Source organism: Cricetulus griseus, chromosome 5 (assembly GCF_003668045.3).
Source record: "Cricetulus griseus strain 17A/GY chromosome 5, alternate assembly CriGri-PICRH-1.0, whole genome shotgun sequence".
Lineage (NCBI taxonomy): Eukaryota > Metazoa > Chordata > Mammalia > Rodentia > Cricetidae > Cricetulus > Cricetulus griseus.
Window position 1 is genome coordinate 130,878,651 of NC_048598.1, and position 128,432 is coordinate 131,007,082.

The following is a 128,432-nucleotide window of genomic DNA, read 5'->3' on the forward strand; positions in this document are numbered from 1 at the left end:
GACATTAAGAGAACATACAGATTAAAAGAAACAACTGTTGACTGCTGATGTGGAGAAAATCTTAGTGGTCTGGATAAAAAAAAAGTTACAGTCTGTTCAATTCTATCAAGGATGAGAGAGGTAATGAAGTTACAGAAGCAAAGTTTGAAGCTTGAATAGGGTGGTTCATGAAGTTTAAAGAAAGAAGCTGTTTTGTAACATTACATGGCAAGGGAAAACTGCAAGGACTAATACATCAGCTATAGGGAGTAACCTGGAAGATCTAGTTAAGATATTGAAGGTGGTCACACTCAACAGCCCATTTTAAGTTTAGAAGTAGAGCCTGGAGATGTGAGCAAATTGCTTTAATCCCATGGTAAAACTTCAATGATGAGGAGCTGCATTTTAGGAATAAGCAAGAGGAAGTAATTTTCTAAGACAGGACCTGCTTCCTGGAAAAGATGCTAATGTGTTACAATGACAACAGAGGATTTAGAATATGTAAGTGTGCTTGGTAGAGTAGTAGCTAAGTTTGAAAGTGAAAGACCCCCGCCCTTAGCTTTTTCTTTTAAGTTTGCCTCCTCCTCCGGTCGGCAGCTGGTGGAGCGCGCGGGGAATACATCCTCCCCTGCACTCCCCGACCCTTGATCCCCACAGCTTCCGGCTCTCACTTCCCCGGCCCCCGCCGGATCGCTCCGTCCCAAGGTCAGCCATCTGGACGCGGCAGAAGATAAAGGCCATTTCGCCTGACTACTACTGTGCCTTTTTCCCCTATAAAAGGACCCCCCTTCCGGGGCTCGGGGCTTGGCCTAACAGAAGCTAAGCCCCCGGGTATGCGCCCCACCAATAAAGCCTCTTGCTTTTGCATCCAAAGTTCGTGGTTTCGCTGATTCCTGGGTGCGGGTCTCCTTCTACGAAAGTACCTCTTCGCGAGTCTTTCAAAAGAATCAACTCCAATTCTGGAAGAAGTTCTACTGTGATTAAAATGTTATCAAATAGCATCACATGAAACCTTTTGTGAAAGGAATAAGTCAGTGCAGAAAACATTGTTGTCTTAAGAAATTGCCCCAGCCACTCCAAGCTTTAGTAGCCATCACTCTGAACCAATCAGTAGTCATCGCCGTTGAGATAATCTACTAACAGAGATAACTCTGATGGTTATTAGCAATTTATTATCAATAAAATATTTTACATTTTATTTTAATTTTAATTATGTGCTTATGAGCATGGATTTTTGCATATGAGTTTAGGCTCCTGCTAAGGTCAGAGGAGGGTTTTGTATCCCCTAGACTTACAGGCCTTTGTCAACTGTCCAGTGTGGGTACTAATTGTGAGGAACTAGTTGGGAGGAACTAAACCCAGATCCTCTAAAACAGCAGCAAGCACTCTTAACTGCTCAGTCATCTCTCTAGTCCCCCAATGAAATATTTTGCAATTAAGATATGTATTTTGCTTTTAGATACAATGCTATTATACACTTAATAAGCTATAATATAATCAGATAAAACTTTTATATCTATTGAGAAACTGAAAATGCTGTAACTCTGTTTTGACATTTGATTTACTGAAGTGGGCCATGTAGTGTAAAAGGGCCAGCCAAAGAAATACACCCTGACCCTGAAATCAGAGTCAGTGAAGGAACACACCCTAACCCTGAAACCAAAGAAACACACCCTAACCCTGAAACTAGAGCCAGTAAAAGAAACACACCCTGACCCTGAAAACTAAGCCAAAGTTTAAAAAGGGACAGTGGGGTGGGGGGTGGGGGGCGATGACAACACACTTTGGCCCTGAAGCCAAAGCTAAAGAAAGGCACTCTGTTGCTAACCTACTCAGCACTAAGCCAACCAATCCCTGAGCAGGAAAACAAACCAATCCCTGAGCACATAATCAACCAATCCTTGAGCACAAAATCCAGCCAATCTCTGAGCTTGTCCAAACTCAGGGATTGAAATCTGACCAATTTCCACCCTGAAAATCTTCAGCCTGCAAAAACTCTGTCCCTAAGAACCCCTATTTAAGCCCTGTGCCCATGCAGTTGGGAGCTGCCCTTTTCCAGCCTGGCAGAGGCAGCCACTCTCCCTGGATTCTTCCCTTGCAATGAATCTCTTGAATGCGTTTTGGGAGGGGAGTGGAGCAGGGCAGAGAAGCAATGGACCTCTCCGCTGGGAGGAGTGGAGCAGACAACAGCTTCCCCGAGAAGCAGCAAACTGCTACATTTCTGTGGGGGTTTCTCCCTTAGCAGAGTGAAGCAAAGAAGTAACAATTTTTCTCAGATGGGAGAAACAACAGATGACATCTCTGCTGGGAAACTCTTTTAGTGAGCACTGAGCTAGCTATACAGGCTGTCTTAGAGAGGAGCAGGTTTGCTACATCCTGCAGGGAGACCATCCCCTACCCGAACACAGCTACAGGTATAGCCTGACTTCCCGACAGCTAGATCACCTTTCTCTTCAGAGCTACAACACTTGCAGGCCAAAACTAAACACGAAGTATGTACAAGTTACGCTTTATATGTGTAATCTTATCTTTATTATATATATTTTTTTCATGAGTAGATTTATAGCTGCATTCTTAGGTTTGGAGAATGGCCATTACTGAAACGTGTTACTAAAATACTTGTTTTGTTAATAAAGGAAAAGTTCTTATGCTCCAACTATCTCCTAAAAGCATTTGCTAATTGTTTTTAGGGCAGCATTCATTTCAGATCCAGGAATCTTTACTTAAGACCCACTATTATTGTTAAAAATTTACCTATACCTTCAACATCCACTTCCCTGATTCTCCGACCTTATTTCAAGTTCTGGACACAACACATTCCAGGTTACCAATTGGGAGTCCTCAATATAGCTCCTAAGAGATTTAACATTCATCTCAACTGACTCATCATACATGGAAACTCTGAAGCCAAGTTGTTGGTGTAAGGGTACTTGTGTTCTCTTGTGTGGATGATATTCTACCAATTTTATACATTTGACACTCCTAAGTGGCTTGAGAACTGACTTATTTGGATCTTAACACAAAAATAAAAAATTATAAATGAAAATTATTTTTTTTCCTGTGGCTCTGGGCTTTTAGAACTTTGTGGAATCAAAATTTTGTGATAATACCAAAAAATAAATCAAGATTTACTATAACAAGATAAAACATTTCTAGATGTAAATTGTAGTTCACTGAAAGCATGTGGAAGAAAATTGTGAGGTAGAATAGATGTACAGGTTAAAGGCACAGTTTGCATATAGTCTTCGCAGTGTGAGAGATTATAAAGTGATAGAGTCCTGATCTACCCACAAGGCTTCCTCTTTGTTGGAGCAGACAAGCTCCATCGTCCCTAGTCAGAGTACCAAGTTAAGTATATTTGAAATTGTAGTCACTGCTAAGAAGTCCTAGGACAATGTGGTTAAGAGGAGACACTACAGAGTCAGGGAGCCCAGATCAAAGCTCTGACAGCACCACTCATTGGTCATGTGATTTGGAAGTTGCTTCATTTCTTTGGTTCACAGTCTCCATGTCTTATAAAATAGAGACAATAGGTAATTTAACCCACAGAGGGTTAAGCAGATTGAGTTAACGGTTTAGCACAGTAACTGGTAAAATTTAAGTACTTATTAAGGGTCAACTCCTGTGGGGTTTTGTTCTATTTTTTTAAAGAAAGAGTCTTTAAAATACTCTTTATTCTCAGGAGTACTCACTGTGACCCAACTAGAATTAACCTGTGGTTGTTGCTGAAATAACTGCTGCTGACACTCGTGCTATTGTTTTTCCAATCTCCCTAAATATTGCACTGTCTTACATTAAACTTAGTAGTATTTGGTACAAAGCTGTTAGCTACTATTTGTGGATGCAGTAGCCATCCAATGGTTATTAAGTAATGGTTCTTACTTACCAGGAATCACACTGATTCTTGTAGCTAAAAAAGTCAAACAAAACAAAATGATTCTCAAAGGACTTACAAAATGTATCTTGGGAGATGAACAAGGACATGATAGTTACAGGGATACAGAAGTAGGACACGAAATGTTCTGAGAAAAATAAAGGGTGGCTGTAGTCCAGTTATAAAAGGCAAGTTAAATTAGTGGAATGAAGATGTGACAAAGGATATATTCCAGGTAATGCTTCGTTCTTAATAATAGTAAGCCACTTAATAATAGAGGTAAGTGCTTTTTATGTTCTTCATTTAATGATAAACCCATGAGGTGTCTGTTGTTGATCTGATTTCAAATACTAGAGTCTGAATTTCAGAAAAGTCAAACGAAAGGGGTCTGGAATTGAGCCCATGTCTGTATGGGCTTCGTGATTCATCTATTTTTTTTATTACCTTGCTGATTCATATGAAACAAACAGAGGATGAGTAATATGGAACAGCTGCATCAGCCAAAAAAATTCATAGTCACCCGTGTACAGGGTACAGGTTTTGTGTGATGGTATAATGGCAATGCCTATTTTCAGTTCATACCTAAGTGGTATAGGGTATGGGAAATAATGCAGAGCTGCAGAACCATGCAGAGGTTATGAAGGGCATTAGGAAACTGAGCTTCCGAGGCACAACCGGGTAGAATGGTGAATGATTAGGTTGGGTAGGAATAAGGAGACTCAAGAAGAGAGAGTGTGTCCTTTTTGGGGGGATACCTTGCTCAGCCTAGATTTAGAAGGGAGAGCCTTGGTCCTGCCTCAAAGGGACATGCCAGACTTCACTGACTCCCCATGGGAAGACTTACCCTCTCGAGGAGAGGATAGGGTGGGATGGAGGAAGGTGGGAAGAGCAGGAAGAGGAAGTGGGAACTGGGATTGTTATGTAAAATGAGAAAAGATTGTTTTAAAATGAAAAAAATCAAGTTCAGAGAGAGAGAGAGAGAGAGAGAGAGAGAGAGAGAGAGAGAGAGAGAGACTTAAGATGGGCCCAGACTTGAAGCTCAGTCTCCACACCAAGTCTGAAGTAACATAAAGCACACAAGTAAATAACTAAATACAGAAATAAAGAGGAGCCATCTTGAGAAGAAAGGTAACAAAATAAATATGAGATGTTTCTGAAAGGCTTGTGGGATATCTAGGTACATAAAAGTAGCTAGAAATACAGAAAAAGTAGTTGAAATCATTAGACTGTGAATGATTGCTAAAGTTTAGGTGAAAAGGTAGCCAAGGAAGAAAAACATCAGAAAAAGGAAGTGACAGTGTGACAATTTGTTGGTTCGTTGGAATTTACTTGACCTCTTTATATCACAGATCATGATATGATCGTTTGTTTTGGGGACAGGTTTTTACCTATTTTACCATCTGATCCCAACTTCCTATGTGGCTAAAGATGACCTTGAACTTATCTTCTCGTTCTACCTCCTGAGTCTGGGTTACAGGCATGCACCACCACACCCACTTAATAGGGTGCTAGGGACCAAGTCCAGATCTTTGTGCATGTCAGGTAAACACTTGACCAACTGACCTATACCTCTGATACACATACTTTTAAAATGATCATGTGATAAGTAGAATTTTGTATTGTCTCATCATGTTGACAGGCATGTGTGTTGTGTGACTCAAATATGAGGATGTCAAATGATAGGAGGTTAACAAGAATTTCATAATGAAACATCTTTCAAAATAAAATATTTCGTGTCCCTCAAACACACATATGACTATAAAATAAACAATGACTAAGATAATTGAACAAGTTAACTAACCAATTGACTTACTTGGTTTTAAGTTTTCTTGTAAGATATATTTTATTGTTCTGAAATTTTTACAGTAATTCTTGATGGGGAGTGTTACAGGGCTAAAAAACATAGTTTTTAGATTTTTGTTATCAAGAATTCAAAAATTTTCCCAGGGTTGGTGGTGAATGATTTTAATCCCAGTACTCAGGAGGTTGAGGCAGGCAGATCTCTGTGAGTTTGAAAACTTTTTTGTCTTTAGAGACTTCTACATCAGCCAGGACTCATAGTGAGACATTTTTATTTTAAAGGAATTGAGAAACTTCTTGGATAGTTCTTACAATCCACTGTCATTTGCCATCAATCACTTTTTCTTTAGGCGGTTGCTGATATTGTTCTTGGTTTTATGACAGGCTATGGTTCAGATGGTCTTGAGGTCCCAGCAGTCTTCCAGTGTCAGCCTCCCAGGTGACAGGGTTACCAGTGTGAGCCACACATCCAGCTTAATTTTTTTAAAGGGTATTTATTATTTTGAACTATCATTACTGGAAATTTGAGGGATATAGTTGTGCAGAAAGAGAACATAGAACTATTTGTGTACTGAAAGCAATTAGTTGTTTATTTAAGTTTTACTGTGCAGCTTTAACTGGCCTGGAATTCACTATGTAGCTTGGCCTCACACTCACAGAGACCCATTGGCCTCTGCCTCGTGCATGTTGGAATTTAAAGTTGTGTGTCACCACACCTGGTCAGTGTTGTTTCCCTTTAGTGTACATTTCATAGAAAAATGTAAAGGTATGTTCACTGGACATTCATATTTTAAAGGTATATTATTTCTGTAAATATCTGCCTTGGTGATACATTATTTGTGGTTTAATAAAGCCACTGGAGATCAAAATGCAAAGCTAGCCATAGCCATAGAGCCAGGCAATGATGATACACACCTTGAATCCCAGCAGCCATACTAGCTAGCCATAGAGGCCAGTTGGTGGTAGTACACACCTTTAATCCCAGGACTCAGGAGACAAAGGCAGATAGATCTCCATGAGTCCAAGACCACCCTGGGCTACATGAGAGTGAATCAGAGCTCACACCTTTAACCCCAGGCTCTGAGAGGTATAAAAGAAAGAGGCAAAGGGTCTCATGTGAGAGTTAGTCTCCAGTTATGTTAAGGAGAGCATAGCAGTCTGGGATTGCAGTCTGAGGTTTGGTGGAAAGCATTGTACTCTGAGGATTTGTGGCGATAGGATCACCCGTTTCGGCTAAGGTAGAGGTAAGAGCTAGTGGCTGGTAACCCCAATATCTGTCTCTGGGCTTTTATTATTCATGCTACAATATACACATTTGTAATTTATGTCTGTACCATCTGAATTACAAAGATAGCAATCTATTTTGTCATCTATAATTGAGTTGCTTATGCAGACTTCAGTTTTTACCCCAAAATCAGAGATTGAGATTGTATCAGAGACATCAGCATCTTCTGTTGTCAGGGATATCAAGGATGTAATGCCTGGCTATTAATATTAATTTCTAAAGTTAGAGTTACAGTAACTTGAAGTAGCTATCCTTTCCTTGGTATCTGCCTTCTAAATTCTGATTATAAATGTGCTAGCCATTAGAGTCCTGTAAACATTATCTTCCCTTTTCTCTAAGATTAATTTGCACTTGCCTAGAAGAGCCCACATTAGTGTGAACTACTCCCTGTAGTTTACGTGGTGATGATGTCTTCAGGATACTGTAAACATTAGAAATTAGAGACCTTTCATATAGATATTTAGAGGAAGCGAAACCACACTTAGCAAAGAATTTTTATACATAAAATATAAATTGTGCAGAGTCATCTGACAACAGTGATCTGTGCGCCGGATCCGAGTTCCACGGCGGGATCCGACACTCAGAGGCCTGGTGGCAGTTTTTCATTCATCTGCTGGCCCAGCCCAGCAGGACCCAACACACCTGAGTGCTGCCGAGGCCCTGGTAACAGTGACACCTCCATCCAAGAGAAGAGGACAGACATCAGAGTATTGGATCTGTTTGCATCTACCAGAAGAGAACCTTGATCTCATACCTACCAGGAGAGCAAGAAACTCCTGCTACACCCACCAGAAGAAAGGATGAGAAGAGGGCAAGGTAAAAGAACATTCAACAACAGAAAAATCAATACCACACCACGGGAGACTAGGAACCATCACCAGCAAGACCTCAACATCACAATGCTGATGAACCAGAAGAGAATGACCTTAGAAACAATTTCATGAAAATGATAGAGGAACTCAAAGAGGACATGAGAAAATCCCTTAAAGAAATGGAAGAAAAAACAAACCAAAAAAAATACAAGATATCAACAAATCTCTCAAGGAAACAGTTCAAGACATAAAAACTGAAATACAGACAATAAAGAGAGCAAAATCTGAGGGAATGCTGGAAATAGAAAAGCTGGATAAACGATCAGGAACTACAGACAGAAGCATAACCAACAGAATACAAGAGATGGAAGGGAGAATCTCAGGAATTGAAGACACACTAGGAGAAATAGACTCATCAACCAAAGAAAATCTTAAGTCCAACAAATCCCTAACACAAAATATCCAGGAAGTATGGGATACTGTGAAAAGACCAAACCTAAGAATAATAGGTATAGAAAAAGGTGAAGAACTCAAAGGGGCAGAAAACATATTCAAGAAAATCATAGAAGAAAACTTTCCCAACCTAAAGAAAGACATACCAATGAAAATACAAGAAGCCTACAGAACACCAAATAGACTGAACCAAATAAAAAGAGGTCTCCTCGACACATAATAATCAAAACACCAAACATACAGAATAAAGAGAAAGTATTAAGAGCAGCAAAGGAACAAAGGTCAAGTAACTTATACAGGCAAACCTATCAGAATTACACCTGACTTTTCCATGGAAACTCTGAAAGCCAGAAGGTCCTGGATAGATATTCTACCTACACTAAGAGACCATGGATGCCAGCTGAGACTACTATACCCAGCAAAGCTTTCAATCAATATAGATGGAGAAAACAAGATATTCCATGAAAAAACCAGATTCAAACAATACATATCCACCAATCCAGCCCTACAGAAAGTTCTGGAAGGAAAACTGCAATCCAAGGAAATTAACTACAAACAGAAAAATATAGGCAATCGACAATCCCACTTTACCAACAGCCAAAAGGAAAAAGGGATAGACTCCCACATATAATTTCACCACCATCACCAAATCAAAAACAAATAAGAATGAACAATCAATGGTCATTAATATCCCTCAACATTAATGGTCTTAACTCGCCTATAAAAAGACACAGATTAACAGAATGGATAAGAAGACAGAATCCATCCTTCTGCTGCACACAAGAAACACACCTCAACTTCAAAGACAGACAGTACCTAAGACTTAAAGGTTGGGGGAAGATTTTCCAATCAAATGGACCCGAGAAACAAGAGGGGAAGCCATCCTAATATCCAACAAATTGGACTTTAAACCAAAATCAATCAAAAGAGATGAAGGAGGTCACTTCCTACTCATCACAGGAGAAATCCATCAGGATGAAGTCTCAATTCTGAACATTTATGCCCCTAATACAAAGGCATCCATGTTTGTAAAAGAAACATTACTAAAACTCAAATCACACATAAAACCGCACACACTTATAGTGGGAGACTTCAACACCCCACTCTAACTATTGCACAGGGACACCAGACAGAAACTTAAAAAAGAAACAAAGGAACTAATAGAAGTTATGGCACAATTGTACTTAACAGATATCTATAGAACATTCCATCCATATACAAAACAATTTACCTTCTTCTCAGCACCACATGGAACCTTCTCTAAAATCAACCACATACTTGGCAACATAACAAACCTCAACAGGTACAAGAAAATTTCAATAACCCCCTATATCTTATCAGAGCACCATGCATTAAAGTTAGAATTCAACAACAACATGAATTATAGAAAACCTACAAATTCATGGAAATTAAGTAACACCCAATTGCACAATTCCTGGATCGAGGAAGAAATAAAAAGAAATTAAAGATTTCCTAGTATTCAATGAGAATACAGACACAACATACCCAAACCTGTGGGACACTTTGAAAGCAGTGCTAAGAGGAAAGTTCATAGCGCTAAGTGCACAAATGAAGAAACAGGAGAATAATCACATTAGAGAATTAACAACACAACTGAAAGCTTTAGAACACAAAGAAGCTAATACACCCCGGAGGAGCAGACACCAGGAAATAATCAAATTGAGGGCTGAAATCAATAAAATGGAAACTAGGAGACCAATACAAATAATCAATATAATGAAGAGTTGGTTCTTTGAGAAAATCAACAAGATAAACAAACCTGTATCCAAACTGACCAAACAGCAGAGAGTGAACATGCAAATCAACAAAATCAGGAATGAAAAGGGGGACATAACAACAGACACAGGAAATCCAGAGAATCATCAGCTCATACTTAGAAAAACCTATATTCCTCAAAATTTGAAAATCTAAAGGAAATGGACAATTTTCTGGACAGATTTCACTTTCCAAAATTAAATCAAGAACAGATAAGCAGTTTAAATAGACCTATAACCCCTAATGAAATTGAAGCAGTCATTAGAAGTCTCACAACCTAAAAAAGCCCAGGACCAGATGGCTTAAAGGCAGAATTCTACCAGAAATTCAAAGTACAGCTAATACCAATTCTCCTCAAAATATTCCACACAATAGAAGCAGAAAGGTCATTACCAAACTCTTTTTACGAGGCCACAATAACCTTGATATCCAAGCCACACAAAGACACAACTAAGAAAGAGAACTACAGACCAATATCCGTCATGAACATTGATGCAAAAATTCTCAATAAAATACTGTCAAATCAAATCCAAGAACACATCAGAGAAATCATCCACCATGATCAAGTAGGCTTCATCCCAGGGATGCAAGGATGGTTCAACATACGAAAATCCATCAATGTAATCCACCATATAAACAGACTGAGGAAAAAAAACACACACACACACACACATGATCATCTCACTAGATGCCGAAAAAGCCTTTGACAAAATCCAACACCCCTTCATGATAAAGGTCTTAGAGAACTCAGGGATAACAGGAACATACCTCAACATAATAAAAGCAATATACAGCAAGCGGACAGTCAACATCAAATTAAATGGAGAGAATCTCAATGCAATTCCTCTAAAATCAGGAACAAGATAAGGCTTTCCACTCTCTCCATACCTCTTCAATATTGTCCTTGAAGTTCTAGCTAGAGCAATAAGACAACAAAAGGAGATCAGGGAATACAAATCAGAAAGGAAGAAGTCAAACTCTCACTTTTTGCAGATGACATGATAGTCTACAGAAGTGACCTGAAAAACTCTACCAGTGAACTCCTACAGCTGATAAACCCTTCAGCAAAGTGGCAGGATACAAAAAAATCTGTAGCCCTACTATATACCAATGACACATTGGTGGAGAAAGAAATCAAAGAAACATCACCCTTTACAATTGCCACAAACAACATAAAATACCTTGGGGTAACACTAACCAAAAAAGTGAAAGACCTGTACCATAAGAATTTTGAGTCTCTAAAGAAAGAAATTAAAGAAGATATCAGAAAATGGAAAGATCTCCCCTGCTCTCAGATAGGTAGGATCAACATAGTAAAAATGGCAATCTTGCTAAATGCAATCTACAGATTCAATACATACCCAACAAAATCTCAATACAATTCTTCACTGATCTTCAGAAAACAATTCTCAACTTTATATGGAGAAACAAAAGACCCAGGATAGCCAAAACAACCCTGTACAATAGAGGAACTTCTGGAGGCATCACCATCCTTGACTTCAAGCTCCATTACAGAGCTATAGTCCTGAAGACAGCTTGTTATTGGCACAAAAATAGACAGGTAGACCAATGAAATACAGCTGAAAACCCTGATATTAACCCACACACCTATAAACACCTGATTTTTGACAAACAATCCAAATATATACACTGGAACAAAGAGAACATCTTCAACAAGTGGTGCTGGCGTAACTGGATGCAAACATGTAGAAGACTACAGATAGACCCAAGCCTTTCTCCCTGCACAAAACTTAAGTCAAAATGCATCAAAGACCTCAACATAAAACCAGCCACACTGAACCTACTAGAAGACAAAGTGGGAAATACCCTTGAATTAATTGGTATAGGAAACCACTTCCTGAACATTAACACCAGTAGCACAGACACTGAGATCAACAATTAATAAATGGGACCTCCTGAAACTGAGAAGGCAAAGGACACAGTCAGCAAGACAAAATGGCAGCCCACAGACTGGGAAAAAATATTCCCCAACTCCACATCTGACAGAGGGCTGATCTCCAAAACATACAAAGAACTCAAGAAGCTAGTCTCCAAAACACCAAACAATCCAATTAAAAAGTGGGGTACAGAACTAAATAGACAATTCTCAATAGAGGAATCTAAAATGGCTGAAAGACACATAAGTGTTCAACATCCTTAGCCATCAGGGAAATGCAAATCAAAACAACTCTGAGATGCCATCTTATTCCTGTCAGAATGGCCAAAATCAAAAACACCAATGACAGTTTATGCTGGAGAGGATGTGGAGAAAGGGGAACACTTCTCCACTGCTGGTGGGAGTGCCAACTTGTACAGCCACTTTGGAAATCAGTATGGCGACTCCTCAAGAAAATGAGAATGAGTCTACCACAAGATCCAGCAATTCCATTCTTAGGCATATACCCAAAAGAAGCACATTCATACAACAAAGCCATCTGTTCAACCATGTTCATAGCAGCACTATTTGTAATAGCCAGAAACTGGAAGCAGTCTAGGTGCCCCTCAACCGAAGAATGGATAGAGAAAATGTGGTACATTTACACAATGGGGTACTACTCAGCAGAAAACAAAAACAAACAAACAAAAAACAATGGAATCTTGAAATTTTCAGGAAAATTCATGGAACTCGAAGAAACCATTCTGAGGGAGGTAACCCAATCACAAAAAGATAAACATGATATGTACTCACTCATATGTGGATTTTAAACATACAGTAAGGGATTACCAGCCTACAATCCACACTGCCAGAGAAACTAGTGAAAAAGGAGGACCCCAAAAGGGACAAACTTTGTCACCTGGAGAAGGGGAAAGGGTCAGGATCCCTTGGGCAAATTGAGAGCATGGGAAGAGGGGGGAGGGAGCTATGAGAATGAGAAGAGGAGGAAGGGTGCAGAGGTCAAGGTTGAGTCAGGTGTAGATTAGAAGAAAGGATATGCAATTGGTAGGGTTTTAGTTGGCGGGGTGGTAGGGGAGGAAGGGAGGGAGAAGGGAACTGGGATTGTCATGTAATTCAATTGTGTTTGTAACTCAAATAAAAAAAAATCCTTAAAAAACAGAAAAAAATATAAATTGTAGGTTAGAGGATCTGTTTTTAAAGTGTAGCTTGGCTGCACAGTGTAGTGTTATGTCAGCAGGCCATGCTCTGAACTCCTTGGAAACTGATGTTATATTGTGATGGGGAATGTCCTTTTGTTTGCTGTGAATATATTCTTTTCTTATTAGTTGATGAATAAATGCTGATTGGACAGTACCCAGGCAGCAAGTATAGTCAGGGCTACCAGACTAGGAGAATTCTGAGAAGAGGAAGGCAGAGAGTGAGTCATAGGAGAAACATCAGGTAGCTACTGGGAAGGTAGGATGTCCAGGCATTCTCCGGTAAGCCAAGATTACATGGAGATACATAGATTAATAGAAATGGGTTAATAATTAAGAGAGAGCTAACCAATGAGAAGCCTGAGCAATAGGCCAGACAGTTTATAATTAATATAAGCCTCTGTGTGTTTATTTGGCACTGAAGGGCAGCAGGACTGGGCTAAACAGAAACTTCTGCCAACAAGCTGCAGGACCCGGTGGGACAGAAACTTCGGTCCACAGTATTGAAAAATGAGAGTAATTCTCATTAGTTTTCAAATGCTGCATATCCAGGTGTTTAACACATATGTAAAATGTGGATATTATTGTATGTACATAGATACATATGTAAAACACTTGCACATATGTAGATATATGTAACATAAAAAGTAAAGTACATGGGAATCTTGTTTTGTTAAATAAAAAATGACTAAGTATTACTGAGAAGTTTTCATATGCAGCTTTTCTTTAGCAATATATGTTAAAATATAACAATTTTAATTAATTTGTGCCAAAGTTTTATTTCATTGGAGTTCCTTTTTAGGATCTTAATCTAAAGAAAAAATCAAAGTACAGAAATGAATATTGGGATAACCACCTTAACTAACTTTCTTATTTATTTGCTGACAGGAAACGTTTACTAAAAACATGTTGAGAGCAAGTATCAACAACGGAGGCAGTCCATGTGCCCTGCAGATGGCCAGGCCCTGGCCTAAATGAAGGTCATGAAGGTCAGCTCACCAACAGCCAGAGCCATACAGGACTCAACTAGCACTACGGGGTCTACAAGGGTTGAAGACTTCTGGGATATCGCAGGGCATGGTAGTCATTACGGTGGTTTGGAGGTGGACTGGTCATACTTGGCCATGCGAGAAAAATGCATACTAGTATCCATGTCTCTCAGCTTTGACCATGGATGAGGAGGCTGTGGCAGATCGTTGCATATCTAACTTCTCCATCTCCAAGGATGACCAGGCACACAGGGTGAACTCCCTTTCCTTCTCAATGAGCTATGTGCTCTGCTCGAACTTCTGCAGCACCAGCTCTGCTCCCTTCTTCCTCATTGTTTTTTGCCTTTGAGTTGATCAGCCAGGTTCAAAATGTTTGTAGAAGCAAAGCCAGATTCTGAGTCAACCATCAGTTCCAAGGCCTTTCTGAACAGATCCAGCTCGTTCTCTGCACAATCGGTGGCCTTTTTGGAAACTGAAGTTGTAACAAGATTCACCAGTGCATAAACGGGTCTCCCGCCGTCTTCAGCATCTCCTTTGTCCCAATATACAAGGACTCTAAGACATTGTTGATACTGCTGCTGAAGTCTTCCAGCTTATCTACAGTAGCATTTAGGTCATGGACCTTGTCATGGTGGTTCTGCAGGCGCCTAACCTCCGGCTCCTCCAGCACACGTAAGTAAGCAGCACTGACGGAGGAAGCACTGATAGATACAACGGATAGATAGACAGACATCCGACATGAAAACTCACTCTTGTGCTGCCCTGTATGTCTGAGGGAGCGCACGTCTGGAAGACACCAGTGGCTTAACTAACTTTTAACATTTATTAATTTCAGCACATTTCCCCAAACGCAGGCTTTTATCTGCCTCATTGACGTGTAGTTTATGAAATCTATAAATTAATTTATCAATTAAAAATTGATTTTTAAACTTAAAAGAACCTTTATTTGATTTAAAGCTAAAAACTAGATATTTGTTTTTATATAGAAACCTGCTTCCTAGTATTTAGTAGAAATTGCATATACAATTAAAGAAGAGCATGTTCAGAAAAAAAATGCATTTATTTAGATGACTGTGTATTAAGAAATAATGGATCATTTTTATTTGCGGCTTTTATATAAAAACCCACCCGTGGACTTATTTAATACCCCTATAAACTTTCTCTGATGGCATCATAATAATGAAAAGAAGAACATTTTAGAAACAAAGTTTCTTTTAAGGGCATATATGCCTTGCTTTAGCACATAAAATAAAAACACTCATTTTTACATATTGGAAATGTCAAATGTCTAATTCAGCCTAGAGGCATATACTCTGAATTTCACAGTTTACTTCCGAGTTAGCTTGTCACTATGTCATTGGTTTTCCCAACTGTACTCGAGGAAAGAATAGGGGGCGGTAAAAACTAATTACATTTCTTCTTCTGAAAATTCTGGTTAATCAAGCCCTTTCTCAATAAATTGTTTAACATGTAATATGTCTTAAAAATGCTTAAATGTGAAGCAAACTCGTCTAGAGGGAGCTTTTATTACCTTTTCTACTGATACACAGGACACAAAGCACTTGCTTCGTGAGTCAGTGAAGAACCTCAGAATGACAGCCTGAGGCTGATTTTCTCCCTCTTTTGGTTATCACCCGTGCTCTATCACTGCCGTTTCCTGCTGAAAAACGGTTTCTTCCATTCATGCCCCAAAGCAGCCCTACCTGGGCCATTTGGTACTCCATCCTCTGCAAGAGCTTCATTGGCTAGACCAGTATTTTCCTTATTTCTTATCAGGCATGAACTAAGTAACAGGCATGGATACTTTATTCAATATTAAAATGATGAAAATTCTAAAAAAACATTATTCTTAATTGAAAAAAAAATTGATTTTCACAAAGCTATGGAGCTCTGAGTTCTAGCAGATTGTCAGCTCTCCAGTCTCCAGGATAACATTCAGAAGTGAGAAGAGATTGGGACACAATGCTGAGTTTCCAGATAACTCTGTTTCTGCTTTTATTATTGTCTTAAATTGATCATATTTATGGGTAGAAATTAAGGCAAATTTATAATGAAAGTAATTTTTTTCTTAAAAAATGCATATGCTTTCTAAATAGTGTAGTAAAATTTAAGAGTGAGCTTTACCTATTGCTATACAGACCAAAACCAAAACATGATTTGTTTATAACTCTGCTAACTTTCTCTGAGACAGTGATTTTTGTCAATATTAGCATTGGGTAATATACCACCTTAGTCAATTAGAATTCATTAAGAACCAACAGTTTAGCCAGTGAGAGATTTTTCTAAGGTCAATTAAATAAAAATGTTAACGCTGGTGTTGTGAATGTTTATCCCTTGTAATAGTGAAGTTATTTTACTTTTAGCCTCCTTTTGATTAAAACCAGTGGTCAAAGATGACAAGGCCCTCAGAAGTAATTCTGAAGATAAAGTGCGGGGGCTGCCCAGGCTGCAATCATGAACAATTAGGAAAAATGTACCAAACACTTCATTTCTTTCTCCAGGCTGCATGGCAAATTGCATTTAACATTTCAGGCTTGTTGCATCTTAAAATAAGGTCTCAGACTAAGCAATTTTCAAGACAACTTCAATCAAGAGACATTGCTTAAATTTTGTTATTGCTATAGAAATGAAAAGAATGATTGCCTGTGTGATTAGCCTTGGGGATTGCTTTGGGAAGAGTTTGACAGTTCCAGTAACATGTCTATTGTTACTTACAATCTGTGTAGAATTGAATACTACATTGACTCTCAAGACAGTTGTATAAGGCTTCCTTTTTATCTGCTAATTTTATTCCACAATTTTAACAGGAGGAGGGAACCACTCATGATTAAAAAAAAATTCCCAGTCAATGAAAAAATAAACATACAGTGGAATAAATTTAATCCAATGCCTCCTACATGCAAAAAAATTGTGCTAAATAGTTTGGCTGACAGGTATGTTCAACTTGAAGAGATTGTGGTTTAATGACTAAAATTTACAAAAAAAAAGAGAAATAAGTTAAGAAAAATGAGCACTTTTGTGTTTTTATGGGTTCTTTGTGTGTGTTTTGTGTATTTATTTTCTTGTGTTAAATTCTAGGTTTCAGAAACTTTGTTTCCTTGAGAGAGAAGGAAGGTGTGGAACTGGATGCATCTGGGAGGAGATGGGGAAGTGGAAACTGGGATCAGAATATACTGCATGAAAATTATTACCAACAACAACAAAAAAGAAATGAAAACCTTAGCACCAACTGCACTGAGTTGTGTTGAATATTGCCTGTACTATCTCACTTGCTATATATAAATAGAGATTAAATTGGACTGATTCTGCCCAACTTGGGAGGTTCATTGCATGCCTATTTATTTTGTGTTTAGCAGGTGATAGATAATTGGTTAGAGGAGTAGTGGTTCACAAACAAATAACAGGACCTCCTGCCATGGGCTCCTCTATTTAGAATGGTGGGATAATACAAATTTATAAAACAACTTTGGAAAGAAATTTAATATTAGCAATGGTCAAAAATGCCTATCTTGTAACTGATTAATGGTTTCCTATGGGAATTATTAAAAGGAAGTATTTATCTATAAATGTGTTTTTTATATATTTATGAGGCCAGAAAATAATTTTAGCAGCTGGGTGGTGGTGGCACACAACTTTAATCCTAGCACTCAGGAGGCAGAATGAGTTTGAGGCCTCTGTGAGTTTGAGGCCAGCCTTGCCTATAGAGCCAGTTCTAGGGCTGCCAGGCTACACAGAGAAACCCTGTTTTAAAAAACAAAACAAAACAAAAACTTTAGAAGCTTGAATGTTGCATCCTTTTATGGTTGAGAAAATTACAGTATTTTTCTAGGTTGAACATAACACACACATTAAAATTATAATTATGGTCAGGTGTGATAGTGCACTCCTTTAATTCCAGCATCTGAGAGGCAGAAGCAGGTTGATTTCTGTGAGTTTAAGGTCAATCTAGTTTACACAGTTAGTTACAGAACACCCAGAGCTACACTAAGACACACACACACACACACACACACACACACACACACACACACACGATGATTATGTTGTCTTTGTAATATCATGGAAATATTTAAATAAATAGCATAAAAACTGTATGCAGCATTCCAATCTGTAAAAATATGCAAATATACAAATGAGAAAAGTTAGAAAAATTTTAACTGACAATTTTGTTAACATCATGATATCTTGATGCCACTTTGAACAATCATTTAATGTCTGTTTTCTAAGCATCACATATTATTTTGATATAGCAAACTATTACAATGTACAACAGTCTTTCTGTGCATTGCTGTGGGAATATAAAGTGATAGAGCTACTGTGTAAAGTATGATGGTTCTTCAAAAAAAAATTAGTTAGAGCTACCATGTGATCTAGCAATTCTACCCTGAATATGTACCTACCAGACCTGAAAACAAGGATTCAAGCAGATATTTGTACCCATATTCCTAGAAAGGTCACTTACACAGCTCAAAGGTAGATGAATTGCTAAACCAAGTGCAGTGTGTACACACAATGGATTCTTAGCCATCTCTAAGGAGGAGGAAATTTGTGATACATACTGCAACAAGAATAAGCCTTAATAATAAGTGTGGCGAAAGAATCCACTCACAAATTTTTTGTACTGGTATTATATAGTTACATTTATATGAAGTATCCATAGTAGTTGGAGCCAAGAAGACAAGAAGTAAAATGACAGATAGCTCCCTTGCCTAGAGGAAAGGAATTTATTTAATGGGGACAAGGTTTGGAGCTTTTCAAGATACAATGATTTTAAAGATGAATGAGAGTGATGATGTTGGAAGTGAACTGATTCCATAAGGAAATTTAAAATGGTAAACTTCATCTACAAAACCAAAATGGCTAAAATGGGACCATATGCTGGCACACACTTACTTGTAATCTTAGCGCTTAGGAAGTAGAGGTGACAGGAGCAGGAGTTCAAGGTCACCCTCCACCTAAAGGTGAGACCTGCCTAGGCTTCTTGACACCCTATCTGAAAATAATACATACACACATACATTATAAACATGTAAATTATGTATAATATGTATCAGAAATGAAAAAAATGTTCTGCATATTTCATTGCAATATTTTTAGAAAGGGATTGAAAGCAGGGTCTTTTTTCTCTGTTGGAAATAAAAGGGGGTCTAGTTTACAAAATGAGAATACAAGAGTACAGTACAATTAAAAAATGAATTCATAGAGCAGCTTGATAAATAATCTTAAATGTTACATTACAATCTATATAAACTGAAATTTGTCTAAAAATCTGAAATTTGTTTAAAAATCTGTTTACTTGAGTATTTAGTATCCCTTTCCTTTCCTTAGTCCATTGGTAGTAGCAGAAAACACAAATGTCAATAGGTAGTAGCAAAGAAGGTAATCGTGAGCCGGGCGTTGGTGGCGCACGCCTTCAATCCCAGCACTCGGGAGGCAGAGGCAGGTGGATCTCTGTGAGTTTGAGGCCAGCCTGGTCTCCAGAGCGAGTGCCAGGACAGCCTCCAAAGCCACACAGACAAACCCCGTCTCGAAAAACCAAAAAAAAAAAAAAAAAAAAAAAAAAAAAAAGTAATCATGAGACTAAAATGAACTTTTGAGTATTCAGTCAAACTTTAGAAGTTAAAGATGCTTGCATGAGAGGTAAGAAAATGGAGGTCCACAGAAGATTATATAAATACATAAAATACACAATTACACACATTTCTTATATAGTTGCTTGTATCTATGGCTCTGCTTTTGGGATGTTATTTTTATATTCTCATAAGTTTGCTTTCTCATCCTTTTATCCTAAAAGAGGTCATATTTTCTTTACTTTGAAAAATAATACATTTTATAAATTTGCTTTACCTCCCTACTACCACATTCTTGTTTTAAACAATATTTTTCAAATTACTCTAATTGAGACACAGAATAAAAGTGATGCTGTCCTTTGTACCCCAGACTGAGGTTAGGCATCACACTGAAAATATTTTTGGTTGCAAATGACAGCAATTTAATTGCCCCAAAGGAACTTACTAGTTATCTAATTGGGAAGTCAAATGGCACATCTAAGATATCATTTGGAGACTCAAATACTACTGTCAATAATTATTTTGTTTCCATTGCTTTATTCTTCAAACAAGCTCTTCTAGTGGCAGACAAATGGCTGCTAGAGACTTGTGTCACAACTTCTGGGTTAGCAATTGTCATGAAGGACACAAACTAAGGAAACCACTCCCTAAGTCTGTATCCCAGCTGCAGGCCGTGTTTCCTGTCCTGTGACTGGTAATCCCAATGTTTACTCACAGAACAGGGCTAGACTTTCAAACAAGAATCTGGAGAAAGAGGCTGGGAAAATTAGGCACAACAAAAGAACAGTTCCACTGTCCACTAAACCAGTGTTTTCTCGATTTATAATGGCAGCTTCTTTATTTAGACTGATTATCACTATTGCTCCTATCCAGTCTGCTGTGCCAGCCAATGGGTTGTACAGCTGTCCTCTTAACATTTGAGTCCCTTTCTTTTGTGGAACTTGCCACCAGGAGACTCTTAGTGGGAAGGCAGGCCACAGGCCCTGTTAGGGAAGTTGGAAAGTCCAAATGCTCCTAAGCACTCTTAAGGTCTTGGGGCTGCCTATGTAGACAGGTTAGGAAGCGTGGGGGCAGAAACAGTTCCAGTTCATTTTGATGGCAGCCAGTACTGCTGGGACCAGGTGCACTCATGCAGTACACACTGCTTCTGGGACAGAAAGCAAGGCGCTGACAGCCTAATTAATGAACAACTTAACCCTGATTGTGTCACTCAGATCTCTGGGGTCTCATTCTAAAAGCCGATTTTTTTTTCCAGTCTTTCTGTTATGAGAGCTATCTAATATGACATACATAAAGTAATTTCTTTTCTTTCAGCCCAAACCACTGGTTGGTATACGGCTAATTCTTAGTAGTTATTTTGAAGAACAATTATTTTCTTCAAGATAGGAATGATGGATGACTTAAGTTATGTTTCATCTTTTTCATGTATTTAACAGCTTCAGATTATTATCTTCAGATAATAGAATTTATTATTTCATGACCCCCCTTTTATGGTGATGTTAAATTTATTAAAGCAGGAAAGCATATCAATACATTTAAGAAACATTTTTCAAAAATATACAACTCCTCTTTCAACTAATTAAAGCCAGTTAATATTAATACTTCCATGTTCTATTATTAATGTGTGACATCTATTTTGATTCCCTGTTTCATATTTGTTTAAGGCACACTTGCATCTTTGCCATGTAAGTTAGCATCTTTATTTATTTTTTGAGTGGAAGAGACTCAGCGTAAGTACAATGATTGTTATAAGGTTGTGAGAGTTCACTATATTTATATGAGATACATTGTTTTTCCCTTATACATTGAAATGCATAGGGACACGCTCATAAAATACCAGGTGTAGACTATGTTCTTTCAAAATTCTAATGGTGGCAGTTCAAATACTATTTTTGTTAATAATGGCTCAATACCTAAAGTGTCCTTCCAAGGTAAATTAACCAGGGAAATGTGCCAATTTTGACTTCATTGTTGAATGGCCGCATTCATTCCTTTTAGACATAGCTCTCCATTTTGCTGTTCTTCAGCACTCTATAGAATTCCAGCTTGCCCTGCTTTTCACCTATCTTTTAACAGTTTAACATAGATGGTTGGATCAAGTCCATTGCTCCAATTGTGTTTAGCGTAAAAAGCTCGGCAGTGCCTCACTCTTCCCATTGTATCTGCTTCCCTGAGTGCTCTGTGCACTGCATCTCACTTGTGCTTTCTGTTTTCTAAACCCATTTGTGCCCACTCTTTCTGCAGACACTTGCTCATCTGGGATCTCAAATTGACTTCTCCCTATTCTGTGTCTTAACTAAAAATGCACCATTAACGCTGATTGTGCTCTCTCAAAGCCCTCCCTACATAAATGGTGAAAGGCTGCGTGAGACTAGGCCACAGTGTTTGCAAATACCTCTTAGCGCCAAGATAAGAGAAATGAGAAATAATTGGAAACTTAAAAGTGCTATCGATATATATATATATATATATATATATATATATATATATATGTGTGTGTGTGTGTGTGTGTTGTATGTGTGTGTGTGTGTGTGTGTGTGTGTGTGTGTGTGTGTGTGTGTCTTTCTTGGTTGTTCATAGAGAGATAAAGTTGTAAAACATTCTGGAGGGAGGAAAGGGAGCACCATGTTACAATTAAAGATGGAACAAAGAGTAAAGCTAAGTCAGTGAAACTATCACAAGTTTATGAAAAAAAACCCCTCATTTTATAGCAAGGAAGATGAAAACAAAAAGCACATAGGTCATGGATATTATCTACAGCATTTAAATGTCTCCGACTTGATTTTTCTTAAAGTATAACTGTTGCGTTGATGATTTATACAATAGCATGATTACTGTTTTTTCTCATTTGAAAACAACTGCTGGTATGGAATAATTTTCCACATTTAGAAACTAATTAGAATCATAAAATTAAAAACTAGAAGAAAATTTAGAAACATGTGTTTACATTTACATAACTGTGAAATCATGTTTTAATACTTGTGAAAATCACATCACACTTGTTGACAGTCTCATGTTTGGTAAAAATGTAATTCATTAAAACATGTATCAGAATGTGTTACCCTGATGTACTTTTCACTCAGGACACAAGGAAATACTGTCCCGATTACAGATGAAGCAGAAAAGAAAGTGTCCTGCCATTCATCTCACTCTTTGCTGTAGATCCCAGCCGTATTCCCAGCCTGAAATCGTCGGAACCATATATGAAACAGGACAATGTTGAGAAACAAGGTTTGTGATGAGTCAAAAGAGCATACAGTTAAGGTAAAGCCCAATAAAACACAGAAGGTAAATAATTTAACTTCAGGTAATTAATACTTTCTAATATATCTCTGTGTTCCTTTGACTAGCTATTCTATTTTTAGGTTACACGTTTTTATAGGCTTTTTTCTATTAAATCATTAATTATAAGGAAATGTCATTACAAAAACAAAATTTTAAAAGTATGTAAGTTGAATCTGAGAGGTACCATTTGAATAGTTTACAAATTGCTAAGTTAAAATTTAAAAATTAATGATATAATGGTATAATTAATATTTTTATAAAATAAAAATGAGTAGAAACAGATTATTTTCAGTAAAATAACTATGAGTTTCTGGCCAATCTAGTTTTAAAAAGCAGCTGTGAACTTAAATAGCAATTAAAAATTGATTTTTCTTAGAAATAGTTTACTGATGAAGGAAAGTATAAAAAGATGAACAAGAAAACTGTTAAGCGCTTCAAGGATGCATGGAATCTTTAGCGGTTTTTACAGAGGAACTTTTTCTGATGACAAGCCAGCTTCTAATCAACAAACAAACTGACTTGATGAGATTCACTTAGTAACCAAAGGAATTTGACCATAGATGCTGCCTCTACTCATAAAGAATTAAGGATAATTTATTTCCTTTTATGTCAGTAATATTTAACTGAAGCTGTAAATAAGATCTGACTTCTTAAAACATTGAATGTTTCTTATAATGTATGGTAGCTTATGGGTAGGAATATTATGCATGTTGCATATATAGGATTACTTAAAAACTAGCCGTTAGTGCCTAGAAACATATATGCAGTGTGCTCCTGCATCATGTATATTTTGGGCGAAAATATTCACAATCAGTTAATAGAAGAATCTAGGGCTATATATTAGAGTAAGTGATAAGATCCTTACTGAACAATTACAATTATAGTTAATTGTCATATGTAGATATCAGAAGGTTGGCTTGCAACCATCTTCTTTCAGTTCAGCATAGTAGGCTCCTACTCTGCCATTAAAATGTGTTAATTTATCACATTCCAAGTTGTTTGTAGGATTGAAAATCAAGTCATAATGCATTTTTTGATTGCATGTAAAATCCATCTATCAAGGTATTTTCTGAGAATAAAGAAATGATACTTGCATTGTAGAAGTTATACTTTTTATCCAAGCCAAATATATTAGATGAGAATGAAATAGTTTATAGTCTTTATGTACATTAGCTATATAGGAAGCTAACACAAAATGTTGGCTAAGTAGCACATAATTATTAATTGTTAATTCATATGTATTTGAAAAAGCAATGAATTTGGAGTTGAAAGATGATCTAGGATTTGATATGCTTTATACTGTCCTTTGTGTAAGCCACATTTTCTTTAAAGAGATAGCACATGCATGCCTATCTAATAAGAGTATTAGAATAAGTTGCTCAAAATGTGTGCCAGGAACAGACGACATCCACAATCACCCCTGTAAAAAGATCACTTACATTCTACGATACTTTGTTTTGTTAAATACTTTGTTTTGGTTTGGTAGGGGATGGAGACAAATCTATTGACTCTGAATAACACATAGCTTAACCTTTTTGACAGACCCAGGGGAGTTGTACATCATGTCAGTGACATCTGTTGTCATGGCAGAAGAAATTATGATCTGCTGCGTCAAATCATGTTCAGAATCACCCCTTATTGTTTTCATCTTAAAGCACCATGATTTACATGAAAAGGCTACTGGAGGCTAGCTATGTGTTCACTGTATTCTGTACAGTGCCTGGCAATGCCTAAACTCACATTTATTATTATTTTTTGTGTCACGATTGAATTATGTATTAAAATTATTTTGTGTTCAATAAGAAATTCAGATGTAATATTTACAAAATATACCCAAATTTCAAAAAATGAACATAAAAATAAAAATACAACATTTATGAAAAATCCATAGGAGAAAAAGAAATCCCAGAATGTTAAATAGATGTGGTATGAATTTTCTGCTTCATATTTCTCTGTCCTTGAACACCCCCCTCCCCCCGTGAAAACCTATTGTTTTTCTAGTGTTTTAAAAAGACACATTTTATTATAAAAGCTTGATACTCATTTCCAATCATAAAAAGAAACAAGGAGCATGGAGGCCTAATTTCATAATAGACACACACTGTCAGACACTGCAATGTCGGAACTGCAGTGCAACTTAGACACCTTCTGGACAGCTTCAGAACTGCATGTTATTCTCTGAACAAAGACTCTGAATGTAACAGCTATTTAAAAACCACACATTAAGAAGTGCAAAATCAATCTGTAATTAGGTTTGAAATTTGACATGTTACATGATTAATTTACTAAAGCCAGTATTTAAAGGATTAAAAAGCATGAAGTTATTGCAAGCACATTGGAATGATAGTTTCCTAAATACCCTTGGAACCGTTTTCAGGTAGATTATAGGGTATGCACAGTCGGATAAAAACACCTTATGTTTATACAAGTAACATCACAATACTCTGAAATTATATTCAATGTAGAGCCAATACTTTGAATATACAGGGTACTTTTTGAATTGTGCAGCCTATTTATATCAAAATAAGACTGGCAACTTAATCATTTTTTTTTTTTCCTGAGACAGGGTCTCTTGTAGCTCAGCAGGCCTCATACTCACTATATAACCAAGGATGACCTTGAACTCCTCACTTTCCTGCCTCTATCCCCTGATAACTGTGAGTCACCATGCCTGATTTATGCCAGGTTGGGGATTGAACCCAGGGCTTTGTGCATGCTAGGTGAGGCAAACACGGACAACTGAGTCACATGCCTAGTCCATTAACCATCAATTGAAAGAACCTTCTTTAACAACCAAAGTCAATCCCATATCTGATTGTTTTGTTCAATTTTAGACAGTATAACAATTTAGCAATATTCTAAATGAAATATAATTATTAAAGGTCAAAACTTAGTTTTGAATGTCTTTTTTTTTTTTTTTTTTTTAGCCTGAAACTGCTTGTAAAATCATATCACTACAGACTCTATTGTTTGAATAGGAAGTAAGACTCCACTGTAACTCTGACATTAGGAACCATAGTGCCCATTGCTGGCTACATTTAGGAACTACATCGAAGCCCACTTTTTTCTCCCCTTTCATAGAATAGCACTGAAAAGTGGCAGAACTCAAGTTGCTCTAGCAGTGGCTATGTTAGGTTTGCTGGTTCCTATTCGATGAGTAACAACTATCTTGCTTCCTATATAAACAATTGTGTCTGTGGTAATATGACTTTACAAGCAATCTTTGGCTAAAAAAGACATGTTCAAACTCAGTTTTGGCCTTTAATAATTAATAAAACTGGTCCGGCGTTGGTGGCACATGCCTTTAATCCCAGCACTCGGGAGGCAGAGGCAGAGGCAGGAGGATCTCTGTGAGTTCGAGGCCAGCCTGGTCTCCAGAGTGAGTGCCAGGATAGGCTCCAAAGCTACACAGAGAAACCCTGTCTCGAAAAACCAAAAATAAATAAAAGTAAAATAATAATAATTATTATTAAAACTCTGTTGAAATGGAGTTAGATGTTATTCTAAGAGAGTCCCTATTCAACAATGAACGTCTTCACAGGACAGGCCATAATGAGAGTTCATAACTAACTTCTTTGAATACCAGAAGCAAACATTTGGATTTTTAGAATTTGTTTCATGTCCTATCACTTTTATCTTCTCAGATTGTTGTAAACTATAAAAAGTAGCTCATGACTGCCATAGAAATTGAGGTAAGTAATTCCAATAACCATAAAGTTTAAGACCAATGGTATTAAGTCAGATTAATCAAGAAAGGCATCTTCATATGGGACCAATGTGCCTCAGCTATATCAGTAATGCCAGTTTTTTTTTTTTTCTGACTACTGTCCACTAGCTTTTGCATGACTGTTAAAATAAATGTTTGCTGGTTCATGCTCATTTATTTTTTAGGTAGTCACACCCAATTTGATCTTAGAAAGTTACCCCTAGGAATTCTTTAAGAAACAAGGTAGGTATGAACTGCACTGTGCCTGCTTACTGGCTTAATGCTTCAGATAACCGGAGGTGACTGCAGCAAGTGTCTTCTATATTGTATATGCATTTGGTTCCCAAAAGACAATGTGAAGGATATAACTTCATTTCGACTATTTACAAAATTATGTCAGCCTGAAGATTCATCCAAAGGACTGACTACAGCCAGGGAGTTATGGAATGCAGCAAGCTGGAGCTGCAAGAGTGGAATTACAAAGAAGCCGGGGGTGGGGGTGGGGTGGGCGGTTCCTGGAAATTCAGACAGGGAGGTATTGCACAGTGGAGCAGATTCCAAGTAAACACTAAGCGGGGACATACTTAGGGTTGAATTGGGCTTAGAGGTGGGTCAACAGTGGAGACAAGGTAAGGAAATTTTAAAGAAGGTTTGGAATATTTACAAAATTCTCTGCCATCACAATTCCAGAGTGCCAAATTTATTTCCTGCTTAAAATACAAGTGAACCACATCTCACACTCCACGAGTGCATCGAGTCACTGTAAAAATGGTTGCTCTGTTTCTGTTTTCTCACCAGTGAGTACTTCCTAGTTTTGGAACACTGTGTTACCTTAACTGTCACTTTAAACCTTTGAAATTATTATATAAATCTACGAGGTTCTGACAAACCTGAGGTTTCATGTGTGTGGGAAGGAGGTCCTATGCTAAGAGCTTTTTCCAGCAAGCAAAGGAAGCTATAACAGTGTATGTCAATTTTTTATACATGGTTAACAAATTGGGAGGGTTTTTAAATGGAGAAGGGTGATGGAGCTGGTACGTGTGTGCATTTGAAGATGTGAGAAAGGAGGAGAGGGGTTATCCCTCCGAGTTGCCATGATGGTATTTCTGTATAGAAGGAAGCTCTGAGGGTTCTTTTCAGAATGCCTCTATTCTCGTGGGTTTTTTTTTTTTTTTTGGTCTGAATTTATGAATTCAGATAGTTATAAGTTATAAAGTAGTAAAGAGCATTAAGCAGTAAAGTTAGGTTTCCTTTAAGCTATATGAGTTTTAATGATGTGAATTCCAAATTTCAAATAAGAATATAAAATTGGGCTGGGAATGGAGACAAAGCAAGGCAGCAGGACGGAGAGGTTGTGGAAGCAGTCTGTGCTACTTACCGAGAGACTGCTTGAAAAACATACACAAGCCAGGTGGTGGCGGCACACGCCTTTAATCCCAGCACTTGGAAGAGAGAAGCAGGGGGATCTCTGAGTTCTAGACCAGCTTGGTCTACAGAGTGTTCTAGAGAGTTTCAGAACAGCCTGGGCTGTGTAAAGCAACACTGTTTTAAAAACCAAATAACACCACCCCCATGGTGTATGTGGGGGGACTTACAGAACTGCCATATATTGTGAATATTTAGTGCAGCTTAAATTTTCACAAACTAATCAATTTGATTCTCTAAAGGTGTTCAAAGGATGGAGACATCTGGAACTGTGGGCTGTAATAGGAAGTGCACACAGAAAGCAGCCACACTTTTCAAACTACAGGTTTGATCAGGATAATCAGAAAACAGCAGATAGCAGAGTAAGGATTTTTTCAGAAAATCCTAAGGAACTGCTGCATGACAAATCTTAAAGAAGTGTGTGTGTGTGTGTGTGTGTGTGTGTGTGTGTGTGTGTGTGTGTGTGTGTGTGTGAAGTGGAGGTTACAAAGATGAAGCCAGGACTGAACTCATAAGAAAGGGCAGGGGAGAAGAAGACAGTCAGTGCTCCTAAAGATGTCATTATACTCTAAAGGAGACCGAGAACAATTAGACAGGTCAAACTATGTGTATAGTGGAATCTTTTGAACAAAAACATAACAATCATCATTATGATTAAAATCTTACTGTCATAAAGATGTAGACAAATGAAAAATGAGATAAATACCACAGTGATAAATTATGCAGAGTCTAACTAGTGTGTGTGTGTGTGTGTGTGTGTGTGTGTGTGTGTGTGTGTGTGTGTGTGTAACAGGGGTGGGATGGGGTAGGGGTGTGGGTGGTGCATTCCACGATGAGTGTATGGATTTCTAGCTCCACTACGTGGATCCTGGTGACTGAACCTTCAGATCATCAGGGTTGGTTTTACCCGTTGAGCCAGCTCATGAACACATGGTCTCTTTTTTTTTAACAGGCTTTTCTTTAAATATTACAGTCATGTATGGTAATCTCCTACTCTTAATCGGCTCCTAGATAATTTTGTGAACAAAGGAGGAAGTTAAAAGGAATTTTCCAGATTCTCTGTCAGGCAGGAACACTATCCCCAGCTGTTCCAAAACAGTGAGTGAGGATCTGCAGTTAGGGACTAGGCTTCCTCTAAACCCTAATTAAAACGATTATACTAAATGAAGTAGTTTCCATGTGCTATTCTTTTAGTACACTCCATCATTCAAGCCCTGCTTCTCAAACTCTTCCCTCATGCTGGCTTCATGAGTTCCTGATAACCCTGATGAAAATGCACTCTCTTTAGAAGACACTCCGAGACTACAAGATTCTGTTATGTTTTAAATTCTCTGATTTCTGCTTTTAGCACTGGTTTTGGTGGTTGTTCACCATGACATGCAGAAAACGTAAAATTGTGGGAAGAATTCTTGGACAAGGGGATTCTTGTCCATACTGTGAGAGCCGATCAGTCTCAACCCATTCGTAGTTATGTAGAATAAAAAAAAAAATACTATGGTGTTTGAAGTTGGCAGTGACAAAATGTGTAATACCAAGAACACAAATTAAACCGTGTAATTTTAAGTTACATTAGAAGTCAAATGAGATTGCTGCTTCAAGTGAGGTTTTTAAATTTTTTTTATTGTTGCTGCTGTTGTTGTTTGTTTGTTTTTACATTCTCTCTGAAACTCTTTGTAAAAATACCTTCAACTTCAGGCGTTAAGGCGAAGTCAGGTCCCAAGAAATGGCTAAATCCAGCAGGCAGAATAACATTTGTTATTTTAATGGGAGAGGCTTTCATGTGGCAGAATGATCCACCGTCCGAAGGAGAGCTGGTAACAGGAACGAACTACATAATAAGACAAAACAGTTTAGAACATCTTAACGCTGAGGCTGTGGTAAATAGACTTCCTTAACACAAGACCCTTATAAAGTACTTTTACATGCTTGCCTAAGCTCATAATTGGTACCTCTGAGTACCAGCAGAGCCCAGCAGGCACTGGGTTAATGTCCCTTAAAATCTTGTGGTCTGTTTTTTTCAGACTACCTTGTACTCATCACCAGGAGCCAGGGCCTGATGGCCCATCCTACCTCCAAAGCTCTTAGCAGGGAAGAGCAAAAGCAAAACTATGAACAGGAGAACATGTTTCTTTTGTCATTGTTCTTTTTCTTTCTTCAGGTATTTATTTTTCCTCTGTGTGTATGAGTGTCTTGCTTGCTTGCATGTATGTATGCACACCACATGAATGCTGGTACCAGCAGAGGTCAGAAGAAAGTGTTGGACCTTTTGGAAACAGCCAAGGGTAAGCCACCATGTGAGTGGTGGGAATGGAACTGCTTTGTGTATAAATGTACGCCTGCTCCATTTTCATCAGGACTATGAGCCTGTTTAAGGATATGAACTCTGAACATATATATATATATATATATATATATATATATATATATATATATATGACTTATTTAGAGATACTGGCCATTGCTATTTCTGTAAAATAACCAACTTGACTTCAGCAAGCAATACCAAGAACACAGCTCTGAGTGGGCACCAAGGTGCTTTAACTAATGCTGTTCAGTCCTGGGTGGCCCAACAGCTCATTTATGGGAGCTTCTTTCTGTCACGAATATGGCATGTTGTCAATTCTCCTATTAAAGTCAAAAGGAGCTACATTTGATAGCATTCACTAAGTAAATACTATGATTTACAAACCACATATGCTTAAACATTCAAGTCAAAATGTACATGATATAATGTTAATTTACAGTAATCTATAATAAAAAGAAAAGTGTAAATAGCATAGTTACCGTATTTTTCTTTGCTTGTAGTTCAGAGAAATGAAACTCAGCCTTTGCCCTATCATCTGCATTTATAGGAATTCCATCCAACATCTGTAAATTAGGCAGGCGGAATATGAGCACGTGGCGATGTACCATTTTTCTACAAATCTAAAGAAAGGTAAAAATAATAGTTTATTTTCCAGATACATTTCATTAAAAAATTAACCTTCAAAAGAAGGCAGTTTGGGAAAGGACACAAAGATGACACATAACAGCTACTTTACAGTCTTAGGCCTAATCCCAGCACTTGGAAAGCAGAAGACCTGGATCTCTGATTTTGAAGCCAGCCTGGTCCACATAGTGAGTTCCAGGACAGTCAGGGCTGCACAGAGAAACCTTGTCTTAAAACAAAACAAAACAAAACAAAACCAGCCAGCCAACCATCCAAACAAACAAACAAACAATATTAGGTGCTTTAGGCCGAAACTTTTTCATGGAAGATTTCTCAATCTTTTGTGATGTCCAATGAAAATAGAAAATATTTTTAAATGAAGTTTACTGTCAAGAGGTTTAGTCTTTCTTCTTTGCTTCTTCCTTCCTTTTCTTTTTCTTCCCCTTTCCCATTATTCCCTTCCTCTTGTCTTTCCCCACCCTCTCCAGGTATCACAGACTGGTTTGAACTAACAGTCCTCTTGTGTCAGTGTCCCAGATGCTGGAGTCACAGGTGTGTGTCACCACACTCAGACTAGCATCCCTCTTAAGTCCATAGCATTGCCCATCAGCTAGAGGAAATCTCAGCTCACAGATAGAACTCTATGAAAGTTCATTTATAAATAATTCGTTTATGTAAGATTTTCCAAATTCCATTAAATTAAATGGAATTAAATTCCATTTAATTCAACATTTTCTTTTCTCCTCCTCCTCCTCCTTCTCCTCCTCCTCCTTCTCCTCTTCCTCCTCCTCCTCTTCCTCCTCCTCCTCCTCCTCCTCCTCCTCCTCTTCTTCTTCTTTTTTTTTGAGACAGGGTTTCTCTGTGTAGCTTTGGAGCCTATCCTGGCACTCGCTTTGGAGACCAGGCTGGCCTCGAACTCACAGAGATCTGCCTGCCTCTGCCTCCCGAGTGCTGGGATTAAAGGCGTGCACCACCAACACCCGGCTAATTCAGCATTTTCTGGTCTGTATGATCAGTCTTTTCAAAGTGTTAACCTGATTTAAAAATATTTGCATATATGCAAAAAGTCTTCAATAGAGTGGTCTGATGGTGTTTACTTTAGAAGGCTCTGCTTGCAAGGATGGCTCTTTCTTGGTGTTTGGCATCCGGACTTGGGAATGTGCTTATCATTCCTTTGATGTTGAGGGCAGTTGACTATGTCTTGATAACTACTAAAAAAAATAGTAGGACTTGTATTCAACCTGTTTACCATCTGTAATTTGGAATTTCCGTTCTTGATTGAGAAAGGGTTGTCCCGCGCGCGCTCTGTATTTCTCGCCAGCAAGAAATCATACATGGGACACTCGGATCCTTCTGCAGGAAAGCTTTAATGCGTCTTGAGAGGAGAGCATAAGCTTACCAGAGCGGAGACCCTGAGCCAAGAATCCCGTCCCCTAATAAAGGCTGGCAGCCGCCGCCTGGGACGTGTCACCCTATGATTGGCTGTAGCTCATCCGGCCATATGACGCCACGGAATAGGCAGAGATCAAGGAATGGAAAATTACCCAGCGCCTGCGCAATAATCTTGTTTACATTTGGTGCCTGCCGGATGCAGGCGCCATCTTGTAATGGAGAATGCAGGGACGGCTCCCTACAGATCCCCCTTTTTTTATTAATTAATGATAAGGCTTTATATTTTTACAAGCAAATAGGTCACCCATATGTTGAGGGATAGAGGCAGAGGTTGTACCTTCCCAATCAAATATTAAGACTGTGTACAAGAGTCGCCATCAGGCTGTTAGCTTGACCCGAAGCGCTCTCAACCTGTCCTCTGCCGTTTTTCTGGGAAAGGGAGATAGGGCAGGCAACCCTTATGCAGGACAACATGCCTCCCAGAGAAGCCTGCATATTGGGCAACTCTCTGTGTGATGCCTTGCTCGACATCCCTCATGGGCTGCTCAAGCCAGGCACTCTACCCTGTGCAATGAGCCTAGGCTCCGGGTGTGCAAGAGCTGTCTGGCCAGCGGCCTATTGCTTAAGCATAGTTAACTAATATCAGTGGAAGCCCCTTGTTCCAAAGCTACAAGCGCTTGGGCGATAACCACCTTGTCTCTCTGAGTCTCTCTGGAACATCTCTGAAATAGTGGTGATCTTGAGGTCCCCTAATATAGAAAATATACAGCACTGTCTGTAATGGCAAAGAACAACAAAGTCTTGGAGATGAATGAACAAGCTGGGCCTGGTGGCTCATGCCTCTCCTAGCACTCTGGAGGTTAAAGCAGGAAGATGGCCACAAATTAGAGACCATCTTGGTTTATATAATAAGTTCCAGAACAAGTCAAAATGAAAACAAAACAAAACAAAAACAAAAACAAAAACAGAAAGGAAAATGAACAAATTGCTTAAACTGAATGTGGGAGGGGCATGCTCAGTAATGGAGAAAGACCTCTAACACATATAACAGCCAAACAAATCACTGACTACCTTCTAGGTTACAAAGCAATTTTTTTAAACACCAAAGAATACAATGCCTGCTTCCTCTAACTAAAATGCTCCCAAACTGGAGGAATATGATGAAGATACAACTAGAAACTAGAAAAAAAGATTCAAAAATGAATAAAAACATATGCACAGCCCTCAATAATTTGCAAATGAAGATGAAGTCTTTTGAGGTGTAGATTTTGAGATAGGAAGATTAGTAAAAGCAATATATAAAAACTTTCAAGACATTGTTAGAACAGTACTTGTGCAACCTACAACTTACTGATTAGAAATATATTGAAAATTAATATTAAGTTAAAATGATTAATATTAAGAAATATGAAAGAAAGAATTTCTTTGAAAAATTTTAAGAAACTAAAAGAAGGAAATGATAAAGAAAAGATGTTGATGAAATAAAAAGCAAACAATGCCCTTGATAAGGAAAAAATACAGTGCTCTAAAGAAGCAAACTCTAACAAGATTTATCAAGAATAGAAGACAAAAGCAAAAACTGACAATCTTAGGCATAGAGAGGTGACAAAAATAGATACAGTGGAGAATTAAGAGGACACCACAAGCAATATATTAAGAGTTTAGATAGAAGAACATCTAGACAAATTGAACTTGCCAAAATGAGCTTCTGAGGAAGTAGAAAATATGATGGGACTTATGGAGGAATCTGAGTAAGCAAGTTAAAGTCGAGCTTATAAAACAATTAGGGTCAAGGTGTTTTAGAGATAAGGTCTAATTACTTTTCAAGGAACCTATGGGTCTTTAAACCAATCCATACACTAGGAATAGAAGGAATGCTCCCAAGTAGGTCTTATATAGCAAAAGACATTATGCCAGACTTAAAGGTATGGTATAAAAAGACAGAATTATAGTTTTTAATCTGGATAGATACAGATATGCTACATTAATTACTATCAGATTGAATGAATCCAGTAAATATAAAACATGAACAAATAATAGTCACACCAAGAATTCAAGGGTAGTTTTACTCTACCAAGTCTGTTAATGCAATTTAGTATATTAGCAAATTTAAAAGGAAACTATATTATCCATCAGTAAAAGCTCAATGTCCATTTGTTATATGAAGCAGCCATTTGAAGCTAGAAAGGCACCTCCTTAAACCATTAAAAGTTAGTTTCCCATAATTCATTGCAAACATCATCTCTAGTAGAGACAACTTGGAAGCATTCTTTTGAAATCATTAAATTACCATCCAGTACTTCTATTCAATACTACACCAGAGGTCTTAATCAGCACACTATGAGAAGTATAGGAAATAAATATATAAAGATTGAAAATACTAGCTATTATTTACAGATAGCATGATAGTATATAGAAAAATTAAAATGTTTTTACAAATCATTAAAACTAACAACAGGGCTTAGCAAGCTGTCTAGACAAAGTACAATGTGAAAAATATCGTAATTTCTTTACTCCTACAACAAATATTTAGAAGAATACAAAAAGAAATTATTTAACACAGCTACAAAAACAATAGAATAAATCTTATCAAAGATAACTCAAGTCTTTAATGAAAAAAACATAAATCTTTTTCTGTGTGGAAATATCCTTTTTGTAATATTTTTAGATTAATTTTTAAAGCATACATAAAAACAAAAATTATACACTTTAATGGGTAGCCTGTGATATAATACCCGTACATTTAGATAAATGTATACTTCATCTAATCAGGTGAGTATATCTTCATTTATCACTTTTATGGAAAAACTTTTAGGTTTTTTTTTTCTTGTCTTTTGAGATATACAGTAACCAGTTTTGTCTCTAGTTACCATCTTATTCAATAGCACACCACAGCTTCTTGCTTCTGTCACCTAAAACCTTCCCTATCTCAAGAAAATTCTAAATTTTGGTTGAAAAGCATAACACCTATTATGCATTTATGAATAGGAAAGACGAACACTGCAAGTTAGTGGGGACTGCTTATGGTCATGTCCTTCTTGGTGGGAGAACCAAACCACTACTGCCTAGCACTGAGGTGGCCACAACCACCTTGCCCCTCTCCACTAGGGCAAGCAAGTACACACATGGCTCCTGTAATCTTTCCTGGAAAGAAGGTTATCACTGGGACAGTGTTTAACTCCTCCAAGAGCTCTTGCAGGGGCATGCCCCGGTAGGTCCTGGCAGGTTCCAGAGCAGCAGCAAGAAGAGTAGGCGAGGGAAGGGGTGAGCCAATCCATGGTGTTGAGATGAGAATCTTGCAGCCTGACTGACTAGCAGCCAGAGTGTTTTTTGTTTTTTTTTTCTTTTTTTGGTTTTTCTAGACAGGGTTTCTCTGTGTAGCTTTGGAGCCTATCCTGGCACTCCCTCTGGAGCCTAGGCTGGCCTCAAACTCACAGAGATCTGCCTGCCTCTGCCTCCTGAGTGCTGGGATTAAAGGTGTGTGGCACCAATGCCCTGCCAGAGTGTTTCTTTATTCGTCCAAAATTCAGTAGGCAGGGATAGATTCATGTTGTTCCAAAGATTATATCAGTTTTGCTTCTGGACATGTGTTTAACTTTTTCTCTTGCACATAAGTCATCATTGATAAACCGTGACAGAAAAAAGTTATCTTTTACATTAATTTTCCTTCAAGTTTAGTTATCCTTGATAGTTACCTTTCATAGTCATTTTTACTCATCAACCCCCATAACCCAATATTAAAGAACTTAAAGGCATATGATAGTCAGTTCTCAGACTGGCAGTTCTTGTGGCTTCAAGGACGCCAGACAGAAAGAAAATCTCCAAGCCAGCCCTGGCAGATTGTCATGTCCCAAGCATTGTATTATTAACTCTTAATAGTCACAGTGCCCAAGAAAAAAATCCTCAGGCCAAAGATGCTGTAGTTATTAATCAATTTCTGGCATAATACAATACAATATTTTATATTTTATATCTGTATAATTTATGTATATGTCTAATCTTGTCATTCTTTTGTTCTTTGGCCATATGACGCCACAGCAGCTCTGCATGAGCTAACTTTTCTAAGAAAGGGAGGTCCTGGCGCCTCATTCTTTTCTCATATTTCCACACCGTTCTTTGTTCATCTTTTTAGAGCAGAGGTAACTTGAGCTAATCTAACTTTGTTGCTGCATATGCCACATAATCTCCCGAGTGTATAGTGGGAAGAAACTTGCAATCTGATCTGTGGTCAACTCCTCTAGCCCACCAAATCTTGTTGATTTTTTTTAAAGCTTATTTTGTTTTGATTGTCTTGTTATTGAGTAAGAACATGGGGTGGATGTTTCAAGAATATCACATAGCCTCATAAAGAGACCTCTGGCTTCTTTATGTGTCTCATAACCTCAAGGCACAAGGAAAATCTTCAAGTAGATAATGAATGGTATATCCCTAAAAGTGGGAGAGGTAGTATGTTCAGGACTTTTCTGGAGAAGATTAGAAACAGTAGTCCTGAGAGATGTCATAAATGATTCGAAATTTCCTATCAATCCAATACCCCCAAATTGTACAACTATTAAAAGTCCCCCAAGTATGCAACATGTGGAGATGAAAACCCACAGTGGCACATGCAGCCCAGTTTCGCTGGATGTCATCTGTGATGACAAGCAGTTGTTCTGGCTTTATGACTTTTGCTGTTCCCATCAGATATGGCTCTGCCAAGCTCTCTCCTCCAACACAGAGAGGTTTCTACCAGGAGTTTCCCGGTCCTTTGCAATCAGATTGAGTACTTCTGTAATCTACCAACATGCCTATTTGGCATTTCCAAGGCAGGCAGGCCTCCAGCCTGACCTGATCACTGCCATCTTATGTCATCACCCCTGCAAGAGTTCCTAAGCAGTCCTGACCCACTTCCCCACAATGCTTCCCAGCACCATAAATTAAACAACAACAACAACAACAACAACAACAACAACAACAACAACAACAAACATTAGAGCAGCATGCGACGCTTTCCATCTGGATCTAGATACCACCACCAACAGGAATGTATCTGACTTCTTTGATATCAGCTTGCAATGAACCCTTTGTGACTCACAGTCTTGCCACCCTTGACATCCTCCTGTGAAACCCTAGACCTGCCTGCCTCATGACTTTTTCAGTCTTACACCTTCTGCTGTCAGCTTTCTGCTGGATTTTCCTGGAATGCTTGGCAGACTAAACATCAGGCCATCTCTCCATTGTCATAATTTTCAGTTTGCTTAGATGTTAAATGGGCATGGGGTGTTATTTAGTGATTCCCTGTAAAGACTCCAATGAGAAAAGTGACAAGTGTCTCCTAGATTAATTTAAAGTAAGTGCAATTCAAATTAAAACAACAACAAGATTTTTCTTTAACTTCATTTGCTTCCTAAAATCTGAGGGAAGTGAAAGGGTAGAGAATAGCCAAGACAGTGAAGAGAGTGAAGGATCTAATGAGAATGAAGAGACGGAAGAGGAGGACAAGGAGACACACTCTCCAAGAATTAAGACAATACAAAAGGTTAGTAATTAGCACAGCATAATATTATTGTCCCAGCAATAGGTAAGTAAGCCAAAGGGTGCAGTGCAGAATGTGAAACACAAATCAAATCCTTACATTTGACAGTAATTGTTTACAGTTCAACCATGTGGAGACAACACTAAGCTCAAACTTGTGTTGGGTTAACTAGCTTGGTATATAGTAGTAGAAAAAGCAAATCACTTTCTCATATCATATAAAAATCACATATGATAATTGGGAAGTTAATAAGTTGTAAAGGTAAATACTCACTGGATTGCCATAGACAGTAAGCTCTCTCAGAGAAGGGATAACATCAAGTTTTTCCAGTTCTGCAATTTCCTAGGAAAAGGCAATAAATGATCACTTGGTTAGTTTACATCACCTAACTACTCTGAAGTAGTTTTAGATTTCAGGTAGTTCCTGTTGGATCATCTGAGTGAATCCAAGTGAAGACCACAGACGCCTATAAGACATACTTGCAAAGATAACACTGCAATGTGGAAGATGAGCCACACAGCAGAACTTGCAAGATAACAGCAAACTTTTCTAGGAAGAGTCACAAGCCACTCTAGAGCTTGGGTGAAAACCTTTATAATAGAAGAATGTATGATATCAGCTCTAAGTCTCATTTGTTAAGCTCACTTACTGTGGCCACACTGTTTCCCATAGAATGCCAGTTTTCCCAACTTGTATCTTTTCTAAATAAAGTTGTGGAAAGCCCACTGCCAGTTTGGCCGGGCTTTCCTCAGACTTGTGTTTGAATGTGGATAAATCAGGTGTATGCTGTTTTTCTCAGTATGTATGTTTCTTATTGCTAAGTTAAAAGAGACATTACTCATGATTTTCTTCTAACTCTGGAAAAAAATTCCATATTATCACAGGAAAGGCTTCACAAACTGTAGCAGATCAAGTCCCAGACAAATATTTGTCAAGTATCTAGTGTCGACCATGTTCCATGTGCTATACTAATACAGATATGGACAAGATGGACACAGGTCCTGCTCACGCAGGAGGAGTGTACAGTTCAGCCTGCTTTTGAAGCCACCTTAGAAGTATGGATAGCAGAAGCAACACTGGTGAAAGTAGGCTTGTAGATCATTCCAAAATGCTGCTACAAACACAAGCTCTGTCAGGTCGAATCAACTCTCATACCCGTATGCTACCTCAGGAGACAGTCTAAGAAGGTCCAGTTTGGTGAAGTACTCTAAAAGCAACAGTTGAATTGTGGGTACATAAACAATGGACTGTCTAAGGAAGACAGGAGTGGAGAGAGCTGAGGTGTTAAAGCCAGGTCAGTAAGACAGATGCGAATGCCAAGGACACAAGGCAGGGTGAAAGGACCAGAGGAAGGCTTCTGCTAAGACTCAGAGACAGCTTAGACTAAGGGCATCAAGGAATAAGTGCAAACTGTGAGGAAGTGTTAGTGAGAACAGATTTAGACTAAACTGAACTAACATCAGAGGGTAGGTGCATATTGTTCAGGTTCTATGTCTAGAAGTGGTGAAAACCCCTTTGCATCAGAGTACAGTACATGCCTTGTGATATCCCTGAGACAAATGATAAACAGCAGTCACAACACTCTGATTGGTGTATTTGGGAGCTTTATGTTCAGATTACAGAGGATTTCAACTACATAAACTTCAAAACGACAATACCCCCAAAGAAAGTTACCTGGATTTTATTATATCCTAGGAAGAGTTTCTCTAGTTTAACCAAAGATTGCAATTTGCCCAGCTCTCGAAGTCTGTTTTCCTCTAGATGAAGGGTCACCAGGGAACTCGGTTTGGCAAAAGCAGTTTCATTAAATGCTCGGATGCGGTTATGGTCGACGACCAGCTCCTGAAGGATGACCAAGTTGTCCAGCCCTTCGACCTGAGTGATCTCATTTCCTAAACAGTTATGACATGCCACATGAACCCAACTTCCAGAATCAAAGTTAATGTATCCACCTTTGTTTGAATATTTATCAAATGGTTTTTAAAACTAAAAAAGAACATACATTTTTATGTCTCCAAATTGTAACAAAACTGATCTTTTCCTAACCTCTAAATGAGCAGTCTTTCCTCCAAAAAACTTTCTTTAGCTTTAGCAATCCAGTTTGTCAATCTGTTAATTCAGTTACAAAATGCTCTTGGACTAGTTTTCCTCTCTTTTTGATATATCTAATTAGTCACTTAATCCTAGTATTTATGCTTTTACAACTGACTTTTAGAATTATCATACCTATGGATACCACTGTGGGCCAGGCCATTATTAGTACATATTAATGCAACTCCATATCAAAACTGTGTTAGAGTTAGACAGACCTGATCACCATAACGCACTGGTGCAAACTTGGGTACATTATTTAGACACATTGAACCTCACTTATTTTTTCCCTACCCCCAGATGTCCAACAACAGGGAAATGGCTAAGAAAATATGATGGATAAATATACAATGTTTTTTTTTTCAGTCACAAAGAAGAACAAGATTATATTCTCTGCAAGAGAATGCATGCAACTGGAGATAATCCCATTAATCAAATCAAGGTAGTCTCAGAAAAACAAACTTCATATATGGAAGTGAAAACTATCTAAGAGAACAAAGGGGACTGATTAATGAGGAACAGAAGGGGGAGGCAAGGGACGCGGGAGAGTACATTCAACATACAATACATATTTGTAAGAGTATATACGATTGCATGAGTACATGCAATTAATTTTAAAAAATGTTCTTTGATAATATGCAGTTAAACTGAATGAAAAACATGTGTAATTATTAAATTTTTGTTGTCAATGATCATTAGAGTAAATGGTGATGCTTATACTGGCTTGTTAAAGCAAGATGATAATCCAGTCAGTTTATAGGATTTATGAACAGCATGTCTACTTACCCTGAAGAAAGAGGAATTTTAAGTTTCTTAGTCTGTTAAGTTGTAGCTGGACTAAGTTACAAATTCCATTGTATCCCAAATGAAGAACCTCTAAGCTTTGCATTATTGGAGCCAAATTTTCATTGCTTATTGAATCTCTGAAACACACAGTTATGTTTGAGGTTATAACTTGATTTGAAAGCAACTCTATCATAAAAGAAGGTCTGAGGTGTATTTACTATAAAGTATAAGTAAGATAAAAATTTGCATGAGCTCTTGATATATGATAGTTAATCAGTGTTTTTATAATAACAATAATAATTTTTTATCTCTTAAAATGCTTATATGGAAAAGAATAAAGTATAGAAAGTCACAATGAAAAGTGAAGCCAATATAATCAGGCAAGAAAAAGAAAAATGTTGTATTCCATTAGAAGTGAAGTTATCTTTATTCTCAAAGACATAATCCCTGTATATATTAAACTCTAACAGACCTACCAAAAAAACCAATTGAGCTAATAAATCACTTCATCAAAGCCATAAGACAAAATAATAAAATGGTCTGAAGCTCCAGTGCCAGTAATAAAAAAAGTAAAAATCAAATTAAGAAAATAATTTTTCTACTTTATACAACAGTGTAAGAGAAAATAAATTCAGAACACTTTAGAATAAATTCCAAAAAAAGAAGCGCAAAATGTATACAAGGATAGTTATACATAACTGAATGAAACCAATGGAGGTATTAGTAAGTAAAAAATTATTTCATGTTTGTGGATTAGACTCTGAATATTATTAAGATGACAATTCTTTCAAATTGATGAGTAGATTAAATATAATCTCCATCAAAAGCTCTTTAGGAGAAAATGAACTGTCTTAAAATTTATAAAGAATTCAAAGAACAGTGAACATCCAAAACAATATTGAAAAAAAATAAGTAAGGTGGCTTACTTTCTTATAATCTACATATTGAAACAGTACACCACAGTGTAGTGAAATTTATTACTGGCCCTTGCAATGACAAGGGATGGATCTCAAAAAGTAAGCTAAGTGAAAGAAACCAGGCACAAAATCCAAGTGGGAGGGCTTGGAGGTGGAGGAGGGGGAGCGGTGGGACAGGGAGTAGGATATGAAAATAGGGGATTGAAGATAACCAAAGTATGTTACACACACGTATGATATGCCATAATGAAACCTATCATTTAGTACAATAAATTAATGCTAATAAAGATGAAAAAAGTCCTTACTATGTAATTCCAATCTTACACAATTCTAGAAAGAGGTAAAATCATAGAAAAAAGAAAGCAGATCAGTAGCTATTGCCAAAGGCTGGGATGTGGGGAAAGGGGACTGCAAAGAAAAACAAGGGTGGTTTGAGGGGCAGTCATTTCACAGTGTGTTTTTAGCCATGGTTATAGGACTGAATACATTTGTCAGAAATCATTAAATAGAACACTGAAGTTAGTAACTTTGTTGTATACAAACTGTACCTCAATAAAGATGGTAAACACAAGGAATATTCTTCATTGGGAAAATGAAAGTATTTTGACTTGGTGATACACACATTTCACATATACATACACACACATCTCTGTCTATCCATCTGTCTGTCTATCTATCTACCTACCTATCTAGCATCCATCCATCCTTTTATAAATGTATACAAAAGCAAGAGATATGTCTTGATCTTCACAAATGACATCTTTCCCATTAATGTTAGAATTGGGGAACAATGACAAAGACATAGTGAACTTTGTTAAGTTTATTTTTGGCATACAGTTGTTAAAATAATTTTTTTGTTTGCTTTTTGTTTTTTGAGACAGGGTTTCTCTGTGTAGCTTTGGAGCCTATCCTGGCACTCGCTCTGGAGACCAGGCTGGTCTCGAAATCAGAGATCCGCCTGTCTCTGCCTCCCGAGTGCTGGGATTAAAGGCGAGCGCCACCAACACCCGGCTTCTTTGGTTGTTGTTAAGTGTGACAATTAAAGAACTTTAAAAAGTACCTATTTAGTTTTGTGGCCCCTTGCTGTCCATAGCCACTTGAAGGCACTTTCTGGTAGAGCAGTTGTCTGTTGCTTAGGTGACTCTGAGGTTTTACTCTAGGCATGATTGATTCAATATGATTATAGTTGAGGCATAAGACCTGCAGAAAGAACATCTTATTAATTAAATGTCAATAACATTAAAACGGCCTGACTAACACTTGGAATAGAGAATATAACTAGTAATATATTATTATGAAAAATAAAATAATTTATTCCAAAGCATTTAGATTTAGCTTGGAATGTGTTTTTAATGATTTTACTTGTTGGAGAATCACTATAAATAAAATATCCAAGATACTAGCCAGCTACCCAACTTTCTCACTCTGTACTCCTGGTTTGTCTAAGCCTGAAACAGATGAAATAATTACTTAGAATATTTTTTGGCTCTGTGCTTAGATGCTTTTAATTGCTGACTGAGTTGAAACAATGAGACTACTCTGAGAACCACCTCATTCCCAACTTTGTTTCATACATGCTCACTAGAGCCATGGCCCCTCATCCTAGCTCCTACTGAGGAGTAAGATCTGTCTGTACGCCAAGGATATAAGGTAGATGGTTAAAAAAATAAAAATGGCTGGGCATTAGTGGTGCATGCCTTTAATCCCAGCACACGGGAGGCAGAGGCAGGCAGATCTCTGTGAGTTTGAGGCCAGCCTGGTCTCCAGAGCGAGTACCAGGATAGGCTCCAAAGCTACACAGAGAAACCCTGTCTCAAAACACAAAAATAAATAAATAAATAAATAAATAAATAAATAAATAAATAAATAAATTGGAAAGTAAGACTAAGAATTTTTTCTTGATTAGTGAAAAACAAAATAAAATACAACTGAAGGAATATTTTCTACACCTTAATAAGAAAATACATTTTAATGTAAAGTGAAGATTAAAACTTGTGCTGAAGTCTTTGAGAGCAAATACAGCTTTGCAGCAACATGCCTTCACGTTGGGCAGGTAGATGAGGCCACTGAAGGAGGTAAGGTTGTTGTTCTGTAGGTTCACATTGCTCACGTTCCTGAAGTGGTCAACTGGAATCAGATCGACAGTCCTGAGTTAGAAAGCAAATACAGTTATTATTTTAAGGGAACAGGGTAAGTTCCTCCACAATGACTCCCAAAGCCAATGGAGAGTCTCACTGGACAAGTTCTATGCAATGTCAAATACTGGAAATAGATGTCCAGCTAAGTGTATATTTTTGTTAGACAGGTGTGAAGAACATGACATAGCACTTGATTATTTTAAAAAATCCCTTACCAATTACCATTAAGTAATTACTGTAGAAGACACTTAACACAGTAAACATTTCCAGTTGAGTTACAGATTACCATCACAGCAGGCTTGATAGCGTAAGTCATAAGATAATCAGGTCCTAAGCTTCCGTGGAAGCATCTGAAGTAGGCTGTTTCCCAAGTGACAAGGAGTGAAGGGCATAGACAGGAAGGAGACAGCAGTAAAGGCTTTGGAACTAGACTTTTCTGAGATCTGGAAAACCATCACAGCATTTGTTTCAACACTCAGTTGAGAATGATGATTGAGGCCTCTGGTCACTGAGAGGCTCTGGAAATCCACATGCCAGACAAGTCTGGAGCCTGAACATAACAATTCCACATTCACGTTCTAACATGCGTCTAAGGATCCCATTAGATTAATAAGGTACAATTAAAAGTGTAAGCAGGGTTTGGTTTTTTTTTTTCTAACTTTGATTTTCATGATTTTCTTTAGATGTAATTATATTTTTGCAATTCCTTTATTTTTTAAGATTTTATTTATTATGTATACAACATTCTGCTTCCATGTATATCTGCACAACAGAAGAGGGCATCTAATCTCATAACGGATGGATGTGAGCCACCATGTGGTTTCTGGGAATTGAACTCAGGACCTCTGGAAGAGCAGCCGGGGCTCTTAACCTCTGAGCCATCTCTCCAGCCCCTTGCAATTCCTTTAAAAACCAACATATGAATAGTGAACCTAACATGAATAGTTTTAAAAGAAATAGAAGAAACAAAAACAGATGGGAAACAAACCCTTGTGGTAACTTTTTAATCATAGTTTCTGATAATAAAAATTATCACATCATTTCAAGGGGTGTCTGAGATAGACTAGGACAATTATGTTTGGAAAGGAGAGTCCAGAATGTGGTAATAATTATACTTGCAATTATAATTACAAATACAATGAAGTGATTGTACCTGATGGATGATGAAGTCCAGTTTAGCTCTTGCATTTGATTAAAGTTGGAGTGTCCTTGTCGTTCGGCAATCATGTCAGATGTAAGTCTACCACCAAACAAATCTTTTGCATTCTCGACCTCTGAAGGTTCCTATGAGGACATTTGGAAAGTGATGAGCTCTCCTACAGACAACCTCTAGTTACAGATGTAAATGACATAGACACAATCCTTAATCATCAGTAGAAACAGTTACTCCACCCACCTACCACACTGGATAGATGAAACACACACACACACACACACACACACACACACACACACACACACACATGAGATGATACCAGGGCCTTAGGAATGACACCTTGATTTTGTGTTTTGACTCATATATGCCTGGCTGGGGTGCTGGGAAGCCAGAAAACAAAAGAAAGCCCATAACCATCCAACTTTCTCTAGTTAGTGGACAAGCAAAGGGGGAGCCTGGTGTAATAATAACTGTGAAGCTTTTAGATAATAATAGGCCTGTTCCATCTAAGCACCAACACGTAAACTTGGCCCCACTACCAAGTGCAGAACAGGCTACTCAGTATTGCTAGACTACAGCAAGACACTCCTCAGCTTTCCTGTGTCCAAGGAGAGACTGAGCCTGCATTCCCTCCCAGCACAGTGCTATACCAGAAACAACCAAACCAAGCCAACTTTCACCACAATGTGTTCTTTACGGTGTGTGTGTGTGTGTGTGTGTGTGTGTGTGTGTGTGTGTGTGTGTGTGTGTGTGTGTGTGTGCTTGGTTGCCACTATTAGCTATCATAACAGGGATCCTGAAGAATATTAATGAGGCATTCCTGTCTCAAACAGCCAGGATGAATCAGTGGAGGTCCATGGACAATTTAACAGGGATTCTCTCCTGGCCACACAGAATCAATGGAGACATGTTGGAAAGCATGAACTCCTACCCTGGCCTTGGCACTGAGGAACTCCACACTTCAGGCTGCATCTCTAACTCCTGCCTAACAGCAACAAAGTGGTGCCCAGCATCTTCCCACTGGTGCATGGTCAGGGGTGGGCTGCTGAGACAGGTCATCTCTGCTCTGCTATGGACCCAAATTGTCCACGGAAACACAGAAAAGCCTCTCAGTATGAAAAGACAACAGATCCTCTAGGATGGCATAGATATGAGTAATTACTGACAATCGGGCCTCAAAAAAATGCCTTGGCAATTATGAAGGCACTTGAATCAAATGAAAATACAAACCATCAGTAAGGAAATAAACACCAACAAAGAGATAGGAGATATGAAACAGAATGCAACCAGTTTTAGTACTGAAAAATAGCATAGCCAAGTACTTAACCCAGGCAGTAATTTTATCAGTTTGTCAGATAAAACTGCTAAGTCATTTTCTTGACATTTAGTTACCCTCCCCTTCTTATATTCCTAACTCGAAAAGACTTCATATTTGAAATGAGAATACATACTCTTCATGCAAAATGATTTTTGCAAGATAGAAATGTATACTAAGATGGGATAAAATGAAATTACAACTACCTAGACAGTTCTTTAGTTCTTCATAGTCTAAGCCTTCCCTTACTTAAAGATAAATAAGTAAAGACCTGTCTAACTTGAAACAATCCATGTAACATCTCTGAGTGCCTGGTAACGCATCACCGCTTTCATCTCTGCCATTCCTGGTCTACTTACATCTCAAACATTCCTAGGGATGTGTTGCCCTTTGCTTCCCATGGTTCCCACTTTTCACTGTTTTCCTTTTTTCTTTTTTGAAGTTTCCTTACTCAGACTTCCTTGCATTCTCCGTTCTCTTTCTTTAGACAGCCTTGTATGTGCTTTCAGTTTAACTATCCACTTTCCTCAAACTATTTCTAAATCTAAAAAAAAAGTGAATGACATTTTTTCATATCCAAATTCAGTCCTATGATTTTTTCAACTACCTGCTTGATATTTCTAGTCAGATAATCTAATGTCTCATAAAATATAGTATGTCTGAAAGTGACCATCTCATCCCCCAAAGCTGCTTTTCTTCTACTCATAGTGCATTATGGGGCCTTTTGTTACAGTGATCTTGGAGAATATCAGGGCTCTCTTTGGGGCTCATTAGGGGAAAGCTATTCCCTCCTGGTCAAAAGTGTGGAATCTACCTCTGGCCTGAGTGGAGACATGACATATGGTTGTTTCCTCTCTTAAGAGTTAATTCACCTGGGCCTGTCAATGACCTTTCCAAGAGATCTGGTCTCAGGCTTATTCACTTGAAGCTGTGCTAAAGAGTTGGAAGAATAATTATCCCCTAATGAGATAATGTGCTTTTCCTTCAGGAAATATCCTCAGTGTAGTTACGACACACCACCCTGTTCATCTTTTAAAGTCTATGAAGCAGAAAAGTTTAACTTTCTCTTTTCCTTTTCTATCACTTTCTTTTGGACACTAACCAAAGCCTAAGAGCGTTTCCTCTGGCATTTAATCCTGCTCTGAAGCTGCCTCCTTTTGCCACATATCTACTTGCTGACCTTCATTGTCACCCTTATTCAAAATACATGGCTCTCTTTCTCTTCTCCCAATCTGCCAAGATTTATAATTTGCTTGCCCTGTTGTTTTCTCTTAAACATTAGTAATATTGACCTTGAGCTTCCTAGTGAGTCTCTTTTAAAATTCTTTTTGGAAGACTAAGAACCCAAAGAGGTAACCCCAACTTCCTCCATGACACTTTTATTGTAGTTGCAAGCTCTGTAGACACCTTTCCGTGTTTGCTGCCCATGAGTGATAGATTCTGTTAATTTCCCATAGTATTTCTCTCAAGTTTTGGATTTCCAGTTTTGGTTGGTTGTTTCTGAGACAGGGACTCTTCATATAGTCCTGGCTGCCCTGAAACTCACTATGTCAACCAGGCTGGTCTCTAGCTCACAGCGATCTGCTTGCCTCTGCCTCTGGAGTGCTAGGACTATAGTTGTGTGCCACCACACCCAGCCAGTTTTCTGAGTAACCTCCTTCTGGTTCAGTTTCTTATTATTTTTCTCCTGTATTATTTCACTAATTTTAAAAAATGTTGTTTTTCCTACTTCCATAAAGACTGCTATTTGATGAAAATTCTTAATATGTGCTTCTGGCTATTCAGAGCATTTCCATCCCCTTCCATTTGAAGTCTTATTCTCCAGCCCATTCTTCATGTTCCATTATTAATTCATAGATTTTTGACATACCCCATTTTACAAAGGACATAAAGCAGCTTATAGGAAACATAATATATAAAAAACAATAAAGGCATAAATAAATAATAATAAAGGCCAAGCCTCAGAACAGCATAAGTTGGAAAAGATAAATCTAGGACTAGGGACAGAGAGAACATAATATCCTATAATGTGTCTATTATTGAATCATAAAATGGCTCCGGGCTTTTGAGATGCTAAAATGAGAAAAGAAATACTTGCAGAATGCCCATCATCAGTGAATACAACAAGACTCCCCCCTGCATTTATTTCTAAAAGTACTTTTTCATGACATCTTTCAAATGAGGGCATGTAACTAAGAGGAGTAAGAGCTCCGACGCATTTAGAGCAAATACAATACTAGTTATGCAAGACTATACATAAAATCCAGCCTTAGTGAAAACCAGTGACCGAATAAGTCCAACATACACAGTTCTGGAGAATTTGAATTTATTAGAATGACTAATGTTTTATTAATGACTGTTTTATTCAGTGAGATCCTGCCTTTTCAGAGTATCTCAGAGTACTAAACCATCAAGGGTTGTCTCTCAATTTTCTAAAATATTTGATGCTTGTTTTTGTTTGACTACAGATAGGTAACATTATACTAACACCTGGCTTCTTCCCACATTTGTTGGGCACTTATCCTGCTACATGGAGCTTGGGAGTCCAGCATGAACTTGCCTGTTAGAGAACCTGGGTCTTCAGATGAGGATTTTGTGTTCATACCTAAGACCTGTGCTCCCCAATTACTGTTTTAAGTACTCCTGTCATGCTATATTTGTTGGTTGAAATATATTTTCCATAATAGTTGGCAATTGTAGTTTCTCCAGGAAATAACAGACATTTCTTAAGCCCAAGGGGGTTATAGCACTCTAGTGAATACTTTTCTTACTCTGCATCACGGAACTGTGCCTTGTCTGTTGCAGTGTTCAGTGAAGATTTAACCCAGGACTTTACACATTACAAAATTACCCAGCACTGAGCTGGGTAATTTTTTTTTTTTTTAGTGTGTGCTTGTGCCATGACATGGGCACATGGAGGTCACTGGGCTTTGCCTTATGTCCACTGCTGAGCACACCAGGCTAGCTGGACCACGAGCTTCTGAGGATTCTTCTGTCTCTACCCCCATCTCACTATGGGAGCATCGGGGTTACAGGTGCAGGTTATGCTGTGTAGCTTTACATGGGATCTGGGGATCCTAGCTCAGTACCTCATGCTTGTGCCATGGGGTCTTTGTCTGATGAGTCCACTCTTCACTTTGAAGGCACAGACTTCACTGTATAGAAAGGAAAGCACCACCTCCTCTCTCAGGCTTATGTTAGACTATTAAGAATTGGCCAGGTGAGAGAACTGTAAAATCCAGATCCCCAAAGAGCTGTGGAGATGTAGATTTTAATGAGCATGGTGAGGTTTAGAGATACCAGAGATAAGGCAATATTCAAGATGCTTATGACCTGTGAGTATGCAGATATGCGCACTGTGGATTAAAAGTTATGATTTACAAAACAACTTACAATTGAAATTCCATCCAAGGCCTTCAGTTCTGGAAGATGAAATATCACAAACAATCGGTAGTTTTCTTGATTCCATATAATAATGTTTCCAAACATGTCTAGAATGACCAAGTTGCATAAACCCTAAATAATAAGGATAGAATCAATTTATGTATATATGCAAATCACTCTCCAGCAACCTATTTTTCCAGGAGCTAGACACCCTTGAATTTTAATATTTGAATTATCTATAATTTCATAGAATTTGAGTGCCTTTAATTATACTTTAAGTACAAGGGTTTCCCTTTAGACCATTAAGAGATGACAGTCTACAACATTTCTGTGGTTCACACTAAATATCATTATCCCTTTTAAGATACTGGCGTTATCACATGGTGCAAAGAACAGGGCAGCCCCTCCCTGTCTACTGTGCTTCAGTGTTTTCCTGGATATGAATGTAAAATATATAAATATATAAATCTGCAGCTTTAACAATTGTAAATCAACCTTTTGGATTAGTTATGTGTATAGATAATTAAATTCTACATATAAAAGTTAAAAAAAGATACTGGTGTTAGCCATATAAACAAACTGAAAAAGAAAAACCACATAATCATCTCACTAGATGCTGAAAAAGCCTTTGACAAAATCCAACATCCCTTCATGATAAAGATCTTGGAGAGAACAGGAATAACAGGAATATATCTAAACATGATAAAAGCAATATACACCAAACCAACAGCCAACATCAAAATAATGGAGAGAAATTCAAAGTGATTCCTCTAAAACCAGGAACAAGACAAGTCTGTCCACTCTCCCCATATCTCTTCAATATTGTACTTGAAGTTCTAGCTAGAGCAATAAGACAAGAAAAGGAGACCAAAGGGATACAAATTGGAAAGGAAGAAGTCAAATTTTTACTGTTTGCAGATGATATGATAGTCTACATAAGTGACCCGAAAAACTCTACCAGGGAACTCCTACAGCTGATAAACACCTTCAGCAAAGTAGCAGGGTACAAAATTAACTAAAAAAAATCAGTAGCCCTACTATATACAGATGATAAATGCAATGAGAAAGAAATCAGAGAAACATCACCCTTCTCGATAACCACAAACAACATAAAATATCTTGGGGTAACACTAACCAAAAAAGCGAAAGACCTGTACAGTAAAAACTTTGAGTCTTTAAAGAAAGAAATTAAAGAAGATACCAGAAAATGGAAAGATCTCCCATGCTCTTGCATAGGTAGGATCAACATAGTAAAAATGGCAATCTTGCCGAAAGCAATCTACAGATTCAATGCAATCCCCATCAAAATTCCAACACAGTTCTTCACAGATATTGAAAGAACAATAAAAACAAAAACCCAGGATAGCCAAAACAACCTTGTACACTAAAGGAACCTCTGGAGGCATCACCATCCCTGACCTCAAGCTCTGTTACAGAGACATAGTCCTGAAAACAGCTTGGTATTGGCACAAAAATAGACAGATAGACCAATGGAATCGAATTGGAAACCCTGATATTAACCCACACACCAAAGAACACCTGATTTTTGGCAAAGAAGCTAAATCTAACCAATGGAAAACAGAAAGCATCTTCAACAAATGGTGCTGGCACAACTGGATTCGGACATGCAGAGGATTGCAGATAGATCCATATCTATCACCATGCACAAAATTTAAGTCCAAATGGATCAAAGATATCAACATAAATCCAAACACACTGAACCTTTAGAATATAAAGTGGGAGATACCCTTGAGTGAATTGGTACAGGAGACTGCTTCCTGAACATAACACCAGTAGCACAGACACTGAGATCCACAATTAAGAAATGGGACCTCCTGAAACTGAGAAGTTTCTGTAAGGCAAAGGACACAGTCAGTAAGACAAAACGACAGCCCACAGAATGGGAAAAGATCTTCACCAACCCCACATCTGAGAGAGGGCTGATTTCGAAAATATACAATGAACTCAAGAAGCTAGCCACCAAAACACCAAACAATGAAATTAAAAAGTGGGGTGCAGAACTAAATAGAGAATTCTCAACAGAGGAATCTAAAATGGCTGAAAGACACTTAAGAAAGTGCTCAAAATCCTTATCCATCAGAGAAATGCAACTCAAAACAACTCTGAGATACCATCTTACACCAGCCAGAATGGCTAAAATAAAAAATACCAATGACAGTCTATGCTGGAGAGGATGTGGAGAAAAAGGAATATTCCTCCATTGCTGGTGGGAGTGCAAACTTGTAAGACCACTTTGGAAGTCATATGGCAGTTGCTCAGGAAAATGGCAATCAGTCTACTTCAAGATCCAGCAATTCCTCTCTTGGGCATATACCCAAATAATGCATGTTCATACAACAAGGACATAAGTTCAACCATGTTTATAGCAGCATTGTTTGTAATAGCTAGAACCTGGAAGCAACCTAGATGCCCCTCAGCTGAAGAATGGATAGAGAAAATGTGGTACATTTGCACAATGGAGTACTACTCAGTGGAAAAAAATGCAATGGAATCTTGAAAATCGCAGGCAAATGGATGGAACTAGAAGAAACCATCCTGACTGAGGTAGCCCAATCACAAAAAAGACAAACATGGTATGTACTCACTCATATATGAATTTTAGACATAGAGCAAAAGGATTACCAGCCTACAATCCTCATCACTAAAGAAACTAGGAAACAGGAAGTACTCTAAGAGAAAAATGCATGGACCCCAGAGAATGGAAAGCAGCAGGATCTCCTGAGCTAATTGGGAGCATGAGGAGCCCTCATCCAGTGAGTGATGGAAGCAGAGGCAGACACCCACAGTTATACACTGAATTGAACTCTGGAACCCAGTTGCAGAGGAGGAGGAATGAAGATTAAAGGGGTTGGGACAAGGCTGGTGAAACCCACAGAAACAGCTAATCTGAACAAGGGGGAGCACATGGACCCCAGACTGCTGCCTGGGAGGCCAGCTTGGGAATGATCCAGACCCCTGAACGTGGATGTCAATGAGGAGGCCTCAGCACTCTATGGGCCCCCTGGTAGTGAATCAGTGTAAGAAGGGACTTTGAGAGCCCATCCCATAGGAAGGGATGCTCTCTCAGCCTGGACACATGGAGGAGGACCCAGGCCTGGCCCAGGATGATGTGATGGACTTTGGGGAGCCCCATGGAGGGCCCTACCCTCCCTAGGGAGCAGAGGGGGAATGGGGTGGAGAGCTGGTGAGGAGTTGGGGGGAGGGGAGGGAGTGGGAGAAGGGATTGACATGTGAAGCAAGCTTGTTCCTAATTTGAACTAAAAAAAAAAAAAAAAAGATGTTGGTGTTAGATGTATTATCAGTGGCAAAGGTGTAGAGAAAATGTTCATATACTTAAACCTGTATACTTTGGTCATGGAGAATGACCTATTAGGTCGTATGTTTGTATATTTGCTATGTAAAGGGAATGAAAAACAATGTCACAAAAACAAAAAGACAAGCTTGAAGGACAACCAATCTATTGGAAAATTTGCCTTTCGTCAAGGAATGGCCCTGAGTAATTGTGGGCAGGAGGGAATGAAGCTTCTCAATACCATGATGGGCTTGTTTTCTGCTGACACTGTTGGTAACCAGGTTGCCTTTGTAGCTTTAGAAGGTATTGGGAAAGAGGATGGAGAGAAGCCTGAATGCTGGGAAAGGCAGGGAAGGATGCAAGTTGTTGGAAGAAAGTAACAGTCACAGCAAATGAAGCAATAAATCACTCATAGGGAGTGGCCAGGAACTGAAGAGACCAGTGCATTTGAAGCTAATCCCTTCAGTAAAGCCTGTTACACAGTAGTCTTGAGTTAGTGGTTTCTTTAGGAAAAGAAAAGAGATGAAATCCGAATAGAGGGCTGGGGATACAGCTCAAGGTAGAGTGCTTGCTTAGCATGCCTGAGGCCCTGAGGTTGATCCTCAGCTCAGTACTGGAAAAACAAAAACAAAACAAAATCCAATATATGATAAACAATATTGACCAGAAAAGTTTAGAGAAACTGATAAAATATGATTATGGATAATTCATACTGACAACAGAACTGTTAAATAATTGAGGTTTGGGAATCTTTACAACTGTGGAAGAAAGCATTTTTGATGGAAGGAAGGTGTCCTAGTTAGGGTTACTATTGATGTGATGAAACAGCATGACCCAAAGCAACTTGAGGAAGAAAGGATTTAGTGGCTTGTATATCTCAAGTCACAGTCCATTGATGGAAACCAAGACAGGAACTCAAGCAGAACAGGAACGTGGAGGCAGGAGCTAATGCTGAGGCCATGGAGGAATGCACTTACTGGCTTGCTCCTCATGTCTTTCTCAGCCTGCTTTCTTATAGCACCCAGGACCACCAGTGGTTCCACCCACATCGTGTTGAGTCCTCCCACATTTATCACTAATTAAGAAAATGCCCTACTGGTTTGCCTACAGCCTGATTTTCTGGAGGCAATTTCTCAAATGAAGCCCCCTTTTCTCAGACGACTACAGCTTGTGTCCAGTTGACATAAAAGTAGCCAGCACAGAATATGCACGTTCTTACATTTGACTTCAAACTACTTCAGAGCCATAATGAAAACAAATAACAGAACAAAAGCCAGTATGGTTCTCAAGTCAAAATAGACATGTAGACTAGTGGAACAGAACAGAAGACCCAAGAATATGCCCATGCAGATGCAGCCTTCTGGTCCCGATGGGAAAATTGGACACCTATGTGTAGAAAACCAAAAATTGATTCTCATTTCTCACTCTGTAAAAGCATCAGCCCAAGGGCAAGGGTGAAGGCTCAGTGGTTAACAGCACCCGTTGTTGTTGCAGTGGACCCAGGTTCAATTCTTAGCACCCACATGGTGACTCACAACTATCTGAGATTCCAGTTCCAGGGAATCTGACGCCATCTGCTGGCCTCCACAGGCACCAGGCTTTCAGGTAGTACACATAATATATGTAGGCAAAACACTCACACAGAAAATTAAATAAATCTAAAACCCAAAACAAAACAACATGAACTCAAAATGGACCAAAAATCTTAGCCTTATACCTGATGTAAGGTTAGAAAATGCCAGATGTAAAGATGAAGGGAATTTTCTAATAGGATTCTAGTAGCCTGGAAAGTTGACGTTCAGGATTTCATACATTAAAAAGACTTCTTCACAGAAAAGAAACATTCACAGGGTGAATTCAGAGTCTGACCACAGAAAATTTAGAAAATCGGGTTTAACAGCTAAAATATACAAAAAATATTAAAAACCAAAAGGGCAAATAATCTAATCGATAAATGGATACATAAACTGAACATAAACTGAACACAAGTGAAGAAATCCAAATGGACAACAAAAGTAGACACACATACAAAATAGGACAATGCAAATCAAAACTACATTGAGATTCGATCTTATCCCTGGTCAAAAATGATGCTAGCAAGGAAGCAAAACAAAGATGTGAGGCAAAAGAAACTCTTATATGCAATTGACAGTGATGTAAACTATCCCAGCCACTATGGAAATTAGTATAGGGGCCCTTATAAGATTGAAAGTCGATCTATACATGGCTCCTGAGTGGATGGTCCCTGCTGAAGCCAGCCAATTCAACTGGACATCCGTGCCTCTTGCAGCATGAGTCACAGCAGGTAAGTTACAGAACTAGCTCCCGTACTCATCAATGGATGTATGGATAAGAAAATATGGCATGTAAATACTAAGTAGTATTCAGCCATAAAGAAGAACAAATACATGCCATTTTCAGGAACTACAGATCACTATGTTCAGGGAAAATAATATAGTCTCAGAGAGACAAGTAGTGTGTGCTTTCACTTATCTATGGAGTTAGTGGGGACAGTAGAAGGGGGAGGCCTTTAGGGGTGGGGCGAGGAAAAGGAGGAGGATCAGGAGGGAAGGAAAGGCAATAAGGGGAATGAATATGATCAAAGCAAACTGTATGGGCCATGAAAATGTCATAATGAAGCAAAGTAATTTGCACAATTAATATATGTTGGTAAAAAGTTACCCTACAAACATATCAGATTGCTGTCATAGTGGTGCCATTTGTATATTTGCATTAAATGAATGCAAATGTATTTCAATAAACCTTGTTATTTGAGTTTCCTTTATGGTTTTCAACAAACTCTATCCAGTGAGCATGGCTTCCATCACATAAACTAACAGTAAATGCTTTGAAGAGAGGAAACATGTTAGCCCAGGCAGTCACCTTTAAGTTGTAGATCTCTTGGTTCACAGCTATGTAGTTATTGCTTATGTACAACTCTATCAGAGTAAACGTCTTTTGTAGGGCGCTCAGCGATGTGATCCTGTTGTTCTCAAGAGACAGAGAGTGGAGATGAAGCATGTTATCAAAAGTGTGCTTTTCCAAGCCGGTGAGAAGGTTGTTGTTCATGCTGAGGCGGCTTAATTTAGTCAGCCTGGCGATGCCTAGAATATTAGCCAAGTCAAGGAGCAATTGAGGCAGCAGGTTAGTTTCAAACAGAACAAGCTAGCCACGGCACTAATGCTCTTATTTGTAAATTTCAACAACTTTAAGGAATCCGTGACAAGAAATCATTCCATCACTTCTTCCTTGGTGTTTCAGAAGGACACAGTCATGTGCAGAAAGTGCCATGAATGCATCAAATTTTGACTTTGAATTTCTAAGTAGATGCATTTTTTTTCTTAGGTTTTAAAGAAAGGCACTTTGTGGGTAACAATTTCTCCTTCAAAAAATAAAAATAAATTAGCTACCAGCTCTCATATTAAAACATGAAAGATTAGAAACCAGAGTATAACAGTCTGGAAATTAAGGAATCATCTGTATTAATGACAACCATTTGGCCCAAATCTCATAAACTTGATTTTTAGAATCAAGTTTAGAAGCTGGCTTTTCCCAGCAGAAGAAGCATGCAGGCAGGAGAGAACAGTGGAAAGGAGGACTTTTTTTTTTTTTTTTAAGACAAGGTTTCAATATGTAGCTCAGACTGGCCTCAAATTCACAGTTCATTGTCCTCCTGACTCAGACACCTGAGTGCTGGGATGACTGGTGTGGATCACCACATACCTGGCTGAAAGATAAGAACTTTGGAGTCATAGTTGGCTTCAAATGTATTGCACAGGGCTACAGGTAAATGATATAAGTACTCCCCCATTTCCTCATCCACACAAAGGGCATGCCAAGCCTACTTCTAAGGTGTTATGGAATTAAATAGCATGGTTTTTAGGAAGGGGGAATAGAGTCAGTTTTTAGCAAGTCGAAGAAGGTTTCTTCCAAATTATTGCCATTAGAGGCATCAAGTGGGGGGTCAGGATAGAAGCTGAGACAGTCACAGAATATATAATTTAGTATATTTCAGAGCAGTGCATCTAAATGTTGGGCTTTTTAGCTGCAGATAAACAAAGACATAAGGTCTGAAGAATTTAGGATACATGGTGGGGGAAGGGAATTTAGCTTTTACTCTATGGCATAGAATAAATGTTTTTATATTGAACTTAAATCAGTCAGAATGTACTCATCTCTTTATGACTGAGGCCTTATTAAAGATTAATCGCTTTGTAAGTGATGCCAGAGAAAATGTATACAGCTTTTCCATTTTTAATTTTTACTAAGTATAATTTTCATTTTTATTCCTGTTTGCATTTCTAAATACAACCTTAATTCCTTACCTTGCCAAATGTAGAGGATTGTTTGATCTCACCGATACACTCTTTCAGTGTTATGGACACTAATGGATACCTTGTTTCTACTCACTGGGTTTGGTAGCAAATGGTAATTCCCCCAATTAGGAAAGGAAAGAGGCCTAGTGGTGACAGTCAGCTGCTTCGGCTCATTATGCTTAGAAGTTCATCACCAGTCCTGTCAAAAGGTGTTCAGAAGACCCTGACACAGACCTTCTTGAAGCTCCTCTCGATATCTGCCTCTTTGGAAACTCAGTCCTTAGCATTCCTGAGTTATTTGAGACGTGGTGGCTCTTACCAAGTCTCTATCTCACCTTCTATTTTTGAGATGCAGTTGCCATCTAATGTGAGCTCCTCCAGGTTGACACAGGACTCCAAGCCTTCCATTTTGGAGAGGTTATTATTGCTGAATGAAGCCCATTTCAAATTCTCCAATTTTTCTAGATTTGTGATTTCAAAGAGATGTTGTCCATCTAAATTTAAGGCAGTTATCTATACAATAATTCATATTACATGTTACTTCTGAATCTTGCAAACAAATTCAAAATTATTAGATTTAAAAATCTAACAAAACAGTCCAAATTTAAAAAGTAAATGCTAGAATTCCTTTAGGAACTGGAAACACTAAGTTTTACAAGAAAGGTAAATCTTGACAAGACTCTAATGGGGATGTTTGTTGTGTTATGGACACCGTGGTGTGGCAGTTGGGTTAGCCTTAGCTGCAAAGTCACTTTGCCTCAGTGCATACTCCTTCCCAGCTCTGCCCATGTTAGTGGTAGATATAAAAACCTGGACACCTCAGCCTCATTTGGGACACATTTAAAGCATCATTCTGATTCCAGAACTTGGGACCACTGAGCCTGCACTGCCATCCAATATCAAGATATATTATATAATAAAAATGTCACTGGTATGTCCCATTTTCAAGAGTCCTATTTGCTTCATTGCTGTCCTTCATGTCTGCACTAGAAAGGACTCTGATATGGTCAGGTGGCCTTATGCAGCAAGAAGCTGTTGGGACTCTGACTTGTTCTTGGCTGAGGCCTGGAATACTCTCCAATTCATTTGCCAAAATTTCTGCTCCCTTGTCTTTAAAATGTTAGCTTGATTTCTGATTCTGAGCATTAAGTTGGCTAAAACTTAGTACAAAAATCTACTCTTCAGTTTATAGCCGACCTTTATCCTAAATCTCCAATTCTGTGATAACCACAGTTTTAGACAAACCCTGTAACATTTATCTAGAACTCGGCCTTAGCATTTCATGTCTCTCTCTCTCTCTCTCTCTCTCTCTCTCTCTCTCTCTCTCTCTCTCTCTCTCACACACACACACACACACACACACAGACACACACACACACAGTACATTTATTACCTTAAAAATGATAAATTGCCTTATGTTTTCCTAACCATTGAAGCATAATTGACCATTAAAATGATAAATATTTAAGGCCTGTCATTTAATTTGATAGCCATGTGTTTTAAAAGCTGTGATGTCAATTAGATGTGGGATATAAATAGTTAAACTCATAGAGGCAAAGAGATGACTGGTGGTTTCTGGGGATGAAGATGGGAGGCCAAGGAAATAGAATTGAAGGGCACTAAGTTTCAACTTTTCAAGAAAAATGAATTTTAAGGGTCTAAGATATAATGTTATGACTACATTCAAAAACAGTGTATTGTACAATTGACATTTGATAAGATGGTACATCTTAAGTCTTTTTTCCCATCTTGTTTTATCTCTTAATTTTTTTGTTTCTAATCTGTCTAGTTCACACCAATGTTGAATACAAAGATCAATTTAACTAAGACAATATAAAAGTTAGTAGAATGAGCCGTTACCTTCAAGAACCAGTTCCCAGTCAGCTGAAAATGTGGTCCTAACTTTGAAATCTGTGTCAGAATTTTGGCAGAAGGCCATACACTAAGCATCCGAGGTCTTTCCTCTTTAGAACTAGAATGCTGTAAGAGAGTTAACTAATAAAGTAGAAAATATGATGAATAAAAGTAATAGCACACTGATGTTCATTTATACATAGCTAAGAAGTTTTTTTCCCCAGGCAAGATGGGTAGTCCAATAAACGATTTAAAAACATTTCTTATCCCTTAAAATATCCTCCAAATCCAGATAAATTTTCACTTTCAATTTTTCTTGTTTTACAAACATTGAGGTATTATAAGATAACACACAGCTTCAAGAATAGTTATACTCCACAATCCAATATACTGACCTTGTGAGACTTACGATCTAGAACAGTACCATTGTCATGTAAGCTCCTATGGAGCCATCCCAAGACCCTCATACACATCCCCATTGCACCATTTTTGTCCACCATTCGCTTGCTTTCTTCTCTCCAGTCCTGTGTGTGTCCATGCACAGCACATCACTAAGTCTTGCATTGTCTGAACTATTTAGAAACCAACAGTGTGTACTTTGCTGTATTGCTCCTTTTCAACATTATGAGACTCATCTCTGCTTCACTATTTAGAGATGCGAGGTGAAGAGAGGGGTGATTGTAACAATCATAATTATTATTTCATATTATGGGATGAAACTTAAAATTTTTGACAATCTGCAAGATTAAGGATAACTAGCAGATTATTGTTGTTTGAACCTTCATTTTTTGAATATTAACATGGTAAAACATCTTTTTCAAAATTAGTTGACTGTTTTGATATCCTATCCAGTAAAATGCCTTTTTAAACCCCTTCCTTTCCCTCCCTCTGTTGGTTGTCCTTTCCTGTAAAATTCTGGATATTGATAGAAACTATATTTTGACACCTGTGCTGTAAATTTTCTTCCCTGGAATATTTCCTTTTTTTCTGTATCCTTTAAAGAAAGGCTGTGCCAATTTTATTGCAGACAAACCCAGTCATGGTTTCCATGATAACAAGTATATTTTCTTCTAAAACAATTTTGGTTTTGCCTTTTGCAGTAAGGCTTTTTTTTTTAAAGATTTATTTACTTATTATATATATAGTGTTCTGCCTTCAAGTACACCTGAATGCCAGAAGAAGTCACCAGATCTCATGGTTGTGAGTCACCATGTGGTTGCTGGGAACTGAACTCAGGTCCTCTGGAAGAGTAGCCAGTGCTCTTAACCTCTGAGCCATCTCTCCAGACCGTTCAGTGAAGTTCTAATGCATTTGCTCTAAGTCTTTCTACTGAGCAGCTGCCTTATTCTACAAAGGTGGGTCTATTGTCTGTCAAGCTCTCCCAGAGCTTTGGGTCTCTACTGGGTCTTTGTTCCGAACTGTTGGTGTGTCTTCTAATTTGGTGCCAATGTCACATCTTAAAAATTTTAGTAGTCTTTTATTTTTACTGGGGCAAGTCTCTAAGTCTTTCTTAATATATTAATTATAATTTTATCAACAAAAGTTTTTCTCTCTTCATTTTGAATAGATCCCAGGCTAATTTTTGTGTTGTTTAAGGAATTAACATTCAAGTTTCCCACAAAAAGTAAGGTAAAAGAGATAGAGCCTTTTTGAGCATTGGGGATCAAGCCAGGGCCTAACCCAAGTTGAGTAAATGTTTTGTCACTAATCTACATCCCCAACACCCACAGTACAGGATTCTTTATCTATAGAATGTAGACATTTCTTTCCCCACAGACTAACAGCTTAGTTTGTATTTTTTCAGTCAGTTACACACAATACTGATACTAAGTAGACACTGTGTTAGGTGCTTTCTCAAAGCCTCCTAAGGTTACTGAATACACAAATATTACCTATCTTCATTCAGGGTCTACAAAGTTTATGAGACTAGAAAATAGTTGCCTTGGAGACATTGTGGGGAGGGGAGTGGCAGTTGAGGCTGCAAGGTAATTCATAAAGCCCACTGGCATTTATTTGGGGAGGTATGGTGGAGTGCATTAAGGTAGAAATGTTGCCAAGTGGTAACATTACTATATGTTGGTTTTTATTAATACGGTAGGAGAGAATGTCAAACTTAATGAAAGAAAATAAGCATAGGAAGTTAGGAAGTATTATTTGTATGTTCCACCCAACAAAAGGAATAGTAATCTACTGACTCCAACCTGAGTAATCTTGGTTCCATTAATGAAGTTCAGAGCTGCTCTGGTTTCTTCTTCAGAGATGAAGAGTCCGTCTAAGTGTGTAAGAGTCTTTAGTCTGCCAATAACACTCAGCCTCAATGTGGCTGGCTTGGGAAAAAATATCAAAAGTTAATTTGCATAAAATATCACATGTATTATGGCATGGGAAAGTAGCTCTTCTTTCCTGTCCATATAGTAGAAAACTGTACAACTCTCTTCTTACTACATACTTATGAAACTCAAGACAATTTAATTCTTTAAATAATAGTTGGAATTAAGTTATGTAAAGGTAAACCTGTTTTATTTTCAGGGTCCACTGCTCTTCGAGGGAAATCCCAGCAGCTGTTGGAAGGTGTCTGCAGTGAAAAGGATCATAGGAACCATGGTGGTGATTCTTATTTATTGAATAGACAGTAAGCCAGGGAGCTCCAAGATGTAGCATGGATCTCCTGACTTTGACATCCAACTTGACTACAGGGAGACAGTGACTATTCAAGAAGTCTGCTTTGGCCAAAGAAAAGCATTGTTCAATTTTACTTAGCTTAGAAGAATTTCAATGATATAAATTTAGTAATGTGGACCATTTGATGGAATTGAACATTTTACTAGTACTTTTAAGACAATAAACATAGCCTTAAAAATGTTGTTTGGTTATTTATTCTTGACATGGGGTCTCACTACAGAACATAGGTTGGTCTTGAACTCACAATCCTCCTGCTTCTGACTCTCAAGTGCACTGTCTGGCTCTAGGTATATTTTAGAAGCCATGAAGAAGATTTTTAATTACAAATTTGGGCTCATTTAAAATACTTGGAGATAATATGCATAAGAAGAAAATAATGTTCAAATTTCCTTTGAAAACAAAATGATTTTGTTCCATTTAAAGTGTTTTCTTTTTTGCAGATTTTTTTATTTGAATTAGAAACAAAATTGTCCTACATGACAATCCCAGTTCCCTCTCCCTCTCCTCCTCCCCCACCACCCCTCCCCCATATCATTTCTGCTCCACCTGGAGGTTGAGGCCTTCCACAGGGTGTCATCATAGTCTATCGTATCCTCTGGGAGAGGCCTAGGCCCACCCCTGTGTGTCTTGGCTCAGGGAGTATCCCTCTATGTGGAATGGGCTCCCAAAGTACAAACGTATGCTAGGGATAAGTACTGAACTACTACAGCAGGTCCCGTAGATTTCCGAGGTTTCCTCACTGAAAGCCATGTTCCTGGGGTCTGGATCAGTCCTATGCTGGTATCACAGCTATCAGTCTGAGGACCAAGAGCTCTCTGAAGTTCAGGTCAGCTGTTTCTGTGGGTTTCACCGACCTGGTCTGGACCCCTTTGCTCATCACCCATCCTTCTCTGCAACTGGATTCCAGTTCAGTTGAGTTATTAGTTGTGGGTATCTGCTTCTACTTCCACCAGCTGCTGGATAAGGGCTATCAGGTGGCATATAAGTCAGTCATCAATCTCATTATCAGGGGAGGGCATTTAAGGTAGCCTCTCCTCTGTGGCTTAGATTGTTAGCTGGTGTCATCTTTGTAGACCTCCAGACATTTCCCTAGTGCCTGATTTCTCTGTAAACCTAAAATGTTTCCCTCTATTATGGTATCTCCATTCTTGTTATCTTCTATTCTCCCCTGACTCAACCTTGCTGCTCCTTTATGTCCTCCTCACCCCTCCTCTTCTCCCCTTCTCATTCTTCTAGCTCCCTCTCCCCTCTTCCCATGCTCCCAATTTGCTCAGGAGATCTTGTCCCTTTCCCCTTCTCCAGGGGACCATGTATGTCTCTCTTAGGGTCCTCCTTGTTTACTAGCTTCTCTGGCAGTGGGGATTGTAGGCTGGTATTCCTTTACTCTGTCTAAAATCCACATATGAGTGAGTACATACCATGTTTGTCTTTTTGTGATTGGGTTACCTCATTCAGAATAGTTTCTTCTAGTCCCATCCATTTGCCTGCAAATTTCAAGATTCCATTGTTTTTTTCCCACTGAGTAGTACTCCATTGTGTAAATGTACCACATTTTGTCTATCCATTCTTCGGTTGAGGGGCATCTAGGCTGCTTCCAGTTTCTGGCTATTACGAATAGTGCTGCTATGAACATCGTTGAACATATGTCCTTGTTGTAGGAATGTGCTTCCTTTGGGTATATGCCTAGGAGTGGAATTGCTGGACCTTGTGGTAGACTGATTCCCATTTTCTTGAGGAGTCACCATACTGATTTCCAAAGTGGCTGTACAAGATGGCACTCCCACCAGCAGTGGAGGAGTGTTCCCCTTTCTCCACATCCTCTCCAGCATAAACTGTCATTGGTGTTTTTGATTTTGGCCATTCTGACAGGAGTAAGATGGCATCTCAGAGTTGTTTTGATTTGCATTTCCCTGATGGCTAAGGATGTTGAACACTTTCTTATGTGTCTTTCAGCCATTTTAGATTCCTCTATTGAGAATTGTCTATTTAGTTCTGTACTCCACTTTTTAATTGGATTGTTTGGTGTTTTGGAAACTAGCTTCTTGAGTTCTTTGTATATTTTGGAGATCAGCCCTCTGTCAGATATGGGGTTGGTGAATAACTTTTCCCAGTCTGTGGGCTGCCATTTTGTCTTGCTGACTGTGTCCTTTGCCTTACAGAAGATTCTCAGTTTCAGGAAGTCCCATTTATCAATTGTTTATCTCAGTGTCTATGCTACTGGTGTTATGTTCAGGAAGCCGTCTCCTGTACCAATTAATTCAAGGGTATTTCCCACTTTGTCTTCTAATAGGTTCAGTGTGGCTGGATTTATGTTGAGGTCTTTGATCCATTTTGACTTAAGTTTTGTGCATGGCAATAGACTTGGATCTAATTGTAGTCTTCTACATGCCAACATCTATTTATGCCAGCACCATTTGTTGAAGATGCTCTCTTTATTCCATCATATAAATTTAGCTTGTCTTGTCAAAAATCAGGTGTTCATAGGTGTGTGGGTTAATATCAGGGTTTTCAACTCTATTCCATTGGTCTACCAGTCTATTTTTATGCCAATACCATGCTGTTTTCAGGACTATAGCTCTGTAATAGAGCTTGAAGTCAGTGATGCAGATGCCTCTGGAAGTTCCTTTATTGTACAGGATTGTTTTCACTATCCTGGGTCTTTTGTTTTTCCATACAAAGTTTAGAATTTTTCTTTCAAGGTCTGTGAAGAATTAGGTTGGGATTTTGATGGGGATTGCATTGAATCTGTAGATTGCTTTTGGCAAGATTGCCATTTTTACCATGTTGATACTGCCTATCCAAGACCTGGGGAGATCTTTCCATTTTGTGGTATCTTCTTTAATTTCTTTCTTTGAAGATTCAAAATAATTACGGTACAGGTGTTTCACTTTTTTGGTTAGTGTTACCCCAAGGTATTTTATGTTGTTTGTGGCAATTGTAAAGGGTGATGTTTCTCTGATTTCTTTCTCCATGAATGTGTCATCTGTATATACTAGGGCTACAGATTTTTTTTTTTTTTTAGTTAATCTTGTATCCTGCCACTTTGCTGAAGGTGTTTATCAGCTGTAGGAGTTCTCTGGTAGAGTTTTTCGGGTCACTTATGTAGACTATCATATCATCTGCAAATAGTGAAAGTTTGACTTCTTCCTTTCAGATTTGTATTCCCTTGATCTCCTTTTGTTGTCTTATTGCTGTAGCTAGAACTTCAAGGACAATATTGAAGATGTATGAAGAGAATGGACAGCCTTGTCTTGTCCCTGATTTTAGAGGCATTGCATTGAGTTTCTCTCCATTTGATTTGATGTTGGCTGTTGGCTTGCTGTATATTGCTTTTATTATGTTGAGGTATGTTCCTGTTATCCCTGATTTCTCCATGACCTTTATCATGAAGGGGTGTTGGATTTTGTCAAAGGCTTTTTCGGCATCTTGTGAGATGATCATGTGTTTTTTTCCCTCAGTCTGTTTATATGATGGATTACATTGATGGATTTTCGAATGTGGAACCATTCTTGCATCCCTGGGATGAAGCCTACTTGATCATGGTGGATGATTTCTCTGATGTGCTCTTGGATTATATTTGCCAGTATTTTATTGAGAATTTTTGAATCAATGTTCATGAGGGATATTGGACTGTAGTTCTCTTTCTTAATTGTGTCTTTGCATGGTTTGGGTATCAAGGTTATTGAAGCCTCATAAAAAGAGTTTGGCAATGACCTTTCTGCTTCTATTGTGTGGAATACATTGAGGAGAATTCGTATTAGCTGTTCCTTGAACTTCTGGTAGAATTCTGCACTGAAGCCATCTGGCCTTGGCCTTTTTTTGGTTGGGAGACTTCTGATGACTGCTTCTATTTCATTAGGAGTTATAGGTCTATTTAAGTTGCCTATCTGTTCTTGATTTAATTTTGGTAAGTGAAATCTGTCCAGAAAATTGTCCATTTCCTTTAGATTTTCAAATTTTGAGGAATACAGGTTTTTCTAAGTATGAGCTGATGATTCTCTGGATTTCCTGTGTCTGTTGTTATGTCCCCCTTTTATTCCTGATTTTATTGATTTGCATGTTCACTCTCTGCTGTTTGGTCCGTTGGATAAAGGTTTGTTTATCTTGTTGATTTTCTCGAAGAACCAACTCTTCGTTATATTGATTATTTGTATTGGTCTCCTAGTTTCCATTTTATTGATTTCAGCCCTCAATTTGATTATTTCCTGGTGTCTGCTCCTCTGGGGTGTATTAGCTTCTTTGTGTTCTAAAGCTTTCAGTTGTGCTGTTAATTCTCTAATGTGATTATTCTCCTGTTTCTTCATTTGGGCACTTAGCACTATGAACTTTCCTCTTAGCACTGCTTTCAAAGTGTCCCACAGGTTTGGGTATGCTGTGTCTGTATTCTCATTGAATACTAGGAAATCTTTAATTTCTTTTTATTTCTTCCTCGATCCAGGATTTGTGCAATTGGGTGTTACTTAATTTCCATGAGTTTGTAGGTTTTCTGTAATTCATGTTGTTGTTGAATTCTACTTTAATGCATGGTGCTCTGATAAGATATAGGGGGTTATTGAATTTTTTTTGTACCTGTTGAGGTTTGTTATGTTGCCAAGTATGTGGTTGATTTTAGAGAAGGTTCCATGTGGTGCTGAGAAGAAGGTAAATTGTTTTGTATATGGATGGAATGTTCTATAGATATCTGTTAAGTACAATTGTGCCATAACTTCTATTAGTTCCTTTGTTTCTTTTTTAAGTTTTTGTCTGGTGTTCCTGTGCAATAGTTAGAGTGGGTGTTGAAGTCTCCCACTATAAGTGTGTGCGGTTTTATGTGTGATTTGAGTTTTAGTAATGTTTCTTTTACAAACATGGATGCCTTTGTATTTGGGGCATAAATGTTCAGAATTGAGACTTCATCCTGATGGATTTCTCCTGTGATAAGTAGGAAGTGACCTCCTTCATCACTTTTGATTGATTTTAGTTTAAAGTCCAAAATGCTGGATACTAGGATTGCTACCCCTGCTTGTTTCTTGGGTCCATTTGATGGAAAATCTTCCCCCAACCTTTAAGTCTTAGGTACTGTCTGTCTTTGAAGTTGAGGTGTGTTTCTTGTGTGCAGCAGAAGGATGGAGTCTGTCTTCTTATCCAATCTGTTAATCTGTGTCTTTTTATAGGCGAGTTAAGACCATTAATGTTGAGGGATATTAATGACCATTGATTGCTCATTCTTGTTTGTTTCTGATTTGGTGATGGTGGCGAACTTATGTGTGGGATTCTATCCCTTTTTCCTTTTGGCTGTTGGTAAAGTGGGATTGTCGATTGCCTATATTTTTCTGTTTGTAGTTAACTTCCTTGGGTTGCAGTTTTCCTTCCAGAACTTTCTGTAGGGCTGGATTGGTGGATATGTATTGTTTGAATCTGGTTTTGTCATGGAACATCTTGTTTTCTCCATCTATATTGATTGAAAGCTTTGTTGGCTATAGTAGTCTCAGCTGGCATCCATGGTCTCTTAGTGTAGGTAGAATATCTATCCAGGACCTTCTGGCTTTCAGAGTTTCCATGGAAAAGTCACGTGTAATTCTGACAGGTTTGCCTTTATAAGTTACTTGACCTTTATCTTTTGCTGCTCTTAATATTTTCTCTTTATTCTGTATGTTTGGTGTTTTGATTATTATGTGGCAAGGAGACCTTTTTTGGGGGGTTGAGTCTATTTGGTGTTCTGTAAGCTTCTTGTATTTTCATTGGCATGTCTTTCTTTAGGTTGGGTAAGTTTTCTTCTATGATTCTGTTGAATATGTTTTCTATGCCTTTGAGTTAGATTTCTTCTCCTTCTTCTATACCTGTTATTCTTAGGTTTGGAATATTTCCTGCATATTTTGTGTTAGGGATTTGTTGGACTTAAGATTTTCTTTGGTTGATGAATCTATTTCTGCTAGTGTGTCTTCAACTCCTGAGATTCTCTCTTCCATCTCCTGTATTCTGTTTGTTATGCTTACATCTGTAGTTCCTGATCATTTACCCAGCTTTTCTATTTCCATCATTCCCTCAGATTGTGCTCTCTTTATTGTCTCTATTTCAGTTTTTAGGTCTTGAACTGTTTCCTTGAGAGATTTGTTGATATCTTGTATTTTCTGGTTTGTTTTTTCTTTCATTTCTTTGAGGAATTTTCTCATGTCCTCTTTGAGGCCCTCTTATCATTTTCATGAAGATGTTTTTAAGGTCAATCTCTTCTACTTCATTTGCATTGTGATGTTCAGGTCTTGCTGATGTATTGTCCCCAGTCTCCTGTGGTGTCATATTGGTTTTTCTGTTGTTGAATGTGCTTTTACATTGTCCCCTTCTCTTCCTTTCTTCTGGTGGGTATAGCTGGACTGGGTGGGTATGGGACCAAGGTTCCCTTCTGGTAGATGTAAACAGTTCCAATACTCTGATGTCTTTTCTCTTCTCGTGGATGGAGGTGGGACTGTTACTGGGGCCTTGGCAGTCTCTGGGTGTGTTGGATCCCGCGGCCAATTTCGCATCCCATGAGCAGACCCCTAGCATGAGGTGTCCCTGAGCAGGGCCACAGAACCAGAACCGGAAATAGCCCCTGGCCTATGTGGGCCAGTGGATGGAGGCAGGACTATTACCAGGGCCTTGGCAGATTCTGGGTGTGTTGGATCCTGCTGCCAAGTTCCCAGAATATGATTATATAAAAAAGGTTTATTAGGGGACATGATCACTACATTTAAAAGAGAACAGATAAGGGAGATTGCAAAGCAGTCTTATATGTGTACCATCCAAAGTTTAGGCCACATTGTAAAATGCTATTCCCTTCATAACAGTATTCTTCCCTCACCATACCATATTAGCCTTGGCTCCTGTGTGCCATTACAAAAGCATTCTAGCACATTGAAGTTTGCAAATAGCTGTGACATCAATCATTCTTAGAGTAATAATGCATTCAAATTGTCACAGGTCATTAGATATCTGGCATGACATTGTATTTGATTCTTTAGGTCACCACCCTAAACTCACTTATGAAGGACTTTAAAGGAAGCACAAGAAACAGGTTGCTTGCCTATTTCTGGCTACTATTGGCCAGCAAGGCAGAGAGCATGGCTGTGAACGAGAGTATCTGCTTTTCTTTTCTTTTTTTATTTTTATTTATTTATTTAATCATTTATTTTTAGAGTGTCTGCTTTTCTAATGGTAGCTGTCACATACCTTCTGCCAGGGGTTGTGCTGAATGTCAAGTGTGAGAAGGCTTGTGGTGTGTTTGCACAACACATTGATCTCATCGCCAGTCTTCTTCAGTTGGTTCCAGCTCAAGTCTAAATGCTTCAGTTTCATCAGGCCTCTGAATCCCTCCAGAGTTATCACATGGTTATGGCTGGCATCCAAATACTCAAGGTTATACTGCAGCACATACAAATAGGAGTTTGTATTTACCAAATGCTTTTCTCCACTTCTTTAAACATATCACGTGTTTTCCTCTAATGCTCACAGAAAACCTACACAAGAGTCACTCTGCCATAGGGGTAACTACACTCTGGGTCATGCCAGTAACACTTTGTCAGTTCACACTTTACTCTGGTAACATGAGAGACACCAGGGCAGATTACAGGGCAGATTCTTGGAGGAGAAAGGCACGCTTTGACCGTGGTGGTCACACTCAAATGCTCACACAAAGCCAATCTTCTTAGAGACCACGCATAGGTTACCCATCTCTCTCTGACACAGAACCGCCGTCTTTTTGCACAAGATTGTGGGCAAACAGTGAGTTTCAAAACAACTTGTTACCCACAAAAAAATGTCTTTGCGCCTAAACTTCTGGTTATAATTTTGAAACAGCTTTGCTCACAGAGTACATTCTTAGAGACAGAAATGTAATTTTATTCCGTAATTTTTTTTTTTTTAGAGATGCATAGTTTTCTAAAGGTAGGCCTCATAGTATAGGCCTGTGATCCCTGCTCCTCTAAATGCAAAGCAGGAGGACAAGAAGTTCAAGGCCTGTCTGCTCTACAGAGGGAATTCAAGGCTAATGTGAGAAATTTGTTGAGAACTTGTCTCAAATTAAAAGTAAAAAGATGAGTCAGGGGTAGAGTATTTATGTAGCTTGTACAAGGCCTTAGTTTCAATACCCAACACTGTATTTAGAAGGTATAGTTTTAAATAATTTTCAATAATAAAATTAACACATTATTGAAAATGTGGGGAAATAAATAAATAAGAGAAGAAAATTGGAAATTCTGCTAGAAATAACTGAAAGCTATTTTTGTTGTTTTTATATATAAACTTTCCTATCACTTTGTATGCTTTTAGGATTTTCACATTTCAAATGGATTATCCAAAATGATTTTTCATAGCTGCATGCCATAATATTTAGTGTATTAATATTTCTAATTATCTTAAATATTACACTAGGATGTTTACGTTTCTAATTGCAGCAAGGACAACACTAACTGCTATACTTCAAATTTTTAGAACCAAAATTTCTCCAAGTAAACAACAGGGAATTATATGGAATCCAAAGGAAATCTTTAAAAGGGACCTAAAAGGTATAATGCAAAGATGCAGTTTCTACACAGTGGTGATAACATGGTTTCTGTTATTCTAGACTGTGCACTGTCTCTAAAATAATGATAAACTATTAGAAATAAAATAAGTGGTTGCCAACTATAAAATGTGCTTTTCCTAACATGGCAAATCCAAACTACTATGGGAGCAATGTGACAGCATGACCAGGGGAAAGTGCAGGGAGAAGATCTCAAGGGATGGAGAGGGATGCACAATGGGAGCTTTGGTCCTAGGTAACACACTCCCGTCTCTTTCTGTGAGGGCTGCTTATAATAAGCAAGTTCTCTTTTAAGAGTGCTCCAAGTCACACTTCTGCATGGCTTATATTTTAATGTCTCTTCATTTTTATCTTATAGTAAATAATTCAATAAATAATTAACACAGTGATCACCAAAACATGGTCGTCTCATAATTGAAAGTTTCTTTGCTTTGACCTACATTTCCTCTCCCCCTAGGTACAGACAGTCATTCTGCCTCTATGCATTTGATTTTGTGTTTACATTTCAAAAGAGCAGCACTTACCAAATGGTAGACATCATCTAAGCAAGTAAATTCATTAAAGCTAATATTCAGTTTTCGAAGTCCAGTTAACTTGGAAAGATCTCTCAGTTTACTCAAGCTATTCCCATGTAGATTCAGACTCTGAAGCAAAATAAAACGTAAATTAAAAAAATACATTACTTTCTGCAACACAATCTAGGTGTTAGTAGCTAACATTTAGAATAATTATCATTGTTCCTTGATCTTTCGGCTAAGAATAATTAAATCATCTACAATAATGTAAAAGGAGAACACAATTTTTTAAATAACATCCAGAGAGTGCTAATACAGTAAGTCAATATGCTGTGTGATATTGAAGTTAAAAATGGTTTATAACATCAATGGGCCTGGTAGGTGATTAACATGACTTACTACTTGGTCTAAGTTTATTAGCAATTAGCCAAATTCTTTTTAGTGAATAAATATTTTGATTAAGATATTTGTTAGGGAAGATCTGCTTCCCATGGATGCTGAACATGGATCTGAGAATCTTGAAACTGGGGGACACAATGTCAAAGAGGGAGAGGAGAGGCCATCTAAGACCTTGGCTACATCAGAAAGTGGCCCAGACATTATTGGTGCATCTCCTCCTCGGATGTACAAAATGAACATTATTGCAGTTTTATATTTCGAAGTGCTCGTGATGCCTACATGCATCTCTGCATTTGAGTTAGAAAAGTTCTCAGTGTTCCTACAAAATACTAGTTGCTCCTATAAGACAGTATTTACTCTGTCTGGCAGCTATAAACCAGTAGATTTTGCACATCCATAAAAAATCCATATAAAACTCATCTCTATATAGATCTTCCAGGATTCCCACCTTCCTAGATTTGTTTATGTATCTATTTACTAAATGAAACTTATGTTGTTGAGGTGGGGGAAAATAATTTATTCATTTTCAATACTGTCCAGGTTAGTTTTTTTGTCAGCTTGACACAAGCCAGAGTTATCTGGAAAGAGGAAACTCAGTTGGGAAAATGCCTCCATCAGATGGCCTATAGTCAAATCTACAAAGCATTTTCTTATTTTCTTGATTAATTATTGATGTGGGTGGGTTCGTCTCACTTGCAGGCCAGGGGAGGCCACTCTAGGTTGGTGGCTCTGGGTGGTATAAGAATGTAGACTAAGCAAGCCATGGAGAGCAAGTCGGTAAGCAGTACACCTTCCTGGCTTCTACATCAGCTCCTGCCTCCAGGTTCCTGCAGTAACTTCCTTCATAATGGACTGTAAAGCTGTAGGTGGAAACAAAGCCCTTTCTCCTCAGGCTGCTTTTGGTCAGGGTGTTTGTCAAAACAATAGAAATCTAACTAGAACAAGGAACTAACAGTTAATTCTCTGCTTTACACACAGATAATTCTGAACAAGTTATAGGTGAAAAATGAATATAAAAGTCAAGTTTACAACTGACAACTCTAATTTTAACTCTTGATTGTCTATAAGAGAATATAAAATTCAGTGTCAGAAGATATAGGGGTATATTTTTATTTTGTTTTTGTAAATTTCCTTTTGTTTTCTGATGTCATAATGAAACTAATAGATTAAAAGGAAGAGAAGAAGTGCACTCTTAATTTATCACACTGGCACATACACAAAAGGGACAGATAAGACAAATTGTCTAGGCTTTCCCACTATGGTAGTGAGGACTTCCTAGAGACTCCAGAAATTACTGGTTTGTGCAGTATAGTCAAATTTAAAATGAAGAAAAACATCTAGCTGTTAGGATAAAACTTGAGGGGGACCTTGGAGGATTCCATGGGGGTGGGGTGAGGGTGACTGAGGCAGAGGGACAAACATGCCAGGCAGACAGAACTTAAGTGAGAAGTTTTATTAAAAAGGCGGGGGGGGGGCGTGAAAAGAGGTAAAGAGACACAGAGACACAGAGGCAGAGAGAGGAGAGGGAGTTAGGAAAAGTCCTGTCTGCCCCAGGGGAACAACAGAAAAGAGAAGCCCAAAGAGAGCGGGAAATAATCTAGGCAATAAACTTAGAATTGTCAAGTTCCCTTATTTTCAACTTTGCTTTAGGATTTCCTTCTTGAGCAAAGGATCTAGAAATGTGGCACAGGAGTTATGTAGGTAAGTTAAAAGATCAATATAGTTTCTGATTCTTCATCTGTATTTCAGCACTCGTGGTACCTACAGTGAGATAGTGCAATGTGGGGGGAACTGGTTCTCAAGGAGCATCCATCTACTAATTCTGCAGGTTCCAGCAAGCAACTCAGTGTCTCTGGTTTATATATGTGCATACACATGTGCGCACTTGCACATACACAGGCAGGTTGAACTAGTAACTAAAGACCATCTAGTATGTGCCACATACTGTTCTGGGTGTTGCTGGAGTTAATGGCAGTCCATAGAGTTCTTATGGGTAATTTAAGAATGGGTAATTTAAGAAAAGGCCACCTACCCTTTCCTCAAGATACCTTTGTGTCTAGCTTTTAGCTTTTATTTTTTAATTTTTTTTAAGATAACACTGGTTTGATGAGAAATTGAGTCAACAATAGCTTATAGGCCAAGTTAAAGACTTCGGAACCATTTTAGAGTAATGGTGAAACATTTGAGGATTTTAAGTAGGAGTGTCTGAGGTAGGGTGGAACTAAGACGATCAGATTTGCATTTTGAAAAGATTAGACGAGGCTGAGTGGAGTAGGCATTGGGGGCGGGGCTTTGTTGTACCTCCTGGAAGCCCCCTCTTAATGAACTTTAAAATATGATACTATGTCTATTTTATCTATCCATCTACTTATTTATATATGTATTTGTGTGCCATGTCACATATGTGGTGGTCAAAAGACAACTTGTAGATGGTCTGCTCTTCCACATGTGCGTCTGGAGATCAGACCCAAGGCATCAGGCTTGGTGACAAGTACCTTACTGGCTGAGCCATCTCTTCTACACTGTATTTTATTTAGTTATATATTGATTAGCAAACTACAATGTGAATGGTACTTCCTGGAGTTTCAGAACTGCCATGGTAGAGTATAGAAATCCTGGTTAGAAGGTTATGAGAGTAGAGTAGGTCAGAGATGATGGTAGCTTGGAAACCATGGAAGTAGCACTTCTGAAACTGATAAATCTCAAAATCAGCAATGCAGGGAGGTTACCATCTCAAGTAGAGCAGACTCAATGTACAGCATGTCACTTTAGTCAGTAACTCAAATTCTGCTGACATGTATGTAAAGATAAAGCTTTCATATACCCATTTATTAATACAGGACACTGATTAGAAACTTTTTGGTTTTTACTTAAGTCATTGAAAGAGAGATCGTTGACCGTCCAGAATAAAATCACTCGCTTCCTTGAAAGCCACTTCAAGTGGCCACTGAACACCCAACACATGGCTACACTGAATTAAGACATGATAGTGGTAGAAAATACACTCCAAAATTAAGACTTAATATGTCTCCTTAATGATTTTTAATAATGATGCACATTAAAGTATTTTATATATATGGGTTAAAATGACACATGTGGTTCTCATTTAATTACTACTGGAGAACACTGGTCTATTCTACACACATAGAGGGGACTGGGCACTTTCAAACAAAATAAGATTCCTGGCAACATCAAAGAGTAACTTAGAAACTTTACACTCCACAAGCTAGATTCAGATTTCAAATTCAAGTTTCCTTTTCCCAATTTTATGTTCACAATACTCACCACAATATGACTGTAAATGTTAGTCTTAGCAAGTGAAGTTATCGTCTTATCATCCAAACTAATGAGTTTGGGGCGGGGTTTAATCCTGGGCTCCATCTTCATAACCTCATCATCAAATTTCAAATCCTGAGAGAACACTAATCCTTCAGAATACTTTTTGCCTTCTTCTAGAATAACAGTGTTTAGTGTAGAAAATAAAGAGTGAACTTTGACCTAAAAAATATTTCAAATGTTGAAAATTCAGTTGCTTATTTGTTATTTTTAAAAACCAAATAGACTGTATAGAAAAGAATTTTTTTTGCAGTTATACAACTGGATAACAAAATGATTTTAGTAACTACATAAGCATAGATCAAGATTGTGAACTAAGCATAGATGTTTCCATTCTCACTCATAAAGATTTCTTAAAACTGGTAAAGGATAAATTTTATGACATAGAACACAAAAAGTGTGTAGAAATTATCAGACATGAAGCAGAAGGGATTGACATGGCAGGTAAGAGCAGAAATGTAACTTCTAAGCAGGAATATATGTGGGTGATAACATTTAAGAAATGTAACCTTTGGAGTAAAAATATAAAACCAGGAAGCTACTGGCTATAGCTATTGGGTAAGGAATTATAGCAAGAATTATGAATGAGCAAGTAAGAGCTACACGAACAAATAGACTTCACCCTCGAAGAAAACAAAATAATTAACTAGCGCCTATTTTTTTAAATCTAGGAGAATGCAGAATCTATAATAAAATAATAAGACACTATGGGAAAGAATGGGATAAATACTACAACAAATATATAAATAAATACTAAAATAAAACTACTTAGTAAATATTAAGAAGCCAAATAAATATAGCAGCAGATTAAATTGTCAGCCTGGAAACCAGTACTGAGGAAATATTCCAGAACAAAGAATTAAGAGGTGCAATCTGAGAGAAAAATAGAAAGTCATCTCCACATCTTTTAAACATGAGTTCAGAGCCCCTCCCCCAGAGTGGATTCCAGAATTGAAAGGAAGAAATAATCAAAGGAACTAAGAGAAGACAACTTCCCAGAAGTAAAGAGAAAACTCAGTCGTTACAGAGCTCATGAGCTGGTGAATAGCAAGCATGATGTCCTGCTGGCAATTGTTAAATTGCCTGGAATGCCCTCCTCTTGGCTTCTTTTCTATATAAGTTAAATGAACTACTGCTTATTATTTGTCTGAATTTCTGTGTGCTTTACTGGTATAATCCCCTTTGGAGAACAGTAAAAAAAAATAAAATAAAATGCCCAGAATGATATTTAACACAATATATGAAAGGCCTATATACAGAGGAAAGCATATGAGCATACTCAAATGAATAGAATAAGCCATCATGTATCTAGACAAGAAGACAAATGATCCAAAATAATTAATTCAGGGTGAGAGAAACAGTGCAGTATGTAGGAGCACTTGTGGTGCAAGCACAAGAACCCGAGTTCTAATTCCCAGCACCCATGTAAGGAGCTGAGCATGGCTCTGTGTGCCTGTGATCCTAGCCCTGGGAGGCTGAGGCTGCCGTGCCTCTGGCCTCTGGCCTGCCTCGCCCAAGGGGTAAGTGAGCTTCTGCTTCAGTGAGGGATCCTGTCGCAAAGCAACAAGGTTTGTTAATAGAAGACACCTGATGATGTCCTGCACTGACCTCTGCATGTACACGCATTCATGGGTACATACTGCACACATACTGCAACCAACACACACACAAACACACACTCATGAACACACACCAACACACACACATCACACAACCAACACATACACAAACACACACTCATGCACACACACCAACACACACACATCACACAACCAACACATACACAGACACACACTCATGCACACACTCATCACACAACCAACACATACACAGACACACACTCATGCACACACACCAACACACACACCACACAACCAACACACACACAAACACACACTCATGCACACACACCAACACACACACATCACACAACCAACACATACACAAACACACACTCATACACACACACCAACACACACACATCACACAACCAACACCAACACAAACACACACTCATGCACACACACCAACACACACACATCACACAACCAACACACACGGACGCACGCACGCACGCACAACCAATTCATCCTAAATGAAGTTTAAGACTCAATACAATTTCAATCAAATCTTAAAACACATCTGATGAACTGATTTAAATTTTGAAAAAAAAGATCAAATTTTTTTAGAAAAGGTGTTTTTAATAGAAAATGATGAGGTGATTTTAATTTTTCTTAGGAAACAAAATGTTCAAGAATAGATAAGAAAAGTTCTTAAAAGATGGGACAAGAAAATTTATCCTATCATATATTAAAACACATTATCAAGGCTGTATTTAACCAAAACAAATGTGGTTAGAGTCCAAAGTTAGATAAATCAACCAATGGAACAGTGATGAAATTAGTACATATTTCTTGAATGTTAAAATGATTTTAATGAGAGACAGTATTTCAAAACACAGAAAAAATGACAATGAGTAGATTGTATCCATTTAAGAAAACAAATGGATTAGTCCCTCAAATCACACAATGTAAGGTAATTTCTAGATAATATTTGAAAAGCTGAAGGTTTTAAAATAAGTTTAAAAAGCACTGAAGAAAAACAGGATATTTATTATAAGACTTTTGAAAAAAGATATAAAATCAGAATCTATACTGGGGAAGACTAAGAGAACTGAACTTTAAGAAATTCATAAATTACAAATTAAAATGTTAACTTTTTCTTAAAGTAAAATTAAAAGACAACAGGAAATGTTTGCACTATGAAATAAAGTATTACTATCCACAATATATAAATACCCACAGATATAAAGTAAAAAAAATCAGTATGAAAACAGCAGTCTCATAGAAGTGAGACAAGAATTTAACAGGTGACTTGTAATACTGTGAATAATTTTAAGCATATGAAGTTTGAAATATTCTGCTTTTTGCTTAAGAAAATGGAAAAAAATGTTAGTGTGCCATGCTGGCAAGGATGCAACAAAAAAACAAGTCTTGCCACATTCTGGGGGAACATATGAAATGGTCACACCTTTGTGGAGGAAATGGGGCAATGTCAAAATTTAAAATGTATCTATCTGTTGACTTTATATTTTCTCAAATAGGAACTTCTTGCATAGGAACTTCTATAATCATATAAAGATACATATATGATAGTAGTCACTCAAATATGATTTTAAATAGTTAAAAGTACACACAACTTATATTTGTTATCACCACAGGGGAATTTAAATCAGAGTTTTACTGAATAGTATACAGCCACAGAAAGAAGAAATTATACATCTATGAAACAAAATATGTTCGTAATGTATTGTGAAAAGCAAGGCTTAGAGTTTGATTCTACTAGCTAAGACTGTGTGTGTTGTCATATATGTCAATAGAAAAGGACTGAAAAAATGCACAAAACTGGGTGCCTTGGAAAAAGAAAGGGCAGGAGGTTAGGGTAGAGATAGCTTCCCATGTTTATTCTATAGGCATCTTTACCAGTGATATTATAGCCATACAATACTCCTATAATATGCTTGCATAATAGGAGTATTCAGATGTCATAATGACATGCTTTGAAAATTCAGTCCTTCACAAAGCAGCCATTGTACACACACACACACACACACACACACACACACAGAGCATGAACAAGCATACATAATCAGACTCAGCATAACATTGCTGGATTTCAAATCATTCAACTCCCAGTTAAGGAATCATTGTTTTTAAAAATATACAACAATGCATACCACTGTGATATACTCAAATTCAACGATATACTCTGGCAAGACAAGGTCATGGTCAAAGACAAACCACTTGTACTGCCGATAGCCGCAATCACAATTTCTTTGTCCTATGATCGAATCTAGAGTGAAAAGAAAATCAAGCAAAACAAACATTCAAAATTTAATAAACTCCAGGATAGAGAAAGAAATAACAGCAAGGTCTTACTAACAATTTCCCACAGTTAAAAATTCAGGCTGTTATAAAAATCCTCTGGGCCCCAACATGGATGTCAGAAAGATTACAGCCCTTTCTCCACAGAGTAGGGTTGATGCTCTTGCTATCATTTTACCAATGAATAAATGAACGTAGATTTTTGATAAACGTAGCACCCTGAGATCTTTAGTAAAGGTTATTTTTTAAATCACTTGAAAACTAATACATACATACATTTGTATGTACACACTTGCACACGCACACATGAAAACCTCTATCTCCATGGCTTCTGCTGCAACCATGAATTTTTTTTTTTTTTTGTGGTGAACCTGTACAGATTTTTTTTTTGCTTGTCACTATTCACTATTCCTGGAACAATAAACACAGCCATGATTTACAGCACCTCATTTATACTGTATTAAGTATTAAAGCAATATTGAGATGGTGTCATATATTCAGGGAGATTGTGTAGATGACGTGTGCACACTATGCCATTTGATATAAGAATCTATGAGGTTTGATATCTACAGGTGGATGTGTGTATGCATACTCTAGACTAATGCCCCAGATACTGACAGTTGAGTGTGTAGGTGGGTTTGCTTACACAGTCTCTCTCTCTCTCTGTCTCTCTCTCTCCCTTCCCACAAATAATAATTAAAATGGGTGAAATAAATCACACACACACACACACACACACACACACACACACACACACACACACACATCTCACTGCTATGAGTAACAGAAAAATCATTAGTCTCCAAACGTAGGTTTTCATAGAAAAGTTTACAGGTCTTCTTAGGTAGAGGTTAGATCATTAGCTAGGTTATAAACTGTTGTATTAAACAGAGATGTTTTGTATTGAGAGGTTTGAAACTGCACACTTTTCTTTTTGGCAAACGTACTTAGAAAATGTCTCTGAGGCATGAACACCGAGTTAACCATGGGGTAGTTGGCTTTACTGATGGGCTCCTCTTCACGAGCCTGAACACTCTGGCCAAGAAAAACCTTCGCAATGAGGATGGTGCCTAAATATGAAAAAATAGACATAACTTAACAAATATGACCTCAATAAATTTCCAATGTAATCTTTATTAACCTCAAGCATGACTTAACCTTCTGTAAAGGCAGAGGCCATGGCTATCTTACTTGCTACTATGTAGTGCACAGCACACAACTCAATTCAAATAGGAGCTAGAACGTATCTGTTAAATAAATGAAATGGTCATAAGAGGAGCATTGTGATCTCCACGAACAAAGCCTGAAGTGCTGGGCATGGTGGCTCACACTTAGAATCTCAGCACTTAGGATGCAGAAGCAATACCCTTACAACTTTTAGGCCAAGCTTAGCTGCATATGGAATTGTAGTTTCATACACTGGGCTATAGAATGGAAAAAATAAAAACAAACAAAACCATAAAGAAATTAGGTATGAACACAATACTTTAGCAATGCCTCTGGGGTGTGTGTGTGTGTGTGTGTGTGTGTGTGTGTGTGTGTGTGTGTGTGTGTGTGTGTGTGTGTGTGTGTGTGTGTGTTTTCTCCTATCATGCAGGTTCCAGGGATTGAACTCAGGTATTACTGAAACATCTTGCTTTCTCCTCCTCCTGAGATCTAGCAGCTACTAAATACATATCTACTGAATGGAAAAACATTTCTTTCCCCATAGATTCTTGAGATTTTTACAATTTGCTGAATACTAAGAATTCCTGAGTCAATAAAGTTGAAAAATAATTTCTAATCATTACCTACAAATTATATATAAATAAATGATTATGTTTTCAATATTTTATTTTTACTCATGTGTATATGTCTGAGTGTGGGTTTGTGCACAGGATTGCAACATCTGTTCCAGAAGAGGGTGTTGAGTTCCCTGCAACTGGAGTAACAAGGTGATTATGACCCACCCAATGTGGATGTTGGGACTGAGCTCTGGTCCTCTGGAAGAGCAGCCAATGCTGTTCCCCACTAAGCCATCTCTCCATCCCTGTTTTTTTATTTGAAGGACCAAAAAAATTCAAATTAATAAAACTTTAAAAACTTAGGGAACCTCTAATGATAAAGGAAATGTTAACTCCTTAAATCAGGAGTGCCACAACTGGTGCCTGATCCCCTGCTCTCAGAGAAGGAGAGGTAACTGTCCACCACTGTTAACATTTCTTTGCTAATTGCTGGGGATAAAAATCCCCCAGCCTGGGGGGTAACTGACAGACCCTGTGACTCTGTAACCTTGCAAGCCCATGCCCTGTCTTATCTCAATCAAATGTATCTCCCTTAAAATGTATAGTCACTAACTAACTCTGTACTTTGTATGACCTTAAGTAACCATGTAAACTCTGTAGTTTATGGCCTCCAACCTTATGGTCTGCCCTTTTTAAAAGCTTCTCTTTTTGGCTGGGTGGTATCTCATTTGCCCGCTATGCAATGAGATCCTGAAGGACCCCAGCCTAAGATGTTTTCTTTGCAGATACGTGAGAACCTGAATTTATGACCTTAACAGGAAAGAGCCATAAGGTTGAAGAATCCCACCCTAACAAATGGTTCCCAGAGATAGAGATGTAACTGCCCAGAATGACCCATGAGCACGGATACAAAATGTCAATAAGGAGAACCTGTTTTAGAAAATGCATTTGGGGAATACTAAGTAAACAACAATTTTCTAATAATGGGAAAGGAAAAGAAAGAATGATTTAAAAACTATCAGTTTTTTCAAGTAAAAAGTCCTTGATTTAACAATCAGCTGGAGTTTCTGATGATATTTAACCACACAAAGGACTGTAAATTATGCAGTTTACTGTTTGCATGAACCATCCCAGCGGAACTGAGGTCTGGATCCTGGAATGCTATTCTCAGAGAATCAGTAGTGCTTAAGCTGCTAGGCCAGGGCTTAAACCCAAGGCTTCAGCTTGCCAGGCAGACATTCTACTACCCTCACACACCTCCTATCCCAGCAGGTGTTCCTCACTGAGCACAAATCAACTTTCTGCCTACCCAATGATCAGTCAGTTTGGTGACTGAGAGATAGAAGACTAGGGGCCCTTAATCCCTGGCCTGATTATCTATTCTCTTTATTGTATGTATCAATACTTAATGTTTATACTTATTATAGTAACTGTAATTTTATATTTAATTATGTGATTATTGGTATTTGTAGGCTCTACATAGAAACTGGTTTACACAAACCAAGCTGTGCCTAACATACAACAAGCATTTAATTAGCATAAATGGAACTGAAGAATAAATAGTGGAAGTCGAGGCAAGAGAAGGCACGACAAGCTGCCCTTCTTTGTCTGTAAGGAAACTGTTCCATAGTTGTCTTGCAAGTTGGCTCTTGTACTTATACTATGTTGTAGGCGTTTAGCAGAGTCACGGTATTGGGATAGACATTAGAATGAACAGCTGTTTTCTAGAAGTACTTTGACCTTGAAGAATCTTTGTGATCAACAGTAAAGAATCTTTGAGAAAAACTGATTGTTTTCCGTGATTCGTAGAATTGTTTTACTGAAGGGGTGTTACAGGCAGAGGCGGGCAGATCTCTGTGAGTTCGAGGCCAGCCTCGTCTGCAGAGAGAGTTCCAGAACAACTTCCAAACCAATACAGAGAAACCCTGTCTCGAAACAACAACAACAGCAACAACAACAACAAAACCACAAAAAACCCCAACAACAACAACCCCCCCCCCACAACTTTGTGTAACAATTAACAAATATGCCTTTGTACAGCTGTTTGGGTTCAGTCCATCAGAGAGGCTGGAGCTTCCTTAAAATTTCATCTTGGAGTGCCTTCTTTCTTCTACCGACCCACAAAATACAGAACTCCCTGATAACACTGCCACCTATTTAAGCTGCAAGGATAGTATTTAGGAACTAAATAAAGTAACATGCAGCTTGCCTTCTATAGAGGAATGTTTAATCCACATGCCTCACGACTTGTCTCCTACTGACAGCAAATCAATCAGGTTTTCCTTACTGCCTTAGGATGATGACCCAGATCAATTAAGTCCAACCTTCTGACTACTTTATCTGCTTATTTCACATACACACCAATTCTTTTCTCTTTCTTGTGAAGTCAGCGTGTGTAACGAAATATACATACATCCTTTTGAGTTCATTCTTATGATACACACAGACTCTGAAAAGCATATGCAAGTTGGATGAAATATTTGAGTAACAGACTCTCTTCTTCCTCAGGCTGATATGCAACAAACACTGAGCACCAGGCGACAGCACGGCTAACCTGATAGAAATGTGACCCTATATTGGGGAGAATGACGTAAAAGGATTTGGACAGAATCTCTTGGATAAAACCAAGAACGAAGATGATCTGGAAGAGATGGAGGCGGCGAGGGGCGCACCACATCAGAAGCACTGTCTGCATTACCATATCTGAGGAGGTCACACTCGGCTGGACTTTTCATCTTGTCCTTATACTTTTGCTGGAGGAACTCAATTCTGGGGCACTCACACATACTGAGGCTGTTCACCAGGGGAACTGCTTCTTTCTTGAAAGGCGGCTGTAAAGAGGGAAAAAAAACTTCTACTTTATTATTATTATTTTTAACACAACTGACAACATTCCTACTTCAATGAAGATGGCTTCTTATTTTATGTTTCTGATTCTGCCAAAGCAATCTGCAAAGGAATAGATAACCTCCAGGTGCAGTTTCATTATGCAAATCTATTTAAATAGCCAACATTCACATGTAAATGGGTCTAAAAAGAAGTGATAAGGAACAAAATCTATTCCCGGGAAAACCAGCAACTACAACCCCATGTGGTGCAGGGTTCAATAGCTTTCAACAAGGACTTGTGCAAAACTCTTGTTAACTTGGAAAAGAACTACTTATGAGAACCTGTTTCCTGATGCAGAACCCAAGTGTTTATCTTTGTTCACTGGGTGCCATTGTGGCCTAGACACCTAGCACATCTGGGCTTCTGGGTGTGGCATAATGACAGCCCTCCCATTCCCCAGATCTTCTCAAGATGAGTAATTCCCATGTGTAGAGACAGGGACAAAAAGAAAACAATGGCAGAACAATAAAGAGTTAGAAGGATAGGTCTGGAGAGATGGCCACTCTTCCAGAGAACCTAGGTTCGATTCCTAGCACTCACATGGCAGCTAAAAACTGCCTGTTTCAATCTCCTAGGGCATCTGAATGCACATGGGGCACATATATCCACTGAAGTTACAAGGATAGAAATAGTGTAGCATGATTGTCTTAGGGTTACTGTTGCTATTATGAAACACCATGACCAAAAGCAAATTGGGGAGGAAAGGGTTTTTCCATTTTAACTTCCACATCCCTGCTCATCACTGAAGGAAGTCTGGACAGGAACTCAAGCAGGGGCAGAAACCTGGAGGCAGGAGCTGATGCAGAGGCCATGGAGAAATGCTACTTTTTGCTTTGCTCCCCATGGCATGCTCAGCCGGCTTTCTTATAGAACCCAGGACCACCTGCCCAGGCATAACATCACCCACAATGGGCTGGGCTCTTCCATCTTTCACTACCATACAGGCTTGCCTACAGCCCCTTCTTATGGCAGTATTTTCTCAATTGAGGTTCCCTCCTCTTAGCTTGTGTCAAGTTGACATAAAACTAGCCAGCACAATCATGGATGTCAAAGGAGAGCTTGAAAAAGGAGCCAGAGAGAGGAACTGGTATGTCTTATGGTCCAGATAAGAATGGTAAAATATCAGAAACTTTCTATGTACTAGGGAGTAAGCCAAGGACTTTTCATGTAAACTTTAATAACACAGTTTATTTGATTAAGTATATCCAAAATATTGTCATTTCAACATCTAGTCAACCTAAGAAATGATAGCCATTAGGAAAGCTGGTGTTTAAGCTTTAAGCACATGGGTTTAGATTAGTCTCACTTCCAGTGATCAGTATTCATAGGAGGGCAGGGGTTGCCCCAGCTAGCAGGGCAGGTCAGGCAGCTATTGGGAGAATTAATGGAGACAGTTCATCTCTTAGGTTAGGCAGGGGATAAACCACTCAGTACAGTGTCTGGAGGGTGTGAGCACATGAAGGGTGTGAGCACGTGGAGGGTGTGAGCACATGGAGGGTGTGAGCACATGGAGGGTGTGACCACATGAAGGGTGTGACCACATGGAGGGTGTGAGTAAATGGAGGGTGTGAGCACATGGAGGGTGTGAGCACGTGGAGGGTATGAGCACATGGAGGGTGTGACCACATGAAGGGTGTGAGAACATGGAGGGTGTGAGTAAATGGAGGGTGTGAGCACATGGAGGGTGTGAGCACGTGGAAGGTGTGAGCAAATGGAAGGTGTGAGCACGTGGAGGGTGTGAGCATGTGGAGGGTGTGAGCAAATGGAAGGTGTGAGCATGTGGAGGGTGTGAGCATGTGGAGGGTGTGAGCAAATGGAAGGTGTGAGCACGTGGAGGGTGTGAGTAAATGGAGGGTGTGAGCACGTGGAGGGTGTGAGCACACGAAGGGTGTGAGCAAATGGAGGGTGTGAGCATGTGGAGGGTGTGAGCACGTGGAGGGTGTGAGCACACGGAGGGTGTAAGAAAATGGAGGGTGTGAGCATGTGGAGGGTGTGAGCATGTGGAGGGTGTGAGCACGTGGAGGGTGTGAGCTCACGGAGGGTGTGAGCATGTGGAGGGTGTGAGCACGTGGAGGGTGTGAGCACACAGAGGGTTCAGGTGATGGAATTCACAAAACTTTGTAAAGCAAAGACTTTAGCAATTCAGCTGTCTTCTCAATTCCAGAATATATTTTTGAGTGTTTTTTATTATGTTAAAATACACACAAGATAAAACTGACAATTTTAACTGTTTCTAATGCATAAAATTCAGTGGCATTTGGCATTTACATTACTGTGATGCCATCATCCCCATCTATGACCAAAACGTTTTCATTAACTTGACCTGCAACTCTACATAATGAACAGTAAGTCTTTGTGCTTCACCTCCCCCAGGGCCTGATGATGTGCCCTCTTTATTTTATCTCTGGCTTTGTATAGTCTAGTACTTGTACAATATTTTTCTCTTGGCTTATTTCTCTTAACATGGTGATTTCAACATTTGTGTGTGTGTGTGTGTGTGTGTGTGTGTGTGTGTGTGTGTGTGTGCGTGCTGTATGGACTCAATAGGGCAGAATTTATCTCTCTTTATATCTTTCTTTATAATCTACTGTAAATTAATGGCAGTTTTATCTAACCTTTCATCTATTGATTGATGTGCATTTTTCTACTTTTTGGATGTGTAATAGTGACGCATGAACATTGCTATATAAATACCCAAGAGCATTTCAACACCCTATTTAACTAAGTACTATTAACAACTTTGCAAAACACATACCACTACCACTTTCATTTACAGGGTAGAGAGAAACAGGCACAGGGGGTGGGGTTGTAGCACAGTTGGTAGAGGATGTGCCTGGCACTCACAAAGCCCTGGGCTTGGTACCAGCATTGCGTAGACTAGGTGTGGTGGTTCATGCCTTTCACTCCAGGACTTGGGAAGTGGGGGTAGAAGGATCAGGAGTTCAAAGTCATCCGAGGCTACAAGGTGAAAAAGGAGGAGGCAGAGGCAGGTGAGGTGGTGCATCCAGAGAGGGGTGATGCCAGGGTTCACACACAGCTTGTTCTCACTGAGGTGGGCATGAAGTGGATTGGGAAGCAGTGCTCTGTAGCCGAGGGCTACAGCTGCCTCATCGGGAAAGTGCAGGGAAGTGGGTTGGGTGTGTCGGAGCTCAGGGGCCCAGTGATGAAGCAGTATTAGCAGTAAGGCAAGGACAGAAAGGTAGAAAGAAACAGTGGCAGAAAAGGAAAAAAAAAGAAACCTGATGACAGTTAGAAGCACAGCCAAATCCAGCTAATGGGATGTTTCCAACATGTAGAGTTCACAGTAGTGTTGGAGGTTCCTAATAGCTTTAGAGCCAATTAAATAAGGAGGTTTCAAAGTCACCTAAAAGTAGGAATCCAAGAAGAATGAAGTTAAGTTAGGCAAACAAAACCATGGTGGACTTCCTGTGCTGTCCTTATTGTGCTGAGAAACAGAGAGTACCCTAAGAGAGACATGCATGGTACCCCAGAGAAGGAGAAGGGAGCAGGATCTCCTGGGCAAATTGGGAGCATCGGGGGAGGGGGGAGGGAGCTGGGAGAAAAAGAGGGGGAGAAAAGGAGGGGAGAGGAGGAAATGGGGGAGCAGGATGGTTGAGTCGGGGGCGGGGAGAATAGAGGAGAACAGGATGAGAGGTACCATAATAGAGGGAGCCATTATAGATTTGAGGAGAGACCTGTCACTAGGGAGAATTCCAGAGATCTAAAAGGATGACACCCACTGGCAATCTAAGCAATAGTGGAGAGGCTACCTTAAATGCCTTCCCCCAATAATGAGATTGATGACTACCTTATATGCCATCCTAGAGCCTTCATCCAGTGGCAGATGTAAGCAGAGGCAGACACCCATAGCTAAACACTGAACTGAATCCTGGAATCCAGTTGCAGAGAGGGAGGAGTGATGAGCAAAGGGGTCAGGACCAGGCTGGTGAAACCCACAGAAACAGCTGACCTGAACAAGGGGGAGCTCATGGACCCTAGATTGATAGCTGGGAGGCCAGCATGGGACTGATCCAGACCCCCCAAATGTGGGTGTCAGTGAAGAGGCCTTGAGAATCTATGGGGCCTCTGGTAGTAGATTAGTACTTATCCCTGGCGTACGAATGGACTTTGGGAGCCCATTCCACATGGAGGGATGCTCTCTCAGCCTGGACACACGGCAGAGGTCCTAGGCCCTGCTCTGGATGATGTGACAGACTTTGGGGATGCCCCATGGAGGGCCTCACCCTCCCTGGGGAGCAGAGAGGAATAGGGTGGGTGGGCTGTTGGGGGGGGGCAGGGAGGGAGGAGAGGGAAAGGGAGTTGGGACTGACATATGAAGCTGGCTTTTTCTATTTTTTTTAAAAATAACTATATATCATGTCACCAAGGTTACAGCATAGCAGGCACAGAAGCGAGCTATCAAGAAGGATGCAGGGGTGGGAGACATGCTGGATGGACCAGTGGCAGACCAGACCATGCTCTCTAGCAAGATTATTCATAGAGACCAGGCACTACCTTGCTTGTATCACTCTCTTCGAATCCCCTTTCAAGTATTTGTAGCAGGTGCTTTTTCTTCACCGGCACTTCAGGATCAAAAACATAAAAAAGACACTCCAGCATCTTTCGACAGCTCCTCGGGAACAATGGAGACAGAAAAAAGGTTGAGAGTTGATTTCACAAACGCTTAGCCATTAGGAAGTTAACCGTACACCCATGGTGAGAGTTTCCTGTTTGCAATAGATAGTCCAGTGTCATTAAGATCTCCAGCATGCCTACCCCACTCTCAAAACACAGACCCAGGGGCTGGAGAGATGGCTCAAAGGTTAAGAGCACTGGCTGCTCTTCCAGAGGTACTAAGTTCAATTCCCAGCAATCACATGGTGGCTCACAGCCATCTATAAAGAGATCTGGTGTCCTCTTCTGTCCTGCAGGCATACATAATAAATAAATCTAAGAAATAAGAACAACAACAACAAAAAAACAGGTCCTGTGCAGACAAATCATGAAGTTATCTCAGCCATGGGAGATGTAGGACCAGAATACATCTACTAGCAGGGTGTATTTTTCATGTGGTTAACTTATAAAACAGGATATTCATATCCCCCCCCAAAAAAAGGCAAGCTTTTTACAGCCATTCATTATAGAATCGATTCTTACTCAGAATCATGCATGTCTTCATGATCCAAACACTTTTGGAATTTCTCTTCAAACTTCAGTCTCAGAATACGGTTGTTAACTTTAATGACACGTTTGACTTTCACACCTGTGATGCCGTATGCTCTGAAGTCCCAGGTACAGAAACGTGAGAGAATTAATTCATAGCAGGAATTAAACCTATGTGGGGATACAAAACACACACACATACAACAGAAGAAGCTGAAGGACACAAAGCACATGTAATAAAAGTTACAGCTCCTATTTTGTGATTGTTTTGCTAAACATACGTCATCGGATCACAGTAACTATTTTTGTTCCAACTGGCATATTTAACCAATAAAACATGCTAAAACTTAAAACACAGCAAAGTGTTTCTGTTATCATCTGCTATCTAGTTCTCCCACTTAAATGTTATGGTGACCGAATACTCTTCCTTCTAAGCCTTTGGTTGACTTCAACGTGATCTCATGTTCCTGGCTGCCTTCCTAATGGCTAAGCCATCAACATTTTTTTTTCTTGGTCCCCTGAAATGATTCTTTTTGAAATTTTCATTTATTATACATTTTTAATGGTGTCAAAGATTGAACTTGAGACCTTCAGCATGCAGGGAAGCCCTTTGCCACTGAGCTACAAACCTCCAACAGACTTGGAAAGGCTGCATGTCCCCAGGAACCAGAGTATGACCTCTTGTTTCCACTCTCCTTAGGTGATTTCATCTGGCATGCATATTCTTATGTATGCATGTAGCCATATGCAAATATTCATGCCCATCCAAACTTAGTTGTAATACCCAGATTTGAATATCCAACTGTTTCCCAAAATACCCACTTGAGTATGTGAAGAGCCTGTCAAAGCCAGCTTACTCAGCATATGGCCCCAACCTGCAGTTAAAACTGCAGGAGTGACCTATCTTTGCTCATCCTCACTCCCTCATCTTATCCCTCAGCACATCTGCCACCACAGCACTGAGACAGATCCTGGGTCATCATCGCCACTGGTGCTGTCCTCGTTGGAATCACCATTATCTCTGGGTCTACTACAAGAACTTCCTGATTAAGTTAGGACCCAAGAGTGAAAGGGAAGTATCTCTGGTTTCTCTCCTAAGGCCAACATTCCAAAGAGACGAGATATACAATAAATACATAAAGACAAAAATATAGCAAATTTGAAACCAATGAAGACTTGGAGGAGAAGCCTTGGGTGAGGAGTGCAGAGGGTGCCTTCTTGGAGCCTTAGGGAAGATCTTCCAGGGAGAAATGCAATCTGAGAACCAGAGGCGGATTTGTCAGCTTTGGGAACTATTGGCTGGCTCTCTGCTGCCCTCATCTGGCCATTATCATAAAACTACACTTTTATCTTAAAATTGAACAGAATGGAGATGAAGGAGAGATTGAAAAACAGAAAGCTAGTGATCCTATATGGGATACATTTATCTCATAATCATTTGAATGTTTCTGAGAGCTAAAGCCGCAGGGGGAAGCTTCCTCTTGGGTGATTTGTGAGCCCAATATCTGAACTCCTAGTTTTAGAGAATCTGACTTTCTCACCACTAGAGGCTTAATCAGTGTAGGCAGGGGCTGCGGGTCACTCTCCTCCTCAAGTAACAAACCGAACTTGCCAAGTCTAGCTAACCCTGTGGGAGCATTGGTGGTTCAGTGGTAGCGTTCTTGCCTCCCAAGTCTAGGTAATCCAGAAGAGTCCAAATCTGTAGAGCAGACAGATATGAATAGTGTCACAGTCCAGCACAGTGTCTGCTCAGAGTTCAAAGGTCCCAGTAAATATCCACATTACCATCTGGGATGAGAAACCCACTGGCCTTTTCTATAGAGGCACCATTGTCTGAGTCTATGTTATTCAAGTCTCCTCCAAATCATGTCAGAAACTGCTCAGACTCTCAGTAGTTCACTTCCTGTACCCGAAAAGGAGCTAGTGCTCCAGCATTGTAGAGATTGCTCCTGCTATTCAGTGGGCATTCCAGAAGAGAGCCGGGGTTCTCAAGAATTGCAGCAGTGATGGACAGACTATCAAACTGGTAGATCGGATGCTCAGAAATGTATGAACCAGAAACAGACAGAAAGCCTCATGATGTAGAACCCTCTCACTGATGGTGTGTGTGTGTGTGTGTGTGTCCGTGTGTAGCAAAGATAAAGCAAGGCTGAGGGACCCAAAGGCACTCAATGAACAGACTCACAGCCCATGGGCATGCTCCCAGAACAGTGAAGCACATAGAGCAGCCACGGGGAGTGACGATAGTGGAGAGCTAGTTAATGCTCCACTGCACAAGAAAGGGGTAAGGGAAATGTGCAGGCACCATGCTGGGCTTTGTGGTCCAGGAAGGATGCTATAAAAACCCATGTGCAGGTGCTTTGGATTAAAGAGCATGGATGGCAGCATGTGGACCTGGGTGGATATGGAAACTGAGGGAAAGAATGAAGTCAAGGATAGCTTCAATGTCTGTGCAGCCTGGATTAACAAGAAAATGCTGAAACCAAAACTGTAACATCAAAAGCTAAGTATTTTCATATTATTTTGTCTAATTCTGTCTGATTGTTTTCTTATTTCCCACCTGAGGCTCAAGGGACTAATGGTATTTCAAGATCACACAAGGAGTTTGGATGAAAGTCCTTTCTATTGGATTATGTCAAGGTGGATTCCCTCTTGTATTTTGTTGAGTTTGTCACATCATTTGAACATCCAGATGGAAATGTCCAACAGACAGGAATGCAGGGCGGGAGTCTGGGGGAGAGAGAGAGAGAGAGAGAGAGAGAGAGAGAGAGAGAGAGAGAGAGAGAGAGAGAGAGCGCAGCTAGGAATAATTTGTGAAAGTTCAGGAAGAGACCATCAAGGAAAAGCATGAAAATAAATTAAAAATGTTTAAGTACCAAGCTCATGGAAGGAACAGAGAACAGTTTCAAGTATTTCAATACCAAGGAAACTGAGGGCTCCCACTACTCCCCGACCCTCAGTCATTCAGTGTGGCCTGAATGTGGCTAATACACACCATGGACTAAGATATTCCATTAAAACACACGTGGCCATTTTTAAAATGGATGTTAAATACATGCTCCTTTAAGTGGTCAAAAGAAACTCAATCTTATCTATGAAAACTCACTTCATGATTCTAGACAAATCTTTAGTGGATGGCAGACAGAAAGCGCCGTTTTATGAGTGTAAAGCATAACATTTCACTGCCATAATATAAAGTATTAGAGTCTAAAATCTTAATGTAGGCTTCAGGAGTGGAAGGGAAGGGCTGGAGGGTTACGCAAGATGCAGGTCTGATCTAAGCACACTACATACATGTACGGAAAAGTACCACAAAACCCGTTATTTTGCATTAACAGTATACTTTAACCAAAATGAATATAAAGGGATCAGTTACTGAAAATCTTCATATGTTAAAAAGTTAAATTGTTAAATGAGTATCTATAAAGTGATAGAGAAACTTTAATTAGTACTTATGCACTGGGCTATGAATCCAGCCCTCTGGTAGAGGGCATGAGAAGCACCTGCCCCCCCCCCCAGCTCACAGAGCCGAGTTTCCATTGTTTTGTGGGCTTTCGTGTTATTTTTATTCTAAATAGACTACTCCTGTGGTGATATTGAAAGCGTTTCAAGGGCAAGGACCACATCTTTCATGCTTTCGAGTCCCCACTTGCTGAATGTTCTATGAAACCAGTGAGTTACTCAAGGGATGGTACAGAAAGGAATAATTTACTTCTAAAATGACAGAGCTGCAGCAGCAACCCACCATTTGACTAGTATGTGTCTGTAAAATAAGAAGCTTTTGGGAACTGAACAACATGGTAAATATATTTCAGGAAAGAAACGATGCTGAGAACCAGTGAATGGTATACAACTAGAAATCTGATTTTTTTCCCCTCTTTTGATGAAAAAATAAAATTTAGTCTAATAGAAAAATCTATCTCTGCTCAAGCACTTCCTATTTAAGGAGAGATCCTTGGCCTTAAAAATATTGATGAAAGAGAAGTCAATGTTTAAATAAAACATCCAGAAATGAAGCACCTGGCTATTTAAAGCACTGTAGTTGTGATTCTTTTAATCAGACATAAGAGAGCAGACCTTGAGTGGCCAAGCATGTGGAATGCTTAAAGCAAGCGACTGGCCTTGAAATTTTGCCAATATACTTTTGATTACCTCCTTAAGATGGGTCAAGCTTATTCTTATTAAATCCAAATTAATGCTTTGTAGCTTTGTAGACACCCATTAAACGCCATCAAAAACCAGCCAACTCACTATCAGGCTGACGTAGTAACAGAAATGGCAATTTAATGATTTTATTTTTAAATATTTTTTTCATCTAACAGCCCTGTTTTGTTAAGAGGTTAAACAGAAGCAGAAATACAGTTTTGTCTCTACTTAAAATTCTATTGTTTATTATTACTAAATAGGCTGAATGAATAGAAATGAAAGACCATATCTTACAAAATACAGAACGCTTGAGCCTGTGCATTTGGAAAACCAAGGCCTTGTCTATGTGGGAAGTGGCATGAATATCTTTCATGACCTTGTACATAAAAACCAAGTATTGTGGTCAAATAAACATCATTTACAGGACAATTCACTGATATAAAAGATTCACTGGATTCACTGATATAAAAGAACATAGTTTAGAAGGCCCCTTTCCACACTTCTCCACCAAAGGATCCAAACTTTTACTCACAAGGGTAAAGACCTCTGCTGAAAGCAGCTGCTGATCTAAATGACACCTGGCAAACACACGTTGTTTTCTAAAAGTTAACGAGAACTTGGCACCCTGGTCCGTAAAACTCAGAATCTGCCTTGCTGCTGATGTCAAGTAACATTGCACTCTAGGGCCATGTGTGAGCCCATCTGACTCTCTACATACCTAGGTCACCAATATGGTTCTAGGAAAAACTTTGGTTGTATTAAAGGCCTCTTGGTTTGAGAAAATGACTTCAGAAATGCAAAACTCATAATTATTAATATTCTTCTTCAAGGCTTTCTTCTTAAGGAATCATATCCTCTAGTTGAGATAACACACCTAGTTGCTTATCTCACTGGCAAGAGGGCCATGATTCTGAGGTATGGATGACTGGGCTCTACTTCCATCTCTGGTGGTCCCCTCCAACTTTGTGTGGGATTTTCTCTTGGTGTTGTCAGCACAAAGGTTCTTGCACTCACAGATCATTGGGGAAACCAGGAATGTTAAGCATACAGGATTGTCTTTTCAAAGAAAAGATGTATAACCTGTTCTCCCCACCCAAATGAATGAATAGAAATGAAAGACCATATCTTACAAAATACAGAACGCTTACAAAATACAGGCTGGGAATTGAAGGTGATCTAGTCTAGTTATCTGCATTATCAGAAAGGCCAGGCCATATTAACCTCTCACAACTGGGACCAGAAGTATTTAGTAGTCTAGATGATCCTTCTATTATTTGCATAGGCAGGGGCTCCCACAAGCTCCCACAACCAAGACCAAAGGCAAATAATAGCCCAAATGACCTCTGTGCTATTCGTATGACCAAGATCATAGCAGAATCTTCCCTGGGCCCTGAAGATAATATATGTAACCTATCTCTAGAATCCATCTTCTTGGAAGAAATGATATGTACTTTGAATTAAGTTTTCATATAATTATCCCTTGGGGATTGTATTATATCAGGAAGTTTTTTTTTCCCCCAAATTGTACTGTGTTTAAATATGTTACAATAAACTGCCTGGTATCAGACTCCAGAAGTTTGATCCAGCCTGGCTGACTAAGTCAGGCTGAACTAAGTGTCAATCTTACCTCACGTGGATTGTTTCCCTGTTGGCTGTGACACTTGGAGCCTGAAGTCTGGCTTTGTCTGCCTTCTCCTGACACACAGTGACCATGGCTAACTGCCTGCTTAGCTCTCTACAGTGGCTTCCACTTTGATGCTAGGCCTGCAGGATAGCCATGAGATGGCCTTCCAAACCTGCTGCTGCCAATTCTGTGGTAGCCTTCTGCTCTGCTCTAATTTCCAGCCAGTATCAGAATCCAGGTTTATATCCACCCAGCAATGGTATAAACATACATGAAGACAATAGTGGGATGTAAGTTTTTTCTTAAAATTTCTGTAAACTTCCCACAAACCCTTCTTCTGCTGTCTGGCCAAGAAAAAAATGCACAAAGAGTAGCACTGTTGAATTGTCCAGAGTTTGGTTCACGACAATAAAGCTATTGATTGGACAAATGTACAGTTGGGAAATATGTAAAAGCCAATTTTCAACAGATGAATATTTTGATAAGAACTAGTTTGAAATGGGACACTATAAGTTGATCATCTGGCTCAGTAGCCTAAGCACATCTAGTTTTAAAGCTATAATTAAAGTTCAGATTTACCAGTCATCAGCTCGAGTGCCTTCTTCAAAATGGATATTCCCCACAGTCTCCAACTCAGTTAGCAAAAACGGGGTCAGTAGGCCATGGCTCTTCTTCTTTTGTTTTACTCCAAAGTGATAAATTGCTTCGATTCTACCAGAAACAAAATAACATGCAAATACCCATATGATAAGAAAACCTCACAGCAGTTAAGCACAGCAGTTCGTCCATGTACTGTAAAATGTATTCAGTTCATTCATGTACTACAACATGTATTCAGTTTATTCATGTACTACAACATGTATTCAGTTCATTCATGTACTACAACATGTATTCAGTTCGTTCATGTACTACAACATGTATTCAGTTCGTTCATGTACTGCAATGTGTATTCAGTTCGTTCATGTACTGCAACATGTATTTTGATATCAGTTACCTTTTGCTTTTCAGTGGATGAGTAAGGTTAATGCTAGCAGTTAAAGCAGGACGAAGATATTCTGTTTCTGGTAGTGAAAATCACCACGGATTTTGTTACTCTCACTCAGAGTATGTAAAGCTAAGAAGGCCTTCTGGAACTAAGAGCATGGCTGCCAAATCCTAGACAGGCCATTTTGTCCTCTTATACCTCAGTAGCCTCACTACCATGTCAATACTTACGTCTAAATCACTAGTTGGAGGGTCACTTGGCACAGAGTAACCCCCCTACCTCCAAATGTTACAATCCTGTTGTTAATACAGGGGCCAATTTATTTTCTCAATGTCTCTGTGATATGAACCAAGCAAGGGCTGTGGGTGCCTTGCTGGGTCTTGTCTGCTTGCTGAATTTCTGAACTGAGTAGAGCTCAGTTGCTTTCTTTTAGTTTGCAGACAGAAGCAGACACCAAGCTGTGCAGAGGAAGCTCACTGTGCTTAACTGAATATGGCCTCCTCAGCCAGAACCCAGCTTTGAGTGGGTGGGTGCCCTAGGAACTCAAGTGCCAATATAGTTCATGTTCTGTTACCTCCCGTTTCTCAAGGGAACTGAGCTCAACTCTCAGCGCCCCACAAGGTTATTCTTTCATATTTTCAATCCTAATAACCAGACCGTTCACCAAACATACTCATTTAGTTTCTTGTTCCAGAATGTGACCCTTTCATTCAGGGCACTCAGCTTGGTGAGTATCTTCTGCTGCAGACTTGATTCTTGTGCGACAGTCTCGTTACTCCTGGTTTTTTCTGCCTCTGGTGCATTGTCATTCTGCCCTTTACTAGATCCCTTGAGTTCAGCCAATTCCCGTTCTAGCTGTTGAAAACAACACACCAGAGAGCAGATTAAAAATAAAACATTACTAAGGCAAAGCCTCAGTTCAGATTTTCATTTTGTGGTGAGATTTATTAGTTCAGATGATGAAAGCAGAAATCTAGATAATAGGTAGTTGAGACTTTATAAAAGCCAAAGGGCAACTTCAACCTTGCTGTGAGTTCAACTAGCATCTACGGAGCAAGAGGCAGTTTGAAAAGAGGAAGCCTGGTAGTCTCTTAAAGGAAAGCAAGAGCATTTACAGGCTATGAAATGTTGACCTTGCTTATTAAAGTCAAAGTGAAATTACAATCAGTGCTGGTTTGGATGAGAATAAAATCTTAAACTTCAACTTTAATGTAAATTTTAAAACATACTTACTTTTCAATGTTTTTTCAACTATGTCTGGAGAGATATAAACCATAGAAAACACACAAAGGGGAGATAAAGTTTTCCTTTTGTTAGTGTCTGACTAGAAAAAAACAAAAACACCAAAACAAACAAACAAACAAAAAACCCACAAAAAAACCAAAAAACAAAACAACAACAAAATAAATTGTATCAGATTTTAATATTTTGGGGGTTTGTTGCCCATAATAGACTTTTTGGTGTTAATTGGGGAATTTAAAATATTGCTTTGAATATTATTTATCTTGATTATTCAGCCTTTGGACTACACCTGTAAAGTTTAGGTCCAGAGAAAATCTCTTGTAGGAATTAAAAATAAACACACAAAGTTAAAAAAATAAACACACAAATTTATTAATGCACAAAGTTTATAAAACTAAATTTACGTCGGGCATTGGTGGCTCACGCTTATCCCAGCACTCGGGAGGCAGAGGCAGGTGGATCTCTGTGAGTTCAAGGCCAGCCTGGTCTCCAGATAGAGTGCTAGGATAGGCTCCAAAAGCTACACAGAGAAATCCTGTCTCAAAAAAACCAAAAAAAAAAAAAAAAAAAAAAAAAAAAAAAAAAAAAAAAAACCAGTTGGCTATATTTCTTCACTTAAATAGCTATAACTGGCTGCTAAAATCAAATTGCATGTTTAAAAATGTGTGCAGTTTATAAAATGCACGTTCCTTTTCCTGCTTGCAGATTTTAACTAATATCGTTGAGTACCCTTAAAATGGAATTTGAAGTGCACCCAAATTTGAAACTTTGAACACATTTTAGATACTTAGATAAGGGATAATCTTATCAGCTGGTGGAATCCATGTAAATATTCCAAAATGTGAAAACCTCCAAACTCTGAAATCCATTTGGTTGTAAAGCATTCCAGACAAGGGATTCTCAACCTACATGCATGAAAATGGCACATTATAAAATGATTGTCACATCTTGGTCTTCCTGTGGTTTTTAATCAATAATTTAAATTTAATTAACATTTTACTTAAAGAATAGCCTTATTATTAAATAAAAACATGCTCATTTGTAGAAAATGTCATTAGATATATTTCAAACCTCTTTTTAAACAAAAATGTTACTTTTTCTACCTTTTAAATGTGTGGGTCTGTGGGTCTGTGTAATGGGTGAACATGCCTATGAGGGCCAAAGGTGCTGGATCTCTGAAGCCAGAGTTACAGGTGGCTATGAGTCACCTGGTATGGGTATTGGGAACAGACTCTAGTTCTCTGCAAGAGCAGCAGATCAACTTATTCTCTTGTTAATATTTATGTAGCATCTGATGTTTTGTTGCTGTCGATGGGGTGGTGAGAAGTCTCCGTAGAAGGTACACAGGTAGACTTTTACTGTGCTGAAGGCTAGGCGCCCTCTGAAGCTGTGTGACCACAGCTCACTCATGGGCTCAGCAGAGTGTGCGATGCTCATCTGTACCACCTACTGCTGTTATAGGCTCCACTTTGAGAGCTTCACAGGTAAACATGGTTTTCACATGGTATTAACACAGGAAAACTCATAAGTACATTAGGGTGTTCATTCGTCATTGTAATTTATTCATTTGTAAAGTGCTGACTTATAAACTTCCCCCGATTTTCCTATTTGGACATCTGCTTTTAACCTTATCTTACTTATGGACACAACAACAAAAAGAAAGAAAGAAAGAAAGAAAGAAAGAAAGAAAGAAAGAAAGGAAGGAAGGAAGGAAGGAAGGAAGAAAAAGGAAAAAAGCAGGAAAAAAAACCTCTGTGCATACGTCATGTTTCTTTAGAATAGTTTAACTTTCTTGGACATTTTTTTCTTAATGTGTACATGGAGGGCATGTGCTTGTGTATGTACAAGTATGTGGAGGCCAGAGGTCAAACATGGTGTTGTTCCTCAGGTACTGTCCACATAACAATAGGGTATGTCTCAGTAGCCAGAGTCTGCCAAGTAGCCTATGCTGGCTGTAGCATAGGCTGGTGAGCATCCAGGGCCACCGACCTCCACTTCTTCAGCTCTAAGATGGCTGGCACACGTCACCATGTCTAGCCACCTCCTTAGCACGTGTTCTTACCTTTTATAAATAATGCCTTTTAGCACAAAATAATCTTATTTTATGGTTTTGCAATTGAATCTACGTTTCTTCAAAATTTCTAGTATTTCTTTTATTTGGCAGGTTGAGACCAGCTAAATCAATTCATAAATCCTCTTGATACTTTTTTCATTTAATTTTTACACCCACTGATACTTAGTTTGGTAAACCCAACTCCCCTACTCCCAGATACTTGGCTCTTTTCAAACACTATTTGTTGAATAATCCATTGTTTCTTTATGTTTTAGAGAAATTACAGAAAATTTTACACATACTAGGTTCTATTATCAAGTAAATGATCCCTGACTTTTCAAGATCTACTTTTAATAAAAGGAATCTAATTATTCTGAATAAAAAGCACTCACACTACTAAAACAGAGTTTGATTTGGAGTTCCCTGTTGTATCTCTCTCTCTCTCTCTCTCTCTCTCTCTCTCTCTCTCTCTCTCTCTCTGTGTGTGTGTGTGTGTGTGTGTGTGTGTGTGTGTGTGTGTGTGTGTGTGTGTGTGCACATTTGTCTGTGTGAGTGCAGGTATATGCATGCCACAGGACACATGTGGAGGACAATCACAGGTTTTGGTCCTCGAATTCCACCCTGTTTGAGATAGGGTCTCTTAGTTCTATGTTACATAATCCTTGTCTCTGCCTCTCAATCCTACTTCAGGAGCACTAAAGCCTGGAATCAAATATTTTTAGAGTAAACCTGACTTTTAACACACACACACACACACACACACACACACACACACACACGGTGGGGGATACCAAGGTAGCTAAGAATTTACTATTTTGTCTGATAATTTTCCTACAGTGTAGCCATTGAATCTTACAGTTTTTTTTGCAAAGTGGAATAATTTTATCCGTTCTTCTGGTAGCTTCTGTAACTTGCATTTTTTATCATTCAGCTTTTCAAGTTCTTCATTCAGATGTCTCTCAACAGTTTTTATTCGCATGTTATAATACATTATTTTTTTCATTGCTGTGGTCTGAAGGTAAGAGAGTAAATAACAAGATTAGATAAACAGATTATGGATAGCTGTGCTGGCTAGTTTTATGTCAACTTGATACAAACTAGAGTTTGAAAGAAGGAACTTCAATTGAGAAAAATGCCTCTCCACATACACCTGTGGTGCATTTTCCTGAGTGATGATTGACCTGGGAGGGCCCAGCTCACTGTGCGCAGTGGTCCTGGGTTCCATAAGAAAGTAAGCAGAGCAAGCCATGAGGAGCAAGCCAGTGAGCAGCATTCTTCTATCAGCTCCAGCCTCCAGGTTCCTGCCTTGAGTTCCAGCCCTGACTTCTCTGGATGTTGGAGGAGTAAGCTGAACTAAACTCTTTCCTCCCCAAGAGCTTTTGGTCCCAGCAACAGAAACCTCACTAAGACACCGCTACCGTATGAGCACAAGTTCTTTATGAATTTGGAAGTTGGCTCGCACCATTAGCAATGCTGAGGATGACAGCAGATGTGGTGATGCTCACAGGGTTTATTTAATTGAATCCATAAGACATAGCATCTCAAAGAGCATCTTTGTGTCTAACATGTTGAGTATGTGGCCTATGCATATCTAGTTCCAGAATTTCCAAGAAAGAAACTGCAGACATAATTTAATTTATTAAAACAGTGTATTTAACTAATAAGACTGGAGCAAATATTAAACCACTATTCCTAGTTTATGAATTTAGGGAAAGCAAACAAATTAAAAGGGGTTAAAGGTAAATGTAAAATTGAGTACAGTTCAGTTTTTTAAAACCCTAACAACAGCAGCAACAACAACAACAACAAAAAGATTTACCCTGCCCCTCAATGTGCAAAACAATGCTCTAAACGAACTATCTTCAGACTGAGTAGATCATTAAATTATTACTCTAATGCAATTATCTCAAATCTTAAACTTAACACCAGTATACCATTCAGTTACTAATCAGCTAGTAATAGCAAATTGACTAAATAGCCTGTTATGAAATAAACACACCAAATGATGCCTGGGAATTAGATTAGTCAAAAAGAACAGGCCAGATAGTCTACTCAAGAGGTTCAGCTCCAGGTTCAGTGAGCAATTCCCACTAGAAAAATAAGGTGGAGGGCCAGAGAGCGAAACACACGACATCCACCTTTGGCCTCCACATGAGCACACAGAGGTGAGCACACCCACACATACATGTGTACACACAAGTATACACTTCACTACACACACACACACACACACACACACACACACACACACACACACACACGGGAAGGAAGAAAAAAAAGAAAAGAAAACTGGGAAATGATGTTTTTTGTTATTTTGAATATTTGGGGTAAATGGAAAATCTGAAACAAATATACTTGAGTCACTGAGAGATAAAAATGGTTTCAAAAAATTCTTAAATCTAAAGCAACATCATGTGTTGTGGAGTGAGGCAGTTTATTTTGCCAGGCAAAATAAAGGATGCTAAGCTAAATTTCAATAAGCAGCAAGGTATTCACTAAACTTACTTGTACTTATTTAGTTATACCAAGACATTCTTTAGTATTTATATGAAATTCGAATCTAATCTAGATTTCTTCCATGTGGGGAAAAGATTTTAAAAATGCTACATTTAGTTTGTTCTAAAATAATTTTAATAATCATGTACCAAAAATTCTATTTCCAACAGACACCTGTTTCTCATTTTTAGTCTGACCACCAAATGTCAGCATTAATGTTATTATCTTCATACTGTCAGATAATAATATTATCCTGCTCTTGGGGCAAGAGCAAACAGGAGATAGGAACTGATTGTATAATACAACCAACCATATGGGGACGGAGCCAGAAAACAGCCATTACTCGGGCACACTTGAATCACAGATACCTGATTGTGAATACACTTACATCTGCTAGTTCCTTGATTTGCTTTGCTGAAACATCAAATGTGTCCAGTCGTTGAAGAAAAGGCAAGTGATACAACATATGGGTGGAGTAATTACACAGCTGACACACAGGATTACTTTTATACTGAGGATCATTTAGAGATAAATCCTTTAATCGAGGAAGTCTGGTCAAGTTAGTAAGATCCTAAAACACCAATGACAATGTTCAATCAGTTATGAACGCTCACTTTGGAAGGAGGTCGATGGTTTTATCTATTTATTTTTGGGGGGGTGGGAATTCTGGGAGACAGGGATTCTCTGTAGCTTTGGAGCCTGTCCTGGAACTCGCTCTGTAGACAAGGCTGACCTCGAACTCACATAGATTCACCTGCTGGGATTAAAGGCATGCACTACCCCAGCTGGGGAAGGAGGTGTTTTAGCACATAAGGTCACCCACACTGTCATGTAACACATTCTAATTGAACACCGAAGTATGTATGTTAAGTGATATAGATGGCTGCTTCGCCACAGTGAAGACACATGCTGACCCCTAGAAGAAAAGATCACAGCTATGCATTTTCTATGTGGCAGCTGCTCCTCCACCAACCCTGCTTTAGGATTCCCTAGGCACATCTGTGATTGGATTATAATAGCCCTGGAGTAAAGCAGTGGCAGCTCTGCTGTCTATCAAACATAGCCCCCACCGAGGATCTGATTAGCCGTTAGATTGAACTTCTTGGTGCTCTCATGTGCACCCTGTATTTGAGCCAAATGCCAATGCTGATGCTACTCAAATAGACCCTCGATTTCTTATTTCCATGCCCTTATGAATATTCATCTCCCCCTCTTAGAATGTCCGTTGCCACGGCCCAGAAGAAGCTCCTCCAATGCCTGTTAAAATGTTGCTAACCTTTCCTATTGATTAATTCCTTTGCAATTTCACCAATAAGCTAACATTTCACTCAAATTTCTTTTTAATTTACTTGCTCTACTGCTTTGTAATACCCTTTTGTTTTTCTGAGTTAAAATGTACCTATTTTTTGTTTGTTTTTTAAGAGTACTTATTTTCACTGGGTGATTCAAAATTATTCCTTACTCCTCTTTCTCTAATATTTTCATCATGTGTGCTTGAATGTGTGCCTTCCATCTCACATTGGCAGAACTATATTGTGAACGTGATTAGAAAGCAAGGGAAGGTTTTTGACAAGAGAGATTGATTATAGCATGTTTAAAGGGGCTTCAGCAAGCATCGCTGGTCGGCAAACAGATTCAGACTAGAGAAAAGAAAAAGGGTTGGCAAGGTGGCTCGGCAGATAAGGGCACCTAGGGCCATGCCAGACAGTCTGAGTTCGATCCCCAGGACCCTGGTGATTGAATGAGGGAGCTGCATCTCCGGAAAGCTGTCCTCTATTTCCATCTGTGTGCTATAGCTTGCTCTCTCTCTCTCTCTCTCTCTCTCTCTCTCTCTCTCTCTCTCTCTCTGTCGCTCAATAAACATAAAAATAGGAAGAATTGTGAGATGTCATGTTTTAGTTTTTCCTCTCAGTGATGCAGATTGCTAACCATCATTGACAGTGGCTCAGGTCGTGAGACTCTGGACATTCCACGCCAGCACTAAGAGGATTTGTTCATGGATTGAGGGTAGGATATGAAGCAGTAATAGGAGTAAAACAGGGCTGTCAGGATTCTTGCCTAACTATAACTGGAAGGGTGGAAATAGCATTTAGAGAACTTGAGACATCTGCAGGGAAAGAAGGTTTGGGAGCGGACATCAGTATCAAGTCGGTTAAAGGAGGTCGGCAGTCCGGAGAGGAGAAGTCACCACGGTAAGAAGAGGAACCAACTTAGCAGTAATGAGATTAGGTGTATTTACAGTCATAAGGCACAGCGGGATCATTCAGAGAATGAATTACAGACAGAAATGTGGAAGAGAACCTAGTGCTGAGAAGGGGCAATCCACTTTTCCAGATGTTATGAGCGATGAACCCCCAACAAAACAGATATAGCCAGAAAGCCTAGGGCACAGCTAAGAGAAAGTAGCAGCCTACCAGCTAAGTAGTTATTTCTTTGGTTCTAAAAGGATCCAATCATTATGGCTAATTGAACAGATGTCTCTCAAATTCCCTAGAGCAGCGGTTCTCAACCTTCCTAATGTGGTGACCCTCTAATACAGTTCATGTTGTGGTGACCCCCCAACCATAAAATTATTCCATAGCTACTTTATAACTGCATTTTTGCTATGGTTATGAATGGTAATGTAAATATCTGATATGCAGGACCCAAAGGGGTCTCAACCCAGAGCATCAGGAAGCACTAAGTAACGAACTCAATGAAATGACTCCTTGAAGGGGGATTGTTTGGTGTATTGTCTGGTCTACAGAGTTTGTAACTCAAGTTGATAAACAGAAACCAACCATTTAGTTGAACGTACCTTGAAAGAAGTAATTTGGTTTCCGGAAAGGTTTAGTTTTTCCAGTTGTTCGTTAGGATCAAGACATCGGCCTTTGATTTAAAAACAAGATTAAAGAAACATTAGGGATGAGGATACAGCCGAGAGGCAGCGTGCTTGCCCGGCATGCCCAAGGCCCCGAGTTCAATCCTCAACATCACAAAAATAATTAAGTTTCTTGTTCTACCTTTATTATATATCCTGGCATACTTGTGGGTTATAGACGACCATTATTTCCTGCATATCAGTAGGACCCACAATACCACTGTATAATCAGCAATAGTTAGTAGTGGCTGGTAGTTACACATTTGAACCATAGATTTCAAAGTAGCAAGGAAGTGGGGGTAGATCTGGGAAGAATTGGGTGGGTGTAAATAGGATCAAAACACATGGTGAGAAACTCTCAGAAGCAAGAATTGTTTTAAAGATCTTCACAACTCAACTGAAAGAACCACCACCTAAGACAAAAATGTGTGCAAAAGTAAAAGTGCTTTTCAATGACATAAAGTCTAAAAGAAAAAACTCGAAGCACACACTTTTAAAATGCATTAGCCCAGATTCCAGAGGAAACAGTACGCACCAATGCTGCTTATCAGGTTTCCTGCAAGGTTGAGGTCATTTAAATTCTTCAGCATCTGTAAGCCCTAGAAATGCAGACAACAATGTAAATTTAAAAGTCATTAACTTTGATCACCCTAGTGATTTCCTCGGGCGCTCAAACAGTAGATACTGTGTGCTTCGCAGGCCCAGAGGAGAATGGGTACAATGAAGCCAAACCCCTCTTACTTTAATGAACCTGGAGACAATTTGTAGACAGTGGAGGGGAAGAAAAGTGGAGTGAGTGGAGAAACAACGGATCTCTCTGCATGTTTATCATCCAGGCAAGTCACACAGCTTCTCTAAACCTCCTTCTAACTCCAAATATCACCTTACTTCTCAGGCCCAATGTGAACAATAGACAATGGTTCCTTAAAAAATGCAATCTATATGTTAGTTCTTGTTTTAAGAAGATTGTGCATGAGTGTTTTTCCTGCACATATGTCTGTGCAGCATGTGTGTGCCTGGTGTCCACAGAGAACAGCAGAGGGTGTTGGGTCCCCGGAACTGGAGTTGTGAGCTGCCATGTGGGTGCTGGGAATAGAACCTGGGTCCTTTGGAAGAACAGACAGCACTCTTAACCACTGAGCTATCTCTCTCTAGTCCTACCTCAGGTCTTTTGACAACAATAATTACGCTATTTATAAATATTTTGGCCCTTAAAACTATGATCTTAGACACTGACATTTAAATGATATAACAGTAAACTGGCTGTACATGCAAATTATCAAAATTACCTCACCTCAATATTTTTTATCATGTTGTGGTTCAGCCAAAGAACTTCCAATCTCATTAACCTCTCTAAATTTTGTATTTTGGAAATTTTATTGTAATATAAATACAGTTTTTCCAAATTTCTACATTCTTGAAGGCCTTCAATTTTCTGTTGAAAAGGAGATTGAAGATTGTTAGTTATTTTGTCATTAACTCATCAAGTAAAGTAGGTTTCTAAGTCTTTTCTCTTTTAAATACCATTTTATTGCAATACCAATACCCAAAAAATTAATTGAAAATATAAAGTGAACATATAATTTCTATATACAGCCATGTTTAACATTGTACACTTTTAAAAAATTTTTCAATCACCTATATCAGCTTTATATTAACAAAATCATAGATATCTGAACTTATGGGTAGTTTTCTTTTTGCTCAAGACCATCTAACAAATTTTCATAATATTTCAAAGTAGTTTAGTAATGACAAAATATTTTATGAAATTCATAACAGCTCTCTTTAATTAATCTTAAAGTAATCTACAGTAACCTTAAAGAGAGCTGTTATGAATTTCATAAAATATTTTGTCATTATTAAATTACCCTATGTGCAGAATATTCACATTTGATAATTTTATCTATTGTGAAAATTCTTTAACAAATACTTTCGTGCATGTAACTGTTCTCTAGTGCTGAATTATTTCTCTAATATAAAACTGTTAGGATAGGGATTTCTGGGTTAAAAGGTGTGCACATTTCTCCTGGTTATGATGCATTTTGCAGTGTTGTTTGCTAAAATACACATCTAACCATTCAATTCCTAATTGCACCAAATTTACTAGTAAGCAATACTGGCCATGATCTGATTTGATATGTTTAACGAAAAAAATAATGTATTTATGTTTTGGTTCCTTATTCCTACTTTCACTCTGTACACATTTTTATCTTTGCCTATATTATCAGTTTTGATCCACACATGCTACATATATTTTAGTGAATTAGTTTTTCAAAACCAAGGATTCAGGATTAGATGCACCTCGTCATTTGTCTGTTTAAACTTACCTCTATGCAGCATTCAGCGATCCAAAGTTCTTTAAGTTGTACACATGTCTCCAACCCTGAAATTTCCTTTATATCTTGAGCAACAATTGTAAGACTTGATAAGTTAGGAAACAATGATAATCCAACTATACGGGGGTACCCTGAGAAAAACATCTCCAGTTTGGAAGTTTCTGATCCTTCTTGTCCAACCATCTCGTAAGATAAACCATTGCACAAACACTGTTGTAAGAGAAAGAACAGCAATTATTATCTGGTCCAAATAGTTAAAAAATTGCCTTTTGACATCACAAGCTATAACTGCCCATTGAACTGACACCTTACTTGTACTCCCACAAAAGGGAAAGTTGGATCACATAGATGACTTCTGTGCTTTCAAAAGTCATACGGGAGCACCAGAGTCCTCCCTGTTAGCCCTCACAGATCCTTGAAGGGGTGTAAAATGTTCTACTTCATTTCTTGCAAATATTATTGAAAAGAAATTGGGCTTACACTCACCAGTTCTTTAATGATTTCACTTCGACTTAAGTTTTCAATTTCAATCATCTTCCATTAAAAAACAATGGTCATAATAATATATCTAGTAAAGATAATGAAAGATTGAGATTAGTCCTAGTATCAGGGTGGTCACGTGGAGAGTCAGCTTAGAGTACCAACTGTGGTACCTCCACATAGACCTTCTTCCATCTCTAGAATTTCCATTTACAAACTTCTTGGAGATCTACAAAGATGACACCAGCTAACAATCTAAGCAACAGAGGAGAGGCTCTCTTAAATGTCCTCCCCTGATAATGAGATTGATGACTGACTTATATGCCACCCGATAGCCCTCATCCAGCAGCTGGTGGAGTAGAAGCAGACACTCACAACTTATCACTGAACTGAACTGGAATCCAGATGCAGAGAAGGATGAGTGAAGAGCAAAGGGGTCCAGACCAGGCTGGTGAAACCCACAGAAACAACTGACCTGAACATTGGGGGAACTCTTGCTCCCCAGACTGATAGCTGGGATACCAGCATGGGACTGATCCAGACACCAGGAACATGGGTTTCATTGAGGAAACCTCAGAAATCTACAGAACTTCCTGTAGTAGTTCAGTACTTATCCCTAGCACAGGTGTGAACTTTGGGAGCCCATTCCAAGTAGAGGAATACTCCCTGAGCCAAGACACATGAGGGTAGGCCTAGACCCTATCCCAAAGGATATGATAGACTCTGATGACACCCTATGGAAGGCCTCACCATCCAGGGGGAGCAGAAAGGATATGTGATAGGTAGGGTTTTAGTTGAGGAGGTGGTAGGGGAGGACAGGAGGGAGAAGGGATTGTCAAGTAAAACAATCTTGTTTCCAATTCAAATAAAAAAATCTGAAAAAGAAAAAAAATTAAAAATAAAATAAAATAAAGTATTCTGAACTTAATTCTGCCTCTCCACACCTCTTTCTATTTTTCTTGGTCCAAAAAAAAACAAATATAGTTTTTCTTCTAAACAATAAACCTTCAAAAAACTCGAAGAAGCCATCTTTCACCTTCCACTAAGATGGAATCCTCACTTCTGCTTCTTTCTCATACACAGACTGTACCTTTGCTTTCTTACCGGGCTGTGGTGCCCCGAGCTGAACCCAGTTCTCTAAGTTACATACAAAAGAAGGGCTCCTGGAATGTCCAGAGACATATTTTTTTTTGTCTATGTGCTAGCTAACAAGCTTCATTTGCACTGGGAAAATAAAATTAGATAACAGATTTATGTGATTTCTCTATATAAGAATAGATATTGCCGGGCGTTGGTGGCGCACGTCTTTAATCCCAGCACTCGGGAGGCAGAGGCAGGAGGATCTCTGTGAGTTTGAGACCAGCGTCCTCTACAAGAGCTAATTACAGGACAGCCTCCAAAGCCACAGAGAAACCCTGTCTCGAAAAAAAAAAAGAATAGATATTGAAGAAGAATTATTAAGGCTTATCTGGCATGTACATAATTATCCATTAAAATGATTCACTGATTTCTCTTTTGCCACAGTTTCTATGAACCAATTAACAACTAGATGGCTTTAATATAACTTAAATGTTCATAATTTTAAATGTTTTCATTATGTAATGCATATACTAAAAAGTGGAGGTACTTTTTAATACAATGATAAGAAAAGATGTGGGAAACATAAAATTTCTTTCACCCTAACTCTCTCCTAGAAGTGTATATCTGTAAATAAATGTGTGCATATGCATGATTATTGTAAGCAGCACAGCTCTGATGGAAAGGTGTCCTGGCAGCTGGGGGCCAAGGAAGACCACAAAGGCACACCGCACAACAAACCTTACACAAGACATTCATTGGGAGAAAAAAATCCCAGAGGGTGGCTGCCTCTGCTCAGGCCAGAAACAGCAGCAAACTGAACAGGAAACAGATTTTCTTGGAAGGGGATGGAACTTTTTAGGATGGAGCTTTCCAGGGTGGAGATTGCTGGGATTTCATGTCCAGAGATTGGGCTTTTTACTCTGTGGGGTGGGGCAGGGTCCAGCAGTTAGGGCAGTTAAAGTGTTCTGTGGGTGAAACCTGGCAGTTAGAGGTCCTGCGGGAGGGACCTGGCCACTGGTGTGGCTCGAGGGGCTTGCAATTATGTAAAGAGAAAATGGGGAAATAAACATTTTTAAGTCACTAGAATGAGTTACTCCGAGTGTAGATGAAAGCCAATGAGAATAGAGTAAGAATAAAAGGTAAGATGAGGATAGAGGCAGAAAGGAAAAAGAAAAGACAATGCTGTTTTTTTTTTTCAAAAATATGTTTACTATTATAGAGTTTGAGTGTCTAATGGTATTTTAATTTATTGTACTGTTGATACACATCTGGGCTGTCTTTCTCTGAGGGCCAACAATGTAAGTGCTTCTCTGAGTGTTTTGTCTTGTGGGCAAAGTTCAACATTTCTGTTGAGTTTATGCACAGGAGTGAAATGACAAACAACTGCCTTTATATGCAATGCTGACCTTTTTCACAAGCACAGTTTGAAGCAAAGAAAATGTACATGCATGATCATCACACGTTTTCTACACTAATCCATATGCAAATTGGAAACAATATTGTCCAACAATGGTTCCGTCACAGGTGAGCAAGCAACAGGAAGCAAAAGAGGAGCTTTGGGGACACAGATAAAGGTATTGGAGAAGAACTTGTGTCACATCTGTACATATGTTTACTTGAGTAAAGTTACACATATATTTTATTCATGCCCCTCATTCAATTATGTCTATATCCATGTTCAGGAACTTAAATTAAGATTTTAACCGAGTGGCGATTTGAATCCTGTGTTTACCTACCTTTGCTCCCTGATTACAACTAGAAGGCCTCCAGCAAGATGAGAACAGAGAAATGTACACCTGTGCTGGGGAAAAGATGGACCACTGGGAAGACTGATAAAGGAGCTCTCAAGATAAAGTGACATCAATCAGATTGGGAAAAAAGCCATTTGTACAAACCATGCCAAAACAAGACATCAGCAAGAGAAGTTTTACTAAGCTATTCAAAAATATTTAAAGCTGTTTTCAAACTCAGTGCAGCAACTGTGTGTAAAAGAAAGCTACAGAGCATTCACGATACAGCAGTGTTTACAGCAGGGTACAACTGTCTGTGTTCACACTCAGGCTTTATGAACTGCTGACACTGTCCCACCATGATGAAGTGGTGGCTTGGATAAGGACTGTGCAAAGTTCAGGTGTCGCCAACATAGTGTTACTAAGAGATAAGGTCTTTAAGAGATCAAGAGGGTTCCTTCCCTCAAGAACTGGACCTAGGGCCCTAATCACAGCCTGATGCAGGCAGGCTTGTCCCCTTTTCCTCCTCCATCTTCTGCCATGTGAAGATCTCACCAGGTACCCAATGACAGTGCCTTGAGCTTGGACTTCCCAGCACACAGAATCATACAAAACAAATGTCTGTTCTTCCTATCTGGCTCTGGGCATTTTGTTACAGCAACATGAAATGGGCTAAGGCACTGAGCTGAGGAGAGGGGGACCCTAGCCAATGCCTTAGAGCAGAAGGCAACCAGAAATTTACCCCACCCCCTTACCTAGTCACTAACCTATACATCAAGGACCTAACAGGTACAAGAAAAATGGCTGAGGAGGGGAAAGAGAAGCCAGTTTCTGATATGTGGTATTTGGGCAAAGAACTAAATACATGAGGTAAGCCGTGAAGGGATTTGGATCACATGCATTCTGGCAGAGGGAACAGTGGCCAGACCAACAGGGTGAGAATATGCTTGGCATATGTGCAGAACAAGAAGGCAGATGGGTGTGATGGACCACACTGAAGACAATGGAGACCAATAGGACCTGCAGTCAGAGGAGGATTTTCGGGTCAGCACTCCTGCTGCCTCATAGGCCCTGTCTGGGGACTTGGATTTTTGGACAGCAATAAATAGAATTTGGGGTGTCAAAGTGTCATCAGCTGTGCCAATATTGAAAAGGGCTCCTCTGGCTACTCCACTGAACATAACTACTTTAGGGGTGAGGTGAGTGGCTCTGTGATGGCTAATCTTGGTTGTCAATGTGACTACATCTGGAGTCAATTAAAACCTAATCCCTGTGAGGGATTCCGGGATTCCTTTTTTTTTTTTTTTTTTTTTTTTTTATCAGATCATTTGAGGTGAGAAGACCCACCCTAAATCTGGGTCACACCTTCTGTTGGCAGCCCACATGAAAAAAGCATGGAAGAAGGAAGCTCTTGCTTTTTGCCTACTTTCCCTCACCCTCACAGGCAAGTCCATTTATCCTTCTGCAGAGACATTACTTTGCTGGTATTAGAACTTTACTTCTTCAGGATTCCAACACAGACTGAAGACTAGCTGAGACTTCTAGGCTTGTCTCCAGTCCAGCCATTCTTGGACTAACCATACCATACCCACAGTGTGTAGTCATCCTAATAATTTCCCTTTTCATGCACACATGAACACACACACACACACACACACACACACACACACACACACACACACACACACACACACACAGTCCTCTTCCTTTGGAGAACCCTGACCAATATAGACTCTTAAGCTAACCCTTTCTTCTACATTTCTATAGCTGCCTTAGCCATTGTGTTGGATCATAGCGATAGAAAAGGGACTAATTCCCTTCTCGTTTTTTTTTTTGGTTTTTTTTTTGTTTTTTTTATGTTTCTTGGTTAGTCTTTCATATTCTTTTTTTATGACTAAGACTTGAGATTTTTTTGTTGTGGGTTGGGAGAGATGGTTTGGAGGCTAAGGGTCCCTGCTGTCCTTCCAGAGGACACAAGCGCCACTCCCAGCACCCATACCACGGGGCTAAGAACTACCAGTGTTCCACAGATCCCGTTCCTCTGGCCTCTGTAAGTACCTGTGTGCCTTGCACATGCCCACACACATGATTAACATTAAAAACTAAATCTTAAAAAGGAATTTTAAAAGTCCAGCAGGAATTCTTATTTGACAGTACATTACTAAAGTGAGGTAACTCCAAACTAGAAAGACAAATATAGTATGTACTCACTCATAAGTGGATACCAAACATAAAGCAAAAGATACCCAACCTACAAACGGTAATCCCAGAGAAGCTTGAACACTTTTCCAGAAACAGATGCAGAAATCTACAACTAGCCAATGGGCCAAGCTCCTGGAGTACAGTCAAAGTGAGGGAGGAGTGATAATATGAACACAGGAGTCAAAACCATGATGGGGAAACCCACAGGATCAGCTGACCGGAGCTAGTGAGAGATCACTGACTTCCTGGAACCGATGAGAGAAGGGGAATTGGGGGGGTGTGGAGTGGGAGGAGAGGAGGGAGGGGGAACTGGGATTAGAATGTAAAAAATAATAATAAAAATATATATATATATATATTATATATATTATATATATATATTGCAGGGCATTGGTGGCGCATGCCTTTAATCCCAGCACTCGGGAGGCAGAGGCAGGCGGATCTCTGTGAGTTCGAGGCCAGCCTGGTCTCCAGAGCGAGTGCCAGGATAGGCTCCAAAGCTACACAGAGAAACCCTGTCTCAAAAAACCAAATAAATAAATAAATAAATAAATAAATAAATAAATAAATAAATGAATGAATAAATAAATGAAGACTGCATTTTCCGGGTATATAAACACACAGATTATCTCTCAATTTCACATTATTCTGTCTTCATCCATGCCCCAATTTGGGCAAAATAATCCCATTCTAGCTCAGTAGTTAACTGACAAAATTCATTGAAAACCCTGAGTACATGTGAACTACGAGAAGCTATGGCCAGTTACAGAAAGAACCGTTTCTGTGTTTCTCATTAGCTTCCTTTCCTATGAGGAGGATTAAAGACAAAATCCTAAGATTCATAACAGTATTCTCATGTTCACCTTGCCTTTCATGCCTTTTCCTTCTCTGCCTTCTTTCTCCCCTCCCCCTTTTCATCTCCCTCCGTATCTCCTCCCCCATCTCTTGCCAGATGAACTTGTCCTTGTCCTCATCATCACAGAAAACAGGGCTGTCTTGGGATGTACTGCCTTCAATTTCCTTTCTCTTAAAGTTCTTTCCCTTAGGACTTTTGGCTCAGTGGAAATACTCTTTTGGTGGCTGGGGAGATGGCTCGGTGGGTAAAGGGTTGGTATTTGCTGTGCAAGCATGAGGACCTGAGTTTGGATTCCCAGCACCCCTAGAAAAGCTGGACATCCCATCTGGGAGTGGAGACAGAAAGAACCAAAGAAGTTGTGGGGTGGACGAGTGGAAGTGGGGCACGCTTGCCAGGTCAGACCATTTGGCTGGATTGGTAAGCTCCAGGTTTGCCTAAAATAAGGTGAAAGGCAATTGAGGAAGACATTCCATATTAGCCAACTCTGAGTTCTAAGCACCCTTATATGGGTAGGCACACCCCAATACACATGCACAGGCGTCACATACAATAAATAAATAATCTTCATTTTGTCTGAATGCCCTTTTCTGTGCACTTAACCACCCTTTTCTCTGTCAGTCCTTCGTCTTTCTTTCCATAAGGTCTCCTTCCCCCTGTGTATGGGTACCAGGTCTTCCTATTTAGAAAAGTCCCTTCTATCTTGCTTTTTTTTTTTTTAAAAAAAAAGAAGAGTTATTTTTGACAAATTTCACAAGGAACTTTCTAGACAATCAAATAGCAACAATTCACTGCCTCCATTCAGTCGTCTGCCCACTGTAATGTGAAAGAAAACCCTTCAAGCCACCACAGCTTCTAAATACAGTTAAACAAGACCAGAAACAACATTCAGATTGTCAAAGACAGTGGGTATGTTTCAGCTCTCAAGTTGACCTTGATGTGACATTGAGCAATGCTATTACACTGAGCAATGTTGATGACTCTTAGTTTCCTTGGTTTCTCTCTGTTCCCTCCTGCTCTGTGTATGCGCACACAGGAATAAATGCTGCTATGTGCTTGTAATTGTGGAGGCCACAGGCTAACCTCAGGAGCCATCCCTCAGGTGCCACCCACCTTGACTTTTTTTTGAGAGTGTATCTCATTTTGGTGGGAACTCACCTCTTAGGCTAGGCTAGCTGACCAGGGAGCCCCAGGAATTGGCTCACTTCCCCCGCACTGGAATTGAATGCAATGTTTTATTTACATGGGTTCTGGGATGGAACCCAGGTCTTCTTGCTTTCAAGACAAACACTTTACGGCCTAAACTGTCTCCCTAGCCCCCCATTTTTTCTTTTGCACCAACAGCTTCCTTCTCTGTGAAAGTTGCTCATCTTTATTTTCCTCTTTGCGATGAGTCCAAAAGTCCACGTGGAAAGCTCCATGTGGATGAATCACAAGCATCACAAATTCAGTATGTTCCAAACTGAGCTCCTATTTCCCAACTAATGTGTTTTACCTTGATGAATGCTTCTGTTGTGATAAAGGACACCACCAGGCCCTCTCCATCCAAGTTGGAAACCCGAGACTTACCCCCCCCATGTGTTTCCTAGGTTCAGCTTCTCATCAAGTCCCTTTCCATTCATATCATAAAGTCTATCAGGGTTTTCACACTTTCTTTCCACTATCTGTCATCACGTCCCCTTCTCTGCATACCCTTCCTGTTGTCTCACTTTCACCTTTCCCATTCCTTATACCACTGGGCAGCCAGCCTCCTGAAGTGATTTGCTTATGCTACTTCTCTTGGAAGGTGTTTATGGTTACCATGTTCAGATTCAGACCAATCTCTCAAACTCCTGGTCAACCAAAGTAACAACACAACATTCTAGGACTCTAGACCTGTGATGGCTGACATGGCTGTTTCAGAATATGCCTCTGTCTGTCCTTGAAATGTCTTATCTCCTTGACTTTATACTCCATACATCGTTAAGATTACACCGAGTCTTCTCAGAAGACTTGCGTTTTCTCTGGTCTTGCTATAAACTTTCTCTTTCCTGTGGTGTTGAGTTAGGCTAGCATACCCCTGTGGATAGCACTGTCTGTCACATTGTATCATGATACTGTCACATCTTTTCTCCCAACATGCTCACTGAGGGCAGGAACTGTGTCAGACCCATGCTGAGTGTTCAATGTAATTTGCCAAATGGTTCCAATTAACTGTCAAACCACAGATCCTATTCAATATAATGTAGAGCATTGTTCTGCATGACAGTGCTGAACACAGTACTATCTGGTCTGTAAAGAACTGTTTCTGTCTGCCAGAAGAGCTTGGTAAGCATCTATTCGAGGAAACTATACTTTTCTACAGAGCAGAAGCCCTATATGGTCCAACTGTTTTCTTGATTGAGTACAAAGGGGTCAGGGATCCAACAGTTCTCACTGATGGCCCACATAAATGCCCTTTTCTCTCTAGATGATCAGTATCAGGTTGACCAGTGAGCGCCTGAGTCTTCCAGTCCAGTGCCCACCCGGGCTATGGGACACCTTTCCCTTCTTATTTTTTTTGGGGGGGGACTCCTCTAAATTATTATTATTCCTTTTGTTATAACTATTATCACTATTATTATAATCTCCATTGCACCATTACGTAGGTCCTTTGTCCTGTGTGATGCTGGTAGATTCCTCCATGTATTGAATAAAGCGAACTCTCTAGTCCTTCCTACAAGGGAGGGACTCCCGGAGGCCACCTGCGGACGGATACCCACCTTATTCCAGAGAGAGAATTGTTTCCGGGGCTGTTTGAGACAGGTCAGAGTGCACTCCGACCTCCCAATCTCTGTGTGTAGCTGACACCACACGCTTTCCAGCCCCGGGCCTGCTGTGTACTGACCGCCCTCTGCGGTTGCCTAGGAAACCTGCTCTCCGCCTCCCCTGACCTCTGGGTCAGGAAGGGGCTGAAGAGGGCGGGGAAACCAGTCGCCAGCCTTGTCTGCATCACGTGATGCTAATCTCCAACCAATCAACATAGGCAGGGAAGACACTGGCTCCCCCACTTCCCCCGCCCCCCAAGACCCTACTCCTACCTCCCTCGCTAGTGCTCCTGAGGAAGCGGTTGGATCCGGTGCTAGCTATAGTCCTCTTGGATAAATCTTTCCACCTTGTTTGTTGAGCGACAGTTTGTGGGCAAGTCGGTGGGGACCTGGTCCAGGCATTTTCACGGTGAAAGTTTTTGACATTTAGAGTCTTGAAGACAGTAGTATTAACTGGTCTTGATCCCTCACCACGGCTTGGAACAGGGATGTAACAAGACGCCCCCAACCCAGATCCGCTCCATCCCTCAGCTGATGGTCTCCGCCCCAGCTGGTACCCCCCCTCCCCCTGTAGCCTCCCGAGGTCTCTGTAAGCCCCTGGGAGCAAGTGCAAGAACTGGGAAGACAGAGGGTAGTCTCAATGCCTCTCTCTCCAAGAGATCGATCCCCTTGGGTCTTCTAGGAGTTCTCAGGCAGGCTTTTTGAGTGTCTTTTAAGTTTGACAAAATGCCCAGGGGACAATAATTATTTACAAAATAGAGTAGAAATTAGGGGGACAGTGAGAAACTGAGAAAGCAACGAACTTAGAAAACACTCAAATCATTTGCAGCTAGCCCTCCACTTTCTTGAGATTCACGCTGTCCACGAGAGTTAGCTGCTAACCACAGCAGAGTATGTGCCCTTGAAATGTGGTGGTTCAAACCAGGGTGCAATAAAATACACTTTGTACCTTAAATGCTTAATATGCAAAAAAGCAATGGAAACCAGTTTTGTTAATATTGGTACGTTGAAATATTTGGGGTCAAATAAGAGCTTTTATAAATGTTGAAAATGTGGCTATCCGCACAATTTATAATCGCTTGGGGACTTACATTGAGTTATTTTGGACTCAGAATTGTTTGCAAGTGATAAACACCATAACTGAGCACAACTTAAGGAGAGGATTTATTTGACTTATGTGGCCAGATCACAATCCTTGGACAGGGAAGTCACAGTCCTTCAACAGGGAAGTCAGGGAGGGACTCAAGCAGGAGCAGAGGCAGGGACCGCGAAGAAATGCTGCTACTGACTTAGGGCTCATTGCTTGCTCATCTCCCTTTCTCATACAGCCCAGAACCACCTGCTCAGGATGGCACTGTCCACAGTGGGTTGGGCCCTCTCCTATCAATCACTGATCAAGAAAATGTCTCAGAGACATGACCTCAGGACAATTTGATGGGGCAGCTCCTCAGTTTAGATTCCTTCCTTCTAAGTTTGTATCAAATTGACAATGAAAAACCTGACAATGTGAGGGCACTGTGTTCATTTTTACGAGTGGGGCTTTGTTAATATTTATGATCCTTGGATCTTCTTACAAAGTAGTGTCTATAATGCCCTTTTCCATTACCAGATGGCCATTTTCCTCCAACTAGTTTTAAGCTGCTTTCTCAAGAAAAAAAATTCAGATTATAAATATTTCTATTTAACAACTTGAGTTCAACACATTTGCTGGCTTTGCTATCTGTAATGTTGTCTGTAAACAAACTTCCAAAAATGTAAATTAATTATCCCTCCATGTTTTTCATTTCACTGAACATGGTTTCCTCATGTCAGCATCAGATTAAAAATAAGCCAATTAAAATATTTGTGGCTTAAAGGTAAAACTAATGCCAGGGTTTTAAAAAACAAGCTGGTTTATGTTTTACTTTCATGATATCCCTCTCTGAAAATCTTGTTGAACAAAATAAACTATGCTTGGAAAAGCATTCATTTTAGAATATAAAGACTAATTAGAAGGTGATAATTTTGATTTTAAAACTGTAGATCAGTTAGACGAAACTATCTACTGATGCAGCAAAATGTTCACTTTGGGGTATGATTGTTTTGTTTTGTTTTTATTGTTGTTTTGTTTTTTGTCAACTTGATACAGGCTAAAGTCATCTGGTAAGACAGAACTTTGAGACAATGCCTCCATCAGATTGGTCAGAAGTCAACTCTGTATATATCTTTTTATTAATGATTGTTATGGGAGAATCCAGGTCAGGGAGGCGGTTCCACCCTCGGGCAGGTGGTCCTGGATTGTACCAGAAAGCCATGTACTGAGAAAGCCATGGTTCTGCTTCAGCTCCTGCCTCCAGGTTCCTTCCTTAATTTCTAACTTGAATGTCCCTTCAGTGATGGAGTATGATCCAGGAGTTGTAAGATGAAGTAAACCCTTTCCCATCTAAATTGCTTTTTGTCCATGATGCCTATCAAAGCAATAGAAAGCAAGCTAGAACAGGAAGAATGTAGTGTTTGGGGATTAAAGTGCAAAGATTATCAGAACACATTGTTCTGCTTTGAAATATAGAAATCTGTTGTGATTTCCCCTATGGAGAATGGAGAAAGTGCTAGCATACACTGCATACCATACAAAAACAATTTGTGTGTGAGTGCGCAAATGAGGAGGCCAATCCTGTGTCATTCTTCAGGACCCGTCTATCTTGTTTTCCAAGACAGGGTCTCTCACTGGAACCTGACACTCCTGGAATTATGGCAGGGTGGCTGGCAAGTGAGTTTCAGAAATCTTTCTGTTTCCATCTCCCCAGTCCTAGTATTATAGGCACCTACCAGAGGTTTTGACTTGGGTTCTCATCCTCATACTTGTCCAGCAAGCACCTTTCCTACTGAGTCACCGCACCCACCCACAAGGCAATTCGAAGAGTGTGCTCTTTCTCTAGGGAAAGCACAAGGACTTTGCCAGCAGGAGCTGTGGCAGCATCCTCTACAGGCTCAGAGTTAAAAGCCTTTGATGATTTGTCAAGTTAAAGGCTCTGTCCCAAGTAATTTCTTAAAAGATTGCTTGTTTGTTCCAATACTCCAGATGTCACCTAAAGCAAAAGATGCCCACAGTTTCAAAGTCGTAGGACTGTTTTTCATTGATCTCTTCTCACTCTGAGGCTACTTTATGGTACTTTTTATGTGTCTATAAAAAACAAAACAAAACAACCCTAATAACGATGGAAGTGAAATCACTAATAGAGTTGAAAAGGGAAGTGGACACACACACCCCCATCCCTAACCCAGAAGTGTTTCCAATTGACAACCACTTGCAAATGACAATTCAGTTTTCTCCAAGGGAGAAACAGACTCCTCTTAAAGGTTGGCTGCATGCCCAGCAATAGATGGCCAACAGACAATGAACTCAATGGCATCTTTGGAGGTTCCTTGTCTCATTGTCAGGGCTTCCCACACACCCATCTTACTTTTTATTTTTATTTATATTGTTTTACCCTACAGGGCCTTTTTGTATATATTATGGCTTCCAGTTTAGTTTTTTTTTTTAAATGTGTTTCCTGAGTGTGTGAACTAATGGGTCTCCAGGTCTATGTTTGTTTCCTGAGCATCTTTTTGGGCTCTCTTCCTTCTGTTTATTGTTTTGTCCTGTTCTAATGGGTTTGTTTTTGTTTTATACTATTATATTATATTTTGTAATTATTCCTTACAAGCCTGTTTTTTTGCTAATTAGAGAAATAAAGGGGGTGGATCCAGATGGGAGGGGAGGTGGGAGGAGTAGGAGGAGGGGACATAATCAATATATATTATGTGAGGGAGAAAAAAATCTATTTTTCAATAAAAGGAAAAATGCAAAAGAAAAGCTTGAATGGTGTAATCATTCATTAACTAAAATCTTTTGGATTAGCTATTAAATTTATTTTTCCAAGAAACCTATCATTAAGAAAAGAGATATCTAATTACAACTTTGCTTCATTATCCCATCAAATGTAAGTCCAAAGAATGGAAAGTCTGGAGACTTTAAGTGCTAATTTGAATTTTATCTTCTTGTAGACACTTGATCTTTCAACAAATGACTGCTTCCCAGCTAATTGTTTCATTAGGTTGTAAAAGTTCACTGTCTCATGCTTGAATTTTACATGTCATAAAAACACACAAATGAAGTACAATTCAAGATTTACCCAGGCAGTCAAAGGAGTAATTAATTATGTGGTACTTACAAAGTCATCATCAGAAGCCTTCTTATTAATGTCTGGCAATGAATATTCAAATTTATGAAATGAATATATTGAGATATATAATTAAAAGTTAGAAGCTGTTCTAGACAAACTTTTAATTAGGTCAACATAATTCTATTTCTAAGGTTTCTTACCTAAAAGAATTAGCCTTTGGCTATGATTTATAGATACATAATTAATGGATAAAAAAGTCATTTCCTATGCCTCAGATAACTTCACCTGTTCATTTTACTATTCTGGATATGTTGGTATTTGCCTCTAGGCAGCAGCCCAAGGACAGTGAATTTAAACAGGGGGGGTGGACTTAACCCCCTGGAGGGATGACCACTTCTTTGTGAGGCAGAACCCTCCACCTTTCCTGTTCTTAGAACTTAGGCTAAAAACCTTAGTCATATTCTTAGATCTGAGCACATTACCAACTGAACATACAAAGACCTCCATTTTCATTTCTTCTTTAGCTTTTGTTTATATCCTGTCTGCTTCCCAGTCATTGACACAAATCAAAGTTTTTATTAATATTAGTGCACGTTAATTACATAGAACAGTGGGTTTCTTTGTGATATTTTCATTCACGCATGTTACATATTTTAATCATAGTCATCCTCTGGTACCCTTTCTTCCTCAATAGCCCCCATATATTTTCATGTTGTTCCCTTTACCCCTTTCCTTCTCCAGATTCCATATACGACAGAAAACAAGCAATGCTTGATTTTCTGAGTCTGGCTTACTTCACTTAACATAATGACATGACTGTATGCTTACCAAGTAATATGCTTACTACTCTATTTCAACTATATCATATTTGCAGGTAATTTTTCTCAATAAGATATTCCAGTTTTCCTCCCCTTCAAGCAAATTAAATGCTATGTGAAGATTGGGATTTATAAAGCTCAGATTAACAACCATAACTTACTACATGTATCTAATTCCCCACTCTGCAAGATGAAGGACTTCAAATTTCTTACTGTTTCTACACCTAGGGGATGGCTAAGTGAACTCCCCTGGACATCCTTTTTGAGCATTAATCTCATGAGTGTTCTCCCCTCATGATGTATTCTTCCCAAAGCTTTTCCTCCTAGTCAACTTGCAGTTAGAATTCCAACATAAGAAGTTGGGGGAGACACAAATATTCCAGCCATTGCTTTCCATACCTGGTTCTCTCTACTTTGTATCATTTTCATATGCTCACTTCCACCCCAGTTGCCCCCCCCCAAAGTCTAGTATCAACTGAGAGCTACAGCCAGAAGCCTTATATTATCTAAATCAAGCATAAGTGATCCTCAAAGCAAATTTCTGGTTGGTTGTAAATCTATAAAATAAGCCAAGCATTGTGCTTCTCAAGTAAAACAGTGGACAGGCATAGGAAGATCTTTCCATTCAGGGAGAGGGACATAGGAAAGAAGAAAAACTAGTATGCACTATTTATATTTAAGACTAAACAAGGAAAATATTAAAATTTCACAAACAAGATTAATATTTTACTCACTGTCCTGTCTTCTAGACACACCAGAGCAAAGGTTAGTTTCCCAAAACTCTGGGTGGTCCAGATTTTCTGGGTATAGCCCTCTTACAGCTCTCACGGGTTATATCGCACACTTGTATTTCTTTCAGGATGGAGTTGCATGTAGGTAGCTTTATCCACCTTCAGTGTTTGGACCTGGGGGTGACTGTTTCTTTACATATCCTTTGGCCATTGCTTCTGTTCAGACTCTCTGCATTTTTAGAGGTACATACTATACAGATGTTGTGAGCTAATGCATCCGCAGTGGATACCAAATAGTATTCCCCATGCAGGTGTAGCTACTGTACATCCTTGACAAAAAAGTGGCATTCTTCCCAATGTTGTGGTGGATGAGAACAGAAGAGGATGGTGGCAAAGAGAGAACATTAGAGAAAGAGGTGCCAAACTTTGGTTTTTGGTCCAAGTCCAGCTTGCTCCATGTTTTTGTAAAGTGAGTTTTCACTGGAACACAGCCACACACATTTGTTTGCTCATGACAGTGGTAGAGTTGACTAGCTACACAACAGAAACCGTATTACCTGCAAAGCCTAATATTTACCATCTGGATATTTGCAGCAGCTTTGGCAACATTTTGGATCAGATCTCAGTAGCACAGAATGCAGAACAATGGTTATTTTATGAATCTTAACCAAGATTGTGACTAAGAATTGCAAAGACTGGAATTCAGAGACATCCCCAGACATTCCCAGAGTTCTTGATCCATCTGTTGAAGAAACACTTGCCTTTTACTGTTTCGAGTCAGAGCATACAGCAGTGAACAAACAAAATCCCTTTCTGTCTTGGAGCTGCTATTCTATGGAGGGAAACTGTTTCAATTCTAAACATTTGTTCCCTATAACCGATTCTCATTTACCAGCTTCCAGATACAGGGTGAACAGGTGTAAAATCTGATTGGCAGAGATTAACCAAGGGCAATGTTTGTCATGTTGGATGTGATGGTTAATTTTTGTTGACAACTTGACTGGAATGAGCTAAAACACAACTTGATGGACACTCCTGTGAGGAAATTTCTTGACCTGATTATTTGAAGGGGAAAGATCCATGATAAATATGAATAGTACCTTCTGGTGATGACGGAGACAAAGGAAGAAGGTTGCTTTTTACCTACTTGCCTTCACTCTTTTTTAAAAAAATTAAACGTAATTTCTTTATTGATTCTTTGGGAATTTCACATCATGCACCACAATTCCACTCAGCTGCTCACCTCCCGGTATCCCCATGTCCTCCCCTCACCCCTACAGCATTCCCAAAAGAAAATTTTAAAAATCAAATCAAAACAAAGCAAGCAAACAAATAAAAACAAGAAAAAACCAAACCAAAAAAAAAACCTCTTCAATCTCTATCTTTCCCACATTTAAAAATATCTCTTCATTATTCCTGGTGGCATTAGGAGCAGTATGCCATATAGTATACCCTTTTGTCCAATCAGCTTACTAGTAGATATTCATTTCAACGAATCATTGGTCTGGTTCAAGGCCTCTAGTTTGTGTGTGTCATCATCACTGGATCCATCACTGAAACTTCTCTGGGATAGCCCAGGGTCTCCCAGAGTCACAGAGATCCTGCTTGGTTCATCTTCACTTTTGCTGGCAAGTTTATCCCTCTGCTGTGACATTCCTCTACCAATATTAGAAGCAATGTCTTTGGGCTTCCAACAAAGATTGAAGAGCAGAAGCTCTCCAGGAACTGTCTAATCCAGTGGTTCTCAATCTGTGGGTCGAGACTCCTTAGGGGATTGCATATCAGATACCCTGCATATCAATACATTATGATTGATAACAGCAGTAAAATCACAGTTATGAAGCAGCAATGGAATAATTTTATGGTTGGAGGTCCACAACACAAGGAACTGTTATTAAAGGGCCACAACACTTAAGAATCTTGAGAACCACTGTGTTGCTGAAGTTTTCTTGTCCTGCCTGCTCCTGCAGCCCCTTCAGCACCAAATAAGCACACAGACACTATATTAATTATAAAATTGTTGGCCGATGGCTAGGACTTCTTATTGGCTCGCTCTGTCTTAATTTTTAACCTATAACTACTAATCTATGTATTTCTACATGGCTTTATCTTACCAGAGAACGCCTGGTATGTCCTATCCTCCGGGTCTCTACATGGCATCTTCTTGTGGTACCTCTGCCTATCTTTCACCGAATTCTCCTCGTCTCCTAATCCCACCTATCTTCCTGCCTCTATTGGTCAAACTGTGTCTTATTCATCAACCAATAAGAGAAACATATATACAGAAGGACATCCCCCATCACCACTGCTCTAGTCCTTTAGCACCATATTGGTGCTGCTGAGCCAACCAGCCTTGTGGACTGAACAACTACCAGGTTCTTGGCCTATCCAGCATGGGAAAAACCATTGTTGGACTATCCAGACCACACTGTGTAAGCAGATCTAATAATTGGGATCATCTGTTAGTTCTCATCTGTTAGTTCTGTTCCTTTAGAACACCCTAAGATACTAGTTGAGGAAAGAAAGACCTAGTGGCATGATTCTAGCATGAGAAGAGCATAAGGGAGGGGGGAATGGTTTCCTAAAGGCAATTGTTCTCTGTATTGGGTTGAATAGTGCCCCCCCCCAAGATTCAGAATGGAACCTTAGAATATAACCTTATATGAGATTTTTTTTTTTTAAAAAAAAAAAGACAGATTATCTCTACGTAAGCCTGGCTGGCCTAAGACTATGTAGACCAATCTGACCTTGGACTTGTGGCAATCCTCCTGTCTCTGCTTCCCAAGTTCCAGGCATGCACCACCATGGAAATAAGATGATTAAATGTGAACTAGTTAGAGACAAGATAATATTACATTAGTGTGGGCCCTACCTAAATCCAATGACTGGCATCTAGAAGGCATTGTGCTGTCAGACATGACTGAAGAAAGAAAGGTCATGAGAAGACAAATCAGGGACGGAGGGGCAGTCACATGCCAATGGTGACCAGATGGCTGTCTACCTCTAGAAGGCAGGAAAAGGTGAATAAAGTCACTGAGAGCCACTAGAGGGAACACAACACTGCTAAGACTTTGATTTGAGATTTCTGGATTCCAGAAATGGAGAAAATAAATTTCTGCTGTTAGTAATAGTTTGTTACAGCAACCCTAGAGAATTATTTCAGGGACTGTTAGGAAGGGGACCTTGCTTATCCCGTAGAGCACCTTTTTGTGAGCAGAAAAGGCTATGTTTCTGGGAAGACATAACTTAGGGCTAGCACCCTTTGAACAAAGGAAAAGGAAGCCCTCCCTTCTGGAAAAGATTATGGTGCATGGCCAGCAATTCAAGGGGGGAAACCTCTATCAGCGCCCTTGCCTAGTGTTCACACTGCCGTCCATGGGCCTCAGCCCTGTGCATAATAATAGAAGGAGGTAACTACTGCTAACTCACTATCAACTTGACTGGTTTGAATCACTATGGAAACATACTTCTGGGCATGTCTGTGAACTGGTGTCCAAAAAGATTTATGGGAAATACCATTTCTCAGACTAAGGAGTCCCAGACTGAATTAGAGAAAACTTTCTGTTTGACTATGGATATAATTATTTTAAATTTTTTTGGAGGCAAAGACAACCGAGTTTCTTTCTTTCTTATTTATTTATTTATTTATTTATTTATTTATTTATTATGTATAAACATTCTGCTTCCATGTATATCTGCACACCAGAAGAGGGCACCAGATCTCATAACAGATGGTTGTGAGCCACCATGTGGTTGCTGGGAATTGAACTCAGGACCTTTGGAAGAGCAGTCGGTGCTCTTAACCTCTGAGCCATCTCTCCAGCCCCAACTGTGGATATAATTTGACCAGCCATCTTAATCTAGTAAATAGCTTTTCTCTCTTCTTCTCTTCTCTTCTCTCCTCTTCTCTTCTCTCCTCTCCTCTCCTCTCCTCTCCTCTCCTCTCCTCTCCTCTCCTCTCCTCTTCTCTTCTCTCTCCTCTCCTCTCCTTTCCTCTTCTCTATCCAAGACAGGTTTTATCTATGTAACAGTCCTGAATGTCCTGGAACTCACTTTGTAGACCAGGCTTGTCTCACACTTACAGAGATCCACCTGCCTTTGCCTCCTGAGTGCTGGGATTAAAGGCATGCACCACCACTGCCCAGCTAAATGACTTATTTTCTAAGTTGTTTTTGTCAGGTATGTTGAAAAATAACTAATAAAGGGCTCATCTGGGTTTCTGCAAACCTAAGATATTGCATTGGAGAGGCTTGGGGCGATACAGTTGAGGCCAGAGGTAAGCCTAGGAATCACAAGGTTTATCACACTAGACTCATTTGATGGTACTTAAAAGTGAAAGAGGCAGCAAAGTTCTAGAAGGCCAGCATCCATGGCAACAAAACAGATGGCTGTTAGATTTTGATTTGGGCTCCAATTATGTCTTTCACAGTTTCTCTTTCCACACATACAATATTTTCCTTAAGAATTTGTATATAATACATGTGTTTTGTTATCTGCGCTGTTCTTTACTGAAATAGGCAAAGAGAGAACTTTTTTCCATGTTAATCTAGATTGATATTTATCTAATTTCCAGTGTCTGACAACTGAATGGCTCCCACTATATCACAGTTGTTATCAGCAAGTACAAGAGCTCCCATGGCCAGAAATCACATTTACAGGCATGTGTAGAGCTCAGGTACCACTCTGACAATTAAATGGTTCCCACTATATCACAGCTTCGATCAGCAAGTAGAAAAGCTCCCACGGTCAGAAATCACATCTACAGGGATGTGTGGAGCTCAGGTGCTATGCTTCTTCTCAGTCAATAATAGCTTTATCTGGGGAGAATGGCATGAGAGTAGTCAAAACAGCCCTAGTGGCACCTCTGGGCCCTTCATTCTATCTTACCTGGCCATATTTTCTAGTATGAGGCAGGTATAACAACCCTACTCCAATCTCTATATAGTCTCTGAGCACTCCAGTCATGGCTTTTCCTACTCCCTGCTTCAGCTGACCCAGCCAGCTTTCTGTGTTCTTGCCACCAGTGCCTCAGCGGTGCACGTCACGTTCACCAGCAGCCTCTAACCTGTTGTCCAGGCTGCTGATCTCTTCTTGCTGGCCCACCCCGCTCACCTCAGGAACACTGTCAGAGAAACCAGAGCCGAGAAAATAATGCTTTGAATACCTGTGCTGAATCGTTTGTGTGCTTATTTGTGTATTCCTTCATTCAGTAAGCACACTGTGTGTCAAACAGTCTTTTAAATAGCAATGGAGAAAAACAGTACAAATGTGATCCTTTATGTAGTTTGCAGTATGGAGAGAAGATAATAAATGAGTGGGATGGATAGGAGGCTAGGAAGAAAAAACGCAAAGAAGGGAGCTAGGTCGTGTGTGTTTTAGGGTGTGTGTGTGTGTGTGTGTGTGTGTGTGTGTGTGTGTGTGTGTGATGCATATGCATGCGCACAGTCAGTTTTAAATTGCACACCCAAGGAAGGCCTCACTCAGATGATGATGCTTGAGTGAAGGCTGGAAAGAGAGGTGTTTGTTATAATGACATCTAAGAAACGCCATAGGGAAGAAAGAAGTGATGGACATTCTCTGACTAGAATCATGGATGACAGGAAGCTCCAGCAGAGTCACAGGCAGCTGTGTCAGAGAAAAAGTGGGGTAAGATCATGTTGGACCTTCTGGCCTGTTACATGGCTCTTATGTGACTTTAGCCTTCACTTTGAGTATGATAGGAGCTACTGGAGAGCTTTGAACAGAGGAATGACTTAGTATGATTTTGTTTTCAACAAATCACCTGGGGTTTTGAGGAGCAAAGATGATCAGCAGTAGAGCAATCACATAGTGTGTCAGTCAAATACTTTTTTTTTTTTTTGTAAGAAATGGCAGCCTTAATGATTACGCTCAGGCAAAGGACAAAACAAAACCTGATGCTGTTTCCAGTACAATGAATGTGTGGTCATCCTAGTCAAGATATTTTAATACTCAAGGCATGAGTTCTAGGTGTCTTGGATGATGGTGGTAACAGCAAAAACACTGGGTGGTAGTTATATTATGTATATATTTGGAACGTGATGCTCTAGGTTTTGAAAGATCAGCTGTGAGATGTGCAAGAAAGGGAGTACAATTTCAAATCTCTGTCTTAAGCAACTGGAGGAAGAACGCAGCATTTTTCTAAAATAGGAAAGCAGTAAAGAGGAAGGGTTTTCAGAGTGGGGGTGGACTGGGAGCTTAGGGTTTGCTATGCTGGATTCCAGAAACACAAGTAGAAATGGTAAGCAGCAAGTTGGAATTAGGAGTCTGGAGTTCAGGGGGAGAGGTCCATGCTGGAGGCATAAATTTGTGTGTTATCATCATAAAGGCAATATTAAAGTCACAAGACCGGATGCACTTGTCAAACAGATGTGACAGACCTGGGCTCCAGGACATTTGAATATTTAGAGATGTGAGAAAAAGCCAGCAAAGACGCAGACAGCCTCAGCCACAAAGGAGGAGAGAGTGACACAAGTGTGGTGCTCAAAAAGCCCAGTGTGTTTTCCACAACTGCAGCCAAAATACCCCAGAGGACAACTGAAAGGGGTGATTGCTTATTTTGGATCTAGAAGTCCAGAGGTTTCCATCTATGGTCCTTGGTTCTGCGGACACTAAGCCACTGTGAAGCAGAGGAGCATCAGGCAGTAGGTGTGTGTGGCTTCAGCTACTCACTTCGGGTAGCTAGGAAAGGGTGGTGGCAATTGTGGACCAGGTACAATGTTTAAAGGCAAATGTCCAAAACAAGGCCACCAGCTAAAGACCAAACACCAAATACGTTAGCCGCATGAGCTATGGGAGACATTTCTTATCTAAACCTCACTACAGAGTGAAGAAAATAAAGTAGTGATATATTGAGGAATAATTACAGTGTGAGAAGACAGAACCAGGCTCCAGGACACTTGAATATCTAGAGGTCAGAGACATGAAAGGAAACCATCAAAAAATTCACCCTCAACCAGAAAGGGGAAGAAAGTGACGGGAAGTATAGGGTTTCTGAAGCCCAGCATATTCATTTTTCACAACTATAACCAAAAATACTCCCCCGAGTGTTGGTAACATTAAAGGTGGAGCACATTAAAGATGAATGGAATGAGAGGAACTGGGAACTGATAGCTTTCGCTTGGGCAGGGGAGAAGGCAGGTGGATGGACACAAAAGGGAGTTATGTAAGTGTGTATAGGTATTGCGGTGGGAGAGGGGTTTAGAAGTCCCTTTCTCATGGATTCAGGTTTTCAACGAAAGTTAGGAATTCAGTGTCATCCAAGAAGAAGGATGTGGAGGCTGATGGGAGAAGAGAAAAGTGATTTAATGATGAGGACCGAGGGTGAGTGGACTGATATCACCGAGGGTGATAGAGTGTGATTGTTCCAGGGCATATCTTCTTGTAGAGTTAGTGGTCTGAAATATAAGGCGACATCAGTTGTCATGGTCTTGAGTTTTATATGTCAGTATTTAGCTGTGTGTGCTAACATGGCAGACTGCAGGAGTTGGATGGAACAAGGCTGTGAATTACCATAACCAACACAGAAAAAAGAGCAGCAGAAGTATTGAAGATGTATCCATATGG

At 39.2% G+C, this 128,432-nt stretch overlaps 1 protein-coding gene and 1 pseudogene across 1 annotated transcript; both read right to left on the reverse strand.

The window, feature by feature from the left end:
- Nucleotides 1-14,214: 14,214 nt before the first annotated feature.
- On the reverse strand, nt 14,215-14,794 carry LOC100751970 (annotated as a pseudogene).
- A 12,224-nt stretch (nt 14,795-27,018) lies between these two features.
- Lrrc9 (leucine rich repeat containing 9) lies at nt 27,019-106,557 on the reverse strand. The gene is made up of 31 exons (XM_035445872.1): nt 106,510-106,557; nt 106,015-106,233; nt 104,982-105,122; nt 104,223-104,286; nt 103,625-103,695; nt 101,216-101,398; nt 99,188-99,343; nt 95,710-95,891; nt 94,631-94,762; nt 88,276-88,452; nt 87,634-87,751; nt 82,928-83,060; nt 79,453-79,575; nt 78,358-78,473; nt 74,571-74,783; nt 70,896-71,015; nt 69,021-69,212; nt 61,355-61,480; nt 59,160-59,294; nt 57,635-57,812; nt 55,867-56,087; nt 49,680-49,802; nt 44,969-45,099; nt 43,716-43,824; nt 42,738-42,877; nt 40,761-40,897; nt 39,558-39,775; nt 38,157-38,225; nt 30,832-30,972; nt 29,731-29,875; nt 27,019-27,137 (listed from the first exon to the last, which is right to left on the reverse strand). The coding sequence occupies exons 1-31, from the start codon at nt 106,555-106,557 to the stop codon at nt 27,019-27,021; spliced, it is 4,380 nt and encodes a 1,459-aa protein (XP_035301763.1).
- Between the last annotated feature and the right edge of the window lie 21,875 nt (nt 106,558-128,432).

Excerpts from the sequence above, each read along its gene's own strand:
- Lrrc9 (XM_035445872.1), bottom strand. The coding sequence starts at position 106,557 with ATGATTGAAATTGAAAACTTAAGTCGAAGTGAAATCATTAAAGAACTG. Across the intron at positions 79,576-82,927 it reads GTGTGACCTCCTCAGATATG|GCACCATCCTCATTGCGAAG; the intron begins GTAATGCAGACA and ends TTTCATATTTAG. Across the intron at positions 27,138-29,730 it reads CTTAACGCCTGAAGTTGAAG|GAACCGCCCACCCCACCCCC; the intron begins GTATTTTTACAA and ends CTGAATTTCCAG.